The sequence below is a fragment of the Hyperolius riggenbachi genome, chromosome 3 (genome assembly GCF_040937935.1).
Source record: "Hyperolius riggenbachi isolate aHypRig1 chromosome 3, aHypRig1.pri, whole genome shotgun sequence".
Classification (NCBI taxonomy): domain Eukaryota; kingdom Metazoa; phylum Chordata; class Amphibia; order Anura; family Hyperoliidae; genus Hyperolius; species Hyperolius riggenbachi.
The window spans coordinates 247116147-247260325 of record NC_090648.1 but is presented as its reverse complement, the minus strand read 5'-3'; the positions used below and the strand labels follow the sequence as shown (position 1 = coordinate 247260325).

General features: G+C 44.3%; 1 protein-coding gene across 1 annotated transcript; it reads left to right on the top strand.

The window, feature by feature from the left end:
* The first annotated feature begins 51901 nt into the window (after nt 1–51901).
* LOC137563530 (coiled-coil domain-containing protein 3-like) lies at nt 51902–105876 on the top strand. The gene is made up of 3 exons (XM_068276107.1): nt 51902–52568; nt 56579–56744; nt 101748–105876. Exons 1-3 carry the CDS (start codon nt 52192–52194, stop codon nt 102015–102017), a joined length of 813 nt encoding a protein of 270 aa, XP_068132208.1. The 5' UTR covers nt 51902–52191; the 3' UTR covers nt 102018–105876.
* The last annotated feature ends 38303 nt before the right edge of the window (nt 105877–144179 follow it).

The following is a 144179-nucleotide window of genomic DNA, read 5'->3' as shown; positions in this document are numbered from 1 at the left end:
TTTAATCTTTATGAAAATTAGTTGTTCTTCTTTCAAGGGACATTCATAACCACGCATTCACACTATTTGTTTTCAACTTGATGCATGTTATTCCCCATCCCCCTGCAAATAAAGTACAGTTTCATGTTTGCATTAGCATCATTCTTTAAATATATACCCACTATTTTCAAGTGAGCATATGACTTTGTGGCTCAAAGCAACTAGCACCGACCGGGCTACCCTCAATCAGGCAGAAATACTGCCAAATTGAAATCGGTACTTAAGGATAACACAAAGTGGGTAGGAGGATATATGCACAGTGAGAAGTTGATTCCTATTGTTTGTATACCTTTTATCGGTTTAACTGCTCCCCCTCAGGGGTTTGTGCCACAGCAAGTACCTGTTCACCGGTTATTTCTAATATTCCTACAAATCATCATCCGTTGCTGAACGGTTTTTGAATTGACCAAGTCTATACATAGGGGTGAGACCCCTGTAACTGAACTCCGGTTTTTATTAATGTTTTTACATTTTTAGTGAGAGAGCCCTCGCTACCCTATGAGAATATGGCCTATGCGATTGGGGAGGATGTAGATGCTGACATTTGTTCGGCATTCAATGAGGAACACCAAATAGATACTAGTGAGAAAAATAAAAATAATGATTTGAAGAAATTATTCCGTGTTCATAAAAAACTGACTTTAAAGCATTTAAGGAGGAAGTGGAGTGTATCCACATTGCAATCTTATGTTGATAAAGGGGTAGTACCTTGGGGAATGAGAGGGCGTTTTATCCCAGCAGGACATTTGAGAAACTCTCGATTCCTCCCTGAGTGGAAAAAGAAAGCTATTGAATACGATCTGAGTGTGATGAGACTAATGATTAAAGAGGAGAAAGTGCAGTTAAGTGAGTTGCAAACTGAAATTAAGCACAGCATAGAAACGTTGGAAGATTTCAAGTCAGAGAAGGATTTTGAGAAATTTAATGATATGGTAAAGAAGGAGGTGGAAAATACACAAAAGAAAATCAAAATTGTTAAGCAGACTAAATTTTTGACTGACATCAAGGAATGGAATAATGGTGAGTATTACGATTGTAAACCAGGAAGAGCTAGATCTAGGTCTAGGACTAGATTAGATGTAGATCTAGAGGATGAGGAAGAAGATGATAAAAGTGAGGCCTCAGGATCCTCCTCTGGAAAGTCAGTGGTTTTTTTTAGAGGAGGAAGACGAGATAGGAGAGGAAGAATTAAGCACAGACGAGGAAAGAAAAGAAGTAGGAAGAGGCAGAACCAAAAAGAGGAAAAATCACCAGAGAAAGAAAAAGAAAAACAAACAGGACTTACAACCCATACTAAAGAAGAGAGTACAGCCTCCCAGGAAGGGGAAGAATTACTAGGAAAGGTAGAGCCGAAAGAGGATTCAAATAACATAGTCAATCTGACCAGCTTTGAACTCAAGCCAGAACATGTGTCGGTGCTGAACAGAGGGTTATCCTTCTCCCCAGTTTGTGGAGGGAACCCATTTGATACGTACCGAGACATTCAATTGTTCTTACGTAAAGTTTTGTTGAAAAAAATGTTTGCTAAACAGACAAAAGTGATGTCGGAGGCTGAGCAGGTTGACTGTGATGAGGTTAGAATTGTATCCTTAAAAGAAAGAGAGACTCTCAGAGATCTAGAGCTGTTAATTGATGAAGGGTTAACAGAGAACGTAGAGGGTCCTGAAGAATTATAAAAACATCAATAACATGCGCTAATCGGGAAAAATACCATGTCACAATTTATTCAAAATCTGTTAAAATCACAATGTCCCAAGGTGCCAATAATTGTGCAAATACGCAAATAGATCACCCTTTCATACACTCACACATACAATAGAAGGGCCCTTCTATTCAGATTCCCCTATTGAGATCCGATCAGTTTCTGACATTAAGTCCCTTCCTAGAGGATTAATGCTCCTATATAGTTCTTCAGTTGCGGCATATATGGTTGTAGCTACTTAAAGTTCCTTTTGGGGAAAGCGCTGTGGTGTAAACCTCCAAGTTCAAGTATAAATTTCAACTCATTCAATATATCTTAGAGAGTGTCCACATAAACTCACGTGACCAGTATTCTGGATAATCTGCAGTGGTTTCTCACAAAGATTTGCTTGTAAGCATGAACATCTTTTTGCTGGGACCTTCCTCACTCATATGAGCTTCTTCTGCCCGCTGCCTTCCTAAGCGTTTCTCGGCGTCCTGTTGCGGCATACGTAGGTTCCGTTTGTCAGACTCAGAACCCCGCTCGCCGCACTTCCGCTCAGCTGATCCGGCTTGCGTGTCAGGTTGGGTGACGTCACCTCGTAAGCCTCTGGACCTTCGTTCACGAGCGGCTGCTGCGCGCTTACACAGCCTGCTCTGTCCTGGGGCTCCTTAGCAGATTACTTTTGCATTAGAACGACCTCTACGCGTTTCAGCCAATAGCGTTGGCCCTCATCAGGAGGATTTGGTAATGCTAGAGTGGTTGGTCACCTCGTCTCTGTTTATGCTGCAATATCTCCGTTTGGCTCCACCCTTATGCAAATATTCCATGGAATCCTCAATTCTTAAGGGGAAACACTCCAATTACACATTCTTCTTTTTTTTTTTCCTGGATCCAGGAGGTGTGAAGCAAATGGAGGCTCTAGAGGCTTTCCTTTACCGAGCTAAGCATTGACAGAAAAAGAAGAATGTGTAATTGAAATGTTTCCCCTTAAGAATTGAGGATTCCATGGAATATTTGCATAAGGGTGGAGCATTACCAAATCCTCCTGATGAGGGCCAACGCTATTGGCTGAAACGCGTAGAGGTCGTTCTAATGCAAAAGTAATCTGCTAAGGAGCCCCAGGACAGAGCAGGCTGTGTAAGCGCGCAGCAGCCGCTCGTGAACGAAGGTCCAGAGGCTTACGAGGTGACGTCACCCAACCTGACACGCAAGCCGGATCAGCTGAGCGGAAGTGCGGCGAGCGGGGTTCTGAGTCTGACAAACGGAACCTACGTATGCCGCAACAGGACGCCGAGAAACGCTTAGGAAGGCAGCGGGCAGAAGAAGCTCATATGAGTGAGGAAGGTCCCAGCAAAAAGATGTTCATGCTTACAAGCAAATCTTTGTGAGAAACCACTGCAGATTATCCAGAATACTGGTCACGTGAGTTTATGTGGACACTCTCTAAGATATATTGAATGAGTTGAAATTTATACTTGAACTTGGAGGTTTACACCACAGCGCTTTCCCCAAAAGGAACTTTAAGTAGCTACAACCATATATGCCGCAACTGAAGAACTATATAGGAGCATTAATCCTCTAGGAAGGGACTTAATGTCAGAAACTGATCGGATCTCAATAGGGGAATCTGAATAGAAGGGCCCTTCTATTGTATGTGTGAGTGTATGAAAGGGTGATCTATTTGCGTATTTGCACAATTATTGGCACCTTGGGACATTGTGATTTTAACAGATTTTGAATAAATTGTGACATGGTATTTTTCCCGATTAGCGCATGTTATTGATGTTTTTATAATTTATTAAATTTTTGTTTGAGGGTGGAGGGATTCCCTCATATAACGTGCAGCTTAGGAGTTGGATTGCCTAGCGCCAATTGTGACAGATATTTAACGGTCCTGAAGAATTGTCCATCATACCCACTGACCTTAGAAAAAGATCTAAGTTTATGCCACCCATTTCATCTGATAAAAATGTTCAGGCGTTCTCCGAGTTGGTATCGAGAGATTTAGAGAAGGTCAGATGGGGAAAAAAGAGGGACAATCTAACAGATAATGAAAGAAAAGCCCTTGAGGAACTCAAAAAGAATGATGATTTAGTAATTAGAGGAAGTGACAAGGGGGGTAATATTGTGCTGTGGAGCAAGGAGGCTTATTTTTGTGAAATGAGGAGACAACTGGAATGTAGTGATACCTATGCCAGATTACGTGATAACCCCTTCCCGGAAATTATTAAAAAGAGGGACATGATATTGGATGAGGCGTTAGCAAACGAACTGATATCGGCGGGTGAATTTGGGTATATGAAGACCAAATCGTATAGAATACCATGCCTGTACCTGATACCGAAAATACATAAGAATCTGACGAGACCTCCAGGTCGACCAATCGTTTCGGCAATTGAAGGCCCTTTAGAGAAAGTCGGGACCTTCATAGATAAAAGTATTAAAGGCATGGTAGAAAGATTACCGTCTTTCATAAAAGATACACGTGACTTGTTGATCATGCTAGAGGAATTTGAAGTAAGGGAGGGGGATTATCTTGTTGGCATAGATATTGAGTCCCTGTACACCTCCATCCCTCATGAGGTAGGGATGGAGGCGGTTGGCTATTTTTTAAAGCATGAAGGTGGTACTTCAAACGGCAGGAATCAAGTGATAATGGACCTTTTGGAGTTGGTACTAACACATAATTGTTTCATGGCAGATGGGGTGATGTACAGACAGGCGAGGGGGACATCGATGGGGGCGGCGTGTGCACCAGCCTATGCATGCCTGCATTTGGGGGCATGGGAGCGCCAAGAGGTGTATGTGAGGCGAGACTTTGGTGCACATGCGGCCCTCTGGCTGAGATATGTGGACGACGTCCTCCTCGTCTGGAGAGGACCCCTTGAGTCCTTGGAAAAGTTTCTGGCAGAACTAAATGTCAATACACGGAATTTGAGAATCACATATACTGTTGATAGTGATTCCATCTCTTTCTTGGATCTCAAGATCAGGAAGGGAGAGGGGAGATTGGAGACCACGGTCTATAGAAAAGAAACAGCTGGGAACACCTACCTACATAGGGACAGCTTTCACCCCAAAACTCAAAAATGGGGAATCCCATATGGGCAAATGGTGAGGATGAGGCACAACTGCTCAAAGGAAGAAGAGTTTCAGGAAGAGGTGACAAAAATGGAAAATAGATTTAGGAAACGGGGTTACCCTGAGGAGGTCTTAGATAAGGCAAGAGATAGGGCCATGAATTTGAACCGACAAACAACTTTGAAAAAAGTGAGAAAAAAGAATGATAATGATCAGGTGCGAGTAATAACTAAGTATGGGTCACATTGGCCACAACTAAGGGAGATTCTAAACAAACACTGGCATATAATGGGACGAGACCCCGTCCTCGCACAGATTGTAGGCCCGTATCCGTCAATGACGGCAAGGAGGGCGCCAAATTTAAAGGATGCCCTGGTCAGAACTGAAGTAAGTTCGAGACCAGTGAGGTCAGGATTGGAAGGAAGGGGTTTTTTAGGCCCCAAACCAGTGGGGATGTACCCATGTGGTGGGTGTTCCTATTGCAAACTTGTACATAAGACTAAGACTTTTGAAAATGCCAAGGGAGGCAAACAATATGAGATAAAAACCCTGATTAATTGTAATACAGTAGGGGTAGTGTACATGATAACATGTCCATGTGGCTTAAAGTATATTGGCAAGACGGGGAGACTTCTAAAAAAACGTATAGGGGAACATGTGGCCAATATTAAGAGTGCTGAGGAAGATAGCCCCCTAGGGACACATTTTGCTGTATTTCATAATAGTGATCCCAACTTGATGAGATTCAAAGGGATAGTAAAGCCTAAGGGCCCGTTCACACTGCACGCGTTTCCAGCCGCGTTTTGGAAACGCGTGCAGGTGGCCAAAACGCACGACATCAGACATTGCATAGAGTGCAATGTCTGATGTTCACACTGCATGCGTTCCGGACCTGTGCGGTCCGGGAACGCATGCTGCACGCAGATTTTGCAAAAACGCGTGGCTGTCCCATTCACTTTTCAGTGATGGGATCAGCCACGCAACGCACACAAACGCGGATGGCCATGCGTTCGTACGCGTTGCGGTCCGCACGCGTTCCGCACGCATAGCCATCCGCATTTCTGATCTGAACGGGCCCTAAGCAGAGCCAAAGGGGAGGAGACTATGATAGATTACTCTACCAGGTGGAAAGTAGGTGGATCTATACTTTGGGAACCCTATATCCTGGGGGTTTAAATACCGATTTCAATTTGGCAGTATTTCTGCCTGATTGAGGGTAGCCCGGTCGGTGCTAGTTGCTTTGAGCCACAAAGTCATATGCTCACTTGAAAATAGTGGGTATATATTTAACCACTTGCCGACCGCACACTCATAACGTGCGTCGGCAAAGTGGCAGCTGCAGGACCAGCGACGCAGTACTGCGTCGCCAGCTGCAGCCTAATTAATCAGGAAGCAGCCGCTCGTACGAGCGGCTGCTTCCTGTCAAATCACGGCGGGGGGCTCCGTGAATAGCCTGCGGGCCGCCGATGGCGGCTCGCAGGCTAGATGTAAACACAAGCGGAAATAATCCGCTTTGTTTACATTTCGCCGTAAGGCAGATCGGCGATCCCCGGCCAATCAGCGGCCGGGGATCGCCGCCATGTGACAGGGGACGTCCTGTCACTGGCTGCACAGGACGGATAGCCGTCCTGTGCAGCCCCGATCACCGGGGGAGGCAGCAGGTAGGAGAGGGAGGGGGGAATTTCGCCGCGGAGGGGGGCTTTGAGGTGCCCCCCCCCCGCCACCCACAGCAGGCAGGAGAGATCAGACCCCCCCAGCACATCATCCCCATAGGGGGGAAAAAAGGGGGGCAATCTGATCTCCCTGCCTGCACCCTGATCTGTGCTGGGGGCTGCAGAGCCCACCCAGCACAGATCAATCAAACCAGCGCTGGTCCTTAAGGGGGGGTAAAGGGTGGGTCCTCAAGTGGTTAAAGAATGATGCTAATGCAAACATGAAACTGTACTTTATTTGCAGGGGGATGGGGAATAACATGCATCAAGTTGAAAACAAATAGTGTGAATGCGTGGTTATGAATGTCCCTTGAAAGAAGAACAACTAATTTTCATAAAGATTAAAGTTGTATAGGAGATGAGTAGTCCTATCAGCATGAACTCATGATCAAATGCAGTGTATCTATTCGGTGGAGAAAGATGATTCTCAAATATTGACTGCTAGTGAACGTCAGATTTATACATTACATGACCGCTGACAAGCGCTTGGAAAACGCAGAAGTAAATGACTATTTCTTCCCCTATGCATGTAATAGGCTGCTCAATAGGAGGGTAGCATGACGATAAAAAGGGCTGGGAAACGCCCTCTCTCTAGATCCACAGCATTGGCACTGAGGAAGCCCACGTGACGTAGTGGGCGTAACGCGTATGCAGGCGTGGCCATCAGCCATCCTAGAGTGAGCATGGAAACCTAGCGTCCTCTCGCCCGTCTACACTGATCATCTGGCCGGCCAGGGAAGACTCCCACGGACTTCATAACACAAATCTGTGTGGCAGCGTATAACTGCGGGACGCCGCAGATACAAGCCTTTTTGAAAAAGTGGAGAAGTTACGAGGAATGAAGAGGTGGTGAGTGCTGCATAGCAGCGTTTTAATCCATGGACACTGATTGAATAGCAAGTGCGTGCATTCACGCTGTGATAGCGCAGTACAAACAAGAAAAGTATTGGATTATTAACAGGGAATTGATACCTATGTGAATTGATGTGGTTTGGTGGCGTTTCATAAGCACAGCAGTAGGAATGCCTTACCAAGAGACTGGCTTTTTCACATTAAGGACTGTTTTCCCGGCAAACACGCTAAATTAAGCTACTCAACTAACCAGTCCCTGGCCAAGGGCAGAGTATGTATGGGTGTATGGATGTGGATTGAGAAATGCAAGGAGCGCTCCTCTATAAGCTGGCATGTTTTTAAGGGGGAGGGAGGTTGGTTTTGAAGGGGTTTCTATGTAATTTGGATCAATAAATTTATATGCACAGTGAGAAGTTGATTCCTATTGTTTGTATACCTTTTTATCGGTTTAACTGCTCCCCCTCAGGGGTTTGTGCCACAGCAAGTACCTGTTCACCGGTTATTTCTAATATTCCTACTAAGGAAAAACAGCTGGAATGATTATGAACGACCATATTGATTAACTTAATATGAAGGTGTGTACTAGCTACTGACGGAACCCTGTACATGTCACATAGTTACAAAATTAAAACAAGTTAGAAAATTGCAACATGTGTTTAGGGATGTGCAGCCTTTCCCCCCTCCTTTTCTTAACTTTGTAACTATGTAACTATCAGGTTAGCTGCTCCCAGTCCCTCCTCCTGAGTTTCCTGTTTGCATGATAAGTAGTAGCAGATTTGCATATGATTTTCATCTGAATTGAATGCGAAGTGTGCAGAAAATCTATTTAGGTGCTGCACACTGAGCTGGTGGTCATTTCAGATGCAGCCTTAGTGGTATGCGCTGGCATTCTCCTCGCTGTTCAACAAAATGTAAGTTACACATTTTTTTTGCTTAGTTGCTCCCAAGGTTTTAAATTTAGGTTAGGTCACTTGCCCGGAGGTTTGCCTCACCGTGGCGCAAGTGTCTAGTATAATATACTTTGCATGCAAACCATATTGGAAGCTAAAGTTCCTCCTAGTATAATAAATGTTAGCACTTGTCTTGGATGCAGGGCATGCATTTTTCAGTTTGACAGAGGCAGTGTATGCCTGTGCAATTAACCATTCAATTGCAACATGTGTTTAGGGATGCGTAGCCTTTCCCCCCACCTTTTCTTAACTTTGTAACTATGTAACTATCAGGTTAGCTGCTCCCAGCCCCTGCTCCTGAGTTTCATGTTTGCATGATAAGTAGTAGCAGATTTGCATATGATTTGCATCTGAATTGAATGCGAAGTGTGCAGAAAATCTATTTAGGTGCTGCACACTGAGCTGGTGGTCATTTCAGATGCAGCCTTAATGGTATGCATTGGCGTTCTCCTTGCTTACTTTAAAATGAACATGAACTGACCGAGTAAAATTATTCCAAATAGACATATGATGTACCACAAATGAATATTACATACTTACCTTCAGGGCCGGGCCGAGGCAGAGGCTGGAGAGGCTCCAGCCTCAGGGCGCAGTGTAGGAGGGGGCGCACAATTCATTCAGTTGTCATTCCCAATTGTGTTTGAAGCAGAAAGAAATAGGAAAAGGGGATACATGGCAGTGACTACAAGTCAGATAACTAGAGATTAAGGTATTGGGGAGGTTGGGGGCCCTGTGGCCCTCTTAGTCTAATAGCAATCAGTGTGTGACGGCTGGGGTTGAGGGATGGAGGGGCGCATTTTGGTGTCTCAGCCTTGGGTGCTGAAGGACCTTGTCCCAGCTCTGCTTACCTTGCTGCCAGTTCCTGTCAGAAGCTCACCATTTTCTTCTATCAATGATTCCTTCCATTTTCAGTCCAGAACTAAAATATATCAGTTGCTGTAAATAATATTTTATTTGCTGTGAGTTATAGCTGAAAGGACAATTGATGAGCGAGGTAATGTCCATGTTTCCCTAGTGCTTGAGTGGGCGATGTTACAGTTTAACAGTGTGCTGACCGGGAAGCTGTTACAGAGTCATCACCAATTTTAAAATGGAAGACAGAGGATTCCATCGATCACAGTGGGCAAAAAGGACACGGGAGAGGAGAAAGAGATTGATGTGCATAGTAAGCATAGTAAGTATGATAAGTTTATATTTATTTTGACTTTTAATTTTCAGTTCAGCTTTGCTTTAAGCTCTTAAAGGAACCCAAGGTGAAAATAATTTAATGAAATAAACAATTGTATCTATATTCCTACTCCTAAAAGTAACTTTTTGAGTTATCCCACAGTTTTATTTTATGTTTTTTTATTTTTTTTTATGCTTAATTGTCTCTTCTTAATGACACAAGTATACCAGAGCTTACATCTATGAAATATTGACCCTTTTTATAATATCCCTGCTCTCAGAATCTGGTCTCTGTGAGGAAAGAGTTTTATGTCTGTAATTCCTTATCAGTGAGGGTTTATGCTATAGTCTCACTAGGTCCCAACAGTAGAGAAACTATTACTTGCATACCTGTATGTTAACTCTTTCAGGAAGAGAAAGAAAAAAGGAACACAGCCTAGTTATTTGCATGCTTGGCACTGTGCATACACATGTTTATCTCATCAGTTTATTTTCACCTTGGTATTTCTTTAAGTCAGTGGGGCCACACATCATTAGTATTTGTACAAACAACATAAATACGAGTAAAATGAAAAGCTTTCCCTCTAGGGAGTTATGTGTACCAGTTTAAACTTTTATTCTCTCAGCCACTATGGCTTCTATATTTATTTTTTCCCACAGAGAAAATGTGATTTTCCTAGGCTTTGTTTATCCAGATGCAAAAAACACACTGTGATTAGATTGCAATACTTGCAGAATAATGAACATTTGGGAAACAAAAGTCTAAGTGAGAGCTGTGTTTCTCTGCCCTGTGGGAAACGGAATAGTGAGTAGCAGTCACATGTGCAGTGTCTCGGTGGGATGCCGCACAGACACAAAAGAAAGGAGGCTAAGTGCTAAGGTCAAATAAAGTGTATTTGGCAAAACTGCACAAATGTATTTTTCTAATTTGCTAAAATTCTCAAGGTTAGCTTATAAAACCTTGTAGTTATGAGAATAGTCTGTCCATCATGTTTAATACTTTGCTACATTACTATGCTTATATTTCCATGAGAGAAATTTAGCTTCCTTTCTGTTGGTTCCTATTCCAAATTCCTCAAGGGAATCCACTGATAAATTGTTCCGACCAGCTCTCCTCATGTGCCATATTTTCCTTGACAGGCAGTTATTGTTTGCAGTAACTCACATTAACCAGTTAGGAACCATCTCTGTAACAATCTTACCTGTCGGCGACGGTTCCCGCGTTGTCCTCTCCGGCAGGGCTCATACGCGTACGGCAACTTCCGTTCCGGCGTCTTCTGATGGCATCCCCGGCAGCATTCTGACGTCTTCTGGGGGCATCCGCACCATCCCTCCAGCGGTGGCAGGCGCGCGCAGATCCTCCAGTCAGATGCGTGTACAGCAGAAAAGCCTTTATAGGCTGAGAAGGCGTGTCTGATGGAGGGGCTGTCATCCTGGGGGTGGGATCTGGTGATGACTTTTGGCTATATTAGGCCAAGTGAGTCCGTTGCTCACTGGCCTTGATACTATCAGTTTGCTGATTAAAGGTCTAGCTAGCGATTTTGAGCTACATTGATATATTGTGTAGACGCATATTATATATGTACTCCAGTTAGTCAGTCTTTATTATTTTCATACTTATATTGTAATATTATATATTAGTAACATCTCATTGTATATTATCTGTGTACCGACTTTTGCCTGCCTCTTGACCTCGCTCCTGTCTAGTCCTTCTGTACAGCTGCCATCTGATTTTCGTTACCGACTCGGCCTGTCCCTGACTTTGTTATTGCCTAATCCTTTCAATACGACTGACATCTGACCTATGTGTATGACTCTGCTCGATTTTTGACTACGAATCAGTCTAGCTACTCTGTACCTCAATATCTCTGACTTTGTGTTTGACTACGGACCGGTCCAGACCACTCTTACGTACAGTGGCGAACACAGCCAGCAGTGGGCCCCTGTGCAAAATTGTAATTGTGGGGCCCCTACGCGCGCCGCGGCAAGATAGCGCGCCGCGGCAAGATATGGGCGTGGCTACAACCTGCGGCTTCGCGCGCCGCGGCAAAAAATAGGTGTGGATAGAACCTGCGGCAAAAAATGGGCGTGGCAATGACCGGGTGAGGGCGGAGCTAACTGTATCTTAAAGCGAGCCCGGGGTGAGGGTTTATTTACTTTTAAACAATACTAGTTGCCTGGCGGCCCTGCTGATCTATTTGGCTGCAGTAATAAACTGAATTACACCAGCAACAAGCATGCAGCTAATCTTCTCAGTTCTGACAATATTGTCAGAAACCCCTGACCTGCTGCATGCTTGTTCAGGGTCTATGGTTGAAAGAATAAGAGGCAGAGGACCAGCACGGCAGCCAGGCAACTGGTATTGCTTAAAAAGAGAGAAATATGGCAGCCTCAAGATTATTCTCACCTCAGGTTCCCTTGAAAAGTGCAACGCAAAGACAGTGGGCCCAAGTTTGGGTGACCCTTTCCCCAGAAAATTCACATAATTGTGCAGGTTTTCTCAAGAAAATACACATCATGTCGGCAGATATGCCCAGAAAATACGTGCAATCATTTCGGCAGATATGCCCAGAAAATACGTGCAATCATGTCGGCAGATATGCCCAGAAAATACGTGCAATCAAATCGGCAGATATGCCCAGAAAATACGTGCAATCAAGTCGGCAGATATGCCCAGAAAATACGTGCAATCAAGTCGGCAGATATGCCCAGAAAATACGTGCAATCAAGTCGGCAGCTACGCCCAGAAAATACGTGCAATCAAGTCGGCAGATATGCCCAGAAAATACATGCAATCATGTCGGCAGATATGCCCAGAAAATACGTGCAATCAAGTCGGCAGATATGCCTAGAAAATACGTGCAATCATGTCGGCAGATATGCCCAGAAAATACGTGCAATCATGTCGGCAGATATGCCCAGAAAATACGTGCAATCATGTTGGCAGATATACCCAGAAAATACGTGCAATCATGTCGGCAGATATGCCCAAAAAATACGTGCAATCATGTCGGCAGATATGCCCAGAAAATACGTGCAATCAAGTCGGCAGATATGCCCAGAAAATACGTGCAATCATGTCGGCAGATATGCACAGAAAATACGTGCAATCATGTCGGCAGATATGCCCAGAAAATACATGCAATCATGTCGGCAGATTTGCGCAGAAAATACATGCAATCATGTGGCAGACCTGCCCAGAACATACACCTGCTAATATAAATAAAAAAACAAAAACATTTACTCACCTGCAGCAGCAGACCTCCTGTCCCAGCCTCCATCCGGCGTGCAGCTCCCATGGGTGGTTGGGTGGATAGGTAGCCTGGTGGGTGGGTGAGTGGGTGGGTGGGTTGGTAGCCTTTAGGTAGCCTGGTGGGTAGGTAGCCTGGTGGGTGGGTTGGTAACTAGCCCGGTAGGTAGGTAGGTAGGTAGCCTGGTGGGTGGGTAGGTAGGTAGGTAGCCTGGTGGGTGGGTGGGTAGGTAGGTAGCCTGGTGGGTGGGTGGGTAGGTAGGTAAGCAGCCTGGTGGGTGGGTAGCCGGGTGGGTGGGTAGGTAGCCTGGTGGGTGGGTTGGTAACTAGCCCAGTAGGTAGCTGGGTGGGTGGTTAGGTAGGTAGCCGGGTGGGAAGGTAGCCGGGTGGGTGGTTAGGTAGGTAGCCGGGTGGGTAGGTAGGTAGGAAGCCTGGTGGGTGGGTAGGTAGCCGGGTGGGTAGGTAGGAAGGCTGGTGGGTGGGTAGGTAGCCGGGTGGGTAGGTTTGCGCAGAAAATACATGCAATCATGTGGCAGACCTGCCCAGAACATACACCTGCTAATATAAATAAAAAAACAAAAACATTTACTCACCTGCAGCAGCAGACCTCCTGTCCCAGCCTCCATCCGGCGTGCAGCTCCCATGGGTGGTTGGGTGGATAGGTAGCCTGGTGAGTGGGTGGGTTGGTAGCCTTTAGGTAGCCTGGTGGGTAGGTAGCCTGGTGGGTGGGTTGGTAACTAGCCCGGTAGGTAGGTAGGTAGCCTGGTGGGTGGGTAGGTAGGTAGGTAGCCTGGTGGGTGGGTGGGTGGGTAGGTGGGTGGGTAGGTAGCCGGGTGGGTGGGTAGGTAGCCTGGTGGGTGGGTGGGTTGGTAACTAGCCCACTAGGTAGCTGGGTGGGTGGTTAGGTAGGTAGCCGGGTGGGTAGGTAGCCGGGTGGGTGGTTAGGTAGGTAGCCGGGTGGGTAGGTAGGTAGGAAGCCTGGTGGGTGGGTAGGTAGCCGGGTGGGTAGGTAGGAAGGCTGGTGGGTGGGTAGGTAGCCGGGTGGGTAGGTGGTTAGGTAGCCGGGTGGGTAGGTAGGTAGGTAGCCGGGTGGGTGGGTAGGTAGCCGGGTGGGTAGGTGGTTAGGTAGCCGGGTGGGTAGGTAGCCTGGTGGGTGGGTAGGTAGCCTGGTGGGTGGGTAGCCGGGTGGTTAGGTAGGAAGCCTGGTGGGTGGGTAGGTAGCCGGGTGGGTAGGTAGGAAGGCTGGTGGGTGGGTAGGTAGCCGGGTGGGTAGGTGGTTAGGTAGCCGGGTGGGTAGGTAGGTAGGTAGCCGGGTGGGTGGGTAGGTAGCCGGGTGGGTAGGTGGTTAGGTAGCCGGGTGGGTAGGTAGCCTGGTGGGTGGGTAGGTAGCCGGGTGGTTAGGTAGCCGGGTGGGTGGTTAGGTAGTCGGGTGGGTGGTTAGGTAGGAAGCCTGGTGGGTGGGTAGGTAGCCGGGTGGGTAGGTAGGTAGGCAGCCTGGTGGGTGGGTAGGTAGCCGGGTGGGTAGGTAGGAAGCCTGGTGGGTGGGTAGGTAGCCGGGTGGGTAGGTGGTTAGGTAGCCGGGTGGGTAGGTGGTTAGGTAGCCGGGTGGGTAGGCAGGTAGCCCTTTGAGTAGCTATCCGGGTGGGGGGCCCGACTCCTATCCTTCCTCCCTCCCTCCCTTCCTTCCTCACCTCGGGGGGCCTTCCTCCCGATATGCGCGGCGGGAGAGCGAGCGGCAAATGCAGGAAGTCTTCAGGGCTCCAGGCAGACGCTAGAGGCTCAGCCGCTTGGTCTCCAATATGTCTCCATATGACAATTGGAGACCAAGCGGCTGAGCCTCTAGCGCATGCCTGGAGACCCGGAGACATCCTCTATTTGCCGCTCTCCCGCCGCGCATACCGGGAGGGGTGCCCCCCGAGGTGAGGGAGGGAGAGAGGGAGGATAGGAGTCGGGGCCCCCCGAGGGGAAAAAATATATATATATATATATATATATATATATATATATATATATATATATATATATAAAAAATACTTAATGGGCCCCTGAAGAAACGGAACTTCAGGGGCCCTCGTGCGGCGGCCGTATGCTTACGTATCTATTGTGTGTTATTGCACGTTACGCTCCAGCGTGACAATCTCTCTACTGAACCAACATTAGACTGCTAATTATACTTTGAATGTCATACCTGGTAGGTAGGTAGCCTGGTGGGTGGGTGGGTAGGTGGGTGGGTAGGTAGCCGGGTGGGTGGGTAGGTAGCCTGGTGGGTGGGTGGGTTGGTAACTAGCCCAGTAGGTAGCTGGGTGGGTGGTTAGGTAGGTAGCCGGGTGGGTAGGTAGCCGGGTGGGTGGTTAGGTAGGTAGCCGGGTGGGTAGGTAGGTAGGAAGCCTGGTGGGTGGGTAGGTAGCCGGGTGGGTAAATAGAGGATGTCTCCGGGTCTCCAGGCAGACGCTAGAGGCTCAGCCGCTTGGTCTCCAATATGTCTCCATATGACAATTGGAGACCAAGCGGCTGAGCCTCTAGCGCATGCCTGGAGACCCGGAGACATCCTCTATTTGCCGCTCTCCCGCCGCGCATACCGGGAGGGGTGCCCCCCGAGGTGAGGGAGGGAGAGAGGGAGGATAGGAGTCGGGGCCCCCCGAGGGGAAAAAAAAAAAAAAAATATATATATATATATATATATATATATATATATATATATATAAAAAATACTTAATGGGCCCCTGAAGAAACGGAACTTCAGGGGCCCTCGTGCGGCGGCCGTATGCTTACGTATCTATTGTGTGTTATTGCACGTTACGCTCCAGCGTGACAATCTCTCTACTGAACCAACATTAGACTGCTAATTATACTTTGAATGTCATACCTGGTCTTTGCACAGTCTATTTGAATTAGTCTAATTGCATATGTGAGGGAAAAGAAGTAGTTGTACTTAGGCTAAAGCCTTGTGAACACCTTCAATTTTAAACGGCCAATCACTGACCAATTCTACCACCTCCATGTAGTATGAGGGTTTGCCTACACAATCTGTTCATAGTATTCAAAATCCGTTGACCCTCATATTACATGGAGGTGGTAAAAGAGGCCAATCAAAATTGAATGTGTGTTCCAGGCTTAAAGTGCCCCTGAACAAATAATGTACTATTGTTCCAAGCTCAGTCTCCCCAAGTCCACACAGGTCGCAGCTCTGCTGCGCACTGAGCTGACACAGTAATAGGTGGAACAATACACAGGGAGTGAAGGGTGCGTTCCTAGGGTCAGGCTGAGAAGAGGAAAATTGCCACTTCCTTCCCGCCCATAATCAAAGTTCATCTGATCAAGGTGGGGTCTGCCGGGGGCGTTGGACAGTGAGGTTGGTGCTGTGACATATCACAGCACCACACATACAACATGATTAAAATCATTAAAACACACACTCGGTACTTTAGTAAAATGCAACTTTCTTGAGAGAATTTAGTTCTTTTCATATGCCTGGCTACAGTGATGTTAGAGTTGTGGTCACATGGAATCGGCCTGCAGGGTACTGATTAATCACCCTGGCATTCTATTAAATCTGCCAGGGTGGCTGCGCAGCAGTTTTTTTTTTAAATCATGTAGCTAGCCTAGCGAAAGCTACATGATGCCCCCTCCCTGCGGCGTCCCTCCCACCCCTCCGATGGCCGCCGGCGCGTATACCTGTAAAGAAATCCCATTCTGAAGCCCCTTTTAGGGCTTCCCCATCACCATGGCGACGAATGGAATGACGTCATCAACGTTGTGACGTCACAGGGAGTCCCGATCCACCCCTCAGCGCTGCCTGGCACTGATTGGCCAGGCTGCGCAGGGGTCTCGCGGGGACCCTGCTACGTGGCGGGTAGCGGCGCATCGGCGGCGAGTGGCGGCAATCGTCCCCCACACACAGCTAGCAAAGAGCTAGCTGCGTGTTTTAAAGAGACTCCGTAACAAAAATTGCATCCTGTTTTTTTATCATCCTACAAGTTCCAAAAGCTATTCTAATGTGTTCTGGCTTACTGCAGCACGTTCTACTATCACCATCTCTGTAATAAATCAACTTATCTCTCTCTTGTCAGACTTGTCAGCCTGTGTCTGGAAGGCTGCCAAGTTCTTCAGTGTTGTGGTTCTGTGATGCATCTCCCCCTCCAGGCCCTCTCTGCACACTGCCTGTGTATTATTTAGATTAGGGCAGCTTCTCTCTTATCTTTTACAAGCTGGATAAATCCTCCTCTGAGCTGGCTGGGCTTTCACATACTGAGGAATTACATACAGGCAGAGATGTCTGCACTCTGCAGGAAGAAACAGCCTGACACTTCAGTAGAAGATAGCTGCAGGGGGAAAGAAACACACAAATGATCTCTTGAGATTCAAAAGGAAGGCTGTATACAGCCTGCTTGTGTATGGATGTATTTTCTATGTGTGGACATACTGTACATCAACCTACTTCCTGTTTTGGTGGCCATTTTGTTTGTTTATAAACAAACTTTTTAAAACTGTTTTAACCACTTTTAATGCGGTGAGGAGCAGCGAAATTGTGACAGAGGGTAATAGGAGATGTCCCCTAACGCACTGGTAGGTTTACTTTTGTGTGATTTTAACAATACAGATTCTCTTTAAAAAAAAATTATTAAAATCGGCCCAGCGGGGCCTGAGCGGCGCCCTCTGGTGGTAATGGACCAGCTGAGCTCATCATTACCGCCAAGCTGGTTAAAAAAAAGTTTTTGGTTTTTTTTTGTTAATTGTTGTTTTGTTCATTCTTTGTACCATTACAATTTTTACAAGACATATTTCACCATGCCATTATGACATGAAACACAGGCTATTTAGAGAAACGTATTGGGAGAGGCAGAGTTGGGATGATTCGAGTAGGCAGTGGTACCTCAATTGTCTCTTGTTAGAGAACAAAAGGGTGTCTTTAGTGTGTCAAGTCTGAGAACCATAACCAATTTGATAATATTAAACTTCTTAAAAGTGACACAGAAGTTGTTACGACATTTAAAAAGGCATGTTATCACTGCCATGGGGATAATGTATCAGTACAAGTAACAAAACAGAAGCTTGCCTTCTTAAAACAGAAGGTATTTGCAATTATTCAGGTTGGAGTGAGCATATGAGAACTACCATAATACATCACTGCTGAATATGCAAATCATCTCTTTATTGTCCCTGAAAGCTAAACACATTTCTAGAAGCACTGGAATGCAATGATGTGTCAGCTTGTTATTTTACAGAGCCATGCTAATCCTGCATGCATACAGACTGTTTCTGGCTAGTTGGTCCTCATCATCAGTGGCATGGATTAATATGGCTCTATGGGTAAGTTAATAAGTTAATTGGCCTCCCCTTAAAATTGGCCCTAGACTATGATACATGCACTACACGATACATACATAGACATATGACTATGGTAGGGTCTAGATTGTGAGCCCCTCTGAGGGGCAGTTAGTGACAAGACAATATACTCTGTACAGCGCTACGTAATATGTCGGCGCTATGTAAATACTTAAATAAATATAAAAATACATATGGGTAGGATTTTAAACACCCAGAGTTACAGATTGCCCAGCAAGTTCATAGTGAGCCAGAACTCCTAGGAGTGTGTAAGTGGATAAAAGCGAAGTAGGTGCTTATGACTCTAAACGCCGAACCTGGGCACCGCTATAGCTCTAATGCTATAGGGCTCAGGGTGAGTTAGGGTAATTAAACTGTTGCGGCTGTTGCCGGACCCTGAATTAATTCTCCCTCCCAGTTGCTACGACTCAAAGGGGGAATAGTATTTAACACTGCCGGGGATTTGAGCGGCAGCAGGGTGAGCCGTCATTTTGCTCGCCCTGTGTCCAACTCACCTGCGTTGGAATGACACTTAAGCCTAAAAAGGATAAAAGAGCCCTATTTCTAAAAATGCTAGGCAAAACAGAAGTTTGCTTTCTTAAAACAGAGGGTATTTGCGATTACTAAGGTTGGAGTGAGCACATGAGGTTACTCACTCACTCCAACCTGAATAATTGCAAATACCGTCTGATTTAAGAAGGCAAACTTGTCAGAACCTTCACCTTCACACACAGCTGTCAATCTCGTCATTGACTAGGGCTGATACATACATAACGGGTGCAGTGCAGCTTCTAACCATTAGAGGGTGCACAAACTTTATATTGGTTGCAGTCTACAGCCTCTGCTATTTTGCATTGGAATTCTCTGCATTTAGCTTTGCAAATCTTAAAATAGCTGTTGCCTTCAGTAGAGATGTGGCGAACATCTCTAAATCCATGGGCCTCTTACTACTTCCGGGTCGCAATGACCCGGAGTAGTACGCCTGCGCTGACCGGCGGAGCGCGTCCTAGATCGCGCTCCTGTTGCCGGGCACTCTCTGCGCATGTGCGTGACGTCATGAGTGACGTCACGCTCATGCGCAGAGAGTGCCCGGCAACAGGAGCGCAATCTAGGACGCGCTCCGCCGGGCAGCGCAGGCGTACTACTCCGGGTCATTGCGACCCGGAAGTAGTAAGAGGCCCAGAGAGGTTCGCCAGGCGAACTGTTCGGCCCATCACTGGCCTTCAGTCCCTGTTTATTAGGAAATTACTGTAGGCTCTTTGCAGAACAGAAATTTACCTTTACTTCTTTTTTCAATCTGGAAGGTCTTAATAATTGATACAGTTCTACAGTCAGGGAACTAGTTATAAGTTAATTAACACCACTATATACAGTGGCTTGCAAAAGTATTTTGCCCCCTTTAACCACTTTAACCCCCCCGAATTTATCCATCCCTTTTTCCCCCCCTAAAAAACCAAGGGACGGAGAAATCCGTACCTCCCGCGCTACTGCCGCTGTCCGCGCTCCCGCCGCTCGTACGCGCGCTCCCGACGCTTGTGCACGCCGCCGCCTGCTCGCCTGGAGATCAATGAACGGGAAAATCCATTCCCGTTCATTAATCTAAGCCCCCGCAATGATCTGCTGCTTCTATGAGAAACAGCGCGATCATTGTGATTTTCCCAGCCTTATAGTGCTTCCTGTAAGCGTCCTTCTGGACGCTTACAGGTCGCATGAACACAAGCTCACTGTGGCCATCTTGTGGCCAAATAGTAAAACTACACCCTAAAGCATTTTACATATACAAATACATTAGTTTTACACAATAAATTAACTCATTACCTCCCACACTCCCCAATTTTATTTTTTTTTGTAATAAAAAAAAAAAATACAATAAAAAAAACCCATAAATAGTAACCTTAGGGACTGAACTTTTTAAATATTTATGTCAAGAGGGTATAACACTGTTACTTTATAAACTATGGGCTTGTAATTAGGGATGGATGCAAAACTGAAAAAATGCACCTTTATTTCCAAATAAAATATTGGCAACAAACATTGTGATAGGGACATAATTTAAACGGTTTTATAACCGGGAAAAATGGGCAAATACATTTCATGGGTTTTAATCACAGTAGCATGCATTATTTAAAAACTATAATGGCCAAAAACTGAAAAATAATAATTTTTTCCCACATTTTTTCCTATTTTCCCATTAAAACACATTTAGAATAAAATAATTCTTGGCATAATGTCCCACCTAAAGAAAGCCTAATTGGTGGCGAAAAAAACAAGATAAAGTTCATTTCATTGCGATAAGTAATAATAAAGTTATAGACGAATGAATGGAAGGAGCGCTGAAAGGATGAAAATTGTTCTGGTGTTCAAGGGGTAAAACCCCTCAGTGGTGAAGTGGTTAAGTTTTCCACATTTTGTCACATTACTGCCACAAACATGAATCAATTTTATTGGAATTCCACGTGAAAGACCAACACAAAGTGGTGTACACGTGAGAAGTGGAACGAAAATCATACATGATTCCAAACAATTTTTACAAATCAATAACTGCAAAGTGGGGTGTGCGTAATTATTCAGCCCCCTTTGGTCTGAGTGCAGTCAGTTGCCCATAGACATTGCCTGATGAGTGCTAATGACTAAATAGAGTGCCCCTGTGTGTAATCTAATGTCAGTACAAATACAGCTGCTCTGTGACGGCCTCAGAGGTTGTCTAAGAGAATGTTGGGCGCAACAACACCATGAAGTCCAAAGAACACACCAGACAGGTCAGGGATAAAGTTATTGAGAAATTTAAAGCAGGCTTAGGCTACAAAAAGATTTCTGAAGCCTTGAACATCCCACAAAGCACTGTTCAAGCGCTCATTCAGAAATGGAAGGAATATGGCACAACTGTAAACCTACCAAGACAAAACCGTCCACCTAAACTCACAGGCCGAACAAGAAGAGCGCTGATCAGAAATGCAGTCAAAAGGCCCATGGTGACTCTGGATGAGCTGCAGAGATCTACAGCTCAGGTGGGGGAATCTGTCCATAAGTTGGCCTTTATGGAAGATTGGCAAGAAGAAAGCAATTGTGAACAGAAAAGCATAGGAAATCTCGTTTGCAGTTTGCCACAAGGCATGTGGGGGACACAGCAAACATGTGGAAGAAGGTGCTCTGATCAGATAAGACCAAAATGGAACTTTTTGGCCAAAATGCAAAACGCTGTGTGTGGCGGTAAACTAACACTGCACATCACTCAGAACACACCATCCCCACTGTCAAATATGGTGGTGGCAGCATCATGCTCTGGGGGTGCTTCTCTTCAGCAGATACAGGGAAGCTGGTCAGAGTTGATGGAAAGATGTATGGAGCCAAATACAGGACAATCTTGGAAGAAAACCTCTTGGAGTCTGCAAAAGACTTGAGACTGGGGCGGAGGTTCACCTTCCAGCAGGACAACGACCCTAGACATAAAGCCAGGGCAACAATGGAATGGTTTAAAACAAAACATATCCATGTGTTAGAATGGCCCAGTCAAAGTCCAGATCTAAATCCAATCGAGAATCTGTGGCAAGATCTGAAAACTGCTGTTCACAAACGCCGTCCATTCAATCTGACTGAGCTGGAGCTGTTTTGCAAAGAAGAATGGGCAAGGATTTAAAGGGATACTGTAGGGGGGTCGGGGGAAAATGAGTTGAACTTACCCGGGGCTTCTAATGGTCCCCCGCAGACATCCTGTGCCCACGCAGCCACTCACCGATGCTCTGGCCCCGCCTCTGGTTCACTTCTGGAATTTCAGACTTTAAAGTCTGAAAACCACTGCACCTACATTGCCGTGTCCTCGCACCCGCTGATATCACCACGAGCATACTGCGCAGGCCTAGTATGGTCTGTGTATGCGCAGTACGCTCCTGGTGACATCAGCGGGAGCGAGGACACGGCAACGCAGGCGCAGTGGTTTTCAGACTTTAAAGTCTGAAATTCTAGAAGTGAACCAGAGGCGGGGCCAGAGCATCGGTGAGTGGCTGCGTGGGCACAGGATGTCTGTGGGGGACCATTAGAAGCCCCGGGTAAGTTCAACTCATTTTCCGCCGACCCCCCTACAGTATTCCTTTAAGTCTCTAGATGTGCAAAGCTGGTAGAGACATACCCTAAAAGAGTGGCAGCTGTAATTGCAGCAAAAAGTGGTTCAACAAAGTATTGACTCAGGGGGCTGAATAATTACGCACACCCCACTTTGCAGTTATTGATTTGTAAAAAATGTTTGGAATCATTTATGATTTTCGTTCCACTTCTTACGTGTACACCACTTTGTATTGGTCTTTCACGTGGAATTCCAATAACATTGATTCATGTTTGTGGCAGTAATGTGACAAATGTGGAAAACTTCAAGGGGGCCGAATATCTTTGCAAGCCACTGTAAATTCGCCACTCTTCAAACATTCTTTATTGTTTTTCAGTGCAATAACAGAATGCCAAATGACAATTTTCTATAGCGATGTGCAGCTAAAACAAATAAAACATCGTAAATCATTAGACTGGCATTAAAGCTTAGTTCACATTGCAAAACGTTATCTTTGAGCGCTTAGTGACTGCAATTTTGCAATGTGATTTTCAGTCCAATGATGGTAAAAGTCGCATCAGGCGTTTGGTAAATTGAAGTATGTTTCACTGGCTGCCTCTGTAACCGCGTGTGTTGTCCAGGAAATGCACAGCATGTTGTGTGGTGTTCGGATTGGAACTGCCGCACTGCACCACTGATGTGTTGTTGTGAATCTACCACGGAAATATAATTGTTTGTTGTGCAAATATGATACACAATGGGATTGATTTACTAAACCGTGATAACTCATATGAAATAGCGTTTTTGCGCGTAAACAAGAATTTTCGCGAACGAAAACGCCCGTGATTTGAGTTATCACTTATCACGGTTTAGTAAATCAAGTCCAATGGATGCAGCGTGGAAGGAGCCTTAAAACTGATGTTGTATTGTTACTTTGTAATGTAATATTATTAAACTCCCTCGCCAGTTCAGTCTGCAACCAACTATTACTTACAGGAAATGCAAAATTATTCTTCCTTGCAGCTTGTTAGTGAACAAAGTCAATGCACGTTTTCATTTTTATATCACTATTTTTTTGTTAATTCACTTATGCAGGTCAGTGCCATAGCTACAGGCGATTTATTTTGCCCAAAAAGTCCTTAAAGGTAACCTGAAGTGAGAGCCATATGGAGGGTGCCATATTTAATTCCTTTTATACAATATCAGTTGACTGAAAGTACTGCTGATCTATTTTACAGCTGTAGTGTCTGAATCACACTTGAAACAAGCATTAAGCCATTCTAGTCAGACTTCAGTCAGAATACCTTATCTATGGGTAAAATTATTATAGACAGATGATCAGAAGGACAGCCAGGCAATTTGTATTGTTTAAAAGGAAATAAGTCTGTCAACGTTCATATTCCTCGCACTTCAGGTGTGCAGAAGACATAACAAATGAAAAAGTAAGTAATGTGAGTGATTGCTAAATTCTACTGGCAGGCTAGTTTTGATCAGTAGAATCAAGTGGCAGATAGGAGGTGATAAGTAGACTGTAGGGGCAGGGTGGTAGTGGTGGATTCTAGAATAGAGAAGAAGTAGGTAAAAGTAGCTGTGGATTCCAAGATGCAGTAAGTGTTACGCAGGAGTAGGTGCCAAGTGGCACTGGGTGCTGAAGGGCAGGGGATGCCAATGTCCAGAGAGTGCAAATTTGCAATGGGTGCTAGGATGCAGTGGGTGTCAAGGTCCAGTGAGTACTGAAGTGCAATAGGTGCTATGGTCCAGTAGGTATTAAAGTGCCAACATCCAGTCTATGCAAAGTTGCAGTTAGTGCCAAGGTCCAGTTTTTGCAAAGTTGTACTGTGTGCCTCGTTGCAGTGGGTGCTAAGCAGTACTGGGTGCAAAGTGCAGCAGGTGCTAAGCTGTATTGGGCGCCAAGTCGCAGTAGGTGCTAAGCAGTATTGAGTATCAAGTTGCAGTGGGTGCAAAGCTGCAGGCGGTGCTAAACAGTGCTGGGTGCCATATGGGTGCAGGACACAGGGTTACTGTGTGCTAGGTATGTGGGTGCAATGTTTGTACAGGATTTGGTGGCTTCTGGGTAGGGATGGAGCAAAGTGTTCTACTGCGAACAGTCCATGGACAGCCTGCCTCTGTCCTACTTCTGGGTCAGCAAGGTCCCTCAGTAGTGTGCAGGCGCTGGCCTGGTGGCACACATCCTCAATCACGCGCCTGTGGCCGGGCTTGCTCTGCGTATGTGCATGACATGGCGTGCACATGCGCAGAACATGCCCAGCCACAGGCGCATGATCGAGGACTCTGCTGACCCAGAAGTAGCACAGAGTCAGGCTGCCCATGGACTGTTTGCAGTAGAACAGTTCATTCCATCCCTACTTCTGGGTGCCATGTAGTTGCTGTGTGGTGGCATCCAGTTACTGGATGCCATGTGTGTGGGGAGTGAAGTCTCTGGGGTTTACTAAGTGTAGTGTGTGTACATGGGTGCCATGTAGGTGCTGGATGAGGGCAAACGGTCATACTGGGTGCCATGTGACTACTGAGTGACATGTAGGTGCTGGGTGTCATGGCGGCGCTGGGTGTAAGCTAGGAGAGTTACTGAGTGCCGTGCGGATACTGGGCGCCATGCATGTGGTGCTGGGTCCTGGCTATGCAAGTACTGGGTGACATGTAGGTCCTGGGTGGGGGCTAAGAGTCGTACTAGGTGCAATGTGGGTACTGAGTGCCATGCAGGTAATGGGTGTGGACTAACGGTCATACTGGCTGCAACATGGGTGCTGGGTGTGAGCTATGTGGGTACTGGGTGCCATGTGGTGCTGAATCCAGGCTATGTTGGGTACTGTGCTCCATGCGGGTGCTGGTTGCAGGCTATGAGCGTTCTGGGGGCCCTGTGGGTTCAGGCTATGGGACGTACTGGGTGCTGTATGGGTGGGGTTATGGAAGGTACTGGGTGCCATGTGGGTGGGTGACTGGATGCCATATAGTGGGGTTAGTGGGTGCCTCCTGCTTACTTTCTCCATGGCTCTAGTTGATGGTGGTCTGGGGTCTAGGTGCCTAGTGGTAAAGGAAAGTGGGGTAGGGCGAGATCTCTTCCATTATTCACCTTCCTCCCCACTGCTCTCCTCCGAACACAGCGATCAGCAAGTGTGCAGTTCAGGGGCAGAGTCACCTATCCCCATTCCCTATTGACGAGCTCTTCCTGCTGCGTGATTGGTTAATCGGAAAGAGGTGAGAGGCACAGAACTGGGCTGGCAGAGAGCCATGGCAGAGATACAATAGCCATGCAAGTAGCACTTGGTAAAAGGAGGAAATACATTTTGCTTAACATTTTCTTCTCTCTTCAAGTTCCTTTTAATGTGCTTTGGCAAGCTTGAAAGAAAAGATCATAGAAAAAAAACATAGCTAGGAAAAAGCAGAAATCATTTCCATGCTTAATTTTTCTCTGGAAACAATCATTAAGGGATTTCACTTACATTCACTGCAAATTCTTTCTATGATGCATTGTATGTGCTTGCTTGTACATTACAGCTTAACTAATAAAACTTTTTTATTCGCTTTCCAGCAATACAGGATGTTCAATTAGGTTTTGCTAAATCAGACCTTAAAGGAACTTAGATATGCACAAGTTAACCCCAATAAATAAATCAGTGCATTGCAACCCCCACAACATACATTAAAAAAGGGTGTTCAGAAATTTGCGCAACAAAACCGCAAGTAGAATATTGTCAATATTACGGATATTCTACTACTGGGCTCTGGATAATAGGAATGCTTGGAACAGCTGAATTCCATATTTGTTGAAATTCCGAGTTCCGTTGGTAAATACTAAATTTCATGTTCCTAAGCTTTTCTTATTGAAGTTGATAGCGACAAATTTCACAGTTTATATTAAAGGTGGGAGGACACAGGGACATATTGAGGGTGATGGGGTGTAGGTGGGAAGACAGGTAGGCATATACAGGGTGCTGGGGTGTAGGTGGGGGAACAGACAGACATATTGAGGATGCTGGGGTGTATGTGGGAGGATAGACAGGCATATAGAGGGTGCTGGGGTGTAGGTGGGAGGACAGACAGACATATTGAGGATGCTGGGGTGTAGGTGGGAGGATAGACAGACATACTGAGGATGCTGGGGTGTAGGTGGGAGGATAGACAGGCATATAGAGGGTGCTGGGGTGTAGTTGGGGGAACGGACAGATATATTGAGGATGCTGGAGTGTAGGTGGGAGGATAGACAGGCATATTGAGGGTGCTGGGGTATAGGTGGGAGGACAGACAGACATATTGAGGATGCTGGGGTGTAGGTGGGAGGATAGACAGACATATTGAGGATGCTGGGGTGTAGGTGGGAGGATAGACAGGCATATAGAGGGTGCTGGGGTGTAGTTGGGGGAACGGACAGATATATTGAGGATGCTGGAGTGTAGGTGGGAGGATAGGCAGGCATATAGAGGGTGCTGGGGTGTAGGCGGGCAGACAGACAGACATATTGAGGGTGATGGGGTGTAGGTGGGAGGACAGACAGGCATATAGAGGGTGCTGGGGTGTAGGTGGGAGATAAGGGGGTATATTGAGGTTGCTGGGGTGTAGGTGGGAGGATAGACAAGCATATGGAGGATGCTGGGGTGTAGGTGGGAGGACAGACAGACATATTGAGGATGCTGGGGTGTAGGTGGGAGGACAGACAAGACATATTGAGGATGCTGGGGTGTAGGTGGGAAGACAGACAGACATATTGAGGGTGATGGGGTGTAGGTGGGAAGACAGGTAGGCATATACAGGGTGCTGGGGTGTAGGTGGGGGAACAGACAGACATATTGAGGATACTGGGGTGTAGGTGGGAGGACAGACAAGACTTATTGAGGATGCTGGGGTGTAGGTGGGAGGACAGACAGACATATTGAGGATGCTGGGGTGTAGGTGGGAGGACAGACAGACATATTGAGGATGCTGGGGTGTAGGTGGGAGGACAGACAGACATATTGAGGATGCTGGGGTGTAGGTGGGAGGACAGACAGACATATTGAGGATGCTGGGGTGTAGGTGGGAGGACAGACAGACATATTGAGGATGCTGGGGTGTAGGTGGGAAGACAGACAGGAATGTTTGTAGAACTAGAGGGAAAATAAGTGCGGCACTCCCATTAAACAGACAGTGGAAGGAATATGATACAAAAAGCCACTCTCACCACTTCCAGCTGGATCCTTGCTGTCGATCACCGTCAGGACGTGTGCTCCGCCATTGAACAGGAATAGAAGTGGACAATCTTTGTAACAAGAAGAAGAAAGAGATGCGTGCACCTTCCGTCCAAAAAACATCCGTGTTTATTTCAGCAGTGACATAAACATGACACATAGGATCCTTTTCTCCATAGCGGTTAAATATGCAACACTTTTTGTATCATATTCCTTCCACTGTCTTTTTAATGGGAGTGCCGCACTTATTTTCCCTCTAGTTCTACAAACAAACCATATATCTATTCTATACACAAGTTGCGCTGAGCACCCTACAATGAGCTCTGTTCAGAATACTGAGAACATTGAAGAGCCTTTGAATTCAAATAATGAAGAGATTGATGAAATTGACATTGACCAATTTATGTTTGTCAGTGAGAAGGTAGCTGTTGGTAGAGAAGACCTCTCTAACTTCTTCTCGAACACAGCAGTATCTACTAAAGCCAATAAGGAGGTGGGGGCGAAAGTTTTGGAGTCTAGATTGGGCAGACTCAGTGAACAAGAGACCAAGCTGTTTTGGACAGTGGCGACACTAAGACGGTATAAGAAGGATGGAATAGTAGCCAGAGGCTTTAGACAATATCGGGAACCATCTGAATATAGGGACGATAAGGAATTCGTGGATGAATGGACAGAGGCATATTTGGAATTGGCTATCAAATTACAGGACATCGTATTAAAAAGGACAGTCAAGGAATATAATAAAGTTTCTGAGGAACACGGCGCATGCGCGATTTAATCGCGCATGCGCCGTGCTGTCACGCCGGCCGCCGTGATGACGCGAGGCGGCCGGCGTGCGACGTCATTGATGAGGTTTGCGGAAGAAGGAGCCCCGACACTAAGCCAGTGTCGCCCGGGGAGCCGCCGATCAGCCCTATATGGACAGCCGTGGGGAGAAGAGCCAGGAGGCCGGCGTGGGCGTCCCGACCAGCACTGGGCTGCAGAAAGCCCCTGGTAAGTGAACATTTTTATTTTAGCCAGAGCTCGGAGTCCCTTTAAATTTGACTTGACCGCTACTAAAATCGAAGACAAAGTGATTAAAATACAGGACGAGATTAAGACCAGAAAATTGAGGAAATTTTTCCGGGATAAAGAGGACTTTAAAAAGGGGATAGTTTTCAAATGGGGCCCTATACCATTTAATAGAGGTGGGAAAAATCCAAAAGGAAAGGGATATTGGACCACTGATTCTGGGTCAGATAGTGATGTGGAAACCCCGAAAGGTGAAAAAACCCCTAGAAAAAAGGTCCCTAAAAAATACCCGAAGAAAGGGAAAAATAAAAATATCATTGCAGACAATAAAGAAGAGTCCGTGCCACATTCATCATGTGCAGAAGCTTTAGAGATAGAATCCGAAGAGGAGGACGAAAGCGATCTAGAAGCCGACACAAAATCAGTGAGATGGGAGAGATCGAGTACCCTAAGGGATGTGACCAAAAAGAAAAAAAGCAAAGAATTGAATAAAGTAGAGCTGCAGGCACAAATCGTTGAAAATGAATTACAAGTGGTGAACATTTCGGGGCAAGAAATTCCAAAGAACTGTATATCACTACTAAAGAAGGGATTACATTTCTGCCCTTCTCAAGAATTTGACTTTGTCAACTTCTCTATTGATCTCTATAAAGCAACTCGCAAATTAGTGATCCGTCAGAAGTTCTGCCATCTGAAACAAACCAGTAATTCTGATGTGGCTGAAGAAACAGAACCCCAAGATGGCCTCTCTTCTTCCTCCTTTTCTACTTTGCCCCCAATGATAACTACAATAACAGCCACAGAGAGGGGGAATACCCCAGTCACTGTCGGCGACAGTAGTGAGGGGAGTTCCTTTCTGAGTCTCTTCCCTTCCTGTTCTCCTAATCTCTTTGTTACTTCCTCTAAATCTTCCTTTTCCTCTCCTCAAATGACAAAGGAGGTCCTTACTGGTACTTTAGGCTTCAGCCCTTTAGTCCAGTGGACACCTACGGATGAGGAAATCTTGCAATCTCTAAATGAACTGTTAGAGGAGAATTATGAAGAGAGAACAATTCAGGTGGAGGAAACCACCAAATTGTCATTGGGGGACAATAGTCAATTCAGAGCTTGCCGATCAGTACACAGCCCTTTCCGGTGACCCCAGGGTCAGCTATTGATCACTTTCAAAATTGTGTGATCAACGATATAAAAGCAGAAATTTATGACTCCCCAATTCCAAATCTGTCTAAGGAGGAACAAAGGGCAGTGAAATGGCTTAAAAATAGACGTGATCTAGTGTTGGGGAAAGCAGACAAGGGAGGGAATTTAGTCATCATGACTGATGTCCAATATAAAACTGAAGCTCTTAGACAACTGAATGACAGGGACATCTACCTTCCTTTGTCTTCCGACCCCACACATAGATACACTACAAAATTACGCTCCTTATTACGTGTAGGTGTGGAAAAAGGTTTTCTCCCCTACAAATTGGCTGCGGACCTCCTCCCTCAGTTTCCTAGACGACCAGTATGGTATCATATACCGAAATTGCACAAGTCTATGGCCACACCGCCGGGGCGCCCCATCGTGTCAGGATGTGGATCTCTCACGAAAGAGACTGTCCAGATACCTCGACCACCTCCTGTGCCCCCTGTTGAGAGGAGTGTCGTCTTACCTGAGGGACACACTTCAAGTCCTTCAAATGGTGGAGCACACCACTTGGGTCCCTGGAGATAGACTGGCAACCATAGATGTGGTCAGCCTGTATAGCAGAATCCCACATGACTTGGGCATACAAGCAGTTAGACACTTTCTATTGAAAACTAATAAGGACGAGAAATATATCGATTTTCTTTGCGAATGTTTGAATTTTGTGTTGACTCACAACTCTTTTCTTTTTGATAATAGATGGTACCAACAGGTATCGGGAACAGCTATGGGGACCCCCAGTGGCGTGCTCCTACGCCAATCTCTTCTTGGGGGTGTGGGAACAGTCTGCGGTGCTCTCGGATGCTAACCCTTTCCGGGGGCATGTCAGACAGTGGTCGAGGTATGTGGACGACATCCTGGTGGTGTGGTCAGGTACTGAACTAGAATTCACAGAATTTATGATGTATTTGAATGACAATGTAATTAACATGCAATTTACCTCAGAAATAAGTGACATCTCAATTGAATTCCTTGATTTATGTTTGGTTATTAGGGACAACAAACTATGCACCAGAGGGCATAGGAAGAGTACAGCAACCAATTCATTGCTATATGCTGATAGCTTTCACTCCAAAAGTGTGACAGAGGCCATACCATACGGTCAATATTTAAGATTAAAACGAAATAATACGTTGGAGGAAGACTATCAGAGGCAAGCTAAAGATCTCACGGATAGATTTAAGAGAAGCGGGTATAGTGGAGGTGTTCTAAAACAAGCCAAAGAACGAGCAGATTTGCTAGATCGCAAAACATTGATAAGCCGAAATAGTAAAATAAAATCAGAAGAAGATAGAATGTCACTGCTCTTTGATTTTTCACCAATGGCAGACCGGATTAAAAAATCTATCTACAAAAATTGGCCCATCCTCAAACAGGATCAATCCCTAGCTCCGTGTATAGGAGAGTCACCTAGAGTTACTTTTAGAAGAGCTCCCACATTGGGAAGCATGTTAACTAGTAGCGAGTTTGTGTCCCCCAGATCTGTCACATGGTTGGACAGAGCACGGCCTAAAGGGAATTATCGGTGTGGCCATTGTAGATTTTGTAAGCAAATGCTAACATGGAAAAACATTCAAGTTGGAAAAGAGAGGATTGTGGTGAAGGATTTTATTACTTGCCAATCGGATTATGTCGTGTATGTGATGTTTTGTCAATGTGGAAAGTACTATATTGGCCAAACGACAAGGCCCATGAGGGTCAGGATACGTGAACATATTGTATCCATCAAAACCGGAAAGGGCTGTACTTGTTTTATTAATCATATGAGGAACTCCCATGCATCAAAGGGCAGAGGAATAAGATTTGCTGGATTGGTCAAAGTAGAGAATCCACGTAGAGGTGGGGATCGTGACAGAATGCTTTTAAGGGAGGAAACAAGACTTATCCTCAGGACTGAAGCGATGGGCCCCTTGGGTATGAATGATAAAATAGAAATGGCCAGCACTTTAGATCCATAGAATAGGCCTTTGAGTTGATGTAAATGGAGTAGATGTTATTTCGCTAGTTCCTAGTTGCTTCTTGTACATTATATCACTTTTTAGTCCTCACTCCATCTGCGACTGCGACGGGGCTACCCCCTGGTTGGTAATAAATTTAATCAGGGTTTTTTTTGAGACTGTCTAATACGTCAGATAAAATAGACGAATTCAAATAAACGTTTATTAGCCCGGTCGTCATGTCTCAGCTGGAGTGTTGACAGATGTTGTAAACCCCAAAATAGGGGTTTATTTATTCAGGTTCCCTTGCTATTCCTTAATTCGATACTTGTAGAATTAGTGTGGCCGGTTTTGTCCATAAACAGCCATTGAGTGCCCAATATGATTTTAAACTGTAATCACTTGTTAATAGGTTCACTTTAAATGAGTCACTGTCACTTTTATAAAAATGATTGACTAGCCTGATCGCTTGGATAGTGGCAGACAAAGTGGCGTCGGCAAGAGGTTTTGTACACTTTTTTAATACGCCTTGATTAGATACTCAAGCTATTTTGGACTATGAGAGGTGATAAAATGTTTCTCTCTCGTCCCCACCTTTTGGAGTTGTGGCTATTTTCCCTATCTCCATGCAACAATATAGCTATTCAGCTATTGGTCTAGGTGGACCCGCAGGATTTATGGGTAGTGTAGTCCGTCCTAGTGTATTCCTATGGACGTTTATCTAAGGCGTATGACGTCTGACGCCGCTTTGCCCAGCCGTACCCAAAGCTCCAATCACGGAGTGCGCGGCTTTTCCGGAAGAGGCGGAGCTTGTCTCCATCTTAATCCGGAATGAGCCGCCCTCCAAACTTAGTAGGAACGCAGCGTGACCAAGTGCCTCCGTGACACGAAACGGCCGTCGCTCTCTACCGCTCCTGTCCGCCACCCACCTCCTTCACCACCATCTCCTCACATACCGGTATGTTGCATATTTAACCGCTATGGATAAAAGGATCCTATGTGTCATGTTTATGTCACTGCTGAAATAAACACGGATGTTTTTTGGACGGAAGGTGCACGCATCTCTTTCTTCTTCTTGTTACAAAGACAGACAGGAATATAGAGGGTGCTGGGGCGGATCAGTTGATTTCGGCAAGCGGCTCTGAGAGCTGAGCACCAAAACTGGGCGCCGTCATAGCAGCAATGCTATGATGAGCTCCCCACGTAGCGGTAATTCAGGGCTCTGGCAACTGCCAGTCCCTGAATTACATCTCCCTCCGAGTTGCGCCAACTCGGAGGGGGAATAGTATTTAACGCCGCCTTGGAATTTAGCAGCAGTGGGGAAAGCCGTCATTCGGCTCTCCCTGCACCGAACTGAGCTGCGACAAATTAATATGTACCCGGGACTGGGGTGTAGGTGGGAGGACAGACAGACATATTGAGGGTGCTGGGGTGTAGGTGGGAGGAGAGACAGGCATATAGAGTGTGCTGGCGTGTAGGTGGGAGAACAGACAGGCATATAGAAGGTGCTAGGGTGTAGGTGGGAGGACAGACAGGCATATAGAGCGTGGAAGAGGAATCAACCATGCAAATAGCTGCCCGATATGTCACTACCTGCCACCAACTGAGAAGAACATGATCCCCCATGAACTGTACACTACTTATACTCCCCCCTATACCCCCTCCCTAATGTACTGTAAATCCCAGCCCCTCGTACTGTCCCTTATATCCTCCACACCCTTATGGACTGTATACCCAAACCCCCTATTCTCTTCCCTTATCCTCCCCCCATGTTAATGTTAATATTTTGCTTTGGAAATGCTAAATGTATTTGGTCCTGCCAATAAAGCTTTTTTGGATTTGGATTTGGGATCTGGGGTGTAGGTGGGGGGACAGATGGGCATATTGAGGGTGCTGGGGTATACGTGGTAGGACATACAGGCATATAGAGGGTGCTGGGGTGTAGGTGGGAGGACAGACAGACATATTGAGGATGCTGAGGTGTAGGTGGGAGGACAGACAGACATATTGAGGATGCTGGGGTGTAGGTGGGAGGACATACAGGCATATAGAGGGTGCTGGGGTGTAGGTGGGAGGACAGAGGGGTATATTGAGGATGCTGGGTGTAGTTGGGAGGACAGACATGCATATAGAGGGTGCTGGGGTGTAGGTGGCAGGACAGAGGGGTATATTGAGGATGCTGGGGTGTAGGTGGGAGGACAGACATGCATATAGAGGGTGCTGGGGTGTAGGTGGGAGGACAGACATATTGAGGATGCTGGGGTGTAGGTGGGAGGACAGACAAACATATTGAGGATGCTGGGGTGTAGGTGGGGGGACAGATGGGCATATTGAGGGTGCTGGGGTATACGTGGTAGGACATACAGGCATATAGAGGGTGCTGGGGTGTAGGTAAGAGGACAGACAGACATATTGAGGATGCTGGGGTGTAGGTGGGAGGACAGACAAACATATTGAGGATGCTGGGGTGTAGGTGGGAGGACAGACAGACATATTGAGGATTCTGGGGTGTAGGTGGGAGGACAGACATGCATATAGAGGGTGCTGGGGTGTAGGTTGGAGGACAGACAGACATACTGAGGATGCTGGGGTGTAGGTGGGAGGACAGACAAGACATATTGAGGATTCTGGGGTGTAGGTTGGAGGACAGACAAACATATTGAGGATGCTGGGGTATACGTGGTAGAACATACAGGCATATAGCGGATGCTGGGGTGTAGGTGAGAGCAGGGCCTGATTTAGGCCTAGGCCATGGCCTAGGGCACCACAGGAGCAAGGGCACCAAAGCAGCAGACTAAACTGTTGCAGCATTTGCAAGCTTACAAATGCTGCAATGCAGGAAGATCAGAGGAGCGCCTGAGCGCCGTACTCTGCTGCTAGCGGCCTGTGCAGCAGCCACCTTGCTCTCTGTACATTGAGGATGCTGGAGTGTAGGTGGGAGGACAGACATGAATATTGCATATAGATGGTGCTGGGGTGTAGGTGGGAGGACAGACAGACATATTGAGGATGCTGGGGTGTAGGTGGGAGGACAGACATGCATATAGAGGATGCTGGGGTGTAGGTGGGAGGACAGAGGGGTATATTGAGGATGCTGGGGTGTAGGTGGGAGGACAGACAGACATATTGAGGATGCTGGGGTGTAGGTGGGAGGACAGCCATGCATATAGAGGGTGCTGGGGTGTAGGTGGGAGGACAGAGGGGTATATTGAGGATGCTGGGGTGTAGGTGAGAGGACAGACATGCATATAGAGGGTTCTGGGGTGTAGGTGGGAGGACAGACAGACATATTGAGGATGCTGGGGTGTAGGTGGGAGGACAGACAAACATATTGAGGATGCTGGGGTGTAGGTGGGAGGACAGACATGCATATAGAGGGTGCTGACAGGGCCGGCCCGCTCATGAGGCGGGGTGAAACATTTGCCTCAGGCGGCAAACTTCAAAGGGCGGCACCCGCCCGGGGGGGCCGGCCGCCGAGCCGGAGGGGTAGCGGGCAGGCCGGGGGTATTGTGCCTAGCGGTGGGGAGGGGGGTCGGACCCCCCCCCCTCCCTCGCCTGGGTCCCCCGATCTGCGCTCCCCTCCAGCCTGTAATTAGTAAGCTGCTGCCAGATCGTAAGAGGCACGGGCGGGGAGGACTCACCTTTTCCGCGTTCCAGCGAGCGCTCCACTGACGTCACTTCCTGCATCGCCGCCCACTGTATTGTAAGTGGACGGCGATGCAGGAAGTGACGTCAATGGAGCGCACGATGGAACGCGGAAAAGGTGAGTCCTCCCCGCCCGTGCCTCTTACGATCTGACAGCAGCTTACTAATTACAGGCTGGAGGGGAGCGCAGATCGGGGGACCCAGGCGAGGGAGGGGGAGGTCCGACCCCCCTCCCCACCGCTAGGCACAATACCCCCGACCTGCCCGCTACCCCTCCGGCTCGGCGGCAGCAGCTCTGCCACATTTGCCTCAGGCGGCAAAAAGTGACGGGCTGGCCCTGGGTGCTGAGGTGTAGGTGGGAGGACAGACAGACATATTAAGGATGCTGGGGTGTAGGTGGGAGGACAGACAGACATATTGAGGATGCTGGGGTGTAGGTGGGAGATTAGAGGGTATATTGAGGATACTGGGGTGTAGGTGGGAGGACAGACAGACATATTGAGGATGCTGGGGTGTAGGTGGGAGATTAGAGGGTATATTGAGGATGCTGGGGTGTAGGTGGGAGCACAGACAGACATATTAAGGATGCTGGGGTGTAGGCGGGAGGACAGACAGACATATTGAGGATGCTGGGGTGTAGGTGGGAGGACAGACAGACATATTGAGGATGCTGGGTTATACGTGGTAGGACATACAGGCATAGAGCGGATGCTGGGGTGTAGGTGAGAGCAGGGCCGGATTTAGGCCATGGCCAAGGGGACCACAGGAGCAAGAGGAAGGGAAATATTATGGGGGCTGGGGGTGGGTAGAGGGAGGGAGGTACTTACTAGGGGTCTGGTGGGATAGAGGTGAGAGAATAAGGTGTCGTAGACAACGTTAATTGCTGATTGAACAGGATTGAGCAGAGGAGGAGAGAGTCTTACCTATAAAGTGTTCCACTCTGTTCATCTGTCAGGAGCAGGATCTCTCTGGAGCAGGTATCTGACACATCTTCCTCCTCTTCCCGCTGAGCTATGTTGGCCAATGCTGTGGTAGAGCCAGGGGAGAGACACCTGCACACTGGAATGTTTCTATGAGGGTCGGAGCTACACAATCTGGGGCAGAGTCACATAATGTGGGAGTGGGTTTACTTGTCATGTGGGTGGGGCCAAGTGACCATAAAGAAGGGCCTGGGGATGGAGGAGAAGATGCAGTAGGGGCTGGTACAGGCCCCTAGGAGAGTGTGGGAGAGTGTGCACAATTGCAACCCCTACTCCTACGCTACTACCCCTAAAGTTGCTTTGCCTTTCCTATTACAAGTGTGCTGCAGCCGCTATTTTTGCTGTAGCTTTCCCCGATACCAAATATGCTGTATTCGCTATATATTGCTATGGCGCCACAACCACTGCTGTATCCACTATTTTTCTATGCACCCAAATTTCTTTACTGCTTATTAACATTATACTTAAACCACTTTGCATTCCTGGGGTTTTACTACACAATCTGGGGCAGAGTCACATAATGTGGGAGTGGGTTTACTTGTCATGTGGGTGGGGCCAAGTGACCATAAAGAAGGGCCTGGGGATGGAGGAGAAGATGCAGTAGGGGCTGGTACAGGCCCCTAGGAGAGTGTGGGAGAGTGTGCACAATTGCAACCCCTACTTCTATGCTACTACCCCTAAAGTTGCTTTGCCTTTCCTATTACAAGTGTGCTGCAGCCGCTATTTTTGCTGTAGCTTTCCCCGATACCAAATATGCTGTATTCGCTATATATTGCTATGGCGCCACAACCACTGCTGTATCCACTATTTTTCTATGCACCCAAATTTCTTTGCTGCTTATTAACATTATACTTAAACCACTTTGCATTCCTGGGGTTTTACTGCTTAAAGAGGAACTCCAGCCTAAACAAACATACTGTCATTAAGTTACATTAGTTATGTTAATTAAAATAGATAAGTCATATAATCTCTTAGGGCCCTTTTCCACTAGCAATCGCTAGCGTTCACGCTGAACGCTAGCGATTGCTGAATCGCAAAAGGTAAAAAATTCCCGGCGATTTCCCGACGTTTGCGATCGCGATTTTGCTATGCTATGCACTGCATAGCAAAATCGCAGCAATAATCGCTCCGCCGTGCGATCGCGATCAGGTAAAAAACGAATCGCGGTAGTGGAAATGACCTACCGCGATTCCTATGTTAAAAGCAAACTGTAGCGATTTGAAAAAATCACTAGCGGTTTGCGGTTTTGCGATTCAGCTATCGCAAACGCCGTAGTGGAAAAGGGCCCTTACCCACCCTGTTTTAAAAGAACAGGGAAATGTTTGTTTTCATGAGGGCAGCCATCTTTTTAGTTGAAAGGAGGTGACAGGGAGCACAGACACAGTTCCAACTGTCCTGTGTGCTGATCACCCCTCCCAGCTACACGCGCAAGGCTTCAAATTCAAATAAAAAAAAAAAATTGCACCAAAGCAGCAGAAGGAGAACAACAACATCAGAAATCCCATCATACTTTGCACAGCATCAGGGGAAAAATGCCCAGGCAGATTTCTTTGATGGGGTGGAGCTTAGCTTTTGTGCAGCTAAAAATGAGGCTTGGGTAAGAAAAAACAAAGGTCTGATGCTGTAAAACAGTTATGGCTCATTTCCACTGGCGTGTAGGATGCAAAGCGATTGCTGCATCGCCTTGCATCCCTCCGCAAGTACTTCCAGTTGTCTTCCGTACAACCGTATGCGGTGTCATACGGCTTCCCGTCGGAGGTAATGGGGACCTTAGATGCATGCTGCAGAAAACTGCAGCATGCTATCCATAATTTCTCCTGCGTTTCATCGCGCCTGATCGCTTAGGTAAATTTGTGTCAATGGAAACTACTCCATTGACATGAATTGGTTGCAGTTTCCTTGCATTGCGATGCGGAGCGGTTTTCCGCATAGCAATGCGTCTAGTGGAAACGGGCCCTTAAAGAAACACCAAGCCTTTTCAGTGTTGCTGAGTAGATTTTTAGTCTGGAGGTCCCCTTTAAGATTCTTGAAGATTCAGGCACTTCAGAAGTGTCACTATTGATACAGGAATACCGTTTTTATTATTTTTGCCATCAATGTGATACATACAGTGTTTTTTGGGGGGACAATCTAGCTTTCTTTTTTTAGTGCTTCCTGCAGCCTGCTAAAAGCTGGGACAATCCCAGTACTGGTGGGCTTTAGTATTTCTTACTGTAAATGCTTGTGAAACGCTAGTAATGCCTGCAGACATTTTTCACAGCCCAACTAAATGCTACGCTTAAAGAGAGACAGCAGAGCTCCTGTCATGCATACTGCCAGTCAGAACTTTCCATAGATTAACACTGGGTAGCACGTGTGTACGACTACACAGCCTAGTGTTAGAGAATAGGAGCTCTGTCCTACTTTTATTTTGTACTTGAAGACAAAAAGAGAAAACCGGGAGCTTAATATGGTGTAATACCTTCAAGATTCACAGTAAGTATATAAAAGTACGTGTAGATATACTCACAAACACAGGTTACCACACAGGCAACCACTGTAATCACAGGTGGGGAGAATTATAACCTGACCCCACTCAGGTTTAAGAAATCGCTCTCTGTAGATAGGAAGAAAAGGGGAAACACCCCTCCACCAAGGGTGGACTAGACAATGTTTGACATTTTGAACAGAGGCGCCAAAATAGAGTAAAAGCGTCTAAAACCTGGTTAAAAGGAAGGGTTCAGGAAGAAGTGGTGGACTTATCTCCCTCAAGGAAATATAGACAGAAATTCTTTAATTTATATCAAAAAAATACCATTTATTAGAAGCTCCACTTTGCAACACATTTCGCGGGCACAATCCCGCTTCATCAGGCAAATAATTGGAGAAACTTATACAAGTCTGTAGCATCAGCAAGCGCCTCTATGCACTTTTATTTTGTAATTATCTTTAGCATAAAATTGACTTTTGAGCACTACCTTGTCTTTCACCCTTTTTTGTTCAAACAATTACAAAAACTTTGCCCTAGCAAAGAGCATGAGCATGGTGATAAAGCTCCTGTGAGGGACAATTAGTGATGTGACTATGTACTCTGTAAAGCGCTGCGGAAGATGTTGGTGATTTATAAATAACAACAATAAAAAAAAAATAATAATTACTTGATTCTGCAGAGCTGAGTTTGAGAAAAAAAAGAGCTCCAAACTGAGAGATAGTGCTAGGGAGAGGAGGAAGCTGCACAGCCACTACACTTTGGAAAATGACTCATCAGCTGTAGGCCAATGGTTTGAACTGACGTGACGTGATGAGATAAACATAGATATATGCAGTATAGTACTAAGCCCCATTGTAGGGGTCAGATAAGTTGTTTATTTGCTGCTATATACAGGCCCGGCCCACCTATGACGCCAAGTGAGGAATATTGGGCAGCACGGTGGCGTAGTGGTTAGCTCTCTCGCCTTGCAGCGCTGGGTCCCTGGTTCAAATCCTGGCCAGGGCACTATCTGCAAAGAGTTTGTATGTTCTCTCCGTGTCTGTGTGGGTTTCCTCCGGGCACTCCGATTTTCTCCCACATTCCAAAAACATACAGATAAGTTAATTGGCTCCCCCTAAAAATTGGCCCTAGACTACAGTACTTACACTACATAATATAGACATATGGCAATGGTAGGGATTAGATTGTGAGCTCCTTTGAGGGACAGTTAGTGACAAGATATATATATATATATATATATATATATATATATATATATATATATATATATATATATACACACACTGTACAGCGCTGCGTAATATGTCGGCGCTATATAAATACTAAATAATAATAATAAAAAAAATAATAATATTCCTCAGGCAGTGGAAGTCTGGGACCAGCACCAGGCAGAAAGAGGAAGTGTGCCTGGCCTGCTGCCACCCATCTTACTGCCACCCGCCTGGCCGTGAAGGGGGGTCCCTGACATGAATTGAGCTTGAGGGGTAGCAGCCATGAAGGAGGAGCAGCAGGCACAGCATTGGGAAGGGGGGTCAGCCCCCCTCATCTGGGTTCCACACTTCCGGCACTTCCCCCTACAGATATATATGGCGGTGTCAGTGGCAGCGGGAGGAAGATGAATGACTCACTCACCTGACTTCCGTGTTCCAGGCATCTGAGCGCTCAGCTCTGTGTGCGTCACACATGTCTCCTCTCAGCTCTGCATGCGTCCCACAGGTCTTCTTCTCCTTCAATAACTGTGGGCAACTATATCTATACTGGGGGCAACTGTACTATCTACACTGGGGCAACTATACTACCTATACTGGGGCAACTATGCTAGCTACCTAGCCAGGGCCGGATTACCGACCAGGCAACAAAAGCAGTCGCTTGGGGCCCCATTCAGTGTCAAAGGGGCCCCATCAGCACATAAACCAGCCCTCGCCATCCTGTCAGCGGTGGCTGGATGGTATAATGGTTAAAGGGACTCTGAGCAGTGCAGTAACAATGGAAAGATGCATTTCATTTTAAAGCTCTCTTTCTCCTCTTTCCAATGATATATAAACCGCCGCCCCATGCCTTTTAGTTTTCGCTATTTTCGCGATCGAAATCGCGGCCATAGCAATTTTGATCGCGAAAATAGCGAAAACTAAAAGGCGTAGGGTGGCAGTTTATCTATCATTGGAAAGAGGATAAAGAGAGCTTCAAAATGATATGCATCTTTCCATAGTTACATTGTATTACACAGGACGACTTTTCTCCAAAGTCGGCAGCTCGATTCAGCTAAATGCAATGAAATATAAGGAACCCAGGGGGATATAATTACAAACATCATGCTGGTAGGTGTGAGGATGTAATTAATTAGTTGTGGGTATGCTTAAAGGCATACCCACAGGCACTTCTCAGAGTCCCTTTAAGGGCTCTGCCTCTGACACAGGAGACCAGGGTTCGAATCTCTGCTCTGCCTGTTCACTAAGCCAGCACCTATTAAGTAGGAGACCTTAGGCAAGTCTCTCTAACACTGCTACTGCCTATAGGGCGCGTCCTAGTGGCTGCAGCTCTGGCGCTTTGAGTCCGCCAGGAGAAAAGCGCGATATAAATGTTATTTGTCTTGTCGTGTCTTGTTAAATGATGCCATGCGCTGCTGATTGTCTTCAGAGCCCGGCTCTCCTCCTAGGTACCGCTCCTGCTACTGTGCGCTCTGCCGCTGCCCACTCCTCCCTCCCTTTCCACACAGAGCCACAGCTGCAGCAAGAATGATAGCAGCAGATGGCAAACGCTCACTCACCTATCCATGATCCAAGCGATAGAGATCCCATCATCTGAAACCCATCTGTCTCTTCTACAGTGCAGCCGCTCGCTCTGAACTTCCTGATTCTCAGATCAGACAGGAAGTAGGAAGTAGTAATAGTAGTAGTAACAGAGCGGCAGCACTCTAGAGGAGACAGATGGGCTCCGGATGACGGGACCTCTATTGCTTGGATCGCAATAGGTGAATGTGAGTCATCTGGTGCTGTCATTCTCCCCCGCTGCGGCTGCCTTCTCTGCCAGACTATCGTATTCACTGGGATGGAGGCTGCATGGTGGCTGTCTAGTTTGGGAGGAAATCGGTTGTTCGGTGGTGGGGGTGGTTATGTAATTCTGTCTGGGGAACGGCTTCCGGTTTGGCAGTGTCCAGAGTTTTCTGCTATTGCCAGGCTGGAGATGCAGGGGGATTGTGCTGCTGCTGTGATATCTGGCGCCCTCTTCACAGGGGTGCCCCAGCCCCTGAGTGCAAATGTCCCAGCCATTCATCTTTCACTCTGCATTTTGCCGCTGCTATTCCCTGCATTGTGCACACACAGAGGAAAGCGGGCTGTTGCCCATAGCAACCAGTAGCTCGGCTGCCCCGGTGTGTGAGGCTTGTTGCTGTGCAGCTGCATCTTCTGATTCTATTACAACATGATGGGGGGGGGGGGGGGGCAAATCAGTTACTTTGCTTAGGGCCCCATTTAGCCTTAATCTGGCTCTGTACCTAGCTATACTGGGGCAACTATACTACCTATACTGGGGCAACTGTACTACCTAGCTATACTGGGGGCAACTATACTACCTAGCTATACTGGGGGCAACTGTACTATATATACTGGAGCAATTATACTACCTATACTGAGGCAACTATACTGGGGGCACCTATACTACCTACCTTTACTGGGGCAATTATACTGGCTATCTATACAGGGGCAACAATATTGGCTGCCTTTACTGGAAGCAATTATACTAGCTACCTATACTGAGGCAACTATACTGGCTACCTATACTTTGTGGCAACTATACCTGGCAACCAGGCACGTGCAGAGGTGGGTGCTCTGGGTGCCCAGACACCCCCCTTTTTAAAATCAGCAAAAAAGGCCCCTCTGATCGCGCAAAATAAGCCCCGCCCCTTACCGCGGTAAGCCCCGCCCACCCGCTAGAAGCTCCGCCTGAGGCACTTTCAGGTGAAGAGGCCTGGATAGGAATCCTAGTGTGCCATACTGACCTCACCCTCCACCTAGGACCCATACTGACCTCTACCTCCCCAAGCACTCATAGTGACTTCTCCCTCACCCACAGGGACCTCTCCATCCACCTAGCACCCACAGTGACTTCTCCCTCCCCAGCACCCACAGTGACCTCTCCCTCCACCTAGCACCCACAGTGACCTCTCCCTCCACCTAGCACCCACAGTGACCTCTCCCTGCACCTAGCACCCACAGTGACCTCTCCCTCCACCTAGCACCCACAGTGACCTCTCCCTCCCCTAGCACCCACAGTGACCTCTCCCTGCACCTAGCACCCACAGTGACCTCTCCCTCCACCTAGCACCCACAGTGACCTCTCCCTCCACCTGGCACCCACAGTGACTTCTCCCTGCACCTAGCACCCACAGTGACCTCTCCCTCCACCAGCACCCACAGTGACCTCTCCCTCCCACAGTGACCTCTCCCTCCACCTAGCACCCACAGTGACCTCTCCCTGCACCTAGCACCCACAGTGACATCTCCTTCCCCAGCACCCACAGTGACCTCTCCCTCCACCTAGCACCCACAGTGACCTCTCCCGGCACCTAGCACCCACAGTGACCTCTCCCTCCACCTAGCACCCACAGTGACCTCTCCCTCCACCTAGCACCCACAGTGACTTCTCCCTGCACCTAGCACCCACAGTGACCTCTCCCTCCACCAGCACCCACAGTGACCTCTCCCTCCCACAGTGACCTCTCCCTCCACCTAGCACCCACAGTGACCTCTCCCTGCACCTAGCACCCACAGTGACCTCTCCTTCCCCAGCACCCACAGTGACCTCTCCCTTACTCAGCACCCACAGTGACCTCTCCCTCCACCTAGCACCCACAGTGACCTCTCCCTCCACCTAGCACCCACAGTGACCTCTCCCTCCACCTAGCACCCACAGTGACCTCTCCTTCCACCTAGCACCCACAGTGACCTCTCCCTCCACCTAGCACCCACAGTGACATCTCCTTCCCCAGCACCGACAGTGACCTCTCCCTCCCACAGTGACCTCTCCCTTCACCTACCACCCACAATCACCTCTCCTTCCCCAAATCTAGCAGTGATCCTGCCTACCCCAGCACCCACACTGACCTATCCTTCCCCCAGCACCCACAGTGATCTTTCCCTCCCCAGAGGCTACCCTCCTGTCCCCTGCAGCACTTACAGGGACCTCCCATCCCAAAAGCAGCGCCTATAGTGACCTCTCCCAACACACAGCATCCACAACTACTCCCTCCTCCAATAACTACAATGACCTCTCCCAGCACCCACAGTGACCTCCCCTTCCTCCAGCACTCATACTGACCTCTTCCTTCCACAGAACCCACAGTGACTTACCTTTCCCCCAGCACCCACACTGACCTCTACCTCCCCCAGCAACCACACTGACCACTACCTCCCCTAGCAGCAACCATGCCATTCATAGCAGTACCCACAGTGACCTCCCACTCCCTGCACCCACCGCAATCCCACCAATATTCAGCACCCACATTACACTCAACCAGTAACCCCCATTATAGCAAGCACCCAGTACTTGCACCAAGCAACTTTCACCTAATACTTATATCCGACCTCCATATGGCACTTAATACTTGCATCATTCACCCTATAGCTGGCACCCAGTACTCACACCCACTTGGCACAGTACATGCACATTATCTGAACTCACATAAACCAGTACTAACACCCAAAGTACCTGCACTCAGAATCCACATGACACACAATGCCCACCCATAGCTAGCACCTAGTGCAGGCAATGCACCAAGTATTCGCACCAATGTACCTGCACCCAACACCCACATGTTTCATCTGCAGTAGTTCCAGTTGCACTAAGCCTCCACTTGGTGCCCAGAACAAACACCAAACACTCACATATGACATCTAGTACTTGCACCCAGAACTCACAAGTGCTTGAGTAACTGCAATCAACACCTACATGATGCTTGACACCAACCCATACAGCCAGAATGCACATGACACCCTGTGCAGCACCCAGAACCCACATGGCACCCAGCTTCTGCATTTAGCACTCACATGACAACAAATACCCCACTAGCCAGCACCCATTACCCAGATGTTACCATGTACTCACTCCCAGAACCCACTTGGCAGTATTTGCACCTAAGACCCACATGACACCCTATAACCCCCATAATCAACACCCACATGGCATAGTACTCACACAGCACAAAGTTCCAAAGCCATTATATGCACCTAGTACCCATCCATGGCCAGCACTCAAATAGCAACCAGTACCCACCCTTGGTCTGAACCCATATGAGACTCAGTTCTCTCCCATGGCACACATCCAGACCACACATGGCACTCCCTGCTCACTCATGTCCAACACTCACATGGCTCCCTGTACCAATTAGCACTCACATGGCACCCACTATTGTTTATCGCCTTCTGCTACTCATTCAGCACCCAATACAGCATAGCATCCACTGCAAATAAACACACAATACAAACTGGACCTTGGTACCCACAGCAGCTTGACACGGACTTTACTTTGGCACATCGGCACCCACTGCAAATTAGCACAAACTGGACCTTTGCGTCTTACCACCCACTGCATCTGTGCACCCACTGCACCTTGGCACTTACTGCAGTTTTGCATCTACTAATGCTTAGCAACCACTGCATATTGGTAACCACTGCTTCTTTGCCTGAAAAGAAGCTTGGGTGCTGATCTAGAGGGACAGAGGTCCCAGTAATGAAAGGTGAATCCATGCCTACATCAGGCTCCACTGTGCCCACACTAATAGTGCGCACCTATGACTGCTGATTTGAGGATGGTGGCACCAAAGAAGTTGGTTGGAAGAAGACACAAAGTCTGCCTGATACTTCTATAAAGGTGTGTGTGTGTGTGTGGTGGGGGGTTAAGACTGCCTAGTGCTTTCTGGAGAAGGGGTATGACATACACAATTTAGCACGATTTATCGATTAGGGCCCCTTTTTCAAATTTGAGCACCCCCCCTTGAGAATCCTCTGCACGGCCCTGCTGGCAACCCTATACTGGGCACCTATACCTGGCTACCTACCTACCTATACTGAGGGTGAACATTTTCGGGTGCTGTGTGATCATTCCAAATCGGGGGACATCCTCACAAGTTTGCCTCCAGCAGCAAAAAGTCTAAAACTGGCCCTGCCTGTATATGTCAGTTTGTAGATAACTTATTGCTGCAAATACAGATATGTCCTTGATGAGACCCTGCAGCTTCCTATATATCTGCAGATATCTCTGTTCTTACTTTCTTGGTAGGTGTGACATTGCCCTGCAGATATGTCTGTTCATAATTTAATTTAGAGGCAGTTACTTACTTAGTAAATGTGAGCTGGGGTCCTCCGTTATGTTTTCCCAAATATGCCTGAAAAGTGGAAAATACATGCAAAAGATACTGTAATCTATTGCTCTCAGTGTTTGAGCATATGGATATTAGAAGTTATCACGTAACCTTATAATTTATGAAAACACAATGCCAGCGTCCCATTTGTACTTTGTCTTAAATGGTCCAAAATGACTGAATTGTTTCACCATTGGATATCCTCTCAGCAACATTTCCAAAAATAGTAGGAATGATAAATTAGTGTCCATGAGAAGAACAAATCTCTGGAGATGCCTGCTGAAATCTAAACTCTGAGGAGGAAGAAAATAAACTAAATCTGCTGTCTATGCTCTTTAGTTCACTGACCTTTACTGATGCTTATCAGATCTGAAGAATACTGTTCTGGGGTCATTTGCATGAATATATTTTCATTCTAGTTTGTAAATTGTGATGAAAAAGATATTCTGCACATCAAAAATGCTAAAATCTAATTATGACCAGACATTTTTAAAATAAAAAATAAAGCAGGTCCTGTAGCATTTGTAACTGATCAGCAGCTTTGTGAAGTCTGAATATTTCAAATACACATGTACAGTAATTGTCTGCATCTTTAAGTAGCAGACATAGTTACCACACTAGGCCCATATGCAATTAACTTTTTCTCCTAGATCAGGGGTGTACAAACGTTTTAGGCCAAGGGCCATATCGCCGTTCTTGAGAATGCTAGGGAGCCAAACAGGGGCAAACCCAGGATTTTCAAGGTGGGTATTCCTGAAAGGTCTCCCTCAGTGCGCACAATACAGTATAATAATATGGTAGGACATCATGCTGGGTACACATAATGCAATTTCTCATCTGATTGACAGGATCTGACAATTATTTCCTAAATGTTCGATCTGCTCCCGATCGACGATGTCAACTGGATCGATCAGGAGCAGTTTGGATACAGATAATAATGAGGACAGCTGACATTGCTAATGAAGGGGGAAGTGAAGCATTCACACAGCAGGGCACAGGGCTGTGCTCATACCTGACTCTAAGTTCCCCATAGCTGCTCCATGCTCTATACACATGCTGCTGCTTCATCCAAAGTCAAATGTAGCAGGGAAAGAAAGGGGGCGGTGCTGTGAGCTGCAGGATGCCTGCAGATACCTGCAGATATTCTGGTGCCTGTCCCCAGACACTGCACTAGCCCTGGTCTGAGGGGGGATTCTGGGCAGCTGTAATCCCCCCCTGCGTTTGCCTATGGCAAACTAATTAGATTAAACACACTGCCATTGGGTACACTATGCCTGTGACTTTTTGTCAAAACATTTCCACAGGAAACAACACATGTACTGTGTGCAGTTAGCATGGTGGCAGCTTCTAATCAGTGGCTGTTACTACAATGGTGGCTGATAACCTACAGATGGGCAAAGAGGGAGGCAGAGCAGCAACACAAAGTGGCCCTGAATGTAGCATGGCAGCTACAGCCTGCAACCTGCATGGTATTATCATCTGTAGAGAACTTTGGGAGCCACTAGAAAAGGCTCAGTGGGCCACATTTGGGCTTCGGGACGCACTTTGGACATGCCTGTCCTTGGTGATATTGTCTAATTTATTTTCATTATTCTTATTCTCAATAAAAATGCTTTAAAATCCACCAGCAAGCAAGAAACTTCCAAAATTATTTTAATAGCACATTTACCTATTTTGTACTTTTTTAATTGCAAATGCTGAAATGTTATTTTAAGTCGAAGACGAAAAATGATCTCATAGAAGAAAACTCAGGAAAAAATGTAATTGTATATGGGCCCATGTATGGCCTTGATTCACTAACTGACCATTACTATCGCTGACAGCGATGCCTCCATTACCTAAGTAATGCAAGCGTTGCTAGGGAAATGCTCATTGCATTGCATTGTTACCTTAGTAATGCTCGCATTACTTAGGTAATGCAGGTCATGCTAATTATGCAACACATGCTACGCTATCAGCAGTAGTTATAAATCTTTTTATTGTCTTTTTTTGCCACAAGAAAAACATACTGTACAAATACAATACAAAGAAATTCCCTACACTCACCCCCCATCTCTCCCTCCACCCACCCTGAGGTATGTTCCTGCCCCTAATAGCTGCTCCAGTCTCACACTCGGTCAATCACATTACCTACTGTTAGCGGTAGTAATGGAAAAATTGCCGTGCATTGCCTACTCAGGGAATTCCTACCACAGGTTAGTGAATCAGGGCCTACGTTGCCACAATTATTTCTCTCAAATAGCTTACTTCAGTTGTTTATTTTTAGCTTATATGGGAGCTGCCATGTTGTTGGTGTTGTCAGTGCTATGTACAGGGAGATTTTGCATCATTTTATAGCCTGCTTTGCAGTCATCTGAAATGGGATCATTAGAAGTATTTTGCTTGTACATAGAAGGTGTCATTTTCAAGGATGGAAGTCAACATAAAACCAAATTAGCTGGACTTTGGTGTATGTGGAATACTCTCCTTTTTTCTGTAGCAAGGTGTACTTTAATTAAATCTGACTTATAGTAGCATGCAGCTTCCACTGGTGCCTTCCATTTAAGGAATTCCACTTGCTTTGCTCTTGTGCTATTACTGCCTTTCATACGTTCTGACCCAGAATAATTATGCAGATCAGGTGTTCAGACTTTGCTTTGACTGCATACTTGTTGTAGGCTGGTGACAAGACAGCCAGACAAATAACTTTGGAAAGAAAAGAGGCAGAATTGTCATCTTCCATACACCCCTTGTGTCTTTCTTTAAAATAAAGTAACCCACTGAAATCAAACAACTGTAGTCTTGCAATGAGAACTGTTCTGGTGAATCAAGTAATCTTTCACTGAGTTATTATGTAAATTCAAAGAGCAAGGACGTTTCTATCTCAAAACAATGACATGTTACTAAGAGATAAATGGAATACTGGTGCTGGTCCAGGCATTCATTGGGCAGAATGGTCTTGTCTAAAGAAGACCACCAAGTTTGTGAGAAGTGCAAGGACATTAAATGGTGACAGAAGCCAAATTGCCATACCAACTTGGCAGACCCTACAAAGTGGTACCAGTGAATTCATCTGGTGTCAGGCTGGAAAATAGGTCATTGTTACAAGCTGTAACTAAGACAGATCTATGGCAAGCTGCGGGGAGGCAATTATCAAGTACATTTATATTTTATTTTGCTGTGACATGTCAGAAAGAAAAAATATATATTTTTAGAATTTCTGAACAGCACGACTACATAGCCATCAGCATAGGCCATTGATTTATCAGGATATTTATGAGGAGCAGAAGATACAAAACACAGAGGTGTGTATTACATTATTTAGCATACAGTGTTGAATCACATTCAAAGAGCAAGCTTTCAATCTAAAATCCCTCTGCAGACTTCTATTGCTAGTGTTGTCTGAGCCTGAAAACACAACCTATAAGGATCAGAAATGATCAGGCCACATGATACAATACTACATTATTTAGCATAACTTAAACCTGTGTTACAGTGGGGTTAGTTAGAGAATAGTAGAAAAAGTACTTCAGAACACAAGTGATCTAGTAAACCTGGAAAGGATTTTTCTTAAGCCTTTCTCCTATTAGGCGGTAAATTTGAGGTCGCCTAGACCATGAGAAAATAATCAGAATCATCTTTATTGTCGCCAAGCACACCGATTGGTGAGCCCGGAATTGCTTGTGGTTCACATGGCAAATGGCAGTTCAGGAACATATAAAATATATAACATATAACACCCGGCAAACATATACCACTTAGCAAACATAAGCAAGGCAAAGCAAAACATACATGCAGATATATGGAGCAACACAGTTAGAGTCTTGGAGGGGTCAGAATTAACAGCTGTGGGGGATGGTTGCCCTGGGGGGTAGAGTGTCCCAGTGGTGGTGGTGGTGGGGGAAGGGGGGGTCTTGAGTTCAGTGAATTCAACAGGTGGACTGCTTGGGGGAAGAAGGTGTTCATGCGCCTAGTGGTTTTGGTGGGGATGGATCTGAACCGACGTCCCAATGGAAGGGTCTCGAAGTAGCGTCTGCCCGGGTGGGAGGGGTCGAGTAGGATCTTGGAGGCCCTTGTCTTCATTCTCGTGGTGTAGAGGAGATCTAGCGAGGGCAGGTGGGCGCCGATGATCGTTTCTGCTGCGTTTATCACTCTGTGGAGTTTGTATTTATCCTTAGCAGTTGTACCGGCGTACCAGACGATGATGGAGCAGCAGAGGATGGATTCGATGGTCGAGGTGTAAAAGCTGGTGAGCAGTTCCCGTGACATGCCGAATTTCTTCAATTGGCGCAGGAAGAATAGCCTTTGCTGTGCTTTCTTCTGAGTTTTTGTAGTGTTCTGCTCCCATTAGTTTTTGTAGTGCTCTGCTCCCATTTGAGGTCGCTTGTTAAGTTTGTGCCGAGATGAACACCAAGAGGGGGGCAGGGGGGAGTTTCCGGAAGGCCACGATCAGTTCCACGGTCTTTGCTGTGTTGAGAACGAGATTGTTGACCTTGCACCAATTACAGATCTTCGCAATTTCATTTCGATAGGGGTCCTCCCCGTTTCTGTCGATGAGGCCGATAAGCGTGGTATCGTCTGCAAATTTAATAACTTTGACGGAGTCGGAGGTCGAGGTGCATTTGTTGGTATACAGGGAGAACAGGAGTGGAGACAGCACGCAGCCTTGCGGTGCACCGACATTAGTGGTTCTCTCGCTGGAGATGTGACTGCCAAGCTTGACCCGTTGGGTTCTGTTGGAGAGAAAGTCCTTTACCCACCTGCAGAGGAGGGGATCTACCCCGAGATGCGCAAGGTTGTCGATCAGAATGTCCGGGCAGATGGTATTAAAGGCCGAGTTGAAGTCCAGGAAATGGACCCTAGCATAGGCCCCTGGTCTGTCAAGGTGCTCCAAGATGTATGCTAGGCTGACATTGATTGCATCATCAACTGATCGATTTTCCCTGTAGGCAAACTGGTGTGGTTCGAGGAGGGTGCCGGTGGAGTGCTTCAGGTGGTCGAGCACTAGCCTCTCGAATACTTTCATGATGATGGGGGTCAGGGCTACGGGTCTGAAGTTGTTAAGCTCCATGTTCCCTGTTTTTTGGGGGACTGGTATGATTGTGGACCTTTTGAAGCAGGAGGGGACCCACCCCTCTGATAGGGAGCTGTTGAAGAGAGAGGTGAATAAGGAGTGATGTAATGTTAGTGAATTTGGGTTTGGGCTCTTGCAGTCACATGCCTGCATTCATAGCAGGAATCTATCTTTACTAAATTCGAACCAGCCTGGACTTATTAAATAACAAAAATGAGGTGACCGATGACATATTTTGTTTCTTCTAAGGCTGGCTACATGGCTACATTTGTATAGAAGTCCTACTATGGGGAAGAGGTGTTTAACACATTTTCTCTATACTCTATATTTGCACACTCCTAGGACCTCAATTCACTAAAGGGTCGCCAGTGAAGAGGCACTTAGGACGCGATAACGGGCGATAACATTGCACCGATGCGCGCGCAAAATAGCCTGAACAGCTATTTTGCACGTGAATGGTGCGACCCTTCGCGCACACTGGTGCGACGTTATCAGCGCACCGCGCAGCGCTAAACTTTGCGCGCAATCACTAACAGCTTTGGACGTGCAAACTACTTACCACCCTAGTTTGCACGTCCAAAGCCTTAAGACGTGCTATGTTAGCACTGGTTACTGAATCAAGCCCTATGTGTTCTATAATTTCATAAAAAGATAGATATACAAAAATAATCTTGACTTTTACCTGTACTCTTATAAGTCTTGATGTATCCTTAATAAAAAAAAAAAATTGAAAGGAGAAAGTTAGTTGAACATTACAGTATTTTATTCTGCTGGACAGGAATGAGAGATCATGCACAGACTACACATACACATACTGTACATGTACGGTACTTTATTGTTGTTCAAGTTAAACTGTTTCTTTTCAGTGATCTTCTCTGATCTGATCACACTGCCACAAGAAGTGCCAGTTACAGAAGATTAACTTCTTTTTCACAAACGGAAAACTGTCACCCATTCTCTTCCACCAACTCCCCCATGTGTACTGAGAGATGTAGCAAACAGAGGGCGGGCAGACAGTTCTGGAGACCTTGTAAATGATCTGCTCTGCTCTACTCGATCAGTGCAGAGCTTAGTGTGGAGCTGGCTGGTGCTGCAGGACGGTACAGGCTTGGAGATACAAAATGCATTGCTTAGATTTCCACTGAAATGCAGAGTGCATACAGTTACTAACAATGGAACATACAAGCTTCATGTAAACCTCTGGAGCTTTTTTCATCAAGCTTTCAATCCAGGTGTGGAGAAGTGAAGAGGACAGTGAAAAGCCCACCATGATGCATCTTGTGTTCCTAGTATTGTTACTGGGGAGCTGTGCTTTGGGATGTCAGCTATCCTCTGACTGGAGACACCTGAGCGAGGGATGCAGAGCAGAGCTAGCACAAATCATTGTCTATGCCAAGGTGCTGGCTGTGCACCAGGAAACGTACAGCAGCATCTTCAGCAGCCTATACAACTACCTGCCGTGGCAGTATGAGTCAGGGGACAGCACCTTCTTCTATTCTGCAGAGATAGAGATGCTCTGTGACCAGGGATGGGGTAGCATGCTGGAGGTCCCTGCAGGATCCAGGCTTAACATCACTGGACTGGGGTACTTTGACTGCCATTCGTACACTGTAGTGCAAGGTCACGCCTACTTTTTCTTTCTCAGGTGAGTTACTGTTAGATATTTGTCTTTCCCTTCTTTGTATTTTGCCATGAATAGAATCCTCTACATTAGGTTTGCTGATGATGTTAGTAGCATCAAAGCTTGTAACTGCCCAACAGTACATGCTCAGTAAACGTATTTTTGCCAGGCAAGAGATAAAGTGTATACATTTAATTTAGACATTTATTGAAATCAGTAATTGAACAACTCTACAACTTACAGTGTAAGTGAATGAGATTTTGAGTTTAGTTTCCCAGACGAAGACCTCAAAGTTTGTCATAAATGTAGCAAATAATCATTAAAATACCAAAGTAACAAAGTGCTGTTTGGGGACATGTAGCAACATGTAACTTGCTGTAGAAATTCCTGCAGAAAATAATAAATACTATTAATATTCCAGATGTGAGATCCCACTGCTGTTTTCCACACAGCCTAACTGCTTCTTTTAGCAAGAACTGAAAATGGACTTTCATTGAAGTCATGGGACAAATGCATATTGTGTGACATATCATAATTAAGCTTGTGTTTTAATGTACATTGTGGGAGATATTATAATCTGGAATGTACAAAGGTCTCACACCTTTTTTCACCATTAAGTTGTTTTCCTGGTTGGCTTGCTTTGCCAATGTCAGATACTGCTTGGCTGAACTGAATAGAAGTCAATGAGTTATCCAATGTCCTCCTTTATCCTATCACCACCCACATGAGGTAGTCAGGTAGGAAATTGGAGGGAGCACCAGGCAGTTCTAATCTTTTGATGTAGTTCTCACCCAGCCCACAGGTGGCAGCAAAGGGAGGAGGTTGGTGTGTTCAGGTGATGGCTGTATGCAGAGGAAGAGACTCCAACTCTGCTGGTGGCTGTATACTTTGTGCACACAACAAATTTCAGTGTCATTCTGTAAGTAATTCAATTTTACAAAAAAATGAAAAGAGAGTGAACTAGGGTTTAATGTTATCCTTTACTTACAAAGCCCTAATATATTAATGCGAACCAGAGACTAACAAATAGATTGAATCGATACTTACCCGGGGCTACCTACCTACCGGGTAAGTATCCCAGGTAGGTAGGAAGCTTCTTCCTACCGCGGAAGGACGGTGTGGGACTCACACGTGCTTATGGGGCATAAGTACGTGTGAGTCCCACGCCGTCCTCCTGCGGTCTGCCGTTCCTTGGCAATCAGCCCTGGTAACTGGACTCAGGCCCCATTCACACTGCACGCTTTTCCAGCCGCGTTTTGGGAACGCATGCTGGAGGCAGACCTAGAGTGCACTGTCTGATGTTCACACTGCATGCGTTCCAGACCAGTGCGGTCCGGGAACGCATGCTGCACGCATTTTTTCCAAAAATGCGTGGCTGTCCCATTCACTTTCTGTGAATGGGATCAGCCACGCAACGCATACAAATGCGGATGGCGTGCGTTCGTACGCGTTGCGTTCCGAACGCACGGCCGTTCGCATTTGCTAATGTGAACAAAGCCTCAGTTGGGTCCAGTCTGGGTCTTCTGAGCATGCGCGGACCTCCCGTGCATGCACAGAAGACCCAGACTGACACAACTGAAGCAATTACCAGGGCTGATCGCGGCTGAACGGCAGACCGTGGGAGCACAGCGTGGGACTCGCATGTGTTTATGAGGCTGGAGAAAGCCTTGGGTAAGTATTCAATCTAATTAGTTAGTCTCTAGTTTACTTTAAGCAAAAATGTCCATTAAAGGAGAACTGTAGTGAGAGGCATATGGAGGCTGCCATATTTATTTCCTTTTAAGCAATACCAGTTGCCTGGCTATTCAGCTAATCCTCTGTCTCTAATACTTTCAGCCATAGGCCCTGAACAAGCATGCAGCAGATCAGGTGTTTCTGACAAATTAGACAGATATGACAAGATTAGCTGCATGCATGTTTCTGGTGTGATTCAGCCACTTCTTTAGCCAAATAGATCAGCAGGGCTGCCAGGCAACTGGTATTGCTTAAAAGGAAATAAATATGGCAGCCTCCATATCACTCTCACTACAGTTCTCCTTTAAAGAAGCAGAAGTGGGTGATAGTGGAGACTATAAAGAGTATTGTCCTGGTTATTGGTAGCATGGTGACTCAGTACATGTGGCTGCTGAGTCACTAGTACAGAACCCTGATTTAGGGACACACAGCTTTCCTCCCCATCTCCTGAGCAGCAGTATATCAAAGCACATGGCTCCAGTGTCACAGTCTTGTACCCAAGTGTCATGCCAACTGTGGGACATGATCTGCTTTTATTTTCTATCCTGCAGCAATAAAATATGAAAGCTGGAAACTGATTTGACTATCTGGAACAAGATACTGTCTTACAAATAACAGCATTGCTTTTTATTTTCCCCAGTTTTGTACATTCCTGACAGAACTGTTTTCCGACACTGACCATGCACACAGACTTGCTTGTTGGCACCGATTCACAGGGACGGATCTAGGGGGGGGGGGGGGGGCAAGCAGGTCTCTTGCCCCAGGCGCAGTTTGTTGAATTCTTAAAAAGGCGGCAAAATTTGGATGGGGAATGGCCGTTTAGGCGCCAAAACCTGACCTTGCCCCAGGCGCAACTTGGGGCAACTTGGTCTAGATCCGTCCCTGCCGATTCAATAAACTATACACAATTATCTCACATATGCTTTCTTAGATTTTCTTTTCTATACTAAAAAGTTGCTAAGAAAAAGTGCATCTGAAACAACTTATTTTGAGCACTTTTTTGCTTGATGGTGGCTGGAGGTATTTTGATAGTAACATTTGATCATGTTATTTTGTGAGGAAACTTGAGAGAAACATTTTAAGAGCAGAAGTTTATCATTAGAAGTATGCTACTTTTGATGGTTGGATGTGCATGTCTGATTAGTGGATACAGTGTGCAGCATTAAAAGTCAAGACTTATATATACAGTATATTTGCTCTTCACTTTTCAGCAAACTAGTGGCAGGTACTTCAGTCCTGTCAGTGAGTTCTGTACACCAGTCCTGTCAGTTAGTCTTGTATACTATTCCTCTGTGTCAGTTCTGCCAGTCATATAAGTTTGTTCTGTACACCAATCCTGTCAACGTGGTGTTTTGCACCAGTCCAGTCAGCTAGCCTTTTTTGCCCTCCCATCATGTTCTTTTTTTCACTGATGGAGCAATCATAGGGGTCCTGACCTGGTGGCAACGTAGGCAGAAAAGTAGTCTACTGCCCACTAAGGGTATGTACCCATCATTCCTTGTGGGGTGCTCTGGTTGAGGCTTGTTGTCACTTAGACACCACACCCTAGAAGAGTCCACATCTACCACCAGTGCCAGCATCAACACGGCCCTGACAAGTTTATTAAAGATTAGGTCAAGATTAGTAAAGATTCTAAGTAACTGATAAGGAATACAGTTTTCTATTGTTTTGCAAAAACAGAATTCATTAATTATATCAGTTGTTGATGGGCAATGTATTTTCTACTTCATAGAGTAGCTATGTGGCAGAGTGAAAATATGAGGTAGATGTGTTTCCAAAGCAACAGGTTCCAGGATTTACATTCCCAGATAATGTAAAGAGGGCCATACACTATATAACATCACCAAGAATGAACATTGCCTTTTTATTGAGATGTTGTTTGAAATGTGGATCACGAGTCGATCAATGTGCTGATGGAAAACACAATTTTTGCCCACTTAGACCTTTTGTATAGTGTATGGCCAGCTTTAGAGTGGCAGCTATCAGCTGATTGATTGTCATGAGAAACCACCTTATTATTTCTTCTGTTAGACTTTTATAATTTAGCATTAGACATATCAAATATATTTTCTATAATTAGGGGTACTTCCAGGCTTGGCAGTAGGTTTTAGTATCATTTTGGGTTTAATATTCACTGTGTTCAAAATATGGCTGCCTTTACTAGTTTTAGACAAGCTAATTTCAACCGTATTTGACTTACATTAATACTACTTACTGGTTTTAAAGGGAATGTCTGAATGTGACATACTGAAAAAAACACTACTGTATTTTATTATTATTATTATTATTTTTTTTTGCAGAATGGATGAGAATTACAATCTTCTCCCACATGGAGTGAATTTTCAGGATGCAATATTTGCAGATACTCAAGACAACTGGAGACTGTTTTCCAGTCTTTTCCAGTACTCCAATTGTTCTCAAGGGCAGCAAACCATGTATGAACTGGAAAGTCAAGAGGACAGTAGGGTAAGTTTTACTAGAAGCTAATCTCTGCCTGTGCCACACTCTTCCTACATTCTAAATGGGAACTTCAATCACAGCTTTCTTTATAGCATTGTGTAAACGTTTTACTGTCACCATCAACACTGGAAAAATTCTGCTTATTCTGATAAGAACCATATCTCCATCAGGAACTGAACTTCTAGGTTCCTGTGCTACCGAGAACAGAGACATTCATCTCATCTTGAAAAAACTCAGCAGGAAATCGCAGGTATTAGTTTAAAGGCACCCTTATGCTGGATACACATGGTGCGTTTCCGCGCTCGATGCGCCCGTGGATTCACGTTGACTCGACTATTTCCAACATGTCCGATTCACATTTCGATGGATCATTAGGTCGATTTGGCATACTTTACATATAAATCGACCTAACAATCATCGAAATGCGCTCGGAAATGCTCGGAAATAATAGAGTGGACGCGAATCGACGGGCACATCGAGTGCGGGAACGCGAAGTGTGTATCCAGCATTAGGCTAGGTTCACAGTGGACAGTTGCATAACGCATGTGTTACCGTATAATGAGCGTGAACTGCAATTGAGGCTGGATATAGACTTTAACCCCCCTGGCGGTATGATTATTTCCAGATTTTAGGGTCTTTTTAAAAGTTTTCAGATTCTAAAATCAGGAAAGAATCATGCCGCCAGAACTCCAGCAGCAGCTCCAGCACTCACTCACCCCCCTGGGCTCCAGCACTGCAATTTTATCTCCGTCCTCCAGGTGGCGCTGTAACTCTTTGGTGAGATCAATGAGGGTGAACTCACCAGAGTGATAGAGCCTTCGAGGACAGGAAGGAGAACGGCTACCAACGTCTGGATCCCCCGGTAGGTGAGTAAAAGCCACTGCTGCGCACTATACTTTGCATAGAGCTCCCGGCGGCTCGCCTGACCATAGCTCAGGATTACCGCTAGGGAGGTTAATACAAAACCTGAATCCAGCAAGTTAGAATAATGCGATCAGTTACAATGCAGTACTGTGAACAGGCCCATAGAATTGTATGGGCAGTGAGGTGACAAGCAGAATTATTGCATGTGGACTAGCCATTAGGTACCTTACACACATGACAGAATTTGCATAGGAATTTAATTTTTGTGTATCTGCGCTACCCACATGGATAAGTATGAAGGCACTCTTACTGACGTTCCACTGTACTGTGAACTAGATAAAAAATTCTATAAACCCTTTATCAGCTCCTTGCTGTAAACTGGAAATCCCCCATCTTAAAGAGAACCCGAGGTGGATTTGAAGAATGTTATCTGCATACAGAGGCTGGATCTGCCTATACAGCCCAGCCTCTGTTGCTATCCCAAACCCCCCTAAGGTCCCTCTGCACTCTGCAATCCCTCATAAATCACAGCCACGCTGCTGACAAACAGCTTGTCAGAGCTGGCTGTGTTTATCTCTATAGTGTCAGACTGCTGCTCTCCCCGCCTCCTGCAGAACTCCAGTCCCCGCCTGCATCCCTTCCCTCCCTGTTGATTGGAGGGAAGGGGCGGGGGCAGGGACCGGAGCTATGCAGGAGGCGGGGGAGCAGCTGAGACTGACACTACAGATGTAAACACAGCCTCACAGCATGGCTGTGATTTATGAGGGATTTCAGAGTGCAGGGGGACCTTAGTGGGGTTTGGGATAGCAACAGAGGCTGGGCTGTATAGGCAGATCCAGCCTCTGTATGCAGATAACATTCTTTAAACACACCTCGGGTTTTCTTTAAGTAAGTCACTTGATATAGATATACTGGTACTAAGGCACAGGTGTCAAACTCAAGGCCTGCAGGCCAAATGTGGTCCTCAAGAGTTTCAAAAGTGCATCATTGTAAGCAGTAAAAGAATTACAGCATGCTGCCTTCCCATCCAGAGGAGCGCACCAGTATTGGTGTTTCTAGTTGAAACATTGTCAGATTAAGCTGTGTTGCAGGGTAGCAGCAACAACCCAGTTAAATTAGCATGGGGCTCTCTCCTGGTGTTCTCTCCAGGCCCCCCCCCCCCACACACACACACACACAGCTGGTAAAACACAAAGTTACACACCTCAACAACTCCAACCCCTACACACACACACTCAATCTCCCTACATAGCAGAGTAGTGAAGTGGAGATGTGTGTAATTTTTACCTGCTCCAGCATTGCATCGTATCATTTCTGTTCTTTCCAGCACCTCCATGCTCTATCTTTGGCCACCTATACTGGGGGCGGCTACCTATACTGGAGTGGGCTTGCACCTGTGGCTACCTACCTAAATTGGAGAACTTCTTATTTTTTGCTTTGGCTACCTGTTACAGGTGAAGGGGCCTCTCCCTCTCCCTGCTGTTTGCGTTATATGATATAAAATATGCCAGTGAGGGCAGGGTATGGAGTTCATAATCATACAGATCTGTAGTGTGGAGCTAAGGCTTATACTAGAAGGTTGTAGGTGCTTCAGCTTTACAGGAAAGTGATAGGATCAAAAGGGTTGCATGTTAATAATAGCAAACCATCATCATTTGCAAATATTTTTCAATGTGCTTATCTTCATTGATCACATCATACAGTATATGAATAGTAATAAATTATGAATGTAGTGGTTGCAACAAACATTTATTGCTTGTGAATAAACTGACAGCTCATGCCTGGCAGTTCCTGACTATTTTGCATTGTTGGGGTGGATTTGTTTTTCTTACGTATGGGAAGCTTTAGAAATGCTCTGCATATTATTCATATCAGATAAAACTTAATTATTTCCTTTCTCCCTCTGCCCTAATATTTATCTCTAACATTTTGACATACTCCCTCCACATTGCCCTCTAGTCTGAACTGTCATCTATCTTGAAATATTACATTGTAGAAATGACTTCCGATGGAGCAGATATCTGGGAGGGCCAGTAGTCTCTAGTTTGTATTCATTAAATGAGACATTTTTCATATATTTTCCTCCCTGTAGTTGCCCATGCCATAACCCTTTACATGTTTTATCACTTCCATTTCATTTTATTTTTGTGTCTATTTTTGCTCTGTTAAAAATAAATGTTGTCTTAGAAATAGGCACATCATTTGATGCAAACTTATTTTATAATAGAATAGTTAGCAACCTTTAGCAGCCAAATCAATTAAAACTTTATTTGGATGCAGGGTCGAATTTTTCCTGCCACTGGGGAAGTGTTCTTTCCCCAGCCTGGCAGGCTCGGCAGGCGATGTGGCAGCAGGGTAGAGTGGTGTCAGGGAGCTCTCATACATACCTGTCCGGACGGCTGGATCGGCTTCTTCTTCCTCCACCGCGGCGGCGACACACTTCCAGGAGACCATGTCAGCGTTACAGCGCCACCTTGTGATGGAAGAGTCTCTTTATCACCCGTCTTCTACTACTGGGTGGTGCTGTAACACCGAGACGGTCTCCTGGAACCGATCACGTCATATCAAGTGATCGGATGTAATCGGGACCCAGAAGACCTGCCGGAAGTTCAGAGCTACTGGTAGAGAAGGGGAAGAAGCCGTCCGGAACAGATAAATATAACTGCTCCCTGCCACCCACTCTTTGGCAGCCAAACAAGATAAGCCAACAGAGGCTGTTACTGCAACAGCAGCTTTCAAACGAAGCATCTCGTTTGAAGCCACTATTGGGTTAAAACAATCATGTTAACTTGGACCAGCCTATAAAAGAAACTTCTTATAGCTGCTAAAAATTTCACTCGCGCTTATCTCCAGAAGGAAGCTGGCCTGGACACTGTTCACCATGAGCCATTCCAACACAAAGCTTGGCTCTTTATTTCTCTACAAGAGACCAGCACGAGTGCAGGAGGCATACTGGGTAACCACCTTGTAAGCCAGGCAGTGCAACCTCTATATCACAATACAGACTTACCAGCAGTTCTCTGTGCATAACATGATAAATAACCCACAGAGAGAAAACATTATAATTGTCTCTCAATTTAAAGGGAACCTGAAATGAGAGGAAAACAGAGGTTGCCGTCTTCATTCCCGTTTATTGCCTGGCTGTCAAGCTGAGCTTTTGGATTAAGTTGTTTTTGAGACACACACCTGCAACATGCACGCAGCCAGTGGAGTCAGACCAGAGTCAACTAATCTAATCTGCATGCTCATTCTGGGCCAGTGACGTAAAGTATTAGAGGTAGAGCATCAGCACAGAAGTTAGGCAACTGGCAGTGTTTATTAGAGAATGAAGATGGCAGCCTCCATATTCCTCTCACTTCAGGTTCCCTTTATTCATTCAGTGTTTACCAATCCTCCTTTTTTAGTAATCCAAAGCATTCTCCCCCAGTGCTAGGGGGGCAGTACTGCAAGTGTGTCTATGTTCCAGTGCTTTTTCAACTGGCTGTTCCATTCTTCACTGCTAGTCGTAGGGCTTACTGGAAAGATAAGAAAGCAGTGGCCTCATCTATCAAAGTCATTACCTCGTCTCTCAATATCTACACTTACTGGAAGGCGATATACATGGTGATCTTCTGTAAAGAGTAGTTTACAGACTTTTTCAGCAGTGTAAGACAAGATGACAGCTTTGAATTAAAGGATCATCAGAAATCTCATGGAGAAGTAAAATGTGACAGGTCTGCATTATAGCAGATATAAAGTAAGAATCACAATGCAAAAAGACATTAAAAATACATTTTTACAATCTTATTTACCCATCTGTGACAACAAGCAGGTCCACTGTGGAATAAGGGTGTTTAAAGGGAACCCTTTATTTCCTTTTAAATAATGCACATTGCCTGGCTGTCCTGCTGATGATGCCTGTAATACTTTAAGCCATTGACTCTGAACAAGCATGCAGATCAGATGTTTCTGACAAAAATCTGACTGGATTAGCTGCATGCTTGTTTCAGGTGTGTGATTTAGATCTTATTGACCAGAAAGATCAGCAGGACTGCCAAGCAACTGGTATTGTTTAAAAGGAAATACATAAGACAGCTTCTATAGGTCTCACACCTCGGGTTTCTTTTAAGGTCTTTAATGATCCTAGCTTGGAGAAGATTATCTTCAATAAGCCCCACTGGTTGTTTCAATGAAACATTAAACTAGCTTACTAGTCATTATATGCAGCTTCTTATATCCGTGCAAATTAGTGTATACAGTATAGGAAGTATCTGGTGTCTCTGACCTCTTGGTTTACAAGCCTGGGAACTTTTCCGGATGACCTCTGAATGCTAAAGAATACTATTCTCATATGCTGTGGTAAAATATTAATCCCCAGGAACTTTTGTTGATGGAGCATATATTCTATAGTAGGACCAGTAGTCTGCAAATGTTCTCTGTGAAGAATATTTAGGGCTTTTCTTCAGGCAAGGTGGAGCTTATAATTATTTTCTCCATTTAGCCCCACACATGCTAGATGAAGCTTGACAGAAATGGCCGACAACCAGCTATGCCGGGAATCGAATCCAGTGTGTGTAGAGCCCCTTCCCGGCCACTCAGTCGATTACATATCACTGGCTTATGGGGACATTGAAAAACTGTATCTTTCAACTATCCTTCCACTGTGATCCTGTATAGTGATGTGTTGCCTGCTGAAAGTAGTACAGTAAATAACCATAGGTTTTCTTTACAAATACCTTCAGTTTGTAGAAGACATTTTTCCCTGCCAAATTGGCTTACAGTCTACAGTAAATAAAGTTTAATAATAATAATAACTAATAAATCCACTCAAATGTACTCATACCTATACCGGTAAAGTGAAGGACACTTTAATAGTATAGCACAAACCATGATTTCTGTTTTCTGAACAGTAAATGACAGGAAATTGTCAGCTTTAAGGAAAAGGTAAATAACTGGAAATAAAAGGAGACAAAAAGAGAGTTGTAAACGGTTGGAATGCTCTAACTGTGGCATATAAATGCGGAGTTTGGCTACATGTTTTGTGTGAGTGGTCTATACAGAGCCTTGCAGAAGCATTTATCCCCCTTGGCTTTTTACCTATTTTGTTACATTCCAACCTGTAAATGTAATGTTTCCTTATCTTATTTAATGCACAAAGAAGTCTAAGTTAGTGAAGTAAAATGAGAAAATATTAAATAAAAAACGAATTGATTTATTTATAAAAAATAACAAGCAGAACATTGTTATGTGCGTAAGTTTTGACCCCCTTTGCCATGAAGGTTCTGGTGCAACCTGTTACCTTCAAAAGTCAAATAATTAGTCCAGACCTCAATCCAATAAAGAATATGTAGTCAGACTTGAATATTGCAGTTCACCAGGGAAAACTATCCAACTTGCAGCTGTACCTGATGCAAAAAAAGTGGCTCCACAAAGTACTGACTTGAAGTTTTTAGTTATTTTGTTCTGTTTGCTATATGTGTCTAAATAAACCAAATAAAGCATTCTCAGAGTTGTAGGCGTGTTAATGAAATTGTGCAAACTCTCAAACATTCCATTTTAATTCAAGGTTGTGAGCCAACAAAGTATCAAAAATGCCAAGGGGGTTGAATACTCTTGCCAGGCACTGTAGAAGTGTTGTGCTGCTTCCTCTGCTGGCAGAGGTATATTAAAACAAATATTTAGTTGTGAAGCTGTGTTTTGTAGCAGTAGGATCCATGTATTAGTCCATTTGGATGGATCCATTTGGGTCCTGTGTGACTTTTCCAGATTGACCGAACAAAGCGAATGCCGACAGGTATACAGAGCGGGTGGTGACACAAAACTGAAAGGAAATGCAAATAAAAAACCGATGCCCAACTTAACAAACTGATCTGCTTGAAACTACAAAGTGATCAGTTTTTACAAGATCAGTTTTTCATCTGCCCGGGGTGAACCCAGCCTCAGTGTGCCATGGCACTGATTAGAACATTTAGAAACAAACAAAGCCTCCATGCAGTGAACACTCACCGCCACACTTTCATCTGCAGTGTGCTAGGACCATGAATCATTTTAATAAATAAATATGACCTACTGGGTGACTAATGCCACTTGATCATCTATGAGTGAAATGCCAGTGAGAGAGTAAACTTACTATATGTACCATGCTTATTGTGAAGATTTTACAATATTACTTGAAAATATTATTTTGAAAATTTGGGCCATAGAGAAGGGGAATCTCATATCTCACTGAATGTTTGGCATAATCATTATGAGTAGTTTTAAATACAATTTCTTAACAATTCTTTACCTTGTAAACTGGAAAGGGCATGGCTCTCTCACCCATTTGTGTCTTGGAATTTGGTACACATTTTATAAGTTACTTTTGTCACTGTAATTACTATGTCTACCAATTCTTTATTAAATACCAATGTATATATATGTTATGTATACCATTTTATTATTATATACCCCATGTTTGTTTTACTCTGTACAGCGCCATGGAATATGTTGGTACTTTATAAATAAATCAAAAATAATAATAATAGATGTACGAGTAGCACAAACATATACTGTACATGTCTTTTTTGTATGTAGAAGTAAACCCTTGTTTTTACTTTATGTTTTTTAGGGTATACACATTTCAGTAAATTCTGTATAGCAAAGTCAATCATATCTCTCCTTCTATTATACAATTCCGTATAATAATCAGCCTAGGCTAAGCATCATTGGGAGGGTGGGGTTACATACCAATATACTGTATACAATAGATATATATATATATATATATATAATTCACTATTTGTCACTACAGTGCCTCTATTGCTCAGGGGCATAGATATTTGTCTATGCAAGTTAAAGTGACACTGAAGCAAAACAAAAAATTATGATATAATTAATTGGTTGTGTAGTGCGGATAATTAATTGTGCATTAGTGGCACAGAAAATAATCTCATATTTTTGTTTTTGTTATATAGGTTTTTTTTATAACATTGCATCATTCTCTAAATATTTTCAGGTTACACACTACACCCAGCATTCTAAATGATTTCACAGAGCAGGCTAATAAACTTTTGAACTTTACTCTGCAGAAAAACAAAATACAGTGACCGACACTTGAGATAATAAGCTTCAGAAGACAGAGCTCTCTGAGAAAGTCAAGGAGCTCAGAGAAGCTCTTTTGCATAGATAACAACTGGAGTTTCTTAACTCTTCCTGTACTGGAAACAATATTATACTCATATCTCTACTGCTAATGTTTTATTTCTTAGATATTTCTTAGATGTACTACACATACAAATCATTATATCATAAGTTTATTTTCACTTCAGATTCCCTTTAATGAGAAATGAACGAGCGGTGGAAATTGCTTCTGGTCCTGAAGTGGTTAAATATGATGTATTTTCTAGCATATCAAAATGAAAGCTACACTTTGTATCATTTCTGCATCTATGTATAAGCTTGTGCCACCATTCAGAAAGTCTCATGTTTTTACAGCACAGGCAAACATTTTTGTCTCATGGCTGTTTTGTACATCTATTACTAATTTTTAATGGTAGTAGGAGACTTGACATTAATTACAGCTAAGCCAATGTTGGCATACGTGTAGCATTTTTATGGCTTTGCTTTTAAAGTAATTGTATACATTTCCTCTTGTAATCTTTATGCCCACAATGAGCACAGTGCTGTGACTCCTCTTGTTTCACGGTCTGTTTGAAGGTATTGCTTGCAATTCACAGCTGTGCTTTTACTGCCGCCAGGTTCCTGCACAGTTGCCTTCACTAATGCCACGTTAATTATACATCTACTGATTTTCAGGAGGGAGCAGACAAGACTTGCTAAACACACAAGGGTCTGACAACTGGGGCATTTCCCACACTAGGCGTTTAGTTTACTTAAAAAGGTAAACTATTCAGATATGTCTCTCTGAACACTAAAAAAAAATGATGGATTACAGAAGAAGAGGGAGACCATTGTGTAAGATATCACCTCTATGGCAAACTGGAAACTCTAAGGTTACATTAAGAGATTAGCATCGCATGTGTGACTGTGTGCAGTTGTTTTATGACATTACTTCTTCACTATGTGGAATATTTGCATCATTTGTGCAGTATAGAGAGGGTTATCTGATGAGAAATGTAAATTCTCTGTCTTGTGTTAGGAATTTAGCTTTCTTTTTCTATGAATATTAGTTAGTTAACCACTTCACAACTGAGGGGTTTTACCCCTTCAGCATCCAAGCAATTTTCTCCTTTCAGCGCTCCTTACATTCATTTGCCAATAACTTTATCTCTACTTATCAGAATGAAATGTGTTAAATGTGTTTTTTATCACTAATTAGGCTTACTTTGGGTGGTACATAATGCCAATAATTATTCTATTCTAAATGTTTTTTTAATAGAAAAATAAGAAAAAAATTGGAAAAAAATCCGTATTTTTCAGTTTTCGGCCATTATAATTTTTAAATAATGCATACTACCATAATTAAAATCCATGTAATTTATTTGCCCATTTGTATCGGTTATTACACCATTTAAATGATGGCCCTATCACAATGACTGGCGCCAATATTTTATTAGATAATAAAGATGCATTTTTTTCAGTTTTGCATCCATCACTAATAAAAAGCCCATAATTTATAAAGTAACAGTATTATACCCTCTTGACATACATATTAAAAAAGTTCAGTCCTTAAGAAAACTATTTATGTATTTTTTATATTTGTAAATTTTTTATTTTATTTTTTTACAAAAAAAAATAAATGTTGGTAACTATTGGGGAGTGTGGGAGGTAAGGGGTTAATTTAAAATGTAAAAACAGGTCTTTGCATTTAAAAAAAATGCTTTTTGATGTAGTTTTACTATTTGGCCACAAGATGGCCTCAGTCTTTTTTTTTATGCGTCCTGTAAGCGAAATATGTATGCTTACAGGAAGTGTACTGAGGATGGGAAACTTTTATTTATTAGAATGATCGTGCAGCTTCTCATAAAAGGCGCCGATCATTGCTACGGGGACTTAGATCAATGATTAGGAATTGCTTTCCCATTCATTGATCTCCAGGGGGGCAGATGGCAACATGAACGAGCGCACAAATAAGCGGGAGCGTGCACAGCAGTGGTAGCAGCGGGAATACGTATATTTACTCCCCTGGGCGGTTAAGTGAAGTCTGCAGGGGAGTAGATATACTGTACTGAAGCTGTGAAGTGGTTAAATGGTTTAAGTTCTGTTCCTCCATAGAGGCCACCAAAGTTTTCCATGATAAGCGGACTTTTGTTGATCTCCACTGAGTGCTCCTGTCTTTATTTTAGATTGCTTAGTCCTTAAAATTAATACCAGTAGTTAAAAATAAATAGTTTGGGGTCAACATATGAATTCTGTTTTGGTTGCTTTAGCAATGTGTGCCTGTGTGGTCAGTGGCGGCATTACCTCCATTCATGGTTACATAGGTATTTGCAAAGTGTCCTTTTGTTGCTAATGCTTTGTGAGATTTTGTAGCTAGACCATTGTAGCCAGACCAAGCTAAGCTGACAATAATTGTAATTACTGTGCTGTGTGTGTTTTGTTAAAAAGGTAAGCATGCTTGGCATTAGGGTTGTACACATAACAATTAAGTCATATGGGCAGACAGGAGACATACTTCCCAAGTTTCAGTTATTGTGACGAGCTTACCTTCCAGTGGCAGGGTCCCGCGATGTCTCCGGCGTAGTCCAGGAGAGCAGCGGGACTGCCACACTGGAATCCTCTGGCAGCATCCCCGGCTTCCCTCCGGTGGTGTCTTCCAGCTTGCGCGCAACCCAAGGGTCGCATCACGCACGGGCGAGTTCTAGGGAGCCTTATTAGGCTCAGGAGGAGGGTTAGGGATGATTGCAGGTGATGTCACTAGGTGACATTACCAAATGGGAGTGGCTGCTCAAAGAGAGTTCATGTATTTAAGGCCAGAGAATTCATTGCTCGGCACCTTGATACTAATCAGTTAGCTGGTTCTAGGTCTAGCTAGCTATTTTGAGCTACATTAATATATTGTGTAGACGCACAATATATATGTACTGCAGGTAGTCAGTCGTTTTTTATTTTTGTATATATTCTTGATTGTATATTTATCCTGTGTACCGACCTTTCGCTTGTTTCCTGATCTCGCTCTTGTCTAGTCCTTCTGTACCGCTGCCATCTGATTAACGTTACCGAATCGGCCTGTCCCTGACTCTGTTACTGCCTGATCCTTACAATACGACTGACATCTGATTCCCATGTATGACCCTGCTCGAATTGACTACGATTTAGCTTAACGACTTTGTACCTCGATATTGCTAACTTGTGCACAAGTTCTGACCGTTAGACTACACCTAGTCCTTTGATTGTGTATTTACTTGTATGTTACCTCGTCACGCACCAGCGTGATAGTTATATACTTAGAGTGGATTTGTAATGTTGGAACCACTTATATCTGGAGAATAAAAAAATGACAAAGATCAGTTTCCTCTCTGTCCAAGTTATAAGATGGCAGTCATCAATCCAGGGCAAGTTTTACATCTGTAGAGTTTTTAGGCACAAAAAACCCGGAATATAAACTAAAGTTATTTACTTGAATTCATATTACATGTACTGTGGTGCTTGGAAGCTTGTGAACCATTTGTTTTCTATATTCCTATATGAAGGCCACCTAAACATCATCTGATTTTTAAAACAAGCCCATAGAGATGAAGAATTAATCCTAGTTAAACAAATAAAACAAACAAACAAAAAAAATCTAAAATGAAGTGGGAATGAACTGTTGTCCTATACATTAGACAAGGGTGATATGCTGAAGGGGGTGGTCATGTCATTCCTTTTTGTAGGATGTCCCCTCCTGTGTTTTGGACCATGCAAGTAGGTATTGCTCACTAGAGTTGGGCCGAACGGTTCGCCTGCGAACGGTTCCATGCGAACTTCAGTGGTTCGCGTTCGCGTCCTGCAGGCGAACCTTTGCGGAAGTTCGGTTCGCCCCATAATGCACATGGAGGGTCAACTTTGACCCTCTACATCACAGTCAGCAGGCCCAGTGTAGCCAATTAGGCTACACTAGCCCCTGGAGCCCCACCCCCCCTTATATAAGGCAGGCAGCGGCGGCCATTACGGTCACTCGTGTGCTGCCTGCGTTAGTGAGAGTAGGGCGAGCTGCTGCAGACTGTCTCTCAGGGAAAGATTAGTTAGGCTTAACTTGTTCCTGTCTGGCTGCATACCTGTTCTGTGAACCCACCACTGCATACCTGTGCTGTGAACCCACCACTGCATACCTGTGCTGTGAACCCACCACTGCATACCTGTGCTGTGAACCCACCACTGCATACCTGTGCTGTGAACCCACCACTGCATACCTGTTCAGTGAACCCACCACTGCATACCTGTGCTGTGAACCCACCACTGCATACCTGTTCAGTGAACCTGCCACTGCATACCTGTTCTGTTCAGTGGACCCGCCACTGTATACCTGTTCATTGAACCCACCACTGCATACCTGTGCTGTGAACCCACCACTGCATACCTGTTCTGTGAACCCACCACTGTATACCTGTGCTGTGAACCCACCACTGCATACCTGTTCAGTGAACCTGCCACTGCATACCTGTTCTGTTCAGTGGACCCGTCACTGTATACCTGTTCATTGAACCCACCACTGCATACCTGTGCTGTGAACCCACCACTGCATACCTGTTCTGTGAACCCACCACTGCATACCTGTGCTGTGAACCCACCACTGCATACCTGTTCAGTGAAACCACCACTGCATACCTGTGCTGTGAACCCACCACTGCATACCTGTTCAGTGAACCTGCCACTGCATACCTGTTCTGTTCAGTGGAAGCGCCACTGTATACCTGTTCATTGAACCCACCACTGCATACCTGTGCTGTGAACCCACCACTGCATACCTGTTCTGTGAACCCACCACTGCATATCTGTGCTGTGAACCCACCACTGCATACCTGTTCAGTGAACCTGCCACTGCATACCTGTTCTGTTCAGTGGACCCGCCACTGTATACCTGTTCATTGAACCCACCACTGCATACCTGTGCTATGAACCCACCACTGCATACCTGTTCTGTGAACCCACCACTGCATACCTGTGCTGTGAACCCACCACTGCATACCTGTTCAGTGAACCTGCCACTGCATACCTGTTCTGTTCAGTGGACCCGCCACTGTATACCTGTTCATTGAACCCACCACTGCATACCTGTGCTGTGAACCCACCACTGCATACCTGTTCTGTGAACCCACCACTGCATACCTGTTCAGTGAACCCGCCACTGCATACCTGTTCTGTTCAGTGGACCCGCCACTGTATACCTGTTCAGTGAACCCGCCACTGCATACCTGTTCTGTTCAGTGAACCCGCCACTGCATACCTGTTGTGTTCAGTGAACCTGCCACTGCATACCTGTTCTGTGAACCCGCCACTGTATACCTGTTCTGTTTAGTGAACCCGCCACTGTATACCTGTTCTGTTTAGTGAACCCGCCACTGCATACGGTGAGTTTGGTGTGTCAGTGTGAAGCAGTACCTTAATTACACTCCCTGATTGATGTATACACATGCAAGATGTTTGAAAGCACTTTAGGCCTGTCATTTAGCATTCAATGTGATTTCTGCCCTTAAAACGCTGCTTTGCATCAAATCCAGATTTTTCCCCGGGACTTTTGGCATGTAACCCACTCCGCCATGCCCCCCTCCAGGTGTTAGACCCCTTGAAACATCTTTTCCATCACTTTTGTGGCCAGCATAATTATTTTTTTTTTTCAAAGTTCGCATCCCCATTGAAGTCTATTGCGGTTCGCGAACTTTAACCCGAACCGAACCTTCCGCGGAAGTTCGCGAACCAGGTTCGCGAACCTAAAATCGGAGGTTCGGCCCAACTCTATTGCTCACTGACATGGGACACCACAATCATTGAGTCATCGTATTCAGCATAGGGAATATTTTCCCTGATGGATATGTTATGAAAGATATTGAACATATACCCTCGCACAATGTAAATGTATCAGAGCATATGGGCTTTGTCTGCTATTTAGAAGGCAAATTTTACACTATTGCTGTTAGTTGGAATTTATTTATAAAGTTGACATTTTCTGGTCATACCTATAAAATGGCAATATATAGCTCCTAAACATACTGTTCACCAGTGCTTGATAAGCAGCCTACAGTTTATCAACTTCATTGTTTTGTCTTTACAATACTAAATAGGAGTAACAAAAAACCCTGTATCCCAGCCCTAGTGTGAGGCCTCGTCTCCATGTCCATGCTGTGGGCAACACAGGTGGCGGTCACCTTGCACCTTATATTGCTCTGTCATTTTTCCCAGTGCGGTTGCAATCCCATTTATTTGTAATGAATGGAATAACACAGTGAACACGCAGAAGTGCATGCAAGCATGCGTTGGGATTCCGGTGTGACTCACAACACACAGATGGGGTCATCAGACACTGCATCATGCACTTCTAATGTCCCTGTGGATTGCATCACTGTGCATTGCTGAAAACACATTTAACAACGCACAAGTGAAAACGAGGGGTTAGAATACACATAATGTCTCAGTCTTTGTGTAGAAAAATAGCTCATGAGGTATAGTCACCCTTTGTAAGTGTTGAGTTTCACACTCATCCTAGCAAGTGTCATGTCTGCAGCTTCTTTCATGCAGAGACATTCATTTAAACAGCATATCCTTTATGTCATAGAAGTACTGCTTATTAATTGAGATGATTAGTTGCATCTGGAATGGTCCTTTTAGTCTTTGGAAGTGTAAGGGAGGAAATGGTTTGCTGACAAGGCATCATTTAGAGAAGCTTTAATGCTCATATTTCTTGTCACACATTAAAAGAAAGACTTAAATAGATGGACTGCAGATGGGATGACTTCCTTATCTAGAATTTTACACATATTTACTACTGGCACGTCTTCCAGCCCGGAAGAAGGGATAATTACTACAAAGACATCGTTCAAAACTGGAGCTGTAGTCATAGTTTAGACCAAATATATTTTATAAAAATTTAATGGGACATTATATGTTTTTATCCTATCAAATACTACAGAAGCTTACATCATGTGATGGCATCCTAATGTCAGAAGAAAGGAAAGGTACAGACTGTGTTTACTTCACAGGGTTTTATGATCACTGTGTCATAAGTATAGAAACAACAAATTTAACTTGTCAGTGTTCACCAGGCCTGTAAGGCCCGGTTCACATTAGCGGTCGCCGTCCGGAATCGCCGTGCCGGAGCCGGACCGCATGCAGAACGGACAGAACGGACGCACGGCATAGCAATGAAAGCCTATGCGTCCGTTCACATGCGTCCGTTTCGTCCGGACCGGATCCGGACCGGATCCGGACTCCGGCATAAGACCCAACATGCGCTATTTTTTGGTACGGCTCCTCCGGCAGCCGTATCCGGAGCGGAGCCGGACTGCACCATACGGCCAATACAAACCAATGAGAACCAGAGAGCGCACAACACACTGGCTAAAAATCCGGATGTTCTACCCCACTTCCTATGCGTATTGAAGCGGCGATTTTGGATGGGGACACATAGGCAAGCATTTTGGAGTGGAGCAGCAGTGATTTTAAACGTGCTGGAGATGTTGGCAGTATGTCGGAGGTGGAGGTGAGTGCTAAACAGCGGAGGGCCTGATTCCACAGGTCCACCTTCTGCTGACCTCCCAGACCCCAACATTTTTATTCCTTTTCTACTATCTTTTGCCAAACGGATCCGGATCGCATCCTGATGAACACCTGATGCAAACTGACCTGATCCGGATCAGAACCGTACGGTTTCGATCCGGATCCGGTCCGGATCCGGTCAGGTCATCCGGTCCGTTTGGCAGAGAACCGCAAGTGTGAACGGGGCCTAACACAGGCCACCAAGTGTTCACCAAGCCTGAAGAAAATTAGTGTTTTTTTTAGATTTTATTTAAATAGTCCCTTCCCTCAAACCATTTTAACCCATTGCTCCTAACTAGTCTTTTATTCCCCAGGGAATTTGGAACCCATGAAAAGAAGTCTCTGCCCCCTGAGTAATACCAGCCCACATACACTCACCTAAAGGATTACTAGCAACATCTGTTCAATTTCTCATGAATGCAATTATCTAATCAACCAATCACATGACAGTTGCTTCAATGCATTTAGGGGTGTGGTCCTGGTCAAGACAATCTCCTGAACTCCAAACTGAATGGCAGAATGGGAAAGAAAGGTGATTTAAGCAATTTTGAACGTGGCATAGTAGTTGGTGCCAGAGGGGCTGGTCTGAGTATTTCACAATCTGCTCAGTTACTGGGATTTTCACGCACAATCATTTCTAGGGTTTACAAAGAATGGTGTGAAAAGGGAAAAACATCCAGTATGTGGCAGTCCTGTGGGCGAAAATGCCTTGTTGATGCTAGAGGTCAGAGGAGAATGGGCTGACTGATTCAAGCTGATACAAGAGCTACATGGACTGAAATAACCAAGGTATGCAGCAAAGCATCTGTGTAGCCACAACACGCACAACCTTGAGGCAGATGGTCTACAACAGCAGAAGACCCCACCGGGTACCACTCATCTCCACTACAAATAGGAAAAAGAGGCTACAATTTGCACGAGCTCACCAAAATTGGACAGTTGAAGACTGGAAAAATGTTGCCTGGTCTGATGAGTCTTGATAGAGTCAGAATTTGGCATAAACAGAATGATAACATGGATCCATCATGCCTTGTTACCACTGTGCAGACTGGTGGTGGTGGTGTAATGGTGTGGGGGATGTTTTCTGGGAACACTTTAGGCCCCTTAGTGCCAGTTGGGCATTGTTTAAATGCCACGGGCTACCTGAGAATTGTTTCTGACCATGCCCATCCCTTCATGACCACCATGTACCCATCCTCTGATGGCTACTTCCAGCAGGATAATGCACCATGTCACAAAGCTCGAATCGTTTCAAATTGGTTTCTTGAACATGACAATGAGTTCACTGTACAGGAGCTTCGTGCCCTGGATGTACATCCCACAAATCTCCATCAACTGCAAGATGCTATCCTATCAATATTGGCCAATATTGCTAAAGAATGCTTTTTCAGCACCATGTTTAATCAATGCCACGTAGAATGGGTACAGGCGCACTATTACGTGAACGACATTTGGTGATGTGCGGCGGCAACGATCGCCACGGCAGATCAGATCTTTATGATCCCCGGTGACTCCTGCGCAAAGTACCGCAATCGCTTGAACTCTTGTTTGCACCCGTTGTGTGCCATTGCATGATGTCACGTATACCCGCCAGCGGGAAGGTGGATCAAGGAACGCTCATCATCGTGGGATGTTGCTGGGATCCATCTTCCTGTCTCGAGAGGGGGGTATTCAGCTTTAGGCAGGGGTCACATTATTATTATTATTATTATTAATAAAGCGTCAACATATTCCGTGGCGCTGTAAAATGTAGGAAAACAAACAAGGGATACATAATGATACAGACAATGATATACTTCAAATATGGACACTGGTATGTATGCAGTGGACCTGAGTGTGACCCCTGCAAGTGTTATTTTACATCATCTGCAGTGGTTGTAATGTTATGGCTGATCACTGTGATGGAAGAGCACAATGGATGAGCAGGCAGTGAGTGTTCTTAACATAGGACCGTGCGACCAAGAAAATGGCTGCTCAAACTGCACAGGCCATTTATGGTAAGTAGATAAACCTATGAGATTTCTAACATCCTCAGCCATTCATTTAATGGGAGAAGAGTGCCTGCATTTTATTACAAGCAGATGGGAACTATTTTTACTCACAATGGAAATAGAAGCAGCTAGTTTTTGAAACACTGCTTTTTACGGCTGGTGTATGGGACGATTAAATAAAACGCAACCATTTCTGGGAAGTTCTCCCATCTCTTTTGTGGGTAGTAAAGTCATTCAGTATTATGGTGAATGACTTCTTCTGTGTGACCAGTTGTAGATAGGAGTAACTGCAAACAAGACAGCAATGACTGCACACATGTTAAAATAATGACATGGAATAGCCTGACTGTTCTAATGGTAAAACACCAACATCTTTTGAATCTCTGCAAAGAGGAGCAGTGTTCATTTAGCTTCTCCTCATTGGGGTGCCCAGCTAAGCAGCCTTTACCCATATTATGGCTGCATATCAGAAGTCATTGGATGAAGACTGACTTCTTAAGATTGGGGCTATTGGTGTCTGCTGTTATCCTAATGTGTCTTTTTGGATGTAATGTATGGAAGAAAACACGTTATGTAAGCACTTGTTTTTAGGGTAAACACTATCAAGCCACTGTGTAAAAATGAAAACACATCACTAGGGGGAAAAAAACAGATAGTGTGGCAAGTAGGGATGAGCAAGCACATTTTTTATGTTTGATTTGTGGCAAGACTTAGCAATGTTTGCTTGCTATTAATTTTTTGTGATAATAGTGTACATTTGTGTTAAGTTTTGACTGCACATATTTCTGTAAATTCACTGCCAATTTTTGAAGATGAAATGAATTGAAGAATACTGCAGACTTTAGTGGTTATTATTATTATTATTTAGTATTTATATAGCGCCGACATATTACGCAGCGCTGTACAGTGTATATATATATATCTTGTCACTAACTGTCCCTCAAAGGAGCTCACAATCTAATCCCTACCATTGCCATATGTCTATATTATGTAGTGCAAGCACTGTAGTCTAGGGCCAATTTTTTAGAGGAAGCCAATTAACTTATCTGTATGTTTTTGGAATGTGGGAGGAAACCGGAGTGCCCGGAGGAAACCCACGCAGACACGGAGAGAACACACAAACTCTTTTGCAGATAGTGCCCTGGCTGGGATTCGAACTAGGGACCCAGTGCTGCAAGGCGAGAGAGCTAACCACTACGCCACCGTGCTGGTTAATAGCAAAGTGCCCATATGCTAGAATCACCATATTTGCTAGGTATGTTAAGGAGAACAGTGGGAACACGGGGAAACAAAATATCTGTCAAAAAGACTTCTTAGTTTTTGAGAATGCAATACATGTAGGTGGGTGGGAAGCACAGCAGTAGCCAGTGGGAGTGTTGGAGATTGCTATACTAAGTCTAGCAAAGCTTTCAAAGCATCTTTAAAAGTCCCTCCAGGGTACCCCAATGAACCCTTAACAGACCAAGGGAATCTGGAGGGTTCCCATTGGTCTGATAAAGGACCAATGGGCATCCCTGGCGGGAATTGTAAAGATGCTTTAGAGGATTTGCTATACCTAGTATAGCTGGTGCTGCAGCGTCTAGCTGCGTGTTTGGTGGCAGGTGCGTGGAGATCTTCAACAAGTTATCTGAGCAGGACAATTCCCTAGGATATTGGGATGAGAACATTAACTCAAGGTAAGTATTTGTGGTTTATTAAGATTAATAAAAATACTTTTCTCTAAGCAATTTTCCTGACTGATTCACTGATTGTATTATTAAAAAACAAACCAATCTACCATACCCATGTCTGCACTAATTTCCCCCACTGTAACCTATCCTACAATCTGTTCAATGTCCAATGGGCATAAATCTGCTAGTACTAGAATGGAAACTCAGGAACTGTAGCAATAGAATCATGTTTACAGACAGAAGTAGTACGTTGCTTCTGTTTATATTTTATGCTTGTGCAAAATTTTATCTGGAGATGATATATTATTTTCTGTGCTGCAGTGGTTGGATACTCCTAGTAAATGTTATTTTGTGACAGTTGTTTCTCCTCTCTGTGTTCATGTTGTTACCTGCAAGGGACAGTGCGCACATTTGTTTCCTGACTTCTTTGCTGTGAGGCATCCTATCAGCTTGATTCACTAACCAGCGCTAAGCCGGTTAGTGAGCCTAAACACATAGTGGGAGCAAACCACAGAGTTAAGTGGTTTGCGCCCATATATCGCGCACAGCCCAGGGCAGTGCACGCTCAGCCGGTAACAGTGCGCAGTGCGACGATAACGTCGCACCCGCTGCCCTATAAGCGAAAATAGTGCACGTTATCGTCGCACCGCACACTATTACCGGCTGCGCACACACTGCCCTGGGCTGTGCGCGATGTAGCTTTGCGGGCCTATTAGGGCCCACAAAGCTACTTATGGGGCACTAAGTGGCTGTTCAGTCCGGCGCTATCACTTAGCGCCGGTTAGTGAATCAAGCGCTATATGTGATAAATGGATAAATGAACAGAACACTTTTCACAAGGAATTTTAACTCTGTCACTGATCTTTCCCCTGCTGTTAACCTTCCTCCTCTTTGCTGCCATTATCTCCAGGTGCCCACAGTCACCCTGTGAGCCGAGTAATTACAGGCATTGGGAGATAAAGACAGCATAGAGGAGGAAACGTGCCAACCGGAAAGGGGAGGGCTACAGGACTTTGCTGTTCTAATAATCTGAAAGTAGTATAATAGAGGGACATTTCACCAGCTACTCCCCCCCCCCCCCCCACATAGATACTGCTGTGCCACCTCAACGATCAACCACTATAAAGCCATCCTGCTCAATCACATGTGTTTCTGGTAGACGTCGCTTATCGAAATTATGATCGGACAGCATGTTGGGGCATGATTCTGCCAAATCATGATCAATTCTGCCAAAGAATGTCTCATAGCGTTTGTGCACCTTTTGTGTCTTATAGCAGTCTTAGAAATGAATATGTGACAGTTAGAGAGTTGGTCTTTCAATAATTACAGTGTTTGTGGACTCCTGACAGACCTTTGCATCTTTCATCCAGTGCTGCACTAATATTTTTTTTTTAATTCTGAGGCATGGGAAAAGCACAATAAATGTCAATGGATCTGTGGGAAAGGGTAGTTGAACTCTATAAAACAGGAAAGGGATGTAAGAAGGTATCCAAGGAACTGAGAATGCCAATCAGCAGTGTTCAAACTCTAATTATAATTATAGAAAATGATGGGTTCTGTTGAAACCAAACCACATTCAGGTAGAAAACTAGTAATTCAGCTGCAACTGCCAGAAAAATTGTTTGAGATGCAAGGAAAAACCCACAAATAACATCTGGTAAAATACAGGACTTTCTGAAAATATGTGGAGTGGCAGGCTCAAGATGCACAATAAGGAGGCACTGGAAAAAATATGGGAGGCATGGTTGAGCTGCCAGAAGAAAGCCATTACTATGCAAATGCCACAAAGTATCCCGCTTACAATATGCCAAACAGCACAGAGACAATCCTCAAACCTTAAAGAGACTCCGTAACAAAAATTGCATCCTGTTTTTTATCATCCTACAAGTTCCAAAAGCTATTCTAATGTGTTCTGGCTTACTGCAGCACTTTGTACTATCACAGTCTCTGTAATAAATCAACTTATCTCTCTCTTGTCAGACTTGTCAGCCTGTGTCTGGAAGGCTGCCAAGTTCTTCAGTGTTGTGGTTCTGCTGTGAACTCCCCCTTCCAGGCCCCTCTCTGCACACTGCCTGTGTGTTATTTAGATTAGAGCAGCTTCTCTCTTCTCTCTTATCTTTTACAAGCTGGATAAATCGTCCTCTGAGCTGGCTGGGCTTTCACATAGTGAGGAATTACAGACAAGGGCAAAGCTGTTTGCAGGAAGAAAAGAGCAGCCTGAAACTTCAGTGCATGAGAGATGCAGGGGGAAAGAAACACACAAATGATCTCTTGAGATTCAAAAGGAAGGTTGTATACAGCCTGCTTGTGTATGGATGTATTTTCTATGTGTGGACATACTGTACATCAACCTACTTCCTGTTTTGGTGGCCATTTTGTTTGTTTATAAACAAACTTTTTAAAACTGTTTTTAACCACTTTTAATGCGGCGGGGAGCGGCGAAATTGTGACAGAGGGTAATAGGAGGTGTCCCCTAACGCACTGGTATGTTTACTTTTGTGTGATTTTAACAATACAGATTCTCTTTAAGGCACAAAGTCATTTTGAGTGATGACACTAAAACATTTTGGCCACAACCATAAACGTTACATTTGGAGAGGAGTCAACAAGGCCTATGATGAAAAGTACACCATTCCTACAGTGAAGCATGGTAGTGGATCACTGATGTTTTAGGATGTGTGAGCTACAAAGGCACAGGAAATTTGGTTAGAATTTATGGCAATATGAATGGAGTAAGTTATCAAAAAATACTAGAGGAAAATTTGCACTCATCAGCCAGGAAACTGAGCATGGGATGTACTTGGACATTCCATCATGACAATCATCCAAAACACAAGGCTAGGTCTACCTGTCATCGACAATAGCAAAATAAAGAGAGAAAGTACTAGAGGGGTATCACGCTGATAGGTGAAGAGAGTTAGCGTAACAAGTGCAAGTCAGAAGACTGGAGAGAAAGCATAGTCAGAGACAAGCTGAGGTCATACACGTGACCAGATGGCTGTAGTACAGAAGGGTCAGGCAAAATCATAGTCAAATAACAGGCAGAGTCATACACATAAGTCAGATATCAGTTGTATTGGAAGGAGCAAACAGAATCAAAGTCAGGGACAGGCTGAGTCATACACAGAGATCAGATGGCAGTAGTACAGAAGGGCTAGGCAAATTCGTAATCAGGAGGCAGGCAAAGGTCGGAACACAGACAATATACAATATTACAATAATACAATACTGACTGACTAGAGTACATATACAGTATATCGTGCTAATGCACAATATATGAAATGTAGCTCTCAATTCTCACACTAGCTAGGGGCCAAGAACCAGAGAACTGATTAGTATCAAGGCCAATGAGCAAGTGAATGCTCTGGCCTTAAAGAGACTCTGTAACAAAATGTTCAGCCTTATTTCTTCTATGCTATAAGTTCCTATACCTGTTCTAATGTGGTCTGTTCTACTGCAGCCTTTTCTAGTTGCTCTGTCTCTGTAACATCTCTGTTAGATAATCTAATCTTCTTTCCTTTGCCGGCTTTGTCGGCTCAGGCAGGAATGTGCTGCTCTGCTTGTGATAGATAGGGAGAAGCTATACACACCCTCTCCACGCCCCCTGCAGGCTCTGTATGAGTCACAGACTGAGCTTCTCTGAGCCTCTCACATGCTGGTTAGCAGCCCTGTTTTTTGTTTGTAAACACTGCCTAAAACTGGCAATTACAAGCCAGGATCTCAGCGGGGAGTGGCAGAAACAGCAAAGAGGGGCCCAGGAGAACATAATGAATAGAGTGGTATGCTTTTTATTGTAAGAATTTTAGAGTACAGATTCTCTTTAAGTATTCAAGAGACACCGCATAAGCCCACCCCCAGAATTGACAGCACTTCCTGCAAAAAGGTGTCAACTGATGACATCACAGCTGACACCTCATCAGACACGCCTCCTCAGCCTATAAAGGCTGCTCTGCCCAGCGCGTGTCCGTCTGGACGTACTGCGCAAGCGCTTTGATCCACCGCCGCAGGGGTCCTGGGGCTTCCACTGGAGGACGGCAGAGCGGAAGTCCCACTACGTGAGCGAGTACCGCCGGAAACGCGGCGGGACTCACCGCAGGAAGGTAAGATTGCTACAAGGGGCCAGCTCAATCTCCTGACCTCAATATAATTTGGCCACTTTGGGGAGACCACGAACGTGCAGTTCATGGAAAAAGCCCAAGAATTTATGGGAACAGGAGGCTTTTTGCCAAGGAGAATGGGCAGCTTCTGTCTGAAAAGATAATACGAGCCTCATCCACAACTAGCACAACAGACTTACATCTGTCATTAATATTAAAGGGGGTAATGCATGGTATTAAGAACTGGGGTATGTAAACTTATGATCAGTGTAGTTTGTGTAGTGATTATGATTTAAAAAGACTAAACACAGTCGTTTGACAATAAATGGCTTCAGCCAACCGCTAACCATGAGTGCACGAAAAGTTTTTTTGTATTCTCAATCATATTATATGAAAAGGGGTTAAGAAATCATAAATTCTGCCAGGGAATGTAAATTTATGAGCACAACTGTATCCTGCAGGGTAATGAGAAATTTGAGTACAACAGGACCATTTTGTAAGAAATTAATTCATAGGGTAGTGTAAGAGATTCAGGGTTGAGAAGTCCAATAACATCATAGGAAAATGGGTGGTGCTGGGGCAGGGGGGTGATTGCCAGTGGCGTAGCTAAGGAGCTGTGGGCCCCAATGCAAGTTTTACAACGGGGTCCCCCAAGCAGTCTATACATAACAATTGATACGGCCCACCAAAACCTGCCAATGGCAACTACAGTGTCAGAGGTGCAAGAAGGGGATGGGAAACAGTTTGTTTATGATTTCCACAATTCAAAGTATCTATAGAAGTGATTATTTTGAGCACAGGAGCAATAGAAAGCTAATACTGTAGTTGAGGGAGAGCCCTACGGGGCCCCTCTGGCCCAAGGGCCCCAATGCGGATGCAACATCTGCAACTCCTATTGCTACGCCCCTGGTGGGAGCATGTAAGAAAGATGACAAGAGAAGACAGATACCAGGTGCCATATGCTGTGTTCAGTCAGCACTCAGAGTGTTGTGAAGTGTTTGGCATGGTAGAAAGGGGAATAGAGGAAGCCTGTTCATCTCTTACACAAATATGGATTAATATATCTCTGTCACTACAGGATGTGTTGCATTTCTTACAATAATAGGATGGCCACCAAGAGTTTTGTACTTTTATTTTTGTAACTGCTGGAACGTTGTAGTCTGTGTCTCGTGCGACCATTAGGTTGCACGTAGCTAATGTCAGTGACCAAATAAGTATCATGGCAGGTACATCTGCAAAATGACTGACCTGGCAGATAGAGGGCACGCCCACATTCTCAGCTGCAGCAAAGGCAGAACATGGAGGTACCCTAGCTTTGTTGTAAAATGAATTCCTCTTCTACTCCATTAAAGGAGAATTATTGTTTATTATGAGTCATGGGGCTCTTCTTTACAGTATTTTGTTCTATTTTCAGCAGAAGTTCCACTTTAAAAATTGCAAACTGTTGTACAGTATTTACATTTCCTATATAATCATTTTTTTTACTTGGAAAGATCCTAGTAAAACTGATAGATATATGTCAAGTTGACTAGAAGCAACATGCAGCTGGGCTGTAAAAATGCCTCCCAGTCAATGAAGTGCTCTATTACAGCTGTCTGTCTGCATATTTCCCTGATCTGGGGGATGCTGGGAATCGGTCATTTCTATATCGTGTACTCACATGAATCTCTAGGGAAATACTTGGCTTTTTCTACAGATATTATTTTCTACAGTATTTCCCTGTAAGATAATGTGGAGATCATGTTTTCCTTGTGGAGAAGGATGGCCTGATAATAATATGTTATCCAGTGAGTAGCTTGGTGACACAGAGAGCGGGAAACCAGAAATAAAATATAGTGGTGTCACCTGCATGGTGTGCCAAGGGTATGTGATTCACAAGACTGACTGGCCTGAATTACAAAATACATATCATTCAACTAGTATTTTGCTGTTTGCTTGAATTTCGGCTGTAATTTGGATTAGCTGGCAGCTGGCTTTTCATTACCCCAGGTTACAGCATCCACATATATTCACAGCACAGCCAGGAAAGTATTTGTGGCATTTGAGTGCTACTCCTGTGGAATGACTATGAAGCCAAGCAAGTGAATGTTTGTGGTTTTTACAGCATATTTCCATTAACACAATGCCTGTGTGGCAAAAGCTGCAGTAATATGGATTATCAGCCCTTCCTTGTTGGAAAACTCTTCTCTAAGATTATTTGTGGTTTATCATTGTACTTTGTTACATTGGCGTAGGGCTCTTTCAAATCATACTCGCTGCTGTGCGCATTTCGGCAGCGCATGTGGTGTGCGACACGCAAGAATGGCAGAAGTGATTCTAGATTCAAGCACTTTATTGTCATTGTGTAAAACAATTAAATTACTTAGACAGCACTGCTGTTCACATCGTATGCGCTGTGCAGCAGTGTGATGCGTTACGATGCATTTTACAGGAAGTGCAGCGCTGACCCATTCACTACAGTGAATGGGATCAGCAGCACAAGCATAGTGGCGCAGATGGCGTGCGATCGTGCGTGTTGCATTCCAATCCCGCAGCCATTTGCGCTTTATGATGTGAACGAGCCCTTATTACAATTTGTGAAATTAATATTTGAATGATGTTTTTAGATAGTTGTTGATAAGCAAGTTCCTCTGTACAGGAACAAGCAGAAATGAAAGGCCAGAGAAACATATTCCAACAGTTTGTGTTATCTTCCTGCTACAATGTACAGTTATACCATTTAATGTCTGTGTCCCCCACATCCTACAGAAGACTGGATGCTGCAGACATCTCATGAATTCATGTAACCCGGGTAACAAGTGCTGTCATTTAGGCCCTGGCTTTACATTTCAGCACATGCATTATATGCTAGCTTAACATATAAACCTTGCTGAAGAATGGGTCAGGACAACCTTCTTAAATGGCAGTTGTTGGCAGAGAAGAAAAAAGGGATCTATTTATAGGTATAGAAATTCCAGGAAAAGTATGCTTGCTTGTATTCACCTTATTCCAGTTTAATAAAGAAAATGCCAATAGATGCATAGACAGGCATTCATCTAGAGTGCGTAGCAGATATGCAGTAAATTGGTGAGGAATCTGTGAAGAACTGAGACAGCTAAGAACAGAAGAGATGAACGTTCACACCCTTGTCTAGTAGTGTGTCAAAATGACCAGGTTTGTCTGCCTCTTCTTTTAGCTATTTACACTTATAAAATATAATCAAGCTAAGTAATGCATAGTTTGTCCATAAAGTGGGAAAAAACCCTGAAATAACATTCAATAAAAATGTGTTTTCCTACTTTTGATTACCCATACAGTTATCATATTTGCTTTTGTGCACATGTAATATACTGTCTGTTTAAAAATTACAAATTCCTAAAGTACAGTTTATCTGCTCTGAAAACTGCCATTGCATGTTATTGCATAGCTGGTGTATTTATATATGGCCTGATAATAATATGTTATTATTATGATAATAATAATATGATAATATGTTAATCTATCTAATGATCACTTCTCAGCTCTCTCTGCTTCTCAGCACCAGTACAGCTCAGTTTTGGCAGTTTGCTAATGTTTACTAAATGTATCTGACAAAGGAATGTAAACAAAAGATAATGTTATTACCGCTTTGGATGCATCAAGAAGCATTCCACTGAAGCAATGAGCTTTCTGCTGTAGAAAAAAGTGCTGTGTTTAACTTTTTGTAGGTTGTTCTACTACAATTTTTTTTTCTTTTTTCTGTGGTGGTAGATTTTATGCAGTAAATAATCTTTTAGAACAAAGAGGAAATGTTGAGTTTCATATCACTGTAATGTCTGTACTAGGCACTGGCTTTTATTCTTGTATTTTTGAAGTGACACTTGTTGATTCATAAATTTGCTAAAATCTCCACAAATAGAAGGCTGAATTCTGCCAGTTAATTTTATTCCAATACATTTTACCAAACCACACCCAGGAAAATCTAAGTTTTACCAGCTGCCAAAACATGAGATTATATTATGAGCAAAGTGTACTGCTGCTGCTAATAACTGTTGCCGCCTGTCTACTGACTCAGGAGGTTAGATTATTCACTCAGTTTAGTATAACTCATTCAGTTTTCTTGTTCTAGTATTAGCAGTGGCATAGCTAAGGAGCTGTGGGCCCTGATGCAAGTTTTACATTGGCCCCCCCCCCCCCCAAACACTCTATACATAACAATTTTTACGGCGCACCAAAATCTGCCAATGGCAACTACAGTGTCAGAGGTGCAAGAAGGGGATAGGGAGCGGTTTGTTAATGATTACCACTATTCAAAGCATCTATAGAAGTGATTATTATGAGCACAGGACCAATATAGAGCTAATACTGTAGTTGAGGGAGGGCCCTTCGGGGCCCCTCTGGCCCAAGGGCCCCAGTGTGACTGCTACGTACCTCTGCACCCCCTATTGCTACGCCCCTGAGTATTAGATAACATCGTGTTGTCCACCTTCTGATCACAGTAATATTACCGCAGGTAAATTATGAGCTTCTAAATCCTTACACTTCCCCTTCTTTTTCCTTATTGTTTTCTATCCCCTTTAATTTTATAACAAACTTACAAATGCATTCACATGGCTAATCAAGCAATATGCTTGTATTACTACTATATTCTATGCATTCTTACAGCACTGACATCTTCTGCAGAACTTTATAGAGTACAATGAATTACTAATGTCACTAACTGCCTCCCAGAAAGGTGCACAATCCATTGTCCTTGCTATGGTCTTAAGGTGGTTACTAACTGTTCAATTTTTAGTGAAGAATTGTTTGAGCGATCAGATAATTGTAATTAGATTGGGAATATCAACAGATTTTATTTTCTGCCAATCGACTGCAAACGATTCTTAAAGTGATCTTTCAACAGAAATTTTGTCTATCAGAAAACTGTTTTTTTTTATAACCGGTTGTGATGGCTAGGCAGCACAGATTGATGTGTTGATGGTGCAATAATCAAAGTATTACGACGTTATTTTTTTTTAAAAAAATTGGATCGTTCGTGGTCACCTTTACTCTAATGTCCTTGCCACTTTCTATGTCTAATCTGGAGGGCAGCTAACTATGTACCAGTATGTTTCTGGGATGTGGAGGGAAACTGGAGTGAATGGAAGAAACCTATGCAAATATGAGAACATACAAACTCCATGCATATATTGTACTGTCCTAGATTTCAGTCTGGGACTTTTAGCATTGTGATCAAGAGATTTAATACCTTGTTTTTTACTCTCCCTTTAAAATCAGTGTATTGCAAATAAAGTATGTGCTTACAAGGTGTTGGCTATGCTGGACATAGCATCTCTAGCTTCTGGGTAAATTAGGCTTTTTGCAGTCAGCCTTTGTTTTTGTGAGCATCCATACGAATGATTGGAAGCATTATTTTAGTATCTTCTATTAGGATTTCACTGCTGTGACGTGTGAATAAGCAAAACAAAATAAAAAAGCAAGTTTACAGCTGACCTGCAGAGGGTGTATTTTACTCAATGAAAATTGAATTTTACATTACAGCCTTGACCATATATAACATAATAAACCACCACCCATCGGCGTCGGTAGGGCCTTTGATCCGGGGCACCGGCCAGGAACCTGTTGCCATGGTGCCCCGGATGGATTGATTGGCAGGAGGGGGCACTGGGCGGAGCGGAGCGGGCAGTTAAAAACTCACCTCCGATCGCAGCCTCCAGCTTCTTCCCACTTCCTCCCCAGCGTCTGTTGCCTTGGTTACAGAGGACCTGTGATGTCATCACAAGGACGCTGTTACCAATGGAAACTACGCCGGGGAGGAAGTCGGAAGAAGCTGGAGGCTGCAATCGGAGGTGAGTTTTTAACTGCCCTCTAATTCCCCCCCCCCCCCCCCGCTCCGCCCAGCACCCGCCTCCTACACTGGGGAAACTACCTATCTAACCTACGCTGGGGGCATCTACCTATCTAACCTATGCTGGGGGCAGCTACCTATCTTACCTACGCTGGGGGCATTTACCTATCTAACCTATGCTGTAGGAAGCTACCTATCTAACCTATGCTGGGAGCAGCTACCTATCTCACCTATGCTGGGGGAAGCGTCCTATCTCACCTACGCTGGGGGCATCTACCTATCTCACCTACGCTGGGGGAAGCTACCTATCTCACCTACGCTGGGGCAGCTAGCTATCTCACCTACGCTGGGGGCAGCTACCTATCTAACCTATGCTGGGGGCCTCTACCTATCTAACCTATGCTGGGGGCATCTACCTATCTAACCTACGCTGGGGCATCTACCTATCTAACATACGCTGGGGGCATCTACCTATCTAACCTATGCTGGGGGCAGCTACCTATCTAACCTACGCTGGGGGCAGCTACCTATCTAACCTATGCTGGGAGCAGCTACCTATCTCACCTACGCTGGGGACAGCTACCTATCTCACCTACGCTGGGGCAACTACCTATCTCACCTACACTAGGGGCAGCTACCTATCTCACCTACGCTGGGGGCAGCTACCTATCTAACCTATGCTGGGGGCCTCTACCTATCTAACCTATGCTGGGGGCATCTACCTATCTAACATACGCTGGGGGCATCTACCTATCTAACCTATGCTGGGGGCATCTACCTATCTAACCTACACTGGGGGCATCTACCTATCTCACCTGCGCTGGGGGCAGCTACCTATCTCACCTACGATGGGGCAGCTACCTATCTCACCTACGCTGGGGGCAGCTACCCATCTCACCTACGCTGGGGGCAGCTACCTATCTAACCTATGCTGGGGGCCTCTACCTATCTAACCTATGCTGGGGGCATCTACCTATCTAACCTACGCTGGGGGCAGCTACCTATCTAACCTACACTGGGGGAAGCTACCTATCTAACCTACGCTGAGGGCAGCTACCTATCTCACCTATGCTGGGGGCATCTACCTATCTAACCTATGCTGGGGCATCTACCTATCTAACTTACGCTGGGGGCATCTACCTATCTAACCTACGCTGGGGGCAGCTACCTATCTAACCTATGCTGGGGGCAGCTACCTATCTCACCTGTGCTGGGAGCAGCTACCTATCTAACCTACGCTGGGGGAAGCTACCTATCTAACCTATGCTGGGAGAAGCCACCTATCTAACCTATGCTGGGGGCAGCTACCTATCTAATCTACGTTAGGGGCAGTTAACTATCTAACCTATGCTGGGGGCAGCTACCTATCTAACCTATACTGGAGGGACCTACGTATCTAACTTATACTGGGGGAACATACCTGTCTAACCTATGCTGGAGGCACCTACCTATCAACAGCCAAGAAAAGCCCCAGGGCCCCAGCCCAGCAAAGCAGAGCCCTCAGCAAAGCAAACCCCCCCAGCCTAGCAAAGCATACAGCCAAGCAAACCTAGTAAAGCACCCAGCAAATTGCCCAGCCCAGCAAAGCACCTCAAAATGCCCCCAGCAAATTGCCCAGCCCAGCAAAGCCTCCAGCAAGTCACCTTGCAAAGCCAGGCCGGCTCAACATCACCACTAGCCAAGCTGGCACAGCATCACCGTAAGCCAGGCCAGCACAGCATCACCACAAGCCAGGCCAGCACAGCACAGCATAGCATAAGTAACCACCAGCCAGGCAGCCCAGTATAACCGCTAGCCAAGTACTGCGCACAGGCTAGGCAGCTATAGACAATACAGAAGCCAGGTGACATCTACCAGGGGCTTATATATGTGAAATACTGCCTATTGAATATATTTATAAGTTACGCTACTGCTATGTTCATGTACATTTGGCCTCACCTATGACCACGCTCACTTTACACTGCATGACCATGCCCATTTTTCGCCACACTCATTCCCTCTTGGTGCCCAGGGGTGCCCCGGATCTCCCAGGAACGTAGAAACACCCCTGCCACCACCTATCACCTTCCCTTTTTTGAAGCAGGAATAGTCTAAAATCTGTAGCTGTAATCTGAAATTCCAAATAAAGCAGCCATTGGAAATAGACTATGAGGTATGAAAATAGGAGGAATCGAAATTTTGCTTTGAAAAAGATAAATAGCAAGCTGCCCAGCTTTGACATCTTGCTAACCTGTACATGTGATTATGTGAAAATTGGATTACAGTTGTGGTTTCCTGCTTACACTGCTGAGATGCAGCTTGTCTGTTGGAATTACTTCCACTATCAGCTCCTGGTTTCATGGTCAGGCTTAGCATTACATAGAGCAGACCTGTAGCATAAGGAGCAAAGATTAGGAGGTGGATAATTCTCACAGCGTGTATGCTTACTCTGCATCCTTTCACACAAGCATTAGTCTGAGGAAAATAGAGATGTGAAGTGAACAGTGCACACATTATTATTATTTCATGCTGCCTGGTAACAATCCCTTTGGAGACATAGTCGAAAATAATGAAATGAAAGCTTTAATAAATTAACAGAAACAAATAATGGTGTAATGGAACCTGTGCTGTGTGTAAAGCTGTGTGTAAAGCTGTGCGTACTAATGTCAGTGTGTTTCTTTACCTAAAACTGCGCATTTCCTGCTGGTAATATCCTTAGATGTGATCTTGCAGAACTGTAATAACCAACATTTACTGATATCACTACACACATAGGAAGCACACCTACAATGCTCACTACACAGGAAACAACAAAGATCACCTCAACATACCAACGCACACGGCACAACACACCAACTCAATTTAGTTAAGTTATTCATGTACTAACAGTCCTAGATTTAGTTTTAAGTGCAGGCAAAATGCATACAATAATCTCGCAAACTTTCTGTACTCATAAAATGTAATGGAAGGTGTCAGTGTTTAAGCACTGTGTGCCTCTTGATGCTGAAACGCTGCCAATCCTTTGTATACCTGCTGTGATAAGACTATTTACATTTGCCAGTTATAGGGCTAATAGCTTTGCCAATATCCGCACACTACCAGATTCATTTCTGCTGTCCCCTATGCCTGGTACACACTACACAATTTTTCCATCACATCGACTGGCCCGTCCCCGACAGTATCCGAGGCCGATGTCCTGCACCTGCTGTCTTCCGTGAACGCCAGGAAAGCATCTGGCCCTGATGGTGTGTCACCTGTATGTCTGAAGTTCTGCTCACGTCAGCTGGCCCCCGTCCTGACCTCTATCTTTGCCAGGTCCCTCACCGAAGGGAAAGTCCCTACTTGCTTCAAGGACTCCATTATCATTCCCGTCCCGAAAAAGCTTGGGGCTTCTGACCTAAACAATTTCAGGCCCGTGGCCCTAACATCAGTGGTCATGAAGACCTTTGAAAGAGCGGTCCTGCCGCTGCTCAAGTACGCTACCCTGGACCGACTGGACCCTCTCCAGTTCGCATACAGGGCAAACAGGTCCACTGACGATGCTATTAACATCGGCCTGGAGTTTATCACCGACCACCTCGACAGGCCGAACTCATACGCTAGAATTCTTCTCCTGGACTTCAGCTAAGCCTTTAATACTATCTGTCCCCGGATTCTGCATGACAATCTCACAGAGCTAAATGTCCACCCAACCCTTGGCCTCTGGATCATAGACTTCCTCTCGAACAGGTCCCAGGTTGTTAAGCTGGGTGACATATCCTCCAGAGTGACCAACATTGGAGCCCCCCAAGGCTGTGTCTTGTCACCATTTCTGTTCTCTTTATACACGAATAACTGCATATCCACAGAGGACTCTCTCAAAATCATCAAATTTGCGGACGACACCACAATTATTGGCCTTGTTAGTGAGAACGATGAACAGGCTTACCGCAAGGAGGTGGACAGAATCTGCAATTGGTGTAGTGAGAATGGGCTGGTTCTTAACACTGCCAAAACAGTGGAGATGGTCATTGACTTCAGGAAGCATGCCAGTATTCCTCCCCCGTTATATATTGAGGGTACCGAGGTCGCTAGGGTTCCCAGCGTCCGCCTCCTGGGTACAACCATCTCTGATGACCTGACCTGGAGGGCAAACACTACCGCAACCCAGAGGAAGGCGCAACAAAGACTCTTCTTCCTTCGCCAACTTAAGAAGTTCGGTATGGACCATGAACTTCTGAGGTCCTTCTACTCTGCTACAATCGAGTCAGTCCTCTGCTCTTCCATCCTGGTCTGGTTCGCTAGCTGCACCGCCAGCGACAGATATAAACTCCAGAGGGTCATCAGCTCAGCGGAGAGGATTATTGGAAAACCCCTCCCCCCTCTAGATCTCATCTACAACACCAGACTGCGTAACAGAGCATTGAAAATTGTGGGCGACCCCTCTCACCCTGGTCACAATTCCTTCAGCCGACTCAAACTGGGCCGGAGGTTCCGGTCCATCCATGCCAAGACTAACAGGCGCATGAACACTTTTTTTCCCACAGCCGTTAGACTCTTGAACTCTTCCCATTCCTTTGACCCCACTCTCTGCTGCCACCTACGGACTAATACCTGACTTCGGCTACGGCCGCTCTTGCTTACCTGCTTACTGCTTTACCTGGTTGTACCAGAATCACTATCCTCCGCTACACTCTGTTATTCCTGATAGACCCGCAATTGCGCTACTGCAAATGTTGTATTACTCCTGTTCTGTTGCATTGCTCGTGTTGTATTACTCCTGTTCTGTTGCATTGCTCGTGTTCTGTTGTATTACTCTGTATCATCTTGTCTGTTGTATTATTACTATCTCTATGCCAATCAATGTGCCAAATCCAATTCCGGGCACGGTCCAACCGTGCTTGGCGAAATAAATTCTGATTCTGATTCTGATTCTGATTCTGATTCTGGAATTTCCCATAGATCAATAATTTCCAGCATGTCCAATCTGCTTCTAATCGAGAAAAGGATCAATTCTGTGCCGCGGTGATCTCAAAATGTATCCCTTTTTTCAAACTGAAGCAAATCGGACATGCTGGAAATTATCGATCAGTGGGACTGTCCCGTCTATCCGATGGGAAAATTGCATGGTGTGCACCAGGCATAATGCTGGGAATACACCATGCGTTTCTTAGGCAGATAGATGGTTTGATAGATAATTTCCGACATGTCTGATCTCACTTTAGATAATTTTACCGATTTCTGATAGAAGTGAATGGAAATTGATAAGAAAAGATACGAGAATCGAGCAGGAAATCAAGCGGAAAAACGAATCGAAACACGATCAAACGGCAAATCGACTGAAAAAACGCATTGTGTATTCCCAGCATAAGATAGATAACAAATTGGTTGGATTTGCTGTCAAAGTTCTGCCTTTCTTCACTTAGAGTGTACCTGAGGTGACATGTCACATGAGATAAACATGTGTATGTACAGTGCAAAACGTATTAATAACCAGGCTGTTTTACTTGTTTATTTTGGTGCCTAAAAGAGTTCATTTCTAGACATGGAAGTGACAGCTTCTGTATTGTCGGTACCTTGTCGGGAATATAGTAAACAACGCTGATAAGCAAACTACAGCCATAAAAGTTTCCCTGGCAGAATACAACTTCTGAGGGCAGGTAAAGATAAAATACATGAACTATTGACCTTTTTCTAACTCTGGGATACATATTAGGCTGGCACTGAGCAGAGGCAACAAAACATTCAATCTACTTTGTAAATGTTTAAATATAAAATTAAACCATGCGGTATCTAAAAAAGGTAATTTTTAGGAGTAGGAGGATAAATACGATTGGTTCTCATCAGTGTATTTTCACCTCGGGTCACACAGTGCCAGATAATATGCCACTTTTTGATGTGTACACAGTGTAAGGGCCACCTATGTTTCCAGGCTTTACTGCTGGTGTAGACAGTAAGGTCACAGTGCTTATTCTACACTCCTGCACTATGTCCTTAGAATAATGGCAAAACAGACATGGAACAGGGATAGATAGTTCCCAAAGCAACCCCGAGACAGAACTGCTACCCTGCCTCATGGTAGCAATATTTCTGGGGTCACCCTTGGTAGCAATTGCTCCAGGCTTCCCAGTAATTAAGTTCTGCTGCCCTAGTGCTATATTTTATTTTATTTTACTGTTGGTGATAAACTGTGATGGGAAATACTTTTGTAACTCATCACTATTTAAGTATGAGATTACACGTCTGTTTTACTGTTATTTTAAATGTTCACATGGGACTCGCCTAACATTACACAAACTGTACCTCATGCAAACTGTGCCTCATCTACGACAGAATAACCTACTGATTAACCCCACATGAAGTCTGTACTTGACCTCTCACTGGCTGCGGCTTCTGGCAAAAGCCACGAGAGCACTCAAACAATCCCATCACATTTCTCTGTAAATTAGGGCCCCACTCTTATTGAACCGAACTAAGAAAAGCAGAGTAGGGTTCATTTACCCTTTCAAGTTAATTTAGAAAACGTGTTTAATGACCAAAATGTAACATAACTAAAGCCTGTTAACTGTATGAAGTCTTTCAGGGCCTACTTATGTGCATGCTGTATTTATAGCCCTCTGTGAAACTTATCAAAATGCTTTGTAGCCAGTTTTACACTTGAGTGGACTGCTGATTATGAGATATACATCATTAGCCACTGAAAGGATTCTATATACGTTCCGTCAAACGTAGCTACACTGCACAAGCTGTTATGCTTTAGTAAGCATATTAAAAGGTATTTTCAGCAAACGGTTTATTCTCTCTCTATAAAATCCTAGTAGCAATGAAAATGTTTTGAAAAATAATATTGATACTTTCATTTCTGACTGTTGTATATTTACCAGTTCATTGGCTGTTATGTTTTCCCAGAGCCAGATTATCTTCAAGGCAATTCTAGGCAGTTGCCTAGGGCCTGGAGAGAGTTTAGGGGCCTGGTGGATGCTATCCTCTACCAAATCTCACTAAAATAAGCCAGGTGACCATCAGTGGTGGGCAAAAAGTGCTATCTTGCCTAGGGCCCCATTTTATCTTCATCCTTTTCTGCTTCTTTCTATAATTTGCTGAATGAGAATTCTAACATCTTAGGCTACTGTATGCATGTTCAGGATCAGTGACTTACTAAGAAATGGAAAAACAGAATGAATATAACATTCAAAAAAGTAGAAGTTGTTCACGAAGTCCAGAATAGCAGCATTCAAAGGAGTAACTGTTTTTCCCTCTAGTGCTGAGCAGTTTACAACAGGCTGTGCCCTCTGATTGCCTGAGGTAGATGTCATTCAAGAAGAAGAGCTCTATAATACATTTCTCAAACATAGATGTTCTAAAGCTCTGTTGAAAAGTGAGCAACCTTTAGTACCATAAAAGGAGGCGAGATAGAGGGGTGCTGATATATGGAATGAGTTAACATTTGTAGGGCATTTTTTTTTTGTAAGCTTAACAGCACATAGGCAGCTACGGAGAGCAGTGGAAACTTTGAGCATGCTCAGTAAGCTACTCTGGTACCGTGTGTGTGCATACTACGTGTGCAATCTTCCATAGTCTATACACCACAAACAACATTGTCCTAGTGTGCCAACAGCTTTCAAGTACCAGGGAGTCAGCCAGCCTGCACCTGAATCCAACATGGTGCGAGAACTCAAGTCAACAGAAAAAATCAAATGAGTCCCTAGCTGGCTTTAGTAATTTTAGCTCTAGTCATGGTGGTAACAAAGCCATAAAAATGCACAATGTTTCAGCACACAGGCCTTTGGCAAATGCTCCCATAGTCTAAGGTCAGCTTCTTGAAGGAAGCCCATTAACCTACCAGCATGTTTTTGGGATGTGAGAGGAAACCAGAGATCACAAAGGGAAACCCACTCAAACACAAAAACATACAATCTTCATTACTAGATGGATTTAAACGTGGGGCTGCAGTGCTGCAAGGCAAGCATTCTAACCACTGCTTCACCCTTCTGCACCACACTGAAATGAGGATTTCCTTGGTGTCCCTCTAATTAAGCCACTGCCAGCTTTCAAATATCTATCCTTAATATTGTTATGGTAGATACTATACTTTTACAAATCTAATGACGTGGAAAACATATGTTAATTCAGTAGTCTGTGGCTGGATAGTGTAATGGTTAAGGGCTCTGCCTAGGAAGCCAGTTGTTATATTCAGTAAGCAGACCTTGGATAACACTCCCTAACACTGCTACTGAGCGCGTCCTAGTGGCTGCAGCTCTGGCACTTTGAGTCCACCAGGAGAAAAACACAATTTAAATGTTCTGTGTCTTGTCTTGTCTTGTCAGTATAAATTGTGCTTTTCCACCTTATAATTAATATTTCTGACTTTTTGAAAACAAAAGTTTGCTTTCCTAAAGCAGAAAAAATGTGCGATAATTCAGGTTGGAGTGAGCTCCGAGATGTCTCTTTTGAAGGAACCCACATTTTCTGGATTGAGTATTAAAAGTTTTGATTTTACTATCAATATACAGTAGATGCCATAATCTGAAAAGGCAGTGTAACGATTGCAGAATTATTTCCGTGGTCAGCGCACAGGACGAGCGCCGACACTACGGAAATCCTCCACAAGCGTGTAAATTGAGAGAACCCAGCTATGGTGCTATGCACCTGTAGAGGGAGATTCCCATCGGCAGATGGAGCTGTGGAGTGCAGACGAACACAGCCTCTGCACTGCCACAGACGCCAGTTGGGAATTGTACGAGTTGAAGCAATGCAGGGCAAGATCGCTCTTAAAGAGAGAGAGAACACAGAGACAGAATGTATGTGTGTCCACCAATCCAGTCGCCACCCAGCGATGGTGAACACACAACAATGGAAATGAAGTGGGAACGAAATCGCCAGAGTGGCGATTGCCAATAGTGACACAAGACCGAGCAGGACAGAGCACGAGAGTAGCAAGAAGGCACAACTAGTAACAGCAATAAGAACAACAAAGAAAATAACAAACGCTAACTAAACGTGAACACCGCACTCATTCGCAACAGCGAACGCATTTAAGCACGATCATCCCGCGCATTAGGCGCCCAGCGATAAGCGTGCCACCCTAACTAACCAAAGAAACACAAACACGAAATAGAGAACGCGAACGCTTGCTAAACAGTACCTCGCCGATCCTACAGCAAGCGTTCGTACAAGACAAGACAAACAGATGGGGCTACCAGTAGCAACCGCTGCTCTGGTTAGCACCCCTAAGGCAGAATACAATCCAGACAGATGGAGCAGCCAGTAGCAACTGCAGCTCTGGCATACACTCCCAGACAGACAGAACGATTTCCTGTTGACCGTCGCTGGCGACAAGACAATCGCAAGACAGAACGATTCACAATCGCCAACCGCTGGCGACCGTGCAATCACACAGACAAAACAGATAATACAACCTGACTGCACGAGAAGGGATGCCTAATGCAGTCCCCAGGAATTCCTCTGAGATAATCTTTAGCAAACAAGCAAGGCTGATTCTCCAGGAGAGTTAAGCAGGAATAAACCTTCATGACCAGCAAGGGATTCTGGGAGAACAAGGTATTTATACTGCAAGCCTTCAAAGGAGGCAGGTAGGCAATTTGCATGACAAGTGTATGCAAATTTCTCAGCAGAGCAACTCTGAAACTTGCAAAGAAAAGACAGGTCTCTTTTCCAGAGACCTGCAGGCCTCAGACTCAAAGAATGGACAAACAGCTGTCTGCCCATGCAGACAGCTGAGCAGATCATTACAGGCAGCTTCACTTTCTACAGCACCACAAAATGTTACTCCTCTACAAGGTTCACAATCCTATTGGTTGGCCACCTGTTTTGGCGGCTTAGTGGCATATGACATGTTTGCCCTTGTGCTCCTAATATAGGAAGATTCATTAGTCCATGGTGGTAACAACAGGTCGGTGTGTGTGAATATACAGGATCTTCTAAAAAAATTAGCATATTGTGATAAAGTTCATTATTTTCTGTAATGTACTGATAAACATTAGACTTTCATATATTTTAGATTCAAATACACACAACTGAAGTAGTTCAAGCCTTTTATTGTTTTAATATTGATGATTTTGGCATACAGCTCATGAAAACCCAAAATTCCTATCTCAAAAAATTAGCATATTTCATCCAATCAATAAAAGAAAAGTGTTTTTAAAACAAAAAAAGTCAACCTTCAAATAATTATGTTGAGTTATGCACTCAATACTTGGTCAGGAATCCTTTTGCAGAAATGACTGCTTCAATGCGGCGTGGCATGGAGGCAATCAGCCTGTGGCACTGCTCAGGTGTTATGGAGGCCCAGGATGCTCGGATAGCGGCCTTAAGCTCATCTAGAGTGTTGGGTCTTGCGTCTCTCAACTTTCTCTGCACAATATCCCACAGATTCTCTATGGGGTTCAGGTCAGGAGAGTTGGCAGGCCAATTGAGCACAGTAATACCATGGTCAGTAAACCATTTACCAGTAGTTTTGGCACTGTGAGCAGGTGCCAGGTCATGCTGAAAAATGAAATCTTCATCTCCATAAAGCTTTTCAGCAGATGGAAGCATGAAGCGCTCCAAAATCTCCTGATACCTAGCTGCATTGACCATGCCATTGATAAAACACAGTGGACCAACACCAGCAGCTGACATGGCACCCCAGACCATCACTGACTGTGGGTACTTGACACTGGACTTCAGGCATTTTGGCATTTCCCTCTCCCCAGTCTTCCTCTGGCACCTTGATTTCCGACGGACATGTAAAAGTTGCTTTCATCCGAAAAAAGTACTTTGGACCACTGAGCAACAGTCCAGTGCTGCTTCTCTGTAGCCCAGGTCAGGCGCTTCTGCCGCTGTTTCTGGTTCAAAAGTGGGTTCATGCTTCCATCTGCTGAAAAGCTTTATGGAGATGAAGATTTCATTTTTCAGCACGACCTGGCACCTGCTCACAGTGCCAAAACCACTGGTAAATGGTTTACTGACCATGGTATTACTGTGCTCAATTGGCCTGCCAACTCTCCTGACCTGAACCCCATAGAGAATCTGTGGGATATTGTGAAGAGAAAGTTGAGAGACGCAAGACCCAACACTCTGGATGAGCTTAAGGCCGCTATCGAAGCATCTTGGGCCTCCATAACACCTGAGCAGTGCCACAGGCTGATTGCCTCCATGCCACGCCACATTGAAGCAGTCATTTATGCAAAAGGATTTCCGACCAAGTATTGAGTGCATAACTGAACATAATTATTTGAAGGTTGACCTTTTTTGTTTTAAAAACCCTTTTCTTTTATTGGTCGGATGAAATATGCTAATTTTTTGAGATAGGAAATTTGGGTTTTCATGAGCTGTATGCCAAAATCATCAATATTAAAACAATAAAAGGCTTGAACTACTTCAGTTGTGTGTATTTGAATCTAAAATATATGAACGTCTAATGTTTATCAGTACATTACAGAAAATAATGAACTTTATTACAATATGCTAATTTTTTGAGAAGATCCTGTATATTCTGGGAAAACTAAGTAATAACCATGAAAGCAAAAGCATGGAAAAACAAAATCTGTCATGCTGCCTCAGCTGATAGAGATGGAGGAGGTGTATTTATTACATAACATTACTATTCATGGACCCACATACAGCCAAATTGCTTTTTATTATAGCCTAAACTGTTTAACATCTTTTCAAAGAGGGGAAAATAAGCAATTGAATCCCAGTTTAGAACATCATTAATGTTAACTCCTTTCTGTGTGAGTTTTGGGAAAAACAGACTTAAGAGCTCGTAAAGTCACTTCAGTTCTTCCATTCTAAGTTCTTGGAACATCAGTGACATCATGTCTCAGAAAGCAAAGCACTCTTCTGTCAACATACAAATCTGTAATATTATGTTACATTTGTGTATGCCCTGATGTACTGGCCGGGGGCAAAATACAATAACTTCCCACAGCTGGAGTCAAACTGCTGAAAAATTTTGCGGGTTTTAACCACCATTTGTGCCAATGAAGCAATGTACATTGGGTGGGTATGAAACAATAAAGCAGAATTTGTTTGGCAAAAAGCATACTTCATTTTGGAACTTACTTGTTATTTGCTAGTTCTACCTGTGGATGGATGAATGGTTCTTCCTTTATTTTCTAGTCATTGTTAATGGCTAAGGCCTCCATTATGGAGGAGGATTGTGGGAGGTCCCAACTTGTTGTCCTCCCTCCTTCTGATACAGAGAATGCACTTCCAGAGCAGTGTTGTTATGGTCACACTTGTTATGAGTGAAGGAAGTACATAGGAAGGACATAGTGGCTGCCTTTTATCTATGATTACTGGCAGATAGGCCACTTGGTCATTGTGGACAACATAGGGTGGGCTAAGGGGTGTCATTGTGACAGGGGGAGGGGACAAAAATGTAAAACCGATGCACAAAAAGTACCAGTACTATGCAAAATCCACTAGGAATTGCTTCCAGGAGCATAAAGAAATGATTTGCATATTCAGGAGTGATGCTTCATTGGAAACCAGAGTTGCTCACTTAAAGCTGAATTATCACAAATACCTTCTGTTTTAAGAAGGCAAAATTACATTTAGCTTTCCTCCCCAAAAGAATACATTTTAGTAATGCTGATAATTTGTTGTAAATCCTGCTGCGCTCACCACCAAAATCTATAATACAAAATCAGGCTCCACATAGGGTAATTTAGTATACAACAGATGGACAAGCACCATATAACATATTAGATGATAAATTATATTTGTGGGGTAAGGTGATTGCTCCTGAATAAGGAACCCAATCACCTCCCCAACATGGGTAGAATGTACTAAAGTGAATATATATCAATCAAGTTTATATACAAAGAAACGATTCCCCCATACAAAAAGCACCAATACTACCAAATGTATATAATATTGTAATCAATCACTTTATTAGAAAAATTCCACAATAATAAAAACATTAAAAACACCAAGTGGAAATGCACTGGGTTTAATACAATACCATGAAAAATAATCCTTATTAATAAGGGGGGTTCATCATAAGGCATATAAATAACCAGAGTAATACTGTACAATAAGCACACATATAATTGCAAAATACACCTAAATACCTAATCCTTACCACATAAGTCAAAATCAGTGAGCACATAAATTTGTACAACAAATTATATATAAAGTGCTAGTCGTGCTGTAAAAAGCTCTATGAAAGTGAAGTAAAGTGCTAACAATGCCCAAATGGGAAAAGTTATTCTGTGCAAAAATTGCAAAGAAAAGAATATTAGTATAAAGGACGGACGGCTAACCAGCTGACAAGTAAGGTAATGTGAACAAAGGATAAGGAGGTGACTTACATGCTGGCAAGAAGTACCCCTAAACCCAGCTTTGCATCTGGGTTTAGGGGTACTTCTTGGTAGCACGTAAGTCACGTAATGCTTTCCATATTTTAAGGAAAAAAACTGCTGACCATAAACTATGCAATTTTATATAAACTGAATGATGAATATCGTCTTGATTTTAATGATTATTTACCTGATTGCCATGAATAGTTACCTTGTGTACCACATTCAACCACACAGCAGAAATACTGTCTCAGGGCTGGAACCCACTAGAGCGATGTTTTTAGCATTTAGGGAGCGCTTTAAATTGCCTAGTGATTTCCCTAAATACTCTGCTAATGTTAGTAAATGTAACAAATTCCACTTTAGCGATTGCGATTAGCAAAATTTCAATCGCAGAACATGCAGCATTTTGGTAGCATTTTTGCTTCATCGTTTTTGAAGCGCTGGCAAATCGCTCATGAAACACTACACATAGCGATTTAAGTGCGATTTTAAATGACTGTAAACTGTAAAAAAAAGTATGATACATTGAAAGGACCAATCAAAATTAAAATTGCTGTGAGAACACCAACAAACCTAAAGGACTACCTCCTTTGATCCACATCATTATCATCGCAGCCAGGAAATCCATCTTTAACAAGTGGATATACCAAGCAACGCCATCAGTATGGGACATAAAGGAAGAACTGACACACTTGTTTAACCTTGTGTGAAGAAACGCGGATGAGCCGCCGCTATAAGTCAGTGGGAGGCGGCTCTTTCCGCGCATGGCATGGCGGAACGCGGAAAAACCGCCGCGTCTGACGCGGCGGTTAGCGCGCATGGGCCTATTGCGAACAGTCTGACCCAGCGCGGGGAGGCCGCCGCCGGTGCTGATCGCGCTGCGACCAACCCCGCGCACAGGTCAGCGAGCACATTGCAAGACAGTACTGGTGTGGCTGGGACTGATAGTCCACCAAGGTTCAGAATGACGCGCGTGCGCGCAGAGATGCAGAACTTATATGGCAGTCAGAAAAGAGTCAGCTGACCAAGCCGGTCAGCTGACAACCCAGCTTCGTTTCATTGGTCCAGCACTTAGGGAGGGGCTGAAGAGTGTTTTAGTATATATACTGCTGGCTGTTCAGTTGCTGGTTGTGTGGCGTTGCGATCACTATGTGGTAGCACTCAGACCTGAGTCAGATCCTAAAGTGTGCCGGGACCAGCTGAAGCTGTTATCCTACACTTAGCTAGATTCTGTTGATAGTGTAAAGTACTAGTTTGATTGTGATTATCTGTTATGACCTTTTGCTTGCCTGACTATTCTTCTGAACTCTGATCCTGTACCTTGCTATTCTGATACTCTGTTGTCGAACCCCGGCTCGCCCTAAGACTCCGCATCTGCCTCCTGATTCTGTACCTCGATATTTCTGATACCCTGTTGCCGAACCTTGCTTGTTTATTAGACCCCGCATCTGCCTTCTGAATCTGTACTGTATCTGTCTGTGTGGTTACGACCTGGTTTGTCCGACCTCGAGAACCGACCTTACTGTTAGAGGCGGTTCCCAGTCCTGGTAGTGACACTCCCTCCTGAGTGTCACTCTCGGTTTGTCCTTCCTACTCTCAGCCTGTCTCCTCCCCCCGGGAGAGTGCAGGTCTTTGGAAGGAATTTGTGCAGTACTCCTTATTGCTCTGAGGCCTAGTCCTCTAAGTATTACGGTTGCACCAAACACTCCTACTCTACTCAGGTGTCCAGAGGTTAGCTTATATATCTGATTATCGATGATACTGCAGATCATCAATAATCTGGTATATATCTGTATTCCCAGTTATACTGCAGATCACCGGTAATCAGATCCTCTCTGTGTTACACCGATTGTTACACCTTGAAAGACTGGAAGCGCTCTCTCATAAGGAGAAACGAACCAAACACTTTTTCAAGACATGGAAAAAGACAGCTTGATGGAACATTTCAAATATACTGGATGGTACTGTACAGCACAATTGCAAGGCTCACTAGGCAGATTGGAAATATTAAAATGATCCACTTCAGAAAAATGAAAAAGAATAATTGGAGTACTCCAAAGGTAGTTGCGGAGACATGGTGGGGAATGACTGCAGGGGAGGGGGAGGGGGAGAGGGAAGGAGTTTACCTAAGAGGTTATAAGGGTGACAAAACTCAACCTCCAATATAACCTGTTTATTATGTACCATATAGTCCTTGACCTCTGTGATAGGTTAAACATTTTTCCTATCTGTTTTGAGATGTTTAAAAACTGAAAATCTTAATAAAAATATGTTTGAAAAAAAAATTTCAATTGCTAATCGCAAATTGTTACACAATTGCTGGCAAAAATCTTGCACTTTTTAAAATCGCTCCCAAAAGCACCGGAAAACGCTCATTAAATCTCTTACAAAACGCTACTTAAAAACTCTAGCGATTTGAGATTTGTAGTGGGTTCCAGGCCTAATATTGATCACACCGCCGCCATTACTAGCTTTGTATTATATGATGTTTTGTAAAGGCAATTTACTACAATGACATGCTATTGCTAACTGTGGCTGCTATGGTTTAACTTGCACTTTTAGCCTTAATAGAAATAGAAACACTCATATTTGTGAGTGTTTCTATTACAACTCATTTGAAATCCCATATATTGTGTGGAATGACACAATGTTTTATGTCTACAGCTGATGTGTTCATCAATCCAGAGTGCACTATTTGAGGAAGAAGACAGAGTGAAGAAACTTCAACAGAAAGTGGCCTCCCTGGAGAAACGGAACAATCAGCTACGAGATCGTGTGAAGAAGATCAAAAAATCTTTACGACAAACCAAAAAGCATGCCAGAAACACAGAAATGATTAACAGAAAACTGAACGAAAAACTTTCCTCACTGGCTGGACAAGTAACACACCAGAATTCTTTTCAACAAAAAAAATCAGCTTACCTCAAAGTGTAGCTTGTTCACGTGCATAACTGAACGCAATCACTATAAAATGTGTGATAGGCTGCATTTATTATTGATTAACATGTTTTTTTCCTTAGGAAAGCTGTTTGTCACTCAAATGTATATATACTTTCATTTTTGCAGTCATCATGAATTTGTACTGATTGAGCAATTGCAATGCCTTAAGTGTGTGCAGTATTATCAGAGTGCTATATTATTAGCCGTTAGTTTGTATTGTTCTCCTACAGACACCTTCTTCGGGAAGTCTTGTTTACATTTAATAATGAATTCCTTGCTTTGACAAAGCAGCCTATCTTTCAACCTGGCTAGGAGCAGGACCACTGCAGAGCAAACAGCAAAGGACACCTATAGAGGACAGTCTGTCTGGAGGGGACTGGAATAAATAGTTACATAGTTTGGCTGAAAAAAATACATTTGTCCATCAAGTCCAACCAGAAAATAAATAAATTTTAATCACATTTTAATCACTTTTACTATAAAAAATCCCTTCCAAAATAAATGGGAAAACATTTTTCCTCCATACGCAGATCATGTCCATTTGTCCTTTGTATACAAAAAGCTCATCTGCCAAACTTTTGTGTTGCCCTCTGATGTATTTACACAATTCGGTCACTCCTTAGCTGTTTTTTTTTCCAAGCTAAATAAACCCAATTTGTCCAACCTTTCTTGATAAGTGAAACCTTCCAATCCCCAGATCAATTTAGCTATGATTAAGGAGCCATGAGCTCCGATATGCGTGAGCTGTTTTAATACTTTTTGTATCCACTGATGTTATAAATAAATGGAGAACCTTTTTTGACCCAGCCATTGGTGTAGCGGAATTCTCTTTTCCACTGGTCCCAGATTAATTTAGTTGCCCGTCTTTGTACCTGTTCTAGTATATTAATGTCCTTCCTAAAGTGTGGTGCCCAAAACAGTACTCCATATGAATGAACATGACCCCTTCAGGCTTCCCTTCCGGGATGTCCTGCTGGAAGGGGCTTAACGTCTCCTTCCAGTCTTCCCAAGTATCGGTTGCCGCCAGCACCAATTTCTGGGGAACAATAGTCTCAGGGACGGAGGGCTGTGCTGTCTCTGGCTCAAAGCACCTGGATAAAGCGTCTGCCTTAACGTTTTTGCTGCCAGGAGTGTAAGTAATTATGAATCTGAATCTTGTAAAGAATAAAGACCATCGGGCCTGACGGGGACTTAATCTCTTAGCTCCCTCGATGTATTCTAAATTCTTGTGGTCCGTGAAAACCGTGATTGTGTGCTCTGCTCCTTCTAGCCAGTGACGCCACTCTTCAAAGGCCAATTTGATGGCCAGGAGCTCTCTGTTGCCTATATCGTAGTTCCTCTCTGCCGGAGAGAACCTACGAGAAAAGTAAGCACAGGGGTGTAGTCTTCCCTGTAACCCTGACCGCTGAGACAGCACAGCCCCTACCCCGACCTCCGAGGCATCAACCTCAACAATGAAAGGATAAGAGGTGTCAACATGTCTCAGGATCGGTGCGGAACAAAACAATTCCTTCAAAGTAAAAAATGCACTCTGAGCCTCAGGAGACCAGTGGGTAGTATCTGCCCCCTATTTTGTGAGACTGGTAAGGGGTGCAATGATCGTGGAGTACCCTTTTATAAACCTCCTATAGTAATTAGCAAAGCCCAGGAATCTCTGGAGGGCTTTCAGGTCCACAGGTTGCGGCCCTTCCAGGACGGCTGTGACTTTAGCAGGATCCATTGACAGACCTGAGGTAGAAATCACATACCCCAGGAACGTGACGGATGTCACCTCAAAGATACACTTTTCTAACTTGGCGTACAGCATATTTTGTCTCAGTTTGTTCAGCACAAATTTGACATGGATCCTGTGTTCAGAGAGGTTGTCGGAGTAGATCAGGATATCGTCGAGGTACACCAGAACGAATCTGCCCAACACCTCTCTGAATACCTCATTAATTAATTCTTGGAAGACGGCCGGCGCATTACACAACCAGAAGGGCATCACTAGATACTCATAATGCCCGTCGGGTGTGTTGAAAGCCGCCTTCCATTCATCGCCCTTTCTGATGCGGACCAGGTTGTATGCACCCCTTAGATCCAACTTCGAGAAGATCTTAGCTCTCGTGACCTGTGTGAATAAATAATCTATCAAAGGTAACGAATAGCGATTCTTCACAGTGATCTTATTCAGGCCTTGGTAGTCAATACAGGGTCTCAAGTTCCCCCAGAGGACCAGTGCGTGCGTCCATTTTGTTTTGGGTCTGGCGTTCTGTAACGAACGGTGGAGCACAGAGAGGATCTGATTACCGGTGATCTGCAGTATCACTGGGAATACAGATATATACCAGATTATAAGTGATCTGCAGTATCACCGATAATCCGATATACCAGCTAACCTCTGTACACCTGAGTAGAGAGTAGTGTTTGGTGTAACAGTAACACTTAGAGGACTAGGCCTCAGAGCAGTAAGGAGTACTGCACAGATTCCTTAGGAAGACCTGAACCCTCCAAAGCGGGAGAAGTCAGGCTAAGAGTAGGAAGGTTTATCTGAGAGTGACACTCTGGAGGAAGTGTCACTAACAGTACGGGGAACCGCCTCTAATAGTAAGGTCGGTTCTCGAGGTCGGACAAGCCAGGTCGTAAACACACGGACAGATAAAGTACAGATTCAGAAGGCAGAGGCGGAGTCTAAGGTACAGGCAGGGTTCGGCAACAGGGTATCAGATATATCGAGGTACAAAGTCAGGAGGCAGCAGCAGAGTCTAAGGACGAGCCGGGGTTCGGCAACAGAGTATCAGAATGGCAAGGTACAAGATCAGAGTTCAGGAGGATAGTCAGGCAGGCAAAGGGTCATAACAGATAATCACAATCAAACTAGTACTTTAAGCTATCAACAGAATCTAGCTAAGTGTAGGATTACAGCTCCAGCTGGTCCCGGCACACTTAAGGATCTGACTAAGGGTCTGAGTGCTCCCACGTTGTGTTCGCAACGCCAGACAACCAGCAACTGAACAGTCGGCTGTATATATGCACAGGCATCTCTCCAGCACCTCCCTAAGTGCTGGACCAATGAGACGTGGAGCCAGTGTCAGCTGACCAGCCTGGTCAGCTGACTCACTTCTGGCTGTCATATAATCCCTGCCTCAGTGCGCGCGCGCGCGTCATTCTAAACCTAGAGGGACTACGTGTCCCAGCTACACTAACACCGCTCTGCGGTGTATCAGCAAGGGGGCCATGGGCGCTAACCGCCGCATCCAACGCGGCGGTTTCTCCGTGCTCCGCCATGCCCTGCACAGAGGCAGCCGCATCACGCTGGGCAGAGGCGGCTGCTCCTCTGCGCTCCGAAATGCTGTTTACGGAAGCAGCCGCCTCACGCTGAGAAGAGGCGGCTGCTTCCCTGCGCTGTCTCACACCATGTTGTTGAGATCCTGTTGTCGATATCAATAATTAACCCTTATACTGCAGTGGACATCTATAGGTGTTTTTGCATCCTATGTTACCTCATATTCCTGTGCCAAGTATGTCTAAAAGACATTTAGCACAACATTTTGGCCAGCTTTCTACTTTACTTGAAATATGCAAATAATTCTAAGTTGATACAGAATTATGCAAATGTTACTGCAAATCTAAGCACCTTTAAAATGGACCAATGAAATGCTCCACTGCAAGATTAGATTAGTCCATTTTACAATAGATTTCATAATAATTAGCATAATTATTTTACTATCAAAAGAGTAAAGCACCAAATATATGGCCCATCATAAGCACCACACACTATTTTAGGCAAAGGTATAACAAATTTATTGACACAAATAATACACTATAAAGTATGCATTAAAATCAATTAAAATATTCCTCTCCAACAATATATATGACCATATATAGTAAATTGCATCACAATATATAGAAAATATATTGCACAGGAGAATAACCATAAGAATAAACTATCACCCAAAGGTGTTCATAAATTAGCTCCATGAGTGTGTAGAACTCTGGTTCTGCAGAATTGACCATGAGTGTGATCCAATAGGACCCTAAGAAGAACAATCGGTGCAAACCATAAAGTGCATAATCAGTTGTATGTATATACAGTACATATAATGCAATGAAAGACAAAGTGACACAATGCTGTGAACTAGAGGCGGCTATAATAGCAGAGTACTGAGGTGGGTGCACAAGGAGACCAATACTGTACCCAATCCATATGATATTAAGATGGCCCAAGGGTGGAGAGGAGGAGGAGGAAGCCCCGGGTGGACGGCTCCACCTGTATCTCGGCAAGTCCCGCCGCTTTTTTCAAGAGAGGCGGGGGAAGCTCCTGGAGTTCTAGTTCACAGCACTGTGTCACTTTGTATTTCATTGCACTATACAGGATGAATAAGGTTCATGAATATACATGCACTTTATGGTTTGCACCTATTGTTCTTCTTAGGGTCCTATTGGATCACACTTAGGGCTTGTTCACACTAAGAGCAATTTTGCTCTTTTTTTAAGCGCTGGCGATTTTAATAATCGCCTTAAAAGTGCTAGTGCAATGATGCTCAACGTGAGTGTTCTCACATGAGCGATGCGCTTTCTATTGAATCACAAACGCTACTCCTGCACCATTTTCTGAGCGTTTGTGATTCAATATAAAAGTATAGTGAAATTGCAAAGCGCTTTGAAAAGCGATTTCCTGAGCGCTTTTATGAATAAATACATTGTATTTATTCATTTCCGGGTCAAAGACTCCACTTCCTGACTGATGCCAGGAAGTGTAAAAAAATCATTGCTCCACAAAAGCACTTAGAAAAGTGCTTTTCTAAGAGCAAAGCGCAGGGAAAAGCGCTTTTAAAATCGCTAACCAAATCACTCAGCGCTTGCCATTCCGCTAGCGATTTGTAATATGAACAAGGCCTTATTCTGCAGAACCCGGGTTCTATACCCTCAGGGAGCTCATTCATAAGCACCTTGGGTGATAGTTTATTCTTCTGGCTATTCTCCTGTGCAATATCTATTCTATATATTGTGATGCAATGTACTACATATGGTCATATATATTGTTGGACATTTCTAGGTTGTCCACTCAATTCTTCTGCCCAAACTCAGTGTCTTTTGCCATCTGCAGACATAGAAAAATTACCAATCCAGCCAATACCAGTGAAGTTACTGTGTTTGGAGGTTGATCAGATCATGCTTCAGTGTTTAGCCACACTACCAAGCCATCGTATTCTGTTACATTTTTAGCACTTTTATCTTTTAAAGGGTATGTTAGGGATATCAAACAGTACCTAATATTGTAACAATAGCAAGGAGTGATGAAGATATGGATCTTTGGTCAATATAATTCACTATTACTGCCCCAACATAAAGGCATAGCTTGGGTGAATCAAACCTTGGAATCATTTTTATTTGTTTTATGTAAAATAATTTTCTGTGGACTGTATAGGTTCTGCCTTGTATGCAGTAGGAGTTGCTGGGCATCTCTAATTTTATATTTAGATAGCTATTACAATTCAAGCTACCAACATGAAGTTGTTGACATGTTTCACTTAGCAATATAAATGTAAGTTGCTCGTTTGTTATTGTCATTTTTCAATGGTATTTTTTATTTTAATGTAAAATAATTTTCAATAATTTTGTCATCCTTGTATACAAATATGTATATTTAAATATTGTAGAAATATTTTCACAAAACTTGACTAGTAAAACTCTTAAGTCAAAATCTTGAATTCTGTTACTTTCAACATGTACAGTGTATTTGAACAGACTGTATGGGTCCTTTTACACTACATCAGTTGCTCTCAGTTATAACTGAAAGGACAACTGATTTTCAAAGTAATGTCCGTGTTTTGCAATATGTCAGTTCCCACTATAAAAGAGGCCTAAAGATGACAGCTGTGAAATTATAGAAAACTTTATTTTGGCTGAATGATATCCATCAACGGAAATCCTGCACAGCATGTAAATCTGTAATTACTTCCAGCATCTAGTAAAGTTAAAAGATTGTATTTATTAAATTCTTCTGCTCACAATCACCACATGTTTACATAGAAGACTAAAGGGAAGCTAAAATGCCCTTACTAAAACCCTGCAAAGTATGGTATTATTTTCCTAAAACAGAGGGCATTTGCTGGCTGTTGCTTCAACTTGTTAAAAAATCAACACCCATATTGAATCCAGAACCACTGTTTTAGCAGGCACTCTATACTGACATCCTCCAGCTGCTGATCACAGTATGCATCTGGAGCCACAGTATGTCAGAATAGAGCACACACAAGATATAAATTAGAGCAACTGTCATTTATTTTTTAAAAGGAATCAGATTAAAACACCATGGGCATTCACAATCTCACCCTGACCTGGTTTTCATCCTACCTCTCTAATCGCTCCTTCACGACCTCTTTCAATGAGTCCTCGTCCACCCCCAACCATCTCTCGGTGGGAGTCCCCCAAGGCTCGGTCCTTGGCCCCCTACTGTTCTCTCTATACACATCCTCCATTGGCAAGGTTATCTCCTCCATGGGTTTTAACTATAATGTGTATGCAGATGACACCCAAATCTACGTCCACACCCCTGACATCTCGACCACTACCATGGACAAGGTGTCCTCCTGCCTATCAGCCATCTCCTCCTGGATGTCCACTAGGTTCCTGAAACTAAATCTAGACAAAACGGAATATATGATCTTCCCACCCCGGCTATCCCTGAACCTCCCAGATGTGCATGTCACTGTTAACCACACTACCATTCGCCCTACCTCTCAAGCCCGCTGTCTGGGTGTCACCCTGGACTCCGAACTCTCCTTCACACCCCACATCCAAAACCTCACAAAGTCCTGTAACTTCCACCTTCGTAACATCTGTAAGATTCACCCTTTCCTGACCTCTGCCACCACCAAGCTCCTCATCCATGCCCTCATAATTTCCCGCCTCGACTACTGTAATGCCCTTCTGTCTGGTCTCCCTATGACTCGAATAGCCCCACTGCAGTCCATCATGAATGCGGCAGCCATAATTATCCACTCCTTCCATCGCTCCACCAGGGCGGCTCCCCTCCGTGAATCCCTCTACCGGCTTCCCATCCAGTCCAGAATCAGATTCAAGATATTGTGTCTGACCTACAAATCTGTCCACAAAACCTGTCCAACCTACATTTCTGATCTTACGAGGAGGTACACACCTAGCCGCTCACTCCGTTCCTCCAATGAACTTTGCCTGACCACCCCCGCATCACACAGTCCCATGCACGCCTCCAGGACTTCTCAAGAGCTGCTCCAACATTTTGGAACTCTCTACCTCCACCCATTAGGGCAGCCCCCTCCTTTATCATCTTCAAGAAGGCCCTCAAAACTCACCTTTTCACTCTGGCCTACCACCCCTCACAATTGCTCTAAACCCACAACTGAACTCTGGTCCCTACCTTTCGTGTCTCTACCTCTCCTTCTAGATTGTAATCCTTTGGGCAGGGTCCTCCTCCTTTTGTGTCCTACCTGAACATGCACCTCCATTACTGTGAACCCATGCTATGCACTTGAGTGAACCTAACTTGCCTAATCTCCATGCTCCATCCAGTGACTGACTAAGCATTACCTTATGTTCAAACTGTGCTGTGTGATCTGGTTTTCTTGTATTCCTGTATTGTCATATTGCTGTATGTCACCCCTAAATATTGTCTGTAACCGAAATTAATGTTCAGCGCTGCGTAATATGTTGGTGCTTTATAAATACAATAAATAATAATAATAATATAATAATAATAATAAGTTAGATACTTATCTAAGAATAGAGAAGCCTCTGCTCTGGATCTTTAAGAGGCTTCCATGTCCTCCTGGAGACCACTGGCCGGGACCTTCTTTTACAGACATCCTGTATGGGGCAGGGGGCTGCAGTGGTAATGAATTGCTATGATTATGAATTACTATATCTTGGTAGAAGTACTTATTCAGCAATATAAACTTTGGCACAGTTGCCCCAATGTGTTAAAGGTAAAACAGCAGGGAAAAAAAGGTCATGTAAGTTGCACACTAATCTCATTATTAATCCAAGTCAGGAGGATAAAGATTCTTCAGAAAAGCACTTCCAGTGACCCTCACATTCAGAACACTTGCTGTTCCTTTTCTGCCAAGTTAAATTAAATTAAATTACTTTAGGCTCTCCTACTTACAGTAATTTTTAGACATTTAACTGCAAACTGCACGGGTGACTCAAATATTACTTCAAACACCGAAGTTGTAAAGGAGATTGCTAGGGTACTTTTTCCTAAAGTTAGTTAGGCAGTCACACAATCCTTCTCCCCCCTTCAAACACAGCAATCAGCTTCACAATCCTTCTGAAGCTGTTTGGCCATCGCTGTCCACTTATTACAGCTTGAGGGTAGGAGACGCCTGGAGGGGGGAGGCGACTCTGTGCAAGACTCACAGGCAGCCTGGAGGGGAGAAGAAGCTGTACAAGTCTCGCAGCCTGGTGGGGAGGAGATGCTGTCTCCTCATTTGCTCCTCTCCCCTTCAGCCACACCTCCCCTTCAGCCGGGCCTCTCCCCTCTACTCACTGATGCTGCTACGGCAGCACAATCTGACAGCCGTGGCTGCGCAGCAGTAGAATTTTAAAATACGTGGGCACACGGACGCAATCTACTCTGCAGGCGGTCGCGATCTAGCGGTAGGTCACAATCGACCTATTGGGCAGCTCTGCTATAGAGCCTTCCTGGTCTCCTCTCGGTCCCTGCATTTCACCGCAGGCTCCCCTTCCCCTCTTCCACTTCTGGTGTGCTTCGTGAGTCTTTGGAAGCACTCGGGCTCCATACTCCGTGCCATCTCTCACGCCGCTGCGCATGCACAGTACAGAGCCACCCGTCTTGGGAGCACGAGAGCTTCCAAAGACTTCCGAAGCCTCCCACAGTGGGAGTTTTGAACCGGGGATCCAGTGCTCGAATGCGGGGATCATAAGGGGAATGGGAAGGCTCTACAGGACCCAGAGCCTTCCCTCTCTTTAGGTATCTGTTTTTTATTTTTAGAACAGATTCACTTTAAATACAGTATACAAATGTTCTTTTCTATCAATGGCACTAGACAGCAGGTATTAACACCCTCCACCTGACTTTGATTCCCCCCCCCCTTCATTTCCCACCACCAGGAAGTACAACGCAATGCCCCAATGTGCAAGTAGCCTAAGAAACATGCAGGAGGAGGAGGCTGTACTAACAAGCGAAAGACAGCAGTTGCTGGACAATTAACTGGCAGCTGTGTTGATTGATCAAATGCTAGCTAATGGAACAGCAGCTAGTGGCTAGGGATGTATGCAAATTGTTACGCAAATATATGCAGCTTGATTCGTCCATTTTCAAACTGCATATATTTGCATAACAATTTGCAGACATTTTCATACTGAGCTGCCCAAAACTGCAGAGCGACCGCAAACGACAATAAGACCCATTGCAAATGCACAACTGAATGCAAGCATATAAGCCAGAACTGTCCATTTGCAGCTCCACTGCAACGGACATAAGGGAGGGATCCTTACAGAGAGAATTTTTTTTTTTGCTCATTTCTATTCAGCTTGTTTCCTTGATTACTTTGTGCGGTAGCTTCAGAACTATTTTTATATTAACCACTCGAGGACCGTGGGCTTTAACCCCCTTAAGGACCAGGCACTTTTTTTCCATTCAGACCAAGGCAGCTTTCACGGTTTATTGCTCGCTCATACAACCTACCACCTAAAGGAATTTTGGCTCCTTTTCTTATCACTAATAAAGCTTTCTTTTGGTGCTATTTGATTGCTGCTGCGATTTTTACTTTTTATTATATTCATCAAAAAAGACATGAATTTTGGCAAAAAAATGATTTTTTTAACTTTCTGTGCTGACATTTTTCAAATAAAGTAAAATTTCTGTACACATGCAGCGCGAAAAATGTGGACAAACATGTTTTTGATGAAAAAAAACCATTCAGCCTATATTTATTGGTTTGGGTAAAAGTTATAGCATTTACAAACTATGGTGCAAAAAGTGAATTTTCCCATTTTCAAGCATCGATGACTTTTCTGACCCCCTGTCATGTTTCATGAGGGGCTAGAATTCCAGGATAGTATAAATACCCCCCAAATGACCCCATTTTGGAAAGAAGACATCCCAAAGTATTCACTGCGAGGCATAGTGAGTTCATAGAAGATATTATTTTTTGTCACAAGTAAGCGGAAAATGACACTTTGTGACAAAAAAAAAAAAGTTTCCATTTCTTCTAACTTGCGACAAAAAAAAATGAAATCTGCCACGGACTCACCATGCCCCTCTCTGAATACCTTAAAGTGTCTACTTTCCAAAATGGGGTCATTTGTGGGGTGTGTTTACTGTCCTCGCATTTTGGGGGGTGCCTAATTGTAAGCACCCCTGTAAAGCCTAAAGGTGCTCATTGGACTTTGGACCCCTTAGCGCAGTTAGGCTGCAAAAAAGTGCCACACATGTGGTATTGCCGTACTCAGGAGAAGTAGTACAATGTGTTTTGAGGTGTATTTTTACACATACCCATGATGGGTGGGAGAAATATCTCTGTAAATGACAATTTTTTGATTTTTTTTACACACAATTGTCCATTTACAGAGAGATTTCTCCCACCCAGCATGGGTATGTGTAAAAATACACCCCAAAACACATTGTACTACTTCTCCCGAGTACGGCGATACCACATGTGTGGCACTTTTTTGCACCCTAACTGTGCTAAGGGGCCCAAAGTCCAATGAGTACCTTTAGGATTTCACAGGTCATTTTGCGGAATTTGATTTCCAGACTACTCCTCACGGTTTAGGGCCCCTAAAATGCCAGGGCAGTATAGGAACCCTGCAAATGACCCCATTTTAGAAAGAAGACACCCCAAGGTATTCCGTTAGGAGTATGGTGAGTTCATAGAAGATTTTATTTTTTGTCACAAGTTAGCGGAAATTGATTTGTATTGTTTTTTTTCACAAAGTGTCACTTTCCGCTAACTTGTGACAAAAAATTAAATCTTCTATGAACTCACCATAGTCCTAACAGAATACCTTGCGGTGTCTTCTTTCTAAAATGGGGTCATTTGTGGGGTTCCTATACTGCCCTGGCATTTTAGGGGCCCTAAACCATGAGGAGTAGTCTGGAAATCAAATGCCGCAAAATGACCTGTGAAATCCTAAAGGTACTCATTGGACTTTGGGCCCCTTAGCACAGTTAGGGTGCAAAAAAGTGCCACACATGTGGTATCGCCGTACTCGGGAGAAGTAGTATAATGTGTTTTGGGGTGTATTTTTACACATACCCATGCTGGGTGGGAGAAATATCTCTGTAAATGACAATCTTTTGATTTTTTGTACACACAATTGTCCATTTACAGAGATATTTCTCCCACCCAGCATGGGTATGTGTAAAAATACACCCCAAAACACATTGTACTACTTCTCCCGAGGACGGCGATACCACATGTGTGGCACTTTTTTGCACCCTAACTGCGCTAAGGGGCCCAAAGTCTAATGAGTACCTTTAGGATTTCACAGGTCATTTTTATTTCAAGACTACTCCTCACGGTTTAGGGCCACTAAAATGCCAGGGCAGTATAAGAACCCCACTAATGACCCCATTTTAGAAAGAAGACACCCCAAGGTATTCCGTTAGGAGTATGGTGAGTTCATAGAAGATTTTATTTTTGTCACAAGTTAGCGGAAATTGATTTTAATTGTTTTTTTTCACAAAGTGTAATTTTCCGCTAACTTGTGACAAAAAATAAAATCTTCTATGAACTCACCATACTCCTAACGGAATACCTTTGGGTGTCTTCTTTCTAGAATGGGGTCATTTGTGGGGTTCCTATACTGCCCTGGCATTTTAGGGGCCCTAAACCGTGAGGAGTAGTCTTGAAACCAACAATGTCGCAAAATGATCTGTGAAATCCTAAAGGTACTCATTGGACTTTGGGCCCCTTAGCGCACTTAGGGTGTAAAAAAGTGCCACACATGTGGTATCGCCGTACTCAGGAGAAGTAGTATAATGTGTTTTGTGGTGTATTTTTACACATAACTATGCTGGGTGGGAGAAATATCTCTGTAAATGACAATCTTTTGATTTTTTTTACACACCATTGTCCATTTACAGAGAGATTTCTCCCACCCAGCATGGGTATGTGTAAAAATACACCCCAAAACACATTATACTACTTCTCCTGAGTACGGCGATACCACATGTGTGACACTTTTTTGCAGCCTAGGTGTGCTAAGGGGCCCAACGTTCTATTCACAGGTCATTTTGAGGCATTTGTTTTGTAGACTACTCCTCATGGTTTAGGGCCCCTAAAATGCCAGGGCAGTATAGGAACCCCATAAGTGACCCCATTTTAGAAAGAAGACACCCCAAGGTATTCCGTTAGGAGTATGGTGAGTTCATAGAAGATTTTATTTTTTGTCACAAGTTAGTGAAAAATGACACTTTGTGAAAAAAAACAATAAAAATCAATTTCCGCTAACTTTTGACAAAAAATAAAATCTTCTATGAACTCGTCATACACCTAACAGAATACCTTGGGGTGTCTTTTTTTCTAAAATGGTGTCACTTGTGGGGTTCCTATACCGCCCTGGCATTCTACGGGCCCAAAACCGTGAGTAGTCTGGAAACCAAATGTCTCAAAATGACTGTTCAGGGGTATAAGCATCTGAAATTTTGATGACAGGTGGTCTATGAGGGGGCGAATTTTGTGGAACCGGTCATAAGCAGGGTGGCCTTTTAGATGACAGGTTGTATTGGGCCTAAACTGATGGATAGGAGTGCTAGGGGGTGACAGGAGGTGATTGATGGGTGTCTCAGGGGTTGGTTAGAGGGGAAAATAGATGCAATCAATGCACTGAGAAGGTGATCGGAAGGGGGTCTGAGGGGGATCTGAGGGTTTGGCCGAGTGATCAGGAGCCCACACGGGGCAAATTAGGGCCTGATCTGATGGGTAGGTGTGCTAGGGGGTGACAGGAAGTGATTGATGGGTGTCTCAAGGTGTGATTAGAGGGGGGAATAGATGCAAGCAATGCACTGGCGAGGTGATCAGGGCTGGGGTCTGAGGGCGTTCTGAGGGTATGGGCGGGTGAATAAGTGCCCTAGGGGCAGATAGGGGTCTAATCTGATGGGTAGCAGTGACAGGGGGTGATTGATGGGTGGGTGTTTGGAGGAGAGAACAGATGTAAACACTGCACTTGGGAGGTGATCTGATGTCGGATCTGCGGGCGATCTATTGGTGTGGGTGGGTGATCAGATTGCCCGCAAGGGGCAGGTTAGGGGCTGATTGATGGGTGGCAGTGACAGGGGGTGATTGATGGGTGGCAGTGACAGTGGGTGATTGATGGGTGATTGACAGGTGATTGACAGGTGATCAGTGGGTTATTACAGGGAAGGACAGATGTAAATAATGCCCTGGCGAATTGATAAGGGGGGGTCTGAGGGCAATCTGAGCATGTAGGCGGGTGATTGGGTGCCCGCAAGGGGCAGATTAGGGTCTGATCTGATGGGTAACAGTGACAGGTGGTGATAGGGGGTGATTGATGGGTGATTGATGGGTAATTAGTGGGTGTTTAGAGGAGATAATAGATGTAAACACTGCGCTTGGGTGGTGATCTGATGTCGGATCTGCGGGCGATCTATTGGTGTGGGTGGGTGATCAGATTGCCCGCAAGGGGCAGGTTAGGGGCTGATGGATGGGTGGCAGTGACAGGGGGTGATTGATGGGTGATTGACAGGTGATTGACAGGTGATTGACAGGTGATCAGGGGGGATAGATGCATACAGTACATGGGGGGGGGGGGGTCTGGGGAGAATCTGAGGGGTGGGGGGTGATCAGGAGGGAGCGGGGGGCAGGGGGGGATAAAAAAAATAGCGTTGACAGATAGTGACAGGGAGTGATTGATGGGTGATTAGGGGGGTGATTGGGTGCAAACAGTGGTCTGGGGGGTGGGCAGAGGGGGGTCTGAGGGGTGCTGTGGGCGATCAGGGGGCAGGGGGGGGGTGGAAAATCAGTGTGCTTGGTGCAGACTAGGGTGGCTGTAGCCTGCCCTGGTGGTCCCTCGGACACTGGGACCACCAGGGCAGGAGGCAGCCTGTATAATACACTTTGTAAACATTACAAAGTCTATTATACACTTTGTATGCGGCGATCGTCGGGTTAACATCCCGCCGGCGCTTCCGTATGGCCGGCGGGATGTTTCGGCGGGTGAGCGGAGACAGGCGCCGGCGGAGTATCGCGTCACGGATGACGCGATCACTCCGTCCATGCCCCTACAAGGACCGCCGCCATTTGTCAATACGGCGGTCCTTGCGGAGTCCACTTCCCGGCCGCCAATTGTCAATACGGCGGTCGGGAAGTGGTTAAAGTGGATCCGAGGTGAACTTTTACACATTGCATAATTGTGTTCCTTTCCTATTGTTTATAGGGCATTCCTCAAGCCAAATACTTTTTTGTTTTTGTTTTAATACTTTAATTCCCTATAAACTAAATAAGCCATGCCCACAGGTTCAGAGAGCCTTGGCAATAGCAAGGGCTCATGGGAGCTCAGTCTGGGCAGGAGGAGGGGGAGGTGTTACTAGCCATTGATTTCAGAGGCAGAGGGGAGGAGGAGAGGGGATTAGGCTGATGGCTCAAGATACAGATAAGCCTGCCTCTGTGTAATGTTTACAAACAACATGGCTGCTGTCATTGTATTACAGGAATAAATAATCATATTCTATTAAAACTGTTTGCAGCTAGCTTTGCTGTGTAAACCATCTAAGCTTTAGATAAGATATATAGACAAATTACTTGTTATAGTTAGTTTTTCATCTCGGATCCACTTTAAACAGCTTTTAGAAGGAGAATACATGAAATCTAACTTCAAAAAATATTGCCTAATATAGTAATTAAGGTACACATACACTCATTTCTGTTCTATCCCCTGCAGATTCAATGTGTCTGCTGGGAATAGACTCTCCCTAACAGAGGCATATCTTCAGGGGTGCAGGTATGGCATGTACCATGGGCGCCTCTTACTGGGGGCATTGCTCCGTAACATCTTTGGCGTCCTCCATACAGATTCTAGTTTGTACCTGGGAGACATTCTGCTACCTGGTTACATCTTTTGGGGGAACATGCTGCCTGTCATTAGGAGGATTTGTATAGGCTGACCTATTGTGTTACTCTTCTAGGCCATGCTTCACTTCAATTTGGACACAACCAATTCAACCAAGACTACATGGTAAAATGTTTGGAGGGGCACTCCCTGGGGGTGAATTTCGATGTTTGCCATAAGCACTATTTTCCCTAGATACGCCTCTGCTCCTCAAACCTTCGATTGATCGGATTTTGATTTATTTTGTCCAAAGAATTGATTAGACAGGATGGGAAATCTTAGTATGCCGGTGGCAGGACAGCAGCTATAGTAGATCAATAGGCCATTGACAGACTGCATCAAACAGTGCAACACTGCAGTTTAAATAATTCAGAGCCAGATCATCCACAAGGCAAGCATAGGCAACTGCCTAGGGCCTGCAGAGAGTCTAGGGGCCTGGTGGATGCTAGCCCCCACCAAATTTCACTAAAAAAAGAAAAGCCAGGTAACCATCAGTGGTGGGCAAAAACTTATCTTGTCTAGGGCCCATTTTATCTTAATCTATTTCTGAACTGATTTCAATAGATTCCCTGCTAGAATCTATTGTAAATCAATGTGCTATATGTGGTAGGAATCCATGGGCGTATGCAGAAAATTTTCCAGGGAGGGCAAAAAGGCGGGGAAGAAGTGGAGCTACGCAAGCCGTGCCGAAAAATGGGTGTGGCCATAGACCAGAATGTGGATGTGGTCACGGGTGGAGACACATTTACATGAACTTAGCAATGGTGGGACATTAGATTAGGACAGTTGTGGCAAACCTTTTGGAGGCCGAGTGCCCAAACTGCAACCCAAAAGTCACTTATCTATCGCAAAGTGGCAACAGCAATTTAAACTAAATACAAACGTTTTAACTCATACATGAACATTATGGAAAATGAAAGTTGAAAATAAACTGTGAAGATAAACAATTTCATCCATCCTACTCCTGAAAAATGTATTCATTTTTTTTAGAACCTCCCATGTTTATTTTCTGTTTTAAGAAGCTAAAAAAGTAGGTTCAATGCTATTTTCTCATATGATGATGATTCAGCTTTTCCCATAGTCTCGCTTTTAGCAATCATGTGACCCCCCAACAAGACAAATTCAGCAATCATGAGGCCCCCATCAAGACAAACTCAGCAATCATGAGGCCCCCAACAAGACAAATTCAACAATCATGAGGCCCCCAACAAGACAAATTCAGCAATCATGAGGCCCCCAACAAGACAAATTCAGCAATCATGAGGCCCCCAACTAGACAAATTCAGCAATCATGAGGCCCCCAACAAGACAAATTCAGCAATCATGAGACCCCCAACAAGACAAATTCAGCAATCATGTGGCCCCCTACAAGACAAATTCAGCAATCATGAGGCCCCCAACAAATCATGAGGCCCCCAACAAGACACATTCAGAGGAGCGGGATGCTTTGGGGAGCCTAAGTGCTCCCAAATACGGGTGACTCCACCCTGCGCATTTGTGAGTCTGCGCCAGAGCACGCTCACACATGCGCAGTACGGAGCAGCCTAAATTCCGGAGCACTCGGGCTTCCAAAGCCTTCAGACAATACTCAGAGCCAGTGGTGTAGCTAAGGAGCTGTGGGCCCCGATGCAAGTTTTACATAGGGGACCCCCCAAGCACTCTATACATAACAATTGATACGGCGCACCAAAACCTGTCAATGGCAACTACAGCATCAGAGGTGCAAGAAGGGGATGGGGAACAGTTTGTTAATGATTACCACTATTCAGAGTATCTATAGAAGTGATTATTACCAGCACAGGACCAATAGAGAGCTAATAATGCAGTTGAGGCAGGGCCCCTCTGGCCGAAGGGTCCCAATGTGGTCGCGACCTCTGCAACCCTTATTGCTGCCTGATCAGAACTGTATTTGATTAATTGTGTTAAAAGCTCTTGTGAAACGAGGGGACTGTAAGAGGAACGGAAAGGCTGTATAGGACCCAAAGCCTTCCCTCTCCATAGGTAAGTATCTGTTTTTTTATTTTAAGTTCACTTCACATTAACTTTAAACATATTTTTATAATAGGTTCACAGTTGCATAACACGCGTTATAATGACTGTGAACTGCAATGGAGACTGGACATAGACTTTAATACACAGCCTACATGCAGCGAGTTAGAATAACACGATCAGTTACAACACAGTACTGTGAACAACCCCATAGAATTGTATGGGCAGTGAGTTGACATGCAGAATTATTCTTCAATGCAGCTGAGCACTGGAAAGTAGCCCTTACATATGCGTAGTTTCTAGGCTATAGAGCTCCCAGGGCGAGGGTCTATAAATTGCTTCCCCCCATAGATTCGGGCACACTATTGAGATGCGGTAGCCAAAGGTGCCCCCCAGTATTAAGTAGCCCCTAATATAACTAGCCAGAGGTGGCCATCAGTATTAATTAGCCAGATCCAGTCTCCCCAGCATAAGTATGAGTAGACATAGGAGCCCTTAATCTTAGGTAGTTGGATACAGAGCCTCTCCCCCACAGTATAGGCAGCCACAAGAGCCCCCAGTATTAGGTAACCAGATGCAGCCTCCTCAGTATAAGATTCGCCCCCTGTAGGGAGCCTTAGAGTCCCTAATTTGGATAGCCATAGAGCCCCCCCCCTATAGGGAGCAAGAGAGACCCCTGTTTAGGTAGCCAGAAAGCCCCCTTTAGGAAGCCAAATTCCCCCCATTTAGGTAGCCAGAGTGCCCCCTGTTTAGGTAGCCAGAGTGCCCCCCTGTTTAGGTAGCCAGAGTGCCCCCCTGTTTAGGTAGCCAGAGTGCCCCCCTTTAGGTAGTGGACACAAAATGCTTTAGGTCTGCAGCCACTTAGGTGGCACTCTACGGGCGACCAGTATCATTAGGGAGCCTTGCTCAACAACTCTATACTGTTTTTAATACTGACTCAAACCAGGATTTGAACCCTAGTCAAAGGCTGAAATCCCACATCAAAGGCAACAGCCTTACCAGTACACTATGTAGCTAACTAAAGGGTGATCTAGAACTGTGGGAGCCCCAACTACTTACTCTCATTCTAATATAGGGCTCCACCCTTTAGATCAGGTGTTGTTGTGGAAACACTTGTCATGTATGGGGGATGAGGGCCATTTGTTTTATGACCTTTAGCAGATGGGCCCCAAGACTAAAGGGGTCACCAAAGAAGAGACAAGGAAATGGGTTTGAAGGTTGTGGTGCCCCATCAATGTTTTGCTGGCAGGGTCCATTATTTGTAGGTAGATCCTGCCTTTACATGTGTCATCTGCATGGAAGAGTCATAAGGAAGAAGCCTTACCTGCTCTCTTATCACACAAGTCAACATCTGTAGCATCTGTTTTGAGAAAAAAAATAGAATCATTTGATGAAAAAAAACAACATTTCCAATTTGTAAACATGAGGTTAGATCCAATATGCTCAGGGGTTATGTGACACAGTAAGAACTGTACAGGTAGAGAAGACAATGGATTCCACTAAATATTCACAGATTCTGAATGCCAGTGTTAGAGAAAAACGCCCTGCAATTTGGACTTCAAACAAGGATACAGTGATTTCTCAAAACTTATCATAAACTTCCTATTGCATTTTTTTACATATCTTCTGTCATTTTACTGTTTTTTTGTTTTTTTAGCATGTTAAGTCTAGTGGATTGCCACATTTCACTTACAGAATTAACTAAAGATGTCTTTATAATTAGTTCACAGTGCTCAGTTGCACTGCAGCATAATTCTGCATGTCAGCTCACTGCCCATATAATTCCATAGGCCTGATTACAGTACTGCATTGTAACGGACTACTGGGAACCTAGCCTAAGACTTATGCGTAGCACTTTACTTGAGAATTAAGGGCCACTCAGGTGGAACTGAAACATTTTCATAAAAATATGGCATCTAGAGGTGTAACATAACCTTATGGGTTTGATATTTTTCATGCAGGCAATGTTTGAGCACACCACATAACTTCACTGTGTACAATTAGGAGTATATGATGCTTAGTGGCCCTGTGTTGTAGTATAATCCCTGAACATTACAATCATTACCCAGTTATTATGTTTACCCTTAGTCATTCAGAAACAAATTATCCATGACTCTGCTATGTAACACTTTTTCCAGTCACACCACAGCCCAGTGGTAACAGCTGCTGCACTCTTGATAACTGATCCACTAGGTAGATATATACAAGATTAGAGGGTAGCAGGTCTGCCACTTAAACTAGATACCCACATTTAGATGGATTGACTGTTCAAGCATTCAGGAAAAGTACTGTGCGAGTCAATGGGCATATAAAATCACTGTGATCCGATGTCTTGGTCATTTAATGGGAATGATTGTCCTGGGTAGTCATGTGTTTTTTGCCATTGTTTGCAAATGTGAGGCGATGTTGTGCAAAATGATTGTTTGTCAACTTGATTCACACAAAAAAATCTTTAGGTGGATATGGACCTTAAAAGACATTACATTCAAATGTTTACCAGTGGCCCAGTGGCTGGGAGAGCTGGGAAACAAAATGTAGTAGTGTGAGGGAGTGTGTGAAGACACTTTCCTTTATATATGGTGAGAGTGTCCTACAGCCAAGAAATCTAGACACTGCTGGGATTCTCTACATGTAAAAAGCCAATGAATGGAAGCCAACCTGAAAAAAATAAAAGGCACCACAAAGTTCCAAGAACAACTCATATTCTTTGTTTTCAGTGCAGTTAAACATACAATAGCTATTCTTGGAGACAGCCATTCTTAATATCTGAAAAGCTTAAAAATAGATTTGGGCGATATACTGTATGTTCTTTGAGAAATGGAAGGCTCTTATGAATGGCACAATTAATAAATTCCAGACAGTTTGGTACCCACTAATTGAAAACTATTTTGGAAATATTGATGGCCTTATGATAACTTCCATATAAGAGATATACCGGAGGAGTTGCAAGAGCGACAAAACTAGTAGAGCGGAGGCCCGGAGGGCATGGACATGGGGCTTCGCATTGGTGGAGGGTGAAATTTGGATCTGGACCGAGCAGACGTGCAGCGATGTCCACAGCCAGCCAGGTGGCCATCACTTGGGGTAGAGCTCATTAAAACACTGGGCGCTATGTTACTGCTGTTACATGTGAGTGTGCCATTTTACCTTAATTACATTTTATCATATAGTTTTATGCTATGGTGGCTCACTGATGGTGATATCTGGAAAAGGCTGGGGCGGCCTAGATGACCCCAAAGTGCTATCTAATTGAGAGTCAAGGAAAAGGGTGAGTGCCCCTTCTTACTGGGTAAGGTGGTGGTATTAGACTAAGGCCTAAAAGACTGTGCCTGCTAAAGTTATCAATCAGATCAGGTGTGCCATATAGACCCTTTTACTCCAAAGTTGTGATATAGTAGACTCATGAACTTTTTAGTGCACTGACCTATTGTTGTAAGCGATATACTGAACTGAACTTCATCTCTATGTGCCTATTAAGGAGAATATGGCCCCACAACCCGAGATGGCAGACACTTTATTTTCTCTTCTTAGTTTATTTCTTTTCTATTTCCCTGATCTTTTCCTCAACAAAGTGGATGGGGTGTGTGAGCACCCTGGAGCAAAATATACAAGAGAGAAAACGGGAGCCCAATGGTGCAGTATGTCAAAGTAACACAATTTTTGGAAAGAATTAAACAAAAGGTCTACTCACAACGGTGGGTTGCTAGGGGCAACCGACCACTGGCAGCAGGTGGAGACAATGAACCTGACTCCACTCGGGGTGGTTCGTCAGGACCTTGGCTGGTCGATCTCCGTGATAAAAAGAAGCACTAGGCTTGTGTAAAAACACTGTGGCTAATGCTTATACCCCTTCTACGGGGGATTTTTGAGGGGTGGATTTAGCAATTCTTGAACAAAGAATTTTTAATAACATGAGCACAGCCTGTTAAAAATTCTTTGTTTAAGAATTTCGTCTCTGAGGTAAGCCACCACATTTGTTTATTTTTAGTTGTTTTTAACGTATTTTATACAACCAGGGCGCCTCTTTATCCCCTATATGTGCTTTTCCGCAACAATGCTCTCCTATTACATCAGTATGTGAAGCAATAATAGCCGATTTAAGTGGTCCTGGGTTCCCTATTACAAAAAAGAGGGTTAATGATAGGATTTTTATCCTCATCATTGGTCATTGTTTCCAATACATATTACTGCAGCGCGGCTGCTTTTTACATAGCACAAGACTTATGAACTGCATGACTCCCCTTTGGTGCCTGTTGTTGATTTGATCAAAAGCTTTAGGCCCAGTGAGTCAGCCACCAGGAATGCACTGTCCATGCACAGCCTGAATCATAAATATACAATCTGCATATCACATTGGTGACTTCATGGTATTTTCAGGCAATGTAAATCCTTCTGGCTCTAGTGTCATTGTGGAAATCAACTGAACAAATAAGATCTGCAAACTTTGCAAAATAACTTTAGCTTACTGCTGATAGGTGTCATAATAATAGTGTTCTTGTAGGTCCATCTGATGTGGTTCTTGAGGATTATCAAGCAATCGTGTCAAGGACAGACTATGAAACGCAGCTAGTGTTATGAGAAAGACTGTTCCACATTAACATTCTTTATCATCAGAGAGATTTTGTTTATAATTATTTTTAATCCTTGTGAAGGCCAAATTAATTAAAAGAGAAAAACATATGTCAGCCAGACAGGGTTGTGAATTTCCTATTGATTTATCAGGCCCATGCATAAGATTTATATACAGCCAGTAACAGAACTGTAGCTGTGCAGTGGGAAAATGCTTCTGTGTAGTTTAAACTGGCTACATGTACAGTGCAGGGATCTGGTCATTTATGTTCTTCTCCTCTTCCTCCTGTGTTTGCCAAACGTAGTCCATCCCTGTCCTGATGGTGGCACTAACTTCTCTCTGTTAGTCTCAGTATTAACAGAAACTGTCCATGCCACCAGATCTCATGAGACAAAATGACTGTCCCTTAGCAAGATGACTTAGAGAGGGTTCACACTTAAAATTGCTGAAAACAACGTTTTTCTCATGGATTTTTTTTTTTTTTGCATTAAAATCTGCGTTTGTATGATTTTTTTTTTAAATTTGCATGAGTCAGTGCCACTAATGAAATACGATGGGAATTAGCATGTGATGTGCAAATTTATGCTGCAAGAAGGTACGTTTTTTTCACATTTGAGAAAACACAAATGTGAAAATGCGAATTTTAGAGGTGCAATTCTCCTTTGACTTTCATTGGATGTGCACTGAACGCATTTTAACACATTTGCAAAATGCATGCCAATTTTAATGAGTATGATCTAACCCCCCTCCTGATTAATTATGGCAGAACCAGTTGCTGGGTGAACAGTTCCCTGCAAACCGTTGCATTTGCACATTCACATCCAACATGAACTACATGGGGTGTTCGCGACTTACCTATTCTCTTCCATGAAGCCATTTTTTGACCCTTCATGCTGAACTCACATGGGACAGGATGGCCAATCAGACAGGATCACCACCCGGGCCATTCTCCCCCCCCCCCCCTTCCTATAAAAGCCATTTTCACTTCACTCTTCCTGTACTCAGTGTAGGGGGAGGAGCTGCTGCTGCTTATACAGGGACAGTGTTAGATGGGCTGTATTGTGATATTGGCTGTGTAGTCGCTTTCTAGGTGCTCTGCTATTTGTAATGCACTAGCTAGGTACCCCCGATAGTCCTTTTGAGGACTCATCCTGACCACAAAAGTAATTTTGTGCACTTATAGTGACCCTGCTGTACTGACATTTTGTTGTTGCATTGTGGTGTGGTGTGTGCTGTAGCAACACAACTCCTGTATACAGTGTAGTGTGTGGCTGGCTGCATCACCGTTCCAGCCTGCTGTCACTGTGCATAAGTGATTGATTGTCACTGACACCCACACAGCATCACTCATGTTACCCTACTGTAAGTTACTGTCAGTGATCTCAGTCGGTGTCACGAACATTTGTGTCATGGAATGTTTAGAGTAGCAGATTTAAAATGCAGGTAAATGAAATGTACTCTTATTGGTATTGCAGATGTGCATATAACCAGGCAAAAGCAGTGAATTTGCTGCTGGGGTTTCCTGTTGGGCAAATGTCAATGCTTTTACCCAGGATTACTGTACAGCCGCAAGAGGACTGTAGGGATCTCTGGCAAATAGCAAATATTCTACAAAGATTTTTGTGCTGTTTGGTAAGAGTACTCTTAGAATGCTGCAGTTTATTTTAAATCTCAGGATTAAAAAAACAAAAACCAAAACCTTAAAATATCAGCAGAACAGCAAATCAAACTTGATGCAAGACTGGAGGCCATTCCCACTAACGTCAGTTACAATCCCAGAGCCCAATAGATGTCCATGAAACACAGCAGCCTCCCAGATGCTGACAAAACGTCATCAGTTGCTCTAATAATTGAGGCTTTATAAATAAGTCCCTGAGTGCCTCTGTTCCATTTCCGGTGTCATGACCCCGCCATGAGTACACTTTTTCTAGATACTGTAATGTGAAGGGTACAATCATATGTAATAGTTAGGTACTTAATGAAGAATGATAAAACGTGGAGTGACTTTTTGCTTGAATTAGAAAGCAGTAGAGTGTAGTGGGCGAACTGGAATCTGACTGTCAGGTTTATTTATAGTGAATCCAAGCATTGTCTACATTGCTTAAATGTAAATACTGCATATAAATAATGAATGTGGGCAGGAATGCATAATTCATTAGTAGAAATGCCACAGCCAACATACAGTATTTGGTCTGCTTTCTCCATTGGCAAAATGTGCTGGCAGTCTGTATCAAATAGCCCATCCATGTGTGACTCACCAATGCCTTACAGGAACTAAACAATAGTGAGCACATACTATTACCATCAATGCATGGTCTGTATGGTCAGGGACCCAGCAATGTGCTGGTGTTTTCTCATAAATGGGAAATTCTTACTAAGCAGCATACTGTACAGTTTAATGTAAAATGTCATCGAGAAGTAAAAATATTCCTGTGCTCCAGGGAGAGATGATTGCAAAACATAAAAAACAAAATAAATACATTACAGTAAAGTAAGCAGCATTTATTAAACACAGCTGTACAACTAGAGGCAGACAGCAGCTCTGAAACCCAAGGCTCTGATAACACAAGCTGGAGATGATAACTGCTATTACTGGGAAATAATATCCAACTAAAGAATTCAAGTGTGTTGGCCTTATAAGCAATTTCTAGCATTTTCCAGCACTAGTGAAATGCTGGGACTATGAAGTCCCCTTACCGCTCTAGCTTGCCACAGGCTGGCATTGTGGAGGCATTTACAAGTGATGGCCAAAATATTGTCTTACATCCTGGTATATTCTCATGGGATGGGGAGGTTTGGCTATCAAATCAATCAAAAATTAACATGAGCGTGACCCTCACTGATAAGAAATTCCCCCTTTTATCTCTTTCTTGCTCTCAGAAGCCATTTTCTGCTAGGAAAGTGTTTTATAGTTGGAATTTCTTATCAGTGAGGGTTACACTGTAGTCACTTCCTGTCCGAGTCAGGACTGAGCCAGCCACTTACATACCTGATATTTAACTGTTTCAGGCAGAGAAAGAAAAAAAAGAACACAGCATAGTTATTTCTGTGCTTGGCACTGTACATACACATGTCCATCTCATCATGTCACATGTCACTTCGGGTATCCTTAAAGGACACCCGAGGTGAAAATTAACTGATGTGATAAAAGACTACATCTATCCTCCTTCTTCTAGAAACAACTTTTTTTATATGTCCCACAGATTTATTTTATATTTAATATTTAAATCTACTTTTTAAAGTTTTTATTGTTTAATTGTTTCTGCTTAGTGACACATTCATTGAAGTATGCCAGAGCTCAAATCTATGAAGTGTTGATCCCCTTTATCTCTTTTCTACTCTCAGAGGCCATTTTTTTTTTAAAAAATTGTTTTATGGCTGTATTCCCTTATCAGTGAGGGTTATGCTGTAGTCTGACTCAGACAGAAACTGTCACTTTCATGCTTGATTTTTTAAACCTTTCTGGCAGAAAAAGAACAAAAGCAACACAGCATAGTTATTAGTGAGCTTGGCACTGTACATACACTTGTCTATCTCATCATGTCACATGTCATCACGGGTATCAAAGTGTACCTAACCCAAGGCAAATCTACCTCAGGTAAGCACAGAGTTCATGTAATTGCTAGATCAATATACCAACAGGAAGTTTCCAACAGGAAGAGCCAGGCTAAGGGGGGTGAAAGGGGCTGGGAAGAAGAGTAAATAGGAGGGTGATAGTAGGGCACATTGCAGCAAGCCTCCCTCTTCCTGTCTGAAAATTTGACTTTAACCAAAAGCCAAATATTTCAAGGAGTGATGTGGAGAAGGACAGAAGTATGCCGACCAAGCATGAACATACCTCTGTGCTTATCTTAGGTAGCTTTGGCTTATACCTGGTATCCTTTAACCACTTGCCGACCGCCCCCAGCCGATGGGCGGCGGCAAAGACTGGGCCTAAACGACCGCAATACGCCCATCGGCGGAGGTGGCGGCAGGCGTGGTTATGCGGCGATCGCGTCATTCGTGACGCGATCAGCCGCCGGCGACTGGCTCCGCCCCCCTCGCGCTGTAACCCGCCGGCCGTTCGGAAGCGCCGGCGGGTTACTAGCACCCGGATCGCCGCATGTAACATGTATAATAGGCTTTGTAATGTATACAAAGCATATTATTCTGGCTGCCTCCTGCCCTGGTGGTCCCAGTGTCCGAGGGACCACCAGGGCAGGCTGCAGCCACCCTAGTCTGCACCAAGCACACTGATCCTGCCCCCCCCCCTTCCCTCTGATCGCCCATAGCACCCCTCAGACCCCCCCCCCTGCCCACCCCCCAGACCCCTGTTTGCACCCAATCACCCCCCTAATCACCCATCAATCACTCCCTGTCACTATCTGTCAACACTATTTTTTTTAACCCTAAACTGCCCCCTGCTCCCTCCTGATCACCCCCACCCCTCAGATTCCCCCCCCCCCTGTGTACTGTATGCATCTATCCCCCCTGATCACCTGCCAATCACCTGCCAATCACCTGCCAATAACCCGTCAATCACCCATCAATCACCCCCTGTCACTGCCACCCATCAATCAGCCCCTAACCTGCCCCTTGCGGGCAATCTGATCACCCACCCACACCAATAGATCGCCCGCAGATCCGACATCAGATCACCTCCCAAGTGCAGTGTTTACATCTGTTCTCTACTCTAAACACCCACTAATTACCCATCAATCACCCATCAATCACCCCCTATCACCACCTGTCACTGTTACCCATCAGATCAGACCCTAATCTGCCCCTTGCGGGCACCCAATTACCCGCCTACACGCTCAGATTGCCCCCAGACCCCCCTTTATCAATTCGCCAGTGCAATATTTCCATCTGTTCTTCCCTGTAATAACCCACTGATCACCTGTCAATCACCTGTCAATCACCCATCAATCACCCCCTGTCACTGCCACCCATCAATCACCCCCTGTCACTGCCACCCATCAATCAGCCCCTAACCTGCCCCTTCCGGGCAATCTGATCACCCACCTACACCAATAGATAGCCCGCAGATCTGACATCAGATCACCTCCCAAGTGCAGTGTTTACATCTGTTCTCTCCTCTAAACACCCACTAATTACCCATCAATCACCCCCTATCACCACCTGTCACTGTTACCCATCAGAATAGACCCTAATCTGCCCCTTGCGGGCACCCAATCACCCACCCCACACGCTCAGATTGCCCTCAGACCCCCCTTATCAATTTGCCAGTGCAATATTTACATCTGTTCTTCCCTGTAATAACCCACTGATCACCTGTCAATCACCCATCAATCACCCCCTGTCACTGCCACCCCTCAATCACCCCCTGTCACAGCCACCCATCAATCAGCCCCTAACCTGCCCCTTGCGGGCAATCTGATCACCCACCCACACCATCAGATTGCCTACCCTCAGATCACCTCCAAAGTGCATTGTTTACATCTGTTCCGCCATCTAATCACCCACTGATCACCCATCAATCAGCCCCTGTAACTGATACCCATCAGATTAGACCCCTATCTGCCCCTAGGGCACCCGCCCACACCCTCAGAACGCCCTCAGACCCCAGCCCTGATCACCTCGCCAGTGCATTGCTTGCATCTATTTCCCCCCTCTAATCACACCTTGAGACACCCATCAATCACCTCCTGTCACCACCTGTCACCCCCTAGCACACCTACACATCAGATCAGGCCCTAATTTGCCCCGTGTGGGCTCTTGATCACTCGGCCAAACCCTCAGATCCCCTTCCGATCACCTCCCCAGTGCATCTATTTTCCCCTCTAACCACCGCCTGAGACACCCATCAATCACCTCCTGTCACCCCCCTAGCACTCCTATCCATCAGATCAGGCCCAATACAACCTGTCATCTAAGAGGCCACCGTGCTTATGACCGGTTCCACAAAATTTGCCCCCTCATAGACCACCCGTCATCAAAATTTGCAGATGCTTATACCCCTGAACAGTCATTTTGAGAAATTTGGTTTCCCGACTACTCACGGTTTTGGGCCCGTAGAATGCCAGGGCAGTATAGAAACCCCACAAGTGACCCCATTTTAGAAAAAAGACACCCCAAGGTATTCTGTTAGGTGTATGACGAGTTCATAGAAGATTTTATTTTTTGTCAACAGTTAGCGGAAATTGATTTTTATTGTTTTTTTTCACAAAGTGTCATTTTTCACTAACTTGTGACAAAAAATAAAATCTTCTATGAACTCACCATACACCTAACGGAATACCTTGGGGTGTCTTCTTTCTAAAATGGGGTCACTTGTGGGGTTCCAATACTGCCCTGGCATTTTAGGGGCCCTAAACCGTGAGGAGTAGTCTAGAAAACAAATGCCTCAAATTGACCTGTGAATAGAACTTTGGGCCCCTTAGCGCACCTAGGCTGCAAAAAAATGTCACACATGTGGTATCGCCGTACTCAGGAGAAGTAGTATAATGTGTTTTGTGGTGTATTTTTACACATACCCATGCTGGGTGGGAGAAATCTCTCTGTAAATGGACAATTGTGTGTATGTGTAAAAATACACCCCAAAACACATTATACTACTTCTCCTGAGTACGTCAATACCACATGTGTGACACTTTTTTTGCACCCTAACTGCGCTAAGGGGCCCAAAGTCCAATGAGTACCTGTAGGATTTCAAGGGTCATTTTGCGGCATTTGGTTTCCAGACTACTCCTCACGGTTTAGGGCCCCTAAAATGCCAGGGCAGTATAGGAACCCCACAAGTGACCCCATTTTGGAAAGAAGAGTATGGTGAGTTCATAGAAGATTTTATTTTTTGTCACAAGTTAGAAATTGATTTGTATTGTTTTTTTTCTCACAAAGTGTCATTTTCCGCTAACTTGTGACAAAAAAAAATTCTTCTATGAACTCATCATACTCCTAACAGAATACCTTGGGGTGTCTTCTTTCTAAAATGGGGTCACTTGTAGGGTTCCTACAAGTGAAGTTAGGCCCCTTAGCGCACCTCGGTTGCAAAAAAGTGTCACACATGTGGTATCGCCATACTCAGAAGAAGTAGTATAATGTGTTTTGGGGTGTATTTTTATACATACCCATGCTGGATTGGAGAAATCTCTCTGTAAATGGACAATTGTGTGTAAAAAAAATCAAACAATTGTCATTTACAGAGATATTTCTCCCACCCAGCATCTGTATGTGTAAAAATACACCACAAAACACATTATACTACTTCTCCTGAGTACGACGGTACCACATGTGTGGCACTTTTTTGCAGCCTAACTGTGCTAAGGGGCCCAAAGTCCAATGAGTACCTTTAGGATTTCACAGGTCATTTTGCAACATTTGGTTTCAAGACTACTCCTCACGGTTTAGGGCCCCTAAAATGCCAGGGCAGTATAGGAACCCCACAAATGACCCCATTTTAGAAAGAAGACACCCCAAGGTATTCCGTTAGGAGTATGGTGAGTTCATAGAAGATTTTATTTTTTGTCACAAGTTAGCGGAAAATGACACTTTGTGAAAAAATACAATTAAAATCAATTTCCGCTAACTTGTGACAAAAAAAAAATCTTCTATGAACTTACCATACTCCTAACGGAATACCTTGGGGTGTCTTCTTTCTAAAATGGGGTCATTTGTGGGGTTCCTATACTGCCCTGGCATTTTAGGGGCCCTAAACCGTGAGGAGTAGTCTTGAAACCAATTGTCACAAAATGACCTGTGAAATCCTAAAGGTACTCATTGGACTTTGGGCCCCTTAGCGCAGTTAGGGTGCAAAAAAGTGCCACACATGTGGTATTGCCGTACTCAGGAGAAGTAGTATAATGTGTTTTGGGGTGTATTTTTACACATACCCATGCTGAGTGGGAGAAATATCTCCGTAAATAGACAATTGTGTGTATGTGTAAAAATACACCCCAAAACACATTATACTACTTCTCCTGAGTACGGCAATACCACATGTGTGGCACTTTTTTGCAGCCTAACTGCGCTAAGGGGCCCAAAGTCCAATGAGCATCTTTAGGCTTTACAGGGGTGCTTACAATTAGGCACCCCCCAAAATGCCAGGACAGTGAACACACCCCACAAATGACCCCATTTTGGAAAGTAGACACTTCAAGGTATTCAGAGAGGAGCATAGTGAGTCCGTGGCAGATTTCATTTTTTTTTTTGTCGCAAGTTAGAAGAAATGGAAACTTTTTTTTTTTGTCACAAAGTGTCATTTTCCGCTAACTTGTGACAAAAAATAAAATCTTCTATGAACTCACCATGCCTCTCACTGAATACTTTGGGATGTCTTCTTTCCAAAATGGGGTCATTTGGGGGGTATTTATACTATCCTGGAATTTTAGCACCTCATGAAACATGACAGGTGGTCAGAAAGTCAGAGATGCTTCAAAATGGGAAAATTCACTTTTGGCACCATAGTTTGTAAACGCTATAACTTTTACCCAATCCAATAAATATACACTGAATGTTTTTTTTTTTATCAAAGACATGTAGCAGAATAACTTTCGCGCTCAAACTCAAATGTATAGGAAATTTTACTTTATTTGAAAAATGTCAGCACAGAAAGTTAAAAAAGTCATTTTTTTTGGACAAAATTCATGTCTTTTTTGATGAATATAATAAAAACTAAAACTCGCAGCAGCAATCAAATAGCACCAAAAGAAAGCTGTATTAGTGACAAGAAAAGGAGGTAAAATTCATTTAGGTGGTAGGTTGTATGACCGAGCAATAAACCGTGAAAGCTGCAGTGGTCTGAATGGAGAAAAAGGGTCTGGTCCTTAAGGGGCGAAAAGACTGTGGTCCTCAAGTGGTTAACTGGCTCAACCGCTAGAAGCTTGAGACTTGCTACTACCAAGTGTACCCATCCATTTACTCAACTGATATATGCCTAGATATATGCTTAAAATTAATTGTGGAATATTGATCATTTTTCTACCTTGCCCCACCTAATTTTGTTTAGCTTGCTACAGAAATCTGATCGATAATCAAATGTAATGCTGCCACTGCTAGATTTGTGGAAAAAATGGAAAGCATTGAGATTTTATCATTCCTTCTGACCCAGGGCCGGGCCGAGGCATAGGCTGGAGAGGCTCCAGCCTCAGGGCGCAGTGTAGGAGGGGGTGCACAATTCATTCAGCTGTCATTCCTAATCGTGTATGAAGCAGAAAGAAATAAGAAAAGGGGATACATAGCAGTGACTGCAAGCCAGATAACTAGATATTAATATGTTGGGGAGGTTGTGGGCCCTGTGGCGCCTCTTAGTCTAATAGCAATCAGTGTGTGACAGCTGGGGTGGGAGGGATGGAGGGGCGCACTTTGGTGTCTCAGCCTTGGGTGCTGGAGGACCTTGTCCCGGCTCTGTTCTGACCTCTCCCCTTGCTGGGAGGAACCAGTTGCGAGGATCCTGTAGGTTTATCCTTCCACGAGAGCAGTCATCGTAATTCTTACTGTCCATTTTTGTTTCCTCCGGAGTTCCACTTCGATCTGCCATAGAGTAAATATTTATGTTTGAACCTGAATATCACACACTGGGTTCTGAGACAGGTTATTTTTACTAACCAGAAAATTAAATAATATTAATTTATTACAAATAATACTTTTTTTTTTTAATTATAAATACAGTTTTAATGAAAGGGTTAATTTATTTTCTTACATATCACAACATTCTGGGATAGGCTCCCCAAGCCTTTCGAGCCATCAATATCCATCATGTCTTTATACAAAGCCTATGTTTCATTTTCAATTTCAGGATGTGTATATTATGAAAATGCAGAATTTTCCATGCGAGTGTCTGTAAACGCAGTCAGTATTCCACGTCTTTAAATAACCATCCCATCTGTACTGGTGTCCTCATCTAACCAAGGAATAATCTAACAAAAGGCTTTCTTCTTCTCTGCTTTGACACACAGACAGTATACAACTACAAGAAACAGTAATACACTGTTAAGGTTATGTGATTTTACAATGGTTTCCTATAGCATGATTAATTACCTAGAAGTGCAGATTTACTTGCAAACAGGAAAATCTTGAGTACACATCCACATTACAGCAATTGTTTTTTATTATTACAAATTCGATAGCGATATGGGATAACATGAAATGACTCAAGTGAATAATGTAATGTAGGTGCAACAAAGTTAGATTCTTAAGAGGAGGGGCTGGAAATATAAGGTGATTTTATATATTTATAGCGAACAGATATAGGAAGAAGGAAATTTGACTCTGTAAGTGAGGGATTTGAATATATATTGTGGGATTTAGCTCATCAGGTAGTAGGGATCATACCATAGAAATGTAACAAAAAGTTGGTGAGAAAGTATTGTCAAAATCATTCTTAGTATTTTCTTGTTTGCTAGTGGCTTAGACAAAACAGCGCATTTATATCATGCTTTCCTACTGATGGACTCCAAGTGCCAGAGCTGCAGACACTAGGGGCGCACTTAGTAGGCAGTATCAGTGTTAGGGAGTCTTGCCTAAGGCCTCTTAACTGAATAGATGCTGGCTAACTAAACAGGAAAAGCCGAGGTTCCTGTTCTCCTGTTTCAGAAGCAGAACCCTTAACCAGTCACTACCAAAAAGGCATTTTATTCATAAGGTGTGAAAATATCACCTAGGAGAAAACTTAAGCCTCATCTACACTATACAATTTTCCATCAGATAGACAGATCTATTAGATAGATCTAATAAGAAATTGCTTCGTGTGTAGACATCCAAATTGTTTCAGATCAATTTTGCAATACATTTTGCTTTGATAAGTACCCAAAATCTATTGCAAAATGTAATGCAATTCGATTGGACGGGTTGGAAATTATCGAATAGATCCGTCTAATAGATCCGATCTAACGGAAAATTGTACCGTGTAGCTGAGGCTTTAGAATATAAGGCAAATTGAATGATTGATAAAGGAGCAATGCTTTCAAAGGCTGATGACTCATAGCTTTTGTATTTAAGCACCCTAAGTTCAAATACTGAATTAGAAACAGTCAGTCCATTGAGGCAGATGATGTTCTGAACATGTAAGGGTAACAGTCCTTTTAAAGTAAACCTGCGATGGCAAAATGAAAAGATTTTATACTTACTCACTCAGATTTTATACTAACTTCCTCCAGCCCCATGAGCACCAATGCATCCCTTGCCGTCCTCCGTTCGCCCGCAATCAGCCCCCGGTAACCTGCCTCAGTCGCGCCAGTCGGCTCTTCTGTGCATGCGCTGCCCCTGTATGAAATGTAACTGGCGTGACTGTGCCAAATTACCTGGGCTGATTGCGGCCGAATGGAGGCCCTCCGGAGCACTGTGAGGGATGCGTTAGTGCTTATGGGGCTGGAGGAATCTCCGGGTGAGTATAGAATCTTTTCAGTTTGCCATCACAGGTACACTTTAAGTAGCATTATTTAGACTCTACATTTGACAGTTGGTACACTGATGGTGAAATGAATACTGCGATGTTCTGGTCACCCAACGGAGTTCATCTTCACATGAGATTACAAGTCTTGTATGAAATGTAAGGTCTTGAATATGACCTTTCTTCTGGAAGGCAGAGCTAGCAACATAAAGCAAACCTGAGCAACAACAAAAAAAATCCCAAATAATTGTATGTGTATACTAAGTATATACATCTGTCTCATACTATTGTTCACATTGCAAGAGATTTAAATTTGACTCTGAAGTATACGCAGCCGCTATATCAGTGTGAAATAAAACCTGGCTCGTTCAGCTCCTAACAAAGAGAAATAATTAACTTTGAACCTGAGAGAACTCACTGCTTATCAGGGATTATTTGCATTTCTCAAGAGGCTGAATTTAACTTGCTGATCCACTGTCTCATTTGCATAGATAACAGGACTGTTTTTTTAATACTTTCTGTGCCCCCAAAAATATAGTAATGTACATCAGAGAAGTTATTACTAGGGTTAGTACTATGAGTACCGATTATTATTTAATCATGTCACTTCAAGTACCCTTTAAGAGTAGGTCAGTGCAATTGCAGTGGGAAGTAGCTCTCTCCCTAAACTGTGAACATTTGCCCATGCAGTCTTATGATGATACTCCCAGGGTGTGCTAATGTTAAGTTAGACAGGAGTTCAGCTATTTCTTTGAGAACAATCTAGCAAGATTTTGGTTATACAGAGGAGATCAGAAGGCTGTGTTAGGTTGTATGTGAACACTTTGATGAACCTTTTAGGGCTACTTAGGATTAAAATCTGCGACACAGTTATTTGTTTGACAACCCATGGACTTCCATTGCCAGCTCTGAGGTCTCCCTGTAGCTACTAGTGCTGACATAAAACATATGTGGCTAGAAACACTTTCTGGCACCCCGGAGGGCGCCATTTTTTAGTGTTCCTAAGCATCCCTACTCAGAATCCCTACAGATTTTAAAAGGTCAATTAGAAAAGGTTTGTTGAAAAATAACCTTTCAGGGAATCAGGCAGAGAGACGTATGTTTGTTGAATATTAATATGTTTACATAGCAACAGCAGGTAATTTTGTGAAACAGAAATACAGCTTTGTTCCTACTGAGGTCATTGGTGCCATCTGAGATAGAAGACTTTTAAGCCATATACTCACCTCGCGACCCAGGAAGATGGATCCCAGTGACTCCCCACAATGACGAGCGCTCCACAATCCATCTTCCGGCCGTCAGCTATGTGCGACGTCGCAATGGCACATGACAGATGGGAACAAGGCTTCAAGTGACTGCGATACTTTGCGTGGAAGTGGTTGGGAATCTTAACCTCCTTGCCAGGCAGCGCTGAGGAGTGGATCGGGATTCTCTCTGACGTCCATGACATCGGTGACGTCATCCCGCCCCGTCGCCATAATGACGGGGGAAGCCCAGCAGGAAATCCCGTTCTGAACGGGATTTCCTGCTTTCAGAGAGCGCCAGCGGCGATTGGTTTAGGTAGGGGGATGCCGCTTGTCAGCAGGCTATCATGTAGCTAGCGCTAAAAAAAAAAATGTAAAAAGTGCTGCGCCGCCCCCTTGCCGAAATAATTGGAACAAGGCAAGGGGTGATGGCCATTATTGCCACGCGACGCTAAATGACGTTTGCCTGTACCCACGCCACCGGTCATCAGAAAAATTGCGAGATAGGTAGAGGTCTTTATAGCCAAGTAGGAGACATGTGGATTTCTTCTGATGCATATGTGCAGTTTAGGAAATAGCATAGCTTCCAAAAACAGCTTTTTTCTCATGTTTTGGATTTTAGAAGATAATTATACATTTACAAAAAAATATACAAAGAAATCGTCATTTAGTCCCAAAGGATGCATAGGAAAGCGTTCAGGGTTGTGTGGTTGCTTACAGGGCAGGGAGGAGCAGAGATGGGCTTGAGAATTTGGATTGTAGGAACTCAGTTTCCCATCAGGCTAAGTTTGTACAACACTTGGGAGACTTCAGGAAGGAATCTAAGACAGCTTATATCTCACTCATCCAATGTCATCCATGCATTATGCTGCATTGTTGGGATTTGGTGCTAAGGAATACTCTAAATTGTGTTTTTTTTGTGCAAATATATTTAAAGATGTAGAACTCTGAGACAAGGCGTGGTGAAGATAAAGGGAGTGGCAGACATCTTGGGCATGCTCAGATAAAAGATGAGATAAAAGATGAGGTGTATTGAATGGAAACTGAAGCAGAAGTTCCATAGGAAAAGTAGTGTACATGGTCATTCGCAGCCTTAAATGTTGTGGACATGCTGAAACTGGTTTTAACAATATTGTGAAATTACTTCTGGCTTTTACATTTTTTTACATATTCAGCTCCTTTCAAAAATATGAGCCATGTGCATTATTTTGCCTTGATACCTGTATAGTCCATCACGCAGATCCCCTTCAAAACTGCATCCTATTACATGTGCTTCCAGTTATCTTTTAAGTTTATAGTGTATTCCTAGTAAAAACATCTTGCAATAAATGCGCAAGTGGTTTAAGTTAAACCTGGTCTGCACTTAGATAATTTCTGTAACAATCTGTGTCAGCAAGAACAGATTTTCTGATTACTGGTGATCTGCAGTATCACCAATAATACAGATGTTATACCTGATTATGTGGTGATCTGCAGAATCACCAACAATGCAAGTATAGCAAGACACAGGACACTCAGGTGTAAGATAGTGTTTGGTGCAACAGTAAATATAGATAGAGATACCCACTATCCCAGAGGAGCTGGTAAAAGGGGGTATCTCTAAAGAACACTGTAATCAGTACTCCAGTAGGCTGGAAACACAGAGGAGTAGTGATAGGTTCACCTGAGGAGCGGGCGATGCACAGTAAGACAATGTAGAGTGATCACTCGAGGAGCGAGTGATTCAGACTGTACTGCAGCAGGGGATCCCCTGAGGGGCAGGAGATCCAGACAGTACTGTAGTAGCTAGTCACCTGAGGAGCAGGTGATAAAGACTGTACTGCAGCTATCAACCTGAGGAGCAGGTGATAAGACTGTACTGCAACTATCAACCTGAGGAGCAGGTGATAAGACTGTACTGCAGCTATCAACCTGAGGAGCAGGTGATTCAGACTATACTGCAACTATCAACCAGAGGAGCAGGTGATTACTAAACTGAGAGTCCCTCACCAGGACTAAGCTCACTGGTGAGGGCAGAAGAGTCAGACAAGCAGGTTCAGCAACACACGGACAGATACGGTACAAAGGCAGAAGACAGAATCAGAGTGAGGGATAAACTAAGTCGGCAACTGGATCAGATAGGCAAAGGCACAGAATCACAAGACAGAAGAGTAGTCAAGGCTAGCAGAGGGTCATAACAAATAATACAATTTAATTAGTACTTTAAGCTATCAACAGAATCTGGCTAAGTGTGGATCCCAAGCTCCTGCTGGTTCTAGTACACTTTCGGATCTGACTATGGGTCTGAGTGCTAACACGTAGCATATGCAACAGCAGACGAGGAACAACTGACAGGCATGTCCTATATATACTGGGAGCGCTCCTTAGCACCGCCCCAGTCACCCAGCCAATCAGCATCAGTGTTGGAGTCAGCTGACCGGCTGATCAGCTGACTCCCCTTCTGCTTGCATAAAGATCCTGTCTGTGCGCGCGCGCCCCTCAGTGTATGTGCGACTGAGGGACCAGGCAAAGTTCCATCATGTAACAATGCGGCGAAGGCCGCTGGCTGAGACGCAGGGGCAGCCGCCATGCCGCTCAGCGCTGCGGCGGCCTCCCCTTCATTCACCACAGTCCCAGGCGCAATTCCATCATGTACCCGCACGGCGGAAACCGCCGGCTGAGACGCGGAGATAGCCGCCTTGCCGCTCCCTGTTGCGGCGGCATCTCCGCTATCCCTTACAATTTCTGTTTATTATCTTGCAATTCCGGAATGGGAGAATGGTTTAGGATTGTAGATGACTGGGACATCTACATTAGACAGTGTGGAGGCCTATGATTATCTGGGATGGAGAGTTTGTGCTATCAGATCTTCTCATGTGGGTCATATGCTTTGCCAGCAAGCATGTATTTGGTGCATGGAATGGCGTGACACGCACAGTGGTTGTATGAGCAAACAGCTCTGAGGGTTGGAGCATAAAGAATCGAGGAGCAACACAGCTGGGGGACTGAGGGACCGTGTCCACACCGTCCCGGTTGATGTCCAGAGATGGTGCTGTAAAAGATAGAATTCTGTAGGATCTTGGAAGGTTTGGTGGATCAGAGTGAACTTTCTTGCTGAGCTCTTGAGATGGTATTGCAGTATATCTACACAATTTTCTTTCTTCATGATGCTTTCTGTATTTGAAGTGTTCCAGTTGCTCCGTGCTTAGTGTTGACTTGTAAACCACACCCATTTTTCTTCAAACATAACAATGGCCCTTATGTCCAGTTTGATCTTGGATTCATCAAACTAGAGGACAGTGGTACAAAAAAAAAAGGATCTTTGTTCCCATGTGTCCTTACTCTCTGCAGTCTGGCATTTTATGGTGGCTTTGGGGCAGTGGCTTCTTCTTTATGAACAGCCTTTCAGGTTATATAGGACTCATTTTACTGTGAAACCAATACTTTTCTACCTGTGTCCTCCAGCATCTTTATAAGGTCCTTGGATGCTGTCCTGAAATGGATTTCACTTTTCATGCTAAAGCACATTCGTCTTCTTACACAGCATTATTACTGCTGTCAGGGCCGGCGCTATCATAGAGGCAAAGGAGGCAATTGCCCCAGGGCCCCCCAGTGGCTACAAGAGGAAAACATTTTTTTTCAAAAAGACCTTATAGTTTTTGAGAAAATCGATTTTAAAGTTTCAAAGGGAAAAAATACACATTTTAAAACCCGGCGACTTTAACGGTTTATAGCAAATCCACCTTAAATGCTAGAAACCCTAAATTTGCAGGTTATGTTAAGGAGATCATTGGGAATAAGAGGAAAAAACAATTTTTCAAAAACTTTATAGTTTTTGAGAAAATCGATTTTAAAGTTTTAAAGAAAAGAGTATACTTTTAAATGCGGTAAATGTCACTTTTAGTAGCAAACCTAACGGTAGTGTAATTTTACATGTATCGAAAGAAAGAGCAATACGTTTCCTGACGGGGTTTCCAGGGGGTCCATACGCAGCCGCAGCGCTTTGTCCAGGGATCGCTATACAGCAGCAATATGGCTGTATGAAGATCCCTGGCATTTTTTCCTATTTTCCCAATTTTTTTTTTTATTATGTGGGGTCCCCCCTCCTGAAACTTTTTAACCCCTTGTCCCCCATGCAGGCTGGGATAACCAGAATGTGGAGCTTCGACCGATTGGGGCTTCACACCCTGACTATACCAGCTGCAAAAATGGTCCCTTAATGCCGATTTTTGTTCCGGAGTATCTGTTGGGGGGCCCCCCAACTTTATTTTGCCCTGGGGCCCCATTGTTGCTTAAACCGGCCCTGACTGCTGTGTGGTCACATAGTATTTATACTTACATACTATTATTTGTACACATGAGTGTGTAGCCTTCAGGTGTTAGTGTTTTTTTTCCAGGGATGAAACAGCTTTGTAGAGTTTCACTTTTTTTCCCCGGAACTTGGCCAGTTTCTTTGGATCTTCCCATTATGCCAAGAAAAGAGGCAGTGAACGTGTTGGTAGGCCTTAACATTTATCTACATATTGACTCAAATTATGCTAACTGGCTATCAGAAGCAGTTTCTCTCAAGTGCCTAAAGGCTTGACATTTTCTGGAATTTTCCAGATTGTTTAAAAATACAGTTAAAGTGATTGCAAACTTGTGACCCGCTGGAATTGTTATGTAGTTAGTAACAATTTAAATCATCTGCATGTGAACATTGCATGAAAAAATTGCATTCCACAAACTAGATGTCTTAAACAATATTCCAAATCTATAGTTTGTTCATAGAAAATATGTGAGGGAAGGGAGTTTCATAAAAATAAACCCAAAGTGTAGTGTATATTTTCTAATTACAGACAAATTTCACTTTAGAATAAATACACTCTTGATAAAACCTTGCTATAAACATGTAACACAGCATCATACAGTAATTACATAGTTAGTTTGGTTGAAAAAAAGACATTCTTCCATCAAGTCCAACCAGAAGAAAATAAATAAATAAAACAACATCCTGAACATGCACGTAGATTTATTTTTTTTGCCTTCCCCTGGATCTCAATTGAATTGAATTTAATTGAATTGAGATCCAGGGGAAGGCAAAAAAAACCCTTACAATTAGCCTTAACTCCTTGCAGACCACTTAACGCGATTGGCGGCGGGAGGGTGGCAGCTACAGGACTACCTAATGTCGACTGTTGTCAAGTCCTGTATCTGCAGCGGGGATCATCCCCGCGGATGCGCGTGCATCCCCGCTTGAGTGACTGAGCTCCATAAACAGCCTGCCAGCAGTGATCATTGCTAGCAGGTTGTTAGAAGAAAAAACGGTGGTTTATTACCATTGTACAGCGCTGCAATCTAGTGTAGCGCTGTACTGGGGACAGCCCTGTCAGTTGGCTGTCCCCTGGAGCGGCTTACAAAGCGATCAGTCTCATAGGCTGGTGCCTATGAGAGGCGATCGCTGTCATTGCCTGCCAGGGGAAGGGAGGGGAGGTGGGAGGAAGTAATTTAAAAGGAAATAGCGTCTTTTTAGATAGAATTAAATAACAATTACATTAATTAAAAAATAAAAATACTAATGGCCGCAGCAATCAGATGCCACCAACAGAAAGCTCTGTTGGTAGCAAGATTCATTTGGGTGGTAAGTTGTACTGTAAATCCCTGGATCAACTCTTCCGGGAATTACCTAAAAATTATAGCCGCTGATGCCCTACAATGCAAGGAAAGCATTCAAGCCCTCTTTAAATGCAGAAATATATTGTTTGCCATAACTACTTCCTGTGGTAAGATGTTCCAGATTTTAACCACTCCCACTATGAAGGACAGTTTTCTAAATAGATGACAAAAGCGTTTTTCCTCCACACACAAATCATGTCCCCTTGTCCATCGTACAGCCCTAAGAACAAAAAGCTCATCTGCCAAGCTTTATATTGCCCTCTGATGTATTTATACATGTTAATCAGGCCACCTCTTGCTTTTTTTCCATGCTAAATAAGCCCAGTTTGTCTAACCTTTCATTCACTACTGTCTAAATTTTCATTCACTACTTCATAAAAGCTGAGCATGTTGGTGAGACAGGACCTGTCTTTAGTAAAACCATGCTGTCGAATTGAAATAAGATTATTCTGTGCTACATAATTTTGTATAGCATCCCGTAGGATACCTTCAAACAATTTACTTACAACTGATGTTAAGCTTACTGGTCTATAGTTTCCTTGCTCTGATTTTTTTCCCTTCTTGAATAAGCTGCACAAATGCTTTTGCAATTAAATGTTATCAATAACTACTTTTCCATCCCAGTCTGCAGCCAGTTATGAATTTCAAGAACTGAGTGTAATCAGAATCAGAATCAGAATCAGAATAGTTTTATCAGAATCAGAATAGTTTTATTTCGCCAAGCATGATTGGGTCGTGCTCGGAATTGGGTTTGGCACAATACATAGCTCCAAGAGGTGCATAGGCAGAAAGCAGGGAAGAGCATTACAATACAGTAGGGACATGGCAGTAAAAAAACATCGTACTCAAAAACATATTGCACTCAGGAAAGAGGAAATGTATGTACACAAATATACAATCAGAAGTATACATTCAGCGGCCGCATGCATATTTCCAGTGTGCTGCTGGAGTCAGGGCAGGGTGCAGGGACAAAGTCCAGTCCGTTAGGGGTGGTGGCAGGTTGCTTTGAGAGGCGCATTTAATTCCAGTCTGCTACTGTGTCGGTGGTAAGGCACAGGTAGAGGGCGGGAGAATGCTAAGGGAGTTCAGGAGGCTGACGGCTGCAGGGAAGAAGGAGTTCTTGTGTCTGGTGGTCTTAGTTGGGATGGCTCGAAGTCTCCGGCCCAGTGGCAGTGGGGTGAAGAAGCAGTGGCCTGGGTGTGAGGGGTCACTTGCGATCTTTAGTGCCCTAGCGCGCAGTCTTGTGTTATGCAGGAGGTCAAGTGAAGGCAGGGGTCTCCCAATGATCCTCTCCGCCGACCTGATGGTCCTCTGTAGTTTGTGTCGGTCCCTGGCAGTGGCTCCCGCATACCAGACCAGGATGGAGGAGCAGAGGATCGATTCAATGGTGGCGGAATAGAAACATGTTAGGATCTCCTGTGGCATGCCGAACTTCCGCAGCTGGCGGAGGAAGAAAAGCCTCTGCTGGGCCTTCCGCTGGGTTGCCATAATGTTGGCCTTCCAACTGAGATCGCCGGAGATGGTGGTGCCCAGGAGGCGAGCACAGGGCACTCTGGCCACCTCAGCACCGTCAATGTGGATGGGAGGCGGAGTGGGAGCAGACTTTCTAAAGTCAATTATTAGTTCAACAGTTTTGGCTGTGTTGAGCACCAGCCTGTTCTCTGTGCACCAGTGGCATATACTCTCGACCTGCTGCTGATACTCCTGGATATTGTCCTTGGTGACAAGGCCAACAATGGTGGTATCGTCTGCAAATTTTATGGCTTTGACAGAGTCTGCCGTGGATCTACAGTTATTTGTGTAGAGGGAGAACAGCAGCGGGGACAGGACGCAGCCCTGGGGTGCCCCAGTGTTGGTTGTCATTTCTCTGGAGTGGATGTCCCCCAGTCTGACAACTTGGGATCTCTTGGTAAGAAAGTCCGTGATCCATAAGCGTAGGGTGGGGTGAACCCCAAGTGTAGCCAGGACATTCTGAAGGATGCGTGGGCATATAGTGTTAAAAGCTGAGCTGAAGTCCAGTAGCAGAACTCTGGCATACGCATCTGGTCTGTCGAGGTGGTTAAGGATGTATTCCAGACAGTAGTTAAGGGCGTCGTCAGTAGACCTGTTTGCCCTGTAGGCGAACTGGAGTGGGTCCAGAAGGGGCAGGGTGGATAGCTTGAGGATGGATAAGACCACTCTCTCTAGTGACTTCATGATGACAGACGTCAGGGCCACAGGCCTGAAGTTGTTGAGGTCAGAGATGCCCTGTTTCTTTGGCACGGGTATGATGGTGGACCTCTTGTAGCACGCAGGGACTCTACCCTTAGTCAGTGACTTTCTGAAGATTT

Excerpts from the sequence above, each read along its gene's own strand:
- LOC137563530 (XM_068276107.1), top strand. The coding sequence starts at position 52,192 with ATGATGCATCTTGTGTTCCTAGTATTGTTACTGGGGAGCTGTGCTTTG. Across the intron at positions 52,569-56,578 it reads GCCTACTTTTTCTTTCTCAG|AATGGATGAGAATTACAATC; the intron begins GTGAGTTACTGT and ends TTTTTTTTGCAG. Across the intron at positions 56,745-101,747 it reads AAAGTCAAGAGGACAGTAGG|CTGATGTGTTCATCAATCCA; the intron begins GTAAGTTTTACT and ends TTATGTCTACAG.